The sequence below is a fragment of the Pelophylax lessonae genome, assembly GCF_965119305.1.
Source record: "Pelophylax lessonae genome assembly, chromosome: 3".
In the NCBI taxonomy this organism is placed as follows: domain Eukaryota; kingdom Metazoa; phylum Chordata; class Amphibia; order Anura; family Ranidae; genus Pelophylax; species Pelophylax lessonae.
The window spans coordinates 274,885,615-275,029,793 of record NC_138770.1 but is presented as its reverse complement, the minus strand read 5'-3'; positions in this window follow the sequence as shown (position 1 = coordinate 275,029,793).

Sequence of the window (144,179 nt, the reverse complement as noted above, 5' to 3'; positions counted from 1 at the left end):
TATGGCTGAAGAGCTGGTCGGCTGACCAGTCCTCGTGGAAAACAGTTGCTGATTTTCCCTATGCTGGCTCTCGCCTTTTTGGGGAGGCGTTGGATACCCTGGTAAAAGGCGTCACGGGGGGCTAGAGCACCATGCTGCCCCAGAACCCGAAGAACAAGTCCTTTCGAGGCAAGCGGGGTTCTGCGCCTAGATCCACTCAGGGGTCCTTTCGTGCCTTTCGGAACCAATCCAAGGGCAAGCCCTTCAAGGCCCAGGGCAGTCAGCAGAAGCCCTGGGCAGGTAAGCAGAAGTCCGGCAATGCCGGCTCGGCGGGTCAATCTGCCTCTGCCTGAAGGGGCGCCCTCACCCATTTCAGGGGTGGGGGGCGTTTGCGCGGTTTCCTCCAACCTTGGCTGCTCTGGATATCGGACAGGTGGGTTCTGGAAATCGTTCGATCGGGATACAAGATCTAATTCCTTTCCCGGCCGGCGGACAGATTCTTTCCCTCAAATCTTCAGTTGCCTCCGGGGTGTCTGCAGGACCTGCATCAAGCGGTGCAGGACCTTCTGGCTTAGGGGGTGATTGTCCCGGTGCCTCATCGGGACAGGTTTCGGGGGTTTTATTCAAATCTGTTCACTGTGCCCAGAAAGGAGGGCAAAGTGCGTCCTATTCTGGACCTGAAAGCGCTGAACCGCTTCGTGCGTGTTCAGAAGTTCCGTATGGAGTCTCTCCGTTCGGTGGTGGCCTCCTTGAGTCCAGGAGAATTCCTGGCCTCGATAGATCTGAAAGATGCGTACCTGCACATCCCCATTTTCGATGGTCATCAGCGGTACCTTTGTTTTGCTATCGCAGAGGACCACTACCAGTTTGTGGCGTTACCTTTCGGTCTCACTTCGGCACCAAGGGTTTTTACAAAAGTGTTGGCGCCGGTTCTGGGTCTGCTGATGGCTCAGGGCATTGCGGACTTGGGTTACCTGGACGATCTACTTCTGAGATCGCGTGCCAGCCAGGACCTAGTGCGCGATCTGTCCACCACGGTGCAGACGCTGCAGGAGTTCGGATGGACCATCAACGTTCAGAAATCAACGTTTGCATCGGTTCGTCTTCCCTATCTGGTAATGATTCTGGACTCTGCTCAGGCAAAGGTGTTCTTGCCGGAGGACAAGCTCCGGACTTTAAGGGACGAGATCAGGTCCCTCAGGGACAGCCCGTCCTCGTCATTCAGGGCCTGTATGGGGGCCTGGGGTTGATGGTTTCGGCTTTCGAGGCGATACCCTTTGCTCAGTTTCACACGCGGGCTCTCCAAGCGGAGATCCTGGACAGGTGGGACAGACTGCCCCAGTCCCTGGATCTGTGTGTCTCCTTGAGTTGTCAGACCAGACTGGCTCTTCTGTGGTGGCTCCAGTCCCCGTCGGTGGTGGAAGGCAAGTCCTTCCGTCCGTTGGTGTTGACGGTGATTACCACGGATGCCAGCCTGTCGGGCTGGGGTGGAGTCCTGGGCATCCTGTCTGCCCAGGGTACTTGGTCGGAGGAGGAATCCTCCCTCCCGATAAATGTGCTGGAATTGCGAGCGATAAAACTGTCTCTTCCAGTGGTCGGACCATCTTCGGGGCCGTCCTGTCCGGGTACAGACGGACAATGCTACTGCGGTGGCTTACATCAACCACCAAGGAGGCACCAGGAGTGCTCGGGTGGCCCGGGAGGTGACAGACATTCTGTCTTGGGCCGAGACTCATGTCCCGGCGATTTCAGCAGTTCACATTCCGGCTGTGGAAAATTGGCAGGCCGACTATCTGAGCCGCCAGACCCTGGACCAGGGGGAATGGTCCCTACACCCGGAGGTCTTCCAAATGCTGTGTGCGAGGTGGGGATCCCCGGACGTGGATCTGTTCGCATCACGGCTAAATCGAAAGGTGGAAAAGTTCATGGCAAGAACGTGCGATCCGCTGGCGGACGCCTCGGATGCGTTGGTAGCCCCTTGGCATCAGTATCGTCTGATGTATGCCTTTCCCCCGATTCAGTTGCTATCCAGGTTCCTCCGCAGGTTAGTCTCGGGACCGCACCTGGTGATTCTGGTGGCTCCGGACTGGCCACGCCGGTCCTGGTACGCTGACGTTCATCTGGCAGTGGCGCCTCCATGGCGTCTGCCTCTACGGGAAGATCTCCTGTCTCAGGGTCCGATCTTGCATCCTGCTTTGCAGTCGCTGGCTTTAATGGCCTGGCTGTTGAGACCCAGGTCCTGAAGGACAGGGGTCTCTCCTCTGAGGTCATCCCTACCCTTGTCAAGGCTAGAAAAACCTCCTCTGGTAAAATCTATTACCGTACCTGGAAGGCTTATTTCGCCTGGTGTGAGTCCAGGGGATTCTCCCCTCGCTCGTACTCGGTGCCGAGAGTGTTGGCCTTCCTCCAGTCTGGTGTGGACCAGCGCCTGGCGCTGGCCACGATCAAGGGCCAGGTGTCCGCACTGACTATTCTTTTCCAACGCCCTGTGGCGTCTCAATCCCTGGTTCGCACCTTCATTCACGGTGTGCAACATTTGGCTCCTCCCAGGAAGGAGCCCTTACCTCCATGGGACTTGAACTTGGTTCTGTCCGTGTTACATCGTGCTCCCTTTGAAAACATTCGGGAAATATCGTTGTTTCTGCTGTCTAAGAAGGTTGCCTTTTTGAAGGCGATCACTTCGGCTCACAGGGTGTCAGAACTGGCAGCGTTATCTTGCCGTTCTCCGTACTTGGTGATTCACCGAGATAAGGTGGTTTTGCGTCCGCATCCCTCCTTTCTTCCTAAGGGGGTCTCTGAGTTCCACATTAATGAGGACATTGTCCTACCTTCGCTTTGTACGAAGCCTAAGCATCCTAAAGAGGTTGCTCTGCACTCCTACGTTGTCAGGGTGATCAGGGTTTACCTGTCGTCTACGGAATCTTTTCGGAAGACGGATTCCCTCTTTGTCCTTCCTGAGGGACCTCGGAAGGGCATGGCTGCATCCGCAGCGACTATTGCCAAATGGATCAGACAGACCATTGAACAGGCTTATGCTTTTGAAGGAACGGGTTCCATCCTTCCCTGTTAAGGCACACTCTACCAGATCTGTGAGTGCGTCCTGGGCCTGTTGGCATTGGGCCTCGGTGGCCCAGGCGTGCAAGGCTGCGACTTGGTCGTCGGTGCACACCTTTTCCAAATTCTACAAAGTAGATGTCTGGCATCAGCCGATGCCTCCTTTGGCCGCAAGGTTCTTAGTGCGGCAGTGCCATGAAGGACCCTTGTTTTCTGGGTCCCTGGCTGTTGGTATTTGCTTTCCTGGGCTGTTGCTCCTGTTGAGCATTGTTTTTCTGTTGCCCAGAGGTTCTCTTACTGTGCATGTAAGGTTCCTTTCTCTGATGGTGGGTACTGCGTTGCCTTTTCTACGGTTGCGTCTCCCACCCCTCATGTCTATACTGCTTTGGGACATCCCAACAGTGATGACTTAGAGGTGGCGGCGACTGTCGGAGGACGTAAGAGAACTGAATTTTTGTAAAATCTTACCTGTAAAATTCCTTTCCTCGACAGTCGCCGCCCCGCCCCTCTTTTGGGGTTCTTATTACCTACTGCTATGCTACCAAACTGAGTTGGGAGTGGTCACTGCAGGGGGGTATTGACCAGATGGGACAGCCCCCATGAGTGTGTATATGCAAATGCCTTTGTTCTTTTGACTAAGTATTTATGCCTAGCTACTCCTGCGGAGCGGAAGTCAATACCCAACAGTGATGACTTAGAGGTAGCGGCGACTGTCGGAGGACGTCAGAGAAAGGAATTTTACAGGTAAGATTTTACAAAAATTCCGTTTTTACAGCAATTAGATGTTCCTATTTTTACAATCTATAAAAATAAAACAACTATATGTTGAACTTTATCCCTAAACTGTACATGCCTTGGATCTCAAGGGCTTCTGGGCTTGGATTTAATTTTGAATATATTTTTCCTCCGATTCAGACAGTTGACCAGAACCCTAAGTTCTTATATTGGGCCCGCTAAGTCCTCATACCTTAGAGAAAGGGTTTGTATGTCAATACCTCATTAATGCCCGGTGGTTCCGTAGCATTAAGGAATTCTATCCAATATGTTGCTCTGCGAAGCACTCGTTTATCCCAGTTTCCCCCCCTGGGGTCTGGGGGTATTACTTCCAATACAAAAAAAGCTGACAACCGAATTGTATCTATGGTGTAGTGCTATGTGTCGAGATACTGTTGTTTGTATCTTTCCACCTTCTGAGTAGTATAGGTGATCGCCAATTCTCTGGTTGAATTGGCGTATCGTTTTCCCTACATAAAAGGCATGACAGGTGCATTGCATAAGGTATACAATGCCCTGTGTGTGTGGCAGCTGGCACAGGGCTAATCACTTTGCAGACTGTACCACACAGGGCATTGTATACCTTATGCAATGCACCTGTCATAAAAAGAGAGAGAAAGGAGGCGCAAACACCTAGTGCATTACCCGTGGTACACTGTTAATAATTTTAATAAAAATGCCAAATGCAGAGCTCTGAGGAAGGGGGCTTGACTCCCGAAACGCGTTAGCGGTCCTGACTTCAAGGACATGTTCCTGTATATGCATGGTGGATTCTTGTAACACGCTTTTATTATCTTCATGTTTGTGAGTATGCATTTGGCATTTTTATTAAAATTATTAACAGTGTACCACGGGTAATGCACTAGGTGTTTGCGCCTCCTTTCTCTCTCTTTTTTATGTACCCATGTTGGAGTTCCCTGCCTGAGGAGAGCAGCACGCCAGTCTTCCCCCTTGGAGTGAGCGCTTGGCTGAAATCTTTTATTTTTGAACAATGCACCTGTCATGCCTTTTATGTAGGGAAAACGATACGCCAATTCAACCAGAGAATTGGCGATCACCTATACTACTCAGAAGGTGGAAAGATACAAACAGTATCTCGACACATAGCACTACACCATAGATACAACAATTTGGTTGTCAGCTTTTTTGTATTGGAAGGAATACCCCCAGACCCCAGGGGTGGGAACTGGGATAAACGAGTGCTTCGCAGAGAAACATATTGGATAGAATTCCTTAATGCTACAAAGCCACCGGGCATTAATGAGGTACAAACCCTTTCTCTAAGGTATTAGGACTTAGCAGGCCCAATATAAGAACTTAGGGTTCTTTTCAACTGTCTGAATCGGAGGAAAAATATATTCAAAATTAAATCCAAGCCCAGCAGCCATTGAGATCCAAGGAGTGTACAGTTTAGGGATAAAGTTCAACATATAGTTTCATTTTTATAGATTGTAAAAATAGGAACATCTAATTGCTGTAAAATAAATGTTTATTGCAATTAATTAAATGTAATCATATTGTCTTTTACAGACATCAATAGATGATGTATTCGATATGCAATAAATGTCTGTGTAAATATTCTGTGACAAATAGGTGATCTGTATGTTGGACGGCGCATGCGCACTTGGAGACCGGACCCGGAAATACGTCCTCTCCATCTGAGATGACGCTTCCAAGTTGGGGCTTAAAAGACAGTAGCACGCCGTTTCGGCGCTAGAGGAGTAGGAAGGCGATGGCGGCAAGACGTTAAGGTAATATATTCCAGCTACTACATGGGATCAATCTTGGGAAACAAATGGCTGCATTACTCACAAGGATCACTAATACCCTGTAATTTAATCTTATACTTACAGACCTATGACAATGGTAATGGGATAAACCTACCCTTTTATCAAACAGGGAATAAACCTTGGTATTTCAAACAGCAATCCTTAGAATAAACAGCCATCTTTGGGATACTAACTTTGTATGGAGATCCTTCAGGCTTTGCACAAATATATCCCAAGGTAAGGTAATCCATTTAAATACAATGGTCCCTCCTGGAGTGCAATTTGACATTCCAAGAATAGGAAACATATAAATTGACCAGATATAATTAATAACAAGGATATACAGCTTACCCATGTTTTTTCTTCTGTTTCCTCTGGTATATTCTTTTTAGCATAAGCGCAAGTAGTTCTATCTAACCTTGGTCCGCCTGTCCGCCCCCCCCCCCCCTCTCCTCATTATCGCTATATGTTCATATTGAGTGACAATATAGCTGGTAGGTGATTTATTACAACATATATGGCTATTTGATATCTCTATATATTACCCAGTATACAACTCTATAGGGTGGCGGTAATACCTATTCTTCTTCCCCTTGTACTAACTATATTAAGCACCCCCAAGAATTGTATATATGTATATACTCTGAACCTACTGTTCTGTATTGCCCCCACACTCACCGGGGAGATGAGTTGCATGCCACGCACTTCATATTAACAACTGGTACATGAGGGACACCACATGTGGGGTAGCGCATGGGGCCTGTTTTGTCTGTCTTCCATAGAGAAACATATTGAAAACGGTACTATGTTGAGTAACCTATATATAACAATGTGTATTGATGTTTTATAGACATTTACGGTATCCTTATCAGGTCATACTGCCCTTGAAGAAGCTTTGTGTAGTGAAACATGTCGGGCAAGGACAGAGGTGGTAGCATGAGTAGCACCACTGAAATATGAAAAAGGACCCTATATGCCTCCAAGTTGTATAATTGTCACCAATTATATGTTGGTCTTGTATATTTAAAGCCCCGTACACACACGCAGATCGTCGTCATACAAATGTTCGTCTTTTCTCCCCGGGATGTCGGTGTCTGTTGAAAAGTGCAAGGACAGCACAATAATTTTGTCCGCAGACTTCAGCTGACTGCAGAAGTGATGTCATGTAATGGTTAACTTTCCCTGTGTTTTTTATTTTCTGAGCATGCCCAGTCTTGCAAATCTGCGGTCTGTCGGCTGATTTCTGTACTGACAGGCGAACAATCGTCCGTTCTGGTGTCTGCAGACAAAAATTTTCATGTTTGCAAGAAAGACTCTTGTCCGCGGATTGTGTGCAGACATCTGTCGGAGGCACCATACTAACACGCATACAATCGGCAGATCTTTCGTCCGCCGACGTTTGTATGACGACGATCTGCGTGTGTGTACGGGGCTTAACTTGTTTTGTATGTCGTAATGTTAATGTGGAAACTGAATGTTTTTTAATAACATTATTAAAAATTTATTTTTTATAGAAACCTATGTGTAGTTATATATATATATATATATATATATATATATATATATATATATATATTGGGTATGATACCAGTAAAAGTCCCCTTTAAGCCCACAATCACCAATCAGCTGATTAATACCTTAATAGAGCAACATGATCTCACGATCAAACCATCAGATAAGGGCGGGAACATAGTCATACTCAGTAATTCCCAATATAGAGACATGTGTCTCCAAATCCTCAATAATAGGGAGTGGTATAGGCCTATTTCAAAAGGGGCCATAGACAGATCTAATTTAGAGTTCTACACCATGGTGGATCATGCCTACCTCTACAATATTATAGATAAGCCCACATGGGATTACTTACGAACAAAATTTCCGGTGGTTCCCACCTTTTATAGCCTACCGAAGGTTCATAAACACCCATCCAAACCTCCAGGACGCCCGATAGTGTCAGGATGTGGGAGTATATCGGAGAATTTAAGTAGGTTCATAGACTCAAAACTACGTCCTTTCGTACAGAGCCTACCCTCTTATGTTAGGGACACGATTCACTTACTCCAGATTCTGGATTCGATAGTGATTCCATCGGATGCCCTGTTGGTGGCTATCGATGTAGAAGCACTCTACAGTTCAATACCACACCAACAGGGCATCCAGGTAGTCCAAAAAATACTGTCTCAATTTGATAGACATCAAAGTGGCCTCAATGGGTTCCTCATACAGGGCCTTAGATTTATACTTACCAATAACATTTTCTCCTTTGATGGTTCCCACTACCTCCAGGTGCAGGGGGTTGCGATGGGGACCTCGTGTGCCCCATCGTATGCCAACCTGTACCTGGGGGAGTGGGAACGCCAATTGTTATCTGAAGACTCATCTACAAGCTGGACCAGGAATATCTTAACCTGGCACCGCTACATTGATGATATTCTAGTTATTTGGAGCGGCTCGTCTGAGGAACTCATTGAGGGGGTCACACACATGAATAACAACAACTTCAATTTGAAGTTTACTATGAATTATGACCCATACTCAATTAATTTTCTTGATGTTACCATCAGGAAGGACGGTCTAGGAAACTTACAAACCACTTTATACCGCAAGCCCACATCCGCGAACACCATCTTACATGCGTCAAGTTCACACCCTGCACCACTTGTCAGATCTATACCTTTTAGTCAGTATCTGCGTATTCGCAGAAATTGCTCAAATGACAGACAATTCCAAACTGAGGCCAACAATCTGAGGGCGCGTTTACGCGAAAGAGGTTACTCTAAAACCTGCCTCAAAAAAGCGTTTAACAGAGCAAACTCTTTTACGCGGCAAGAACTGCTGTTTAAAAATAAGAATAAAACCAAATCAGGCACTGTAGATGCGAATCTTCCCCGCATTATAATGCAATATTCAGAACAGCATCAACAAGTACTTAAAGCGATTCAAAAGTATTGGCATATGTTGAGTTGCGACCCTAGTATCAGCCCACATATTACGCAGAGACCGGCCATTACGTACCGTAGAACTAAAGCCTTGAAAGATTACCTCACAAGGAGTGAATTTGTTGGCAAATACCGAAAAGACCCCTGTAAAAGATTCGGAAAATTTACATGTGGAGGGTGCAATTATTGCCAGTACATCAACAGAGACTCTAATATTCGTCTCCCTAATGGTAAGATATTTAAGGCACATCACTTTGTTAATTGTAAAACGGCAGGGGTGGTTTACTTACTCTCTTGTCCATGTGGGTCCTACTATGTAGGGAAAACCCAGCTGCCCTTTCACAAACGTATTTATCGACATGTATTAAGCATGCAAAAACGTGATCCGGATTTGCCATTGGGCAGACACGTACGTGATATGCATACAGGTATGCCCCCGGTCCCAAAGTTTCTCGCTCTGGATAGGGTCCACCCCAGTCCCCGTGGCGGGGACTGGAATAAGACCCTTCTACAGCGGGAAACTCGTTGGATCTTGGACTTAAATGCCACCACAGCCCCGGGCCTAAACGATGTGATCAGTTTTAGGCCATTTTTGGAGGGCTTTTCTTCGGGGGGCTGGGAACAATGATCATGCTTATATTTCCAACTAAGAGTAAGTACACATATAACAAATAAATTCCCTAATAAAATCTTTCCTCTTTCCTTTTTTTCCCCCCTTTATATCCTTTTTAAAATAGACTGTACTGCCCACTAGATTGCCCACGTAGATGCTCTGGGGTTTAGTTTAACATCACTATACAACTCGATGGGGTTATAGGTTGGTTCTATGACACAATATCTATGGTTAGAGCCCCTTTTCAAGATAACCTGACAACATTATTGTGATATTTACATTGTACATCTTATCCTATGTGATGGTGGTTTGTTCAAAATTTCTATCATATACTTTATATGTACTATCATGTAATATATTCATACAATATGCTAGGAGTTCCTGTGCTACAACTGACATGATCTGACCTAATTATATGCAGGATATCATATATTTTATATGTACTGCAATATCATATACTCATACAATATGCTATGTAGTTTCTGTGCAACAACTGACACGGTTTGACTTAATAATATGCAGGGTTTAATACCACCCTATATGATGGTCTTGTGGTCCCTTCTGGCTAATATATGATGTAAAACATGCCTTCGGTTATGTATATAAACTTTGTATGGTTTCTGTATATTGTCTGTAACATGCAATTGAGAGACCAATACTGTGCCACCGCGATGGACAAGTATATTATTTTTCACATTTTTTCGTCTGAGATTTTTTCCTTCCTGCCCATCAATGCCCTGCTCCCTTTATCTGTTCTTTTTCTCCTTCTTTTTTCTCTCCTCCTTCCCCTTTCTTTCTTCTTTCTTCTTTTTTTTTTTTTTTTTTCCCCCTTCCGCTCCATCTCATTTCTCTTCTACCATATTCCTTCTTGTTTATCCCCTTATGTTCACCAGCGTCCTGCTGGCTTTATTCCGGCTGCCTTGTTGACTGCAGGCTCCCCCGGCGCGGGTAGGGGGCGCTAGTCTTTCTGGCTCCCCGCCTATTCCAGCTCTCTTCCTGAGTAGCTGGTTTCCCGCGTCGGTGCCCGTGGAACGCGGACCTGGCCTCTCCTTCCGGGATGGGCGGGGCCCGCGCTCTCCGGGCGGATGACCAGATAGGCTCTCAGAACCGCTCGCACCGACGTCATGCGTCGCCACTGCGCAGGCGCTGGCGTCATGCGAGGATCCTTAAATAGCCTGGGCGTATGACTATCCGCAGAGGATGCCAAGCCCATTTACACCTAAGGACAGTAAGTACGAAAACTCTCTTTTCCATATGTCATCGGCTCACTAATCTGGTTTTTTATTACTTTGATTCTTATTGTACTTTTGCATGCTCCCGACCTGTACCATTGGTCTAATGGTCTGTACTACTATTCAGTATACAATTCCTCACTCACCACACCATCCCCCCTTTCCTCTAGTATTTTCCTCACATTCATTTCTTCTCCAAGATTTAAAACTCATCACCCCCTTTTTCCTTATATCATCACTCTGCTATGGGGCATGTTTTACCGGTTGGTGTGGGGGGCCATGTATGTGTACTGCCTGGGATTTAAACTTATATTGCTCATGTATATTTGACCATATGTTTATGGCATACATCAATGTGGACAGCTTGAGTTAATTTCCTTTTTGACTATTTGAAGTCATGTCAGTGTGAAGATATAGCACACTGTTATGCTGCACATTATGAACGAATTCAGGCACTTGCACGCCCATGCCCTCCACTATGCGCATGTCATATGCACTTTGTATCCTATGCACATTTGTTGGTAATTCTAATTTTTGTTGCACTATTATGTGTTGTGCATGGTTCTCCTGGTCTTTCTACACGGATCTGGGATGTTGATTTCATCACGTCTCCCCCCTTTTCTTTTTATTTTTATTTTTACTTTTTGTAATCCATTGGGGCCCTAATAGCCTCTATACCCCTCCTTTATATTTTTCAGACCACCTTCACAATGTTGACCACGCCAACATAAGATTTATATTATATCTACTTTATTTGACCTTTCGGTCATATTCACCTTATATACTCAAGGTAAATACTTCCATGGTCCCCATCATGGGCCTAAGTCAAACTCATAGGGAATCACTGTTCCTAGTTATCTCCAACCCTTGGTGTTGTACTCTTGTATTCTTTGCATTAGGTATCACAAATGTTTATACTCCTCTACATGTGAGCGGTCCATGTTGAGCCACTGACTGGTCATCGTGGTGCCCTGTCGATTCCTCCAGGCAGCTACTGCTACTATACTCTTCATACTCGTACGGAGCTCCATGCCCTGTCCGGGCTTTGGGAAAATTTGGGCATCCCTCCACACGGTAGCAATACCGTTTTTATCCGACAGATCGATCCAATCCATTGGTCGGACACAAAGGGTAGGTCGATCCTCATAGAGCTGATATTGAAAGACAGATTTTACAACTGTCGACCTGTGTATATATAGTTGTACAAATGTCTGTTTGAAAGTATATCAAAGCAATTTTGTTTTCCTAGATACACTAGGAGATATGCAACTACACAGATACTTGCTTTACAATTTACTAAACTGCTTTATTTTTCTAGATACACTAGGTGCTCTATATGGTAACTCTGGGTGACCCCTGAGGAAGGGCTTTCACGCCCGAAACGCGTAGGGTCGGTTCCGGTTCCACGATTGCCCTATGTACCTAGGTGTCCACATCTTGGTTCGGTATTCGGTCTGTCAAATGCATGCAATTTTAATGCCCTGTATGTGTATTTGTGTTTCTTCCCATATTGTGTTTTCATTATATGTTTTTCTGTACCAATAAAGTATTTTTTTATATAGTATACAGTGTCTAGCGGCATTTATAGTCCCATACCTCAAGGGGAACTCTTTTGTATAATCAGCTGATTAATGTCTTTCTCCCTCTCAAACTTCTGCCAAGACTCCAGCGCAGGATCGAGGCAGAAGGGATACTGGTCATTCTAGTGGCTCCAGACTGGCCTTGCCGTTCTTGGCAAGCCGACTTGGTACAACTGGTCGCCGATGCTCCTTGGAGACTTACTCTCAGGGAAGATCTGCTGTCTCAAGGGCTATTCTTCCATCTTGCCTTACTGTTGCTGGTTTTAATGGCTTGGCTGTTGAAAGCCAGGTGTTAAAAGATAGTGGTTTGTCTGAATCAGTGATTCCTACCCTGTTAAGGGCTAAAAAAAAAATCTACCCCTAGAAAGATTTATGATCATACTTGGAAGACGTACACTGTGTGGTGTGAGTCTATGGGAGTTCATCCTCGTTCCTTTTCAGTGACTCGGATTTTGACCTTCCTCCAAGAGGGGTCGAGCAGTGTCTGGCCTTGGGTACCATCAAGAGCCAATTTTGGTCCTTGGCGGTCTTCTTTCAACGTTCTTTGGCTACGCATTCCTTGGTTCCTTGATTTATTCAAAAGGTTCACCATTTGGCTCCCCCTGTAAGGTCTACGTTGCCTCCATGAGACCTCAATTTGGTGCTGTAGGTTCTCCAGAAACCTCCTTTTGAAAATATTCAGGCGATTCCTCTGTTTACGCTGTCCCAGAAGGTAGCCTTTTTGGTGGCTATTACTTCTGCACGCAGGGGGTTGGAGCTGGCGGCGTTATCCAGTCGTTCACCTTATCTGGTGGTTCATAGAGATAAAGTGGGGCTTCGCCCTTGTCAGTCGTTCCTCCCGAGGGTTTTTCTGATTTCCATATGAATGAAGACCTTATGTTGCTTTCACTTTGTCCTAAGCCTGAACATCCTTAGGAAAAAGCCTTGCATTCCCTAGATATGGTTCGGGCCATTAGAGTGTACCTGGCAGCTACGGAGTCTTTTAAGAAATCAGACTCTTTTTGTTCTTATGGACGGACCTCGAAAAGGGTTGGCTGCGTCTGCTGCAATAAATTCCAGATGGATCAGACAGGTGTTCAGGCCTATTTAGTCAAGGATCAGGTTCCTCCTTTCCCGGTTAAGGCGCATTCAACTCGGGTGCTGTGTTGGCATCTTCGGATGCTTCTTTTGGCCACAAGGTTTTGCAGGCTGCTGTTTAAGAGAACCTGGTTCTCTTGGGAATGTATGTTTTTTGTTTGTTTTTTTTAAGGTGAGCGCCAGTTGTTCCTGGTTGAGCTCCATGTTACCTGGTTGGCTAGGTTTAGCCTTGGGGAATTGGCTTTTCTGCTGTGTTTTTTCTCTTACGTCCTCTGACAGTCGCCGCCCACTCATTCTGTCTTCACCAATGGGTATTGACCTCTTATCCATAGAAGCAAGCTAGGCTAAAAACAAAGTAATTTACATAGACTCACCTATGGGGGCTGTCCTACTGGTCCAATACCCCCCTGCTATCAGCCATCCCAATTCAGTTTGTCTTCTGCCTAGTTAGGAGTGAGATAGGCTTCCCTGTGCTGGGGCTACAGTCTCAGCTTTTTCTTCTGTTTTCATGATTTTATTTTCTCAAGTGTGTTTTCTTTACACTACTAGCTGTTTATTTCTCAGCATTTAGTTAGTCGATTCTTCGGATGACGACGGCGTTGCGGAGCTGGGAGTCGCACTGGTCATCCTGGTGTTCCAGGACAGAGGGCCTTATGGAGTCCCAGCCCGCCATCGAGCGTTAGCAGGCTATGCGTATGCCCTGGCCTCGCAAACTACCTATCCCTGTCCTCGGATGAAAGCCTGCGAGGTGGCCACCTCGCTTGGACGTCTCACCCATGGTTCCGTGCATTGCTAGCGTCCTGCGTTTTTTGGCTGACGGCACCCCCACCACCTGGAGTGGGAGGCTTCCCGTCGATGAGAGGCACCCACGCCATAGGGTACGGTAAGTATATTCTGTGTGGGGCCTCTGTCTGGGGCTGGCAGTCTGATGTGTATGTGGTATCCCCTCATGTCTGTTACTTTTGGGGCTCCCTTAATCCCGGTCCCTGGGTGGGCTCTATCGTAGCTGGAACGCTATGTGGGGTTTTGTGGGGGTCCCTCTCCTGAGTGCCAATATATTGTGTGTTTGGAGGTGCAGACATGTGCGGCGACTGCTGCAGGGTTAAAAACTGCCGGTCCGCCATTTTAGGTGTGGGCAGCTGCTGGCTTCACTGTGGGCGCTTCTGCAGCAATAAATGTAGTGTATTTTGGCGCCTTACATCTCGTGTGTGGCAATGTGTTCTTCTGTGCACATGTCGGCGGCCATATTCCCGGAGCCTCCCATTGCTTTCTATAGGCAACCATTTTCCCTTAGTCTGCTTCCTTGTTCAGCCTCATGCGGTGACATCACTTCCTTTCTCTACAGAGGAGATCGGCAGAAGTGTGGTAACACTTGTGGGGTCTGTCTTTGCTGTTCTTTGTGGGGAATACCTCTGACTGTCAGCCTATTCCTACTTGTGGGGTCTGTTTGCATAGTCCCTCATAGCGGTGTACTGCGGTGGGATCGCTGTGCGCTTAAAGGGCTAGTACCTTAAAAAAAAAAAAACGTTTTTTCTTATGGAGTCCCAGGACAGCAAATTCCCCCCAGCTTTGGTGGATGATTCAGGTTCCTCTGGATCCTCTGCTCTGACTGCTGCACTTGCGGCTTTAGCGTTCCAAAGTGGATCTTTTGATGACTGACCGGGATACTAGAAAGGCCTAGGCTCTCTCTCTCTTCTGATTCCGATTCTGATATGGTTGCCGTAGATAGTGTGCCCCTTGAAGGGTCTCGTTCTTCCCAGCCTGAAGGGGAGGCGGAGGATGAGGAGGGGAATGATTCCCCCCTTTGGACGGCCGAAGAACGCGCAACTATGGCTGCGCTGATTACTGCTATTAAGGATACACTACATTTAGAGGATGAGCCCAATCCTCCAGGCAAGCGGTCCTCTTTTGGTACCCCGCAGATCCTGTAAGGCGGCGCAGGCGTTTCCTTGCCCCGCTGAGTTTCACAAAACTGTAAATGAACAATGGCACAATTTGAAGCGCAATTTTGTGGTGCCTAAACGGTTTCAAGTCCGTTATCCCTTTGCGTCTCCTACGGATTCGCGCTGGTCTGTGGCTCCTAAAGTTTATCACACAGTGTCCAGATTAAACAGGGCCACTCTGGTACCCACGAGGATTCTCCGGTGTTTCGGGACCCTACTGATAGGAGGCTGGAATCCCTTGCCCGCCATTCCTATATGGTGGCGGGTTCCATGCTGAAACCTATTTTCGCTTCTGTCATGGTGGCTCAGGCTGTGGCAGATTGGACCAAGGTGCTCAGACGCACCCTCGTGGCTGATTCTGGCCCCAACTACTACTTTGGAGATGGTGGACCAGATTCATCAAGGGGTTATGTATCTGTGTGATGCGGCCTTGGATGAGGCCCCATTAGCAGCACACCTGTCTGGTGTCACGGTACTTAACCGCCGCTTGATTTGGTTAAAAAGCTGGTCGGCTGACCAGACTTCCAGGAAGACCTCTCTTATCCGGGGTCTCGTCTTTTTGGGGAATCCCTGGATGAATTGGTTAAAGGTATCACTGGGGGCAAGAGCACTCTACTGCCCCAGAATCCTAGGGGTAAGTTCTCCAGCGGTAAGCAGGGCCCTTCCTTTAAACCGAATCAGGGATCTTTTGGTGCCTTCAAGGCGCAGGACAAGGGGAAACCCTTTCAAGGGCCAGGGTGGCCAGAGAAAGCCCTGGGTGGGCAAGCCAAAAGCCGCCCAGGTGCGGAGGCCCAGTCCGCCACTGCCTGAAGGGGCGCCCTCACCTGTTTCAGGGGTGGGGGGATGTCTGCGCGGTTTCCTCCAACCTTGGCTGCTCCGGATCCCGGACAGGTGGGTTCAGGAAATCATTCGATCAGGGTACAAGATCGAATTCCTTTCGCGACCAGCGGACAGATTCTTTCCCTCAAATCTTCATTTGACCCCATATCGGTTGCAAGATCTTCATCGGGCGGTGCAGGACCTCCTCGCCCAGGGGGTAATCGTCCCGGTGCCTCATCGGGACAGATTACGGGGGTTTTACTCAAATCCGTTCACTGTGCCCAGAAAGGAGGGCAAGGTGCGTCCGATTCTAGACTTGAAAGCTCTGAACCGATTCGTGCACGTTCAAAAATTCCGCATGGAATCACTCCGCTCGGTGGTGGCCTCCTTGAGCCCGGGAGATTTCCTGGCTTTGATCGACCTAAAGGATGCGTATTTACACATCCCCATTTTCGAGGGTCATCAGAGGTACCTCCGATTCGCTATCGGGGAGGAACACTATCAGTTTGTGGCGTGAACCTTTTCGGTCTCTCTTCGGCTCCAAGGGTGTTTACCAAAGGTACTGGCTCCTGTTCTGGGCCTGTTACGGGCACAGGGCATTGCGGTCTTGGGATGTCTGGACGATCTCCTGTTAAGGTCGAGTGCCAGTCAGAGCCTGCTGCGCGATCTGTCCACTACAGTTCAGACGCTCCAGGAGTTCGGATGGACCATCAACGTTCAGAAGTCGACTTTGTCCCCTTCGGTTCGTCTCCCATATTTGGGAATGGTCCTGGACTCCGCCCAAGCGAAGGTGCTTCTGCCGGAAGACAAGCTCCGGACTCTGCAGAACGAGGTCAGGTCCTTCAGGGACGAGTCCTCGTCACTCAGGACCTGTATGCGGTCCCTGGGGTTGATGGTGTCAGCCTTCGAGGCGATACCGTTTGCTCAGTTTCACATGCGCTCTCCAGGCGGAGATACTGGCCAGGTGGGACAGGCTCCCTCAGTCGCCAAACCAGAGTGGATCTTCTGTGGTGGCTCCAGTCCCCGGCAGTAGCGGAGGGAAAATCCTTCTGGCCGTTGCTGTGAACGGTGGTTACCACGGATGCCAGCCTGTTGGGCTGGGGTGGCGTTCTGGGCAACCTGTCTGCCCAGGGCACTTGGAGGAATCCTCCCTGCCGATAAACATCTTGGAATTGAGAGCGATCAGGCTGTGCCTGCTCCATTGGTCGGATCGTCTTCAGGGCTGCCCTGTACGGGTGCAGACGGACAATGCCACTGCGGTGGCTTACATCAATCACCAAGGGGGCACCAGGAGTGCCCGGGCGGCCCAGGAAGTGATCGGTATTCTGTCTTGGGCCGAGACTTACGTCCCGGTGATTTCAGCAGGTCACATTCCGGGTGTGGAGAATTGGCAGCCGATTATCTGAGCCGCCAGACCCTGGACCAGGGGGAATGGTCCCTGCACCCGGAGGTGTTTCAATTGCTGTGTGCGAAATGGGAATCCCCGGATATGGATATGTTTGCGTCCCGGCTAAACAACAAGGTAGGAAGGTTCGTGGCAAGAACGCGCGATCCTCTGGCAGATTGCCTTTATTGTGCCTTGGCACCGGTATTGTCTGATATATGCCTTTCCCCCGATCCAGTTGTTGTCCAGGTTCCTTCGCAGGTTGGTCTTGGAACCAAAGTTGGTGATTCTGGTGGCCCCGGACTGGCCGCGCCGGTCTTGGTACGTGGACATCATTCATTCAACTGGCCGTCGAGCCTCCATGGCGGCTACCATTGCGAGATGATCTACTGTCGCAGGGACCGATCTTCCATCCTGCTTTACAGTTGCTGGCTTTAACGGCGTGGCTGTTGAAAGCCAGGTCCTGAGGGGCAGGGGTCTCTCCTCAGAGGTCATTCCTACTCTGCTCAAGGCTAGGAAGGCCTATTACCGTACCTGGAAGGCTTATTTTGTCTGGTGGGAATCCAGGGGCTTCCCTCCTCACTCCTATTCGGGGGCGAGGGTGTTGGCCTTTCTACAAACTGGTGTGGACCAGCGCCTTGCGTTGACCACGATTAAGGGCCAGTTGTCTGCACTGGCCGTCCTTTTTCAGCGCCCCTTGGCGTCTAACTCTTTGATTCGCACCTTTATTCAAGGTGTGCGTCATTTGGCCCCTCCTCGGAGGGCGCCTCTACCTCCTTGGGACTTGAACTTGGTTCTGTCTGTTTTGCAACAGCCTCCCTTTGAGAACATCAGGGAGATTTCTTTGCCTCTGCTGTCCAAAAAGGTTGCTTTTCTAGTGGCGATCACTTCTGCCCGCAGAGTGTCGGAGCTGGCGGCCTTGTCCTGTCGTTCCCCTTACCTAGTGGTTCATAGGGATAAGGTGGTCTTGCGACCTAACCAGTCTTTTCTTCCAAAGGTGGTTTTTGACTTTCAACTCAATGAGGACATTGTTTTGCCTTCGCTTTGTGCGAATCCAAAACATCCTAAGGAGTTTGCCTTACATTCCTTGGATGTTGTCAGGGCGATCAGGTTTTACCTGTCCACTGAATCCTTTCGGAAGTCGGATTCTCTTTTCTTCCTTCCTAAAGGGACCTCGGAAGGGTATGGCTGCGTCTACGGCGACCATTTCAAAATGGATCAGACAGACGATTGTACAGGCCTATTCGATTAAGGAGCGGGTACCGCCCTTCCCTGTCAAGGCGCACTCTACCAGAGCGGTGAGTGTGTCATGGGCCTTCCGGCATCAGGCTTCGGTGGCCCAGGTGTGCAAGGCTTGCGACTTGGTCGTCAGTGCACACCTTTTCAAGATTCTACAAACTTGATGTTCTGGCATCGGCAGATGCCTCCTCTGGCCGCAAAGTTCTGTGTGCGGCAGTACCTTAATGGGACCCTAGTTTTGCGGGTCCCTGACTGTTGGGGTTGTTTTACCCCTTGTTTATTTGCTTTCCTGGTTTATTGCTCCAGTTGAGCTTTTTTTCTGTTGCCCAGAGGATACCTTTCTGTTCACGTAAGGTTCCTTTCTCTGACGTGGGTGCTAAGTTGCATTTATGATGGTTATGTTTCCCACCCCTCATGTCTACACTGCTTTGGGACATCCCATTGGTGAAGACTGAATGAGTGGGCGGTGACTGTCAGAGGACGTAAGACAAAACTGAATTTTTGTAAAATCTTACCGTAAAATTCCTTTCTCTGAGTCCTCTGACAGTCGCCGCACTCGCCCCTTTTTTTGGGGTTCTTTGGACTTTAACTGCTTGCTACCAAACTGAGTTGGGATGGCTGATAGCAGGGGGGTATTGGACCAGTAGGACAGCCCCCATAGGTGTGTCTATGTAAATTACTTTGTTTTTAACAAGTCTTATGCCTAGCTTGCTCCTATGGATAAGAGGTCAACACCCATTGGTGAAGACTGAATAAGTGGGCGGCGACTGTCAGAGGACTCAGAGAAAGGAATTTTACGGTAAGATTTTACAAAAATTCATTTTTTTCCCAACCCCTCATGTTTAACACTGCTTTGGGACGTCCCAATGGTCAAGAAGATATGGAATGTGTCTGTCAATGAACAAAAGAGAAAATTGGATTTTTGTCTTACCGTAAAATACTTTTCTCTGATGTTCATTGACGAACACAGCACCCGCCCCTCTATATGAGTTGGGTTATTTTCCCCTGACACTGCTTGCAACAAAACTGAGTGCCTATAGCAGAGAGTGAGCGCAGAGCAGAGGATACCCCCTGGGACTGCCCCATAGGCGTGGGAATTTTTCTTCCTGCCTAGTGTTCTACTTCTGTAGGGGGCAGCATAACTCAATGGTCAAGAAGATATGGAGCTGTGTCCATCAAGGAACATCAGAGAAAAGGATTTTACAGTAAGACAAAAATCCAATTTCTCTATCGTTCATTGACAGACGCAGCGCCATATTCTTCTTGACGATTGGGTTATGCTGCCCCCTACAGGAGTAGGACACTAGGCAGGAAAAATCTTTACCATGTCAATGGGGCAGTCCCTGCAAGCATACACCCACTCACTCTGCTATAGGATTCAGTTTGTTTCTGCCTAGTTTAGGAGTAGGACCTAGTTCCCCGCTGGGACTTCGGTCTTAGCTTGTCTTTTATTTTAAAGGGAACCTTTGTTGAATTTTTAACTTTTTAGCTAGTTATGTTCTGAGAGAACAATTAACAGCCGGACTGGGTTTCAGACTAGATATCCTAGATCCCTAAGGTCTCCAAGCCCAGCCAGCAAGCGTGAGCAGGTTATAGCCCAGCGCTAGGCCTCACAACGACAGAGCCCCAATGGAAGGTGGCTGGCCCGGGAGTGACACCTCACCGGGGCACACAGGACCTGGTTCAGCCTGAGTCGCAGTGTACCCCTTGGCCCTCAGCACCCCCACCCTGAGTGGGGAGGTAGTCTGTCTGGAGTGGTGCCCACCCGATGTCGTTGGTATGGTGACTAGTGTCCCCCCCATAGACCTGGTGGTCTCGGGACGATTGTTGGCCCCTTCCTGGGAAGGTCAGACCCTCGGCTACCCCTCATTCCCCCTGGCCTCTCGAGATGGATCAGGCCCCCCCATCATAGAGGTCCTTACCTCAGTCAGCGACAGGGGTCCTCGGAGGGTTGACGCGCCAATGCTACTATAGCAAATTCACTGGGGTGGGTTAACCCTGGTGGGGCTCCCTGCCGGGGACTCCCAAATGCCACAAAGCTTTTGGACCTCTTAGGGGGTCCCGGAGACCGCATGGCGCGCCGTGGGGGGCCGCCTTTTTACTGTAGAATCGTTTAGCCTCATTTTGCAGAAGTTTCTATTGAAATGCATGGGCGGCAATGTTTTTGTGGTTTCCCCATTAAAATGCAGTGGGTGGCCATTTTCCCAGAGTCTGAACGCTGGACAGCAGGGAGCAGCTGAGCCTTTACTCTAGTGAATGACCCAGGTACTTCCTCTTCCTGTGAAGATTGTTTTCTCTGCCAGCAGAATGATCCTGTTGTCCTCGATATCAAATAGTGGTATGTCTATTGAGGTCCCTGTAGGTCTCTCTCTTACCCTGCTATCTGCAGGGCTAATGGCTGGGACTTGTAGTACTGCTGGTGCAGTGGTGTGGGTCAGTTTTTTCGCAATCTTCTTAAAATGACACTGTGCTATTCCAGGGTTCATATGGAGTTCCAGGAACAAATTGGACCTACAGATCCCCACCTTGCGGTTAAGGGGACCTTCGGGTCGCAACCCCTATCTGCCTTAACGGCTGTTTTGGAAAATCTGGTGTTAAGTGGATTTGGTTTTAAAAAACACAACTAGTAAAAAGCGCCCTATGCCCTCCCCTGTCTCTCCTGTATCCTCGGTTTCTTAGTTAGATATGGCCGCTGTGGACGCATGTCACCCTGAAGGTTCTACGTCATTGCACTCTGATGGCGAGGGCGACATATCCTCGTCTGCAGCCGTGTGGGAAAGTGCGCTGGTGGAGGCACTTAGTGTCAGTATGGGAAACTCTAAAAATGGAAGAAGATTCTGCAGCGTCAGGGACGCAGGTGTCATTTGGCACTCACAAATCCCAGAAGTCGGGCAAAGTTTTCCCTTTTCCGGAACTTTTTCATAAATTGTCTGACCAAATGGGGGCGCCTCAAACGCATAGCTCTGCTATTTATATGTGATGTGTCACTAGGTGTGGCCCCTCTTGTAACCAGAGTATCCGCGGTAGGGGTAGCTATTAGACGCATGATGTGGCTAAAAAGCTTGTCTGCGGATCAGGCTTCAAAAAAGGCTCTATTAGAGTTCCCCTTTATGGGGGACCGCTTGTTTGGATCCTCATTGGATGAACTGATCAAGGGTCTTACAGGTGGGAAGGGGTACTCTTCTTCCTCAGTCCTACAAGGGCAAGTCACCACGTAATAGACGGGGGCCTTATTTTACAGCCCACAGGTGGCCCTTTTGTGCCTCCGGCATGCAAGAGAAAGGATCTAAGCCATTTAGGTCTTCTGGGGGTTCCAAGAAGATATGGTCGGGTAAGCCTAAATCAGATCTAAAAATAAAATAGGTGGCGCACAGCGGGGAATAAATATCACCAGGGGCTATACCAGTGGTACTAGACACACAAATAACCAGAGTGAATGATAATCAGTAAAAAGGACAAATTAAAAAAATCCATGTATGGCAAAGTCCATGGAAAAGTCCATAAAAGTCCATAAAAAGCTCAAGGTGCACTCCTGAGGCAGCTCTAGTGACAAGTAGAAGATTTGCTTGGGGCCAACTAGAAGAAAACACAGGCGCCACTCTAAGTGCAGTAACTTGAAACGTTTTAATTGTATAAACCGCTAGATAGGGGGGTACTCACAAAAGGGATGAATAAAACAGCTCATAAAACACACTCCGGTAAGGATCAGGATGGCTCGAGCGGTGACAAGTAGACAGGCTGTAGCGGTGACTGCCGCACTTCCTCGTCCCGGGGACACTCAGATGACCGTCCGTCGTCACTTCCGCGAGCGTGATTACGTCATGGCGACGCGTTCTCGGAGCATGCGCTCCTTCCTCAGGCCGATATCGCGCCATTTTGGATGTGGGCTTACGTAGAGAGGGAGCCAGAGTCCGCCCGGTCCTAGTGCCCGCCTTTAATTTAAATGTTGCGGCGGGTTATGCTATTCTGATACATATAACAGCATCTGACTGATATGACTGGAAGATTTTGTATATTAGCAGCAATTCACAAAATGATGATGAAAATTTAAACAGTGGTTAGAGCCAACAAAGCACAATATTACAGCAACTTAAAGGCAAAAAATAAAAATAAAAAATGAAGTTAAATTAAACAAACAATATGCTTATAATGAGCAATATCATTGACTGTAGAAAATTGTTTTGAACAAATGGAAATTATTGGATTCGAAAAATAAAAATGACAATAAATGAAAAATGAAAAATAAAAAATAAAAATAAAAATAGATGAAGAAAATATAAATATAATATAGTAAAATATATAAATAATGAGGAATATATATAAAAAAAAAAAAAAATTATTATGTATATGCACATGATATCAATATGATCTTCATGCACATAAAAGCCGCCATGAATAATAAATAGATAAAAATATATATTATAATTCAATTATATTAAAATGTATAGAACAAGGGAATGTGCTAAAAACAACTACATAAATAAAAATACATATACACTCTCTTGTGGTAGTCCATAAATAGGATGTCAACAAGGAAAATTAAAATAAGGGGGACAAAATTCTGTTCAGGGCGGACTATATGAGCGAATTTGTTTCGATTTCCTCATTTAAGCCACCCGGCACTAACGTATCCAGGGTGTAGATCCAGTACGCCTCCCTTTGACACAACCGCTTAAAACGCTCGGCTGGTGCAAAGGTGGCTGGTATGGACTCTATGATCCATACTCTCAAGCCAAGGGATGATTGATCATGAAACAACAGAAAGTGACGTGGAACACTATGCTTATCCTCCCCTGCTTCTACAAATCTGCGGTGTTCCCCAAATCTCTTCCTCAAGGGACGAATAGTTCTTCCTACATAGAACTGTCCACAAGGACATGTCAAACAATAGATGACATAGTCCGTGGAACAGTTGTAGAATTTGGTGATGGGATATGTTTTGTCCTTAGCCTTAAAACTTTTTTGCCCATGGGTTACATGCTTGCACGTTAGACATAATGCTTTACGGCATTGATACATGCCTATGAGTGGGATAAGGCACAGTCGCGCTTGAGAGGGTGTGGGTGGTTTCCTCAATTTACTAGGAGCAACCATACTCTTAATATTTCTGGCCTTTCGATAAGTGACCCTAGGTTTCAATGGCAAATTATCCTTAAGATGGGGATCCTCCAATAAAATTGGCCAATGTTTCACTAAAACCTGTTCCATCTTTTTAAATTTAGTGTGAAATTGAGTGATAAATCTCGGTATACCAATCTCGGTGTTAAGTGTCTTACTCTCATGTCGTACGTAACCAGTCTTATACGTGTCCTGGGCAAGATTTAACAGGGGTTCTGGGAAGGCCTTATCTGTAAATTTCCTCTTTAGCATAACACTTTGTTCTTCATAGTCTGCATCATTGGTACAATTTCTGCGAAGTCTGCAGAATTGACTCTTTGGAATGTTATTAATCCACCTGGGGTGGTGGCAGCTGTTAAAATGCAAAAAGGAATTGCCTGCTGTAGGTTTAGAATAATTCTTTGCCTCTATTTTGCCCTCATGATGGTAGAGAAGGAGATCCAGAAAGGCCAACTCAACAGGGTGATGGACTGAAGTAAATGATAGACTGTAGTTGTTTGAATTACAGTGACTAACAAATTCTGAGAGCAAAGTGGCCGTGCCATCCCAGATTACAATTATGTCATCTATATACCTCCCATAGAAGACAATATGGGAGGTATAAGGATTGTTATTCCAGACATAATTGTCCTCCCACACGCCCATAGTCAGATTGGCATAGCTGGGGGCAAAATTTGCCCCCATAGCTGTGCCATTGACTTGCAGGTAATAATCATCCTCAAATAGGAAGTAATTGTGGGTGAGGCAAAACCTGGTTGCTTCCACAACAAACTCGGCCTGTGAGGAATTAATGGTGGGATGATTCGTGAGGGCACGAGCCACTGCTTCAAGCCCTATGGAGTGGGGGATGGAAGTATATAAAGATTCTACATCCAAGGAAGCCCACAAGTAAGTGGGTTCCCATTTATATGGTGAAAGTAATTCCAGGAGATGGACTCCATCCCGGATGTAGGACGCTAGATTTTGGGCCAGGGGTTGCAAAAATTGATCCACATATTGAGAAAAGGGGTTTGTAATACTGTCCATGGCCGCAACTATTGGCCTGCCTGGTGGATTCTCCGGATTCTTATGCACTTTTGGAATGTGATAAAAATAAGGCGTGGAAAAGAAATCTCTATTGAAAAAGGAGTGTTCTGATTTGTTAATAATACCCGCTTCCTTGGCTTGTGTTAGGAGCCCTGTTGCCTCACTAATATAACTGGGTTGGGGGTCTGTAGGGAGTTTACGATATGTAGCAGTATCTGCCAAAAGGCGATGGGCTTCCCTAAGGTAGTCCTCTCTATCTTGGATAACTATACCCCCTCCCTTGTCTGCATTTTTAATGATCAAGTCATGATTTTTGGATAACTCGATAAGGGTCTGCCTCTCACCACGATCCAAATTGGAGTTTTTAGGGGAGGATTTATTTTCTGACTTATTCTGACTACACATCTTTTTGATCTCGGAGAACACCACCTGGTAGAAAGTCTGTACATAAGGACCTTTGGAATGTACAGGGTTAAAGGAGGATTTAGACCGAAAGTTGGTGTGTTGTATTGGTGGGGACGTGGAAGGATGCTGAGTAAAAAAGATGAGATCTTCGTCATCATCGCTGACATATAGTTCCTCAAGGAGTTTGAGACCTATCGGATCAAATGAGGGTTCCAATTCCGTCTCTAGAATGGTTGGAGGTGGCTGGATAAGGCTATTTTTGTTGGCTTGAATTTGGAAATGCCGTCTTAAGGTAAGTGAACGGATGAAACTATTGAGATCTTTGAATAACGTGAATGGATTGGGGGTGGCCGATGAACCAAAATTAAGACCTCTATGGAGTAATGAGGTTTCTGATTGGGACAGGATATGTGAGGATAAGTTAAATAATTTTATGGTTTCTGGAACCGTACTCTTTTCTTTGTTGATGTTTCTTCCTCTTCCCCCCGCTTCCCTCTTCGTCGAGTTTTCTCTTTGACTGGGCCGGCGGAGGGGGAAGGCCTAAAAAATCCTGATTGACTGATAAGCCATCCTGATGGGCGGTAATATCAGAACTGGACCTCTGCCTATCCCTAGTGGGTCCTACGGAGGGAGGACAGGGCCCACCGGGGGTAGTAATGGATGACTGCCCAAGGAGGGGACACGGATCTTGTCTTGTGGGCGTCCCTGTTGCCTCTAGATGGCCTCCAGATGTCAAAAGGCTGGGAAGACTCCTTGGGCTCAAGTTGGTCTGTTTGGGGTCATCTTTCACTGTCCTGGGGTTACGTTTGGATTTATGCTGACGCTGCGGTTTGGGTATAGAAATGGAGGAGGTGGGTTTAGGATCTGGCCCCAAAGTCACAACTGTGGCATTGGGAGGAACCACATTACCCCCTGGTTTATTAGTGCTAAGTTCCTTCTGATGGTTTCCCCTCCTGTTGTTGTTCTTGTGAAGACTACGATAGGAATCGGGCTTACGGATATTGCACATCGAATGGCTAGACTCATTTCCATACTGGGAAGTTCTATTGGGGACATGTGTATTACACTCCGGTGGGCCCAGTCCTCCCTCCGTAGGACCCACTAGGGATAGGCAGAGGTCCAGTTCTGATATTACCGCCCCTCAGGATGGCTTATCAGTCAATCAGGATTTTTTAGGCCTTCCCCCTCCGCCGGCCCAGTCAAAGAGAAAACTCGACGAAGAGGGAAGCGGGGGGGAAGAGGAAGAAACATCAACAAAGAAAAGAGTACGGTTCCAGAAACCATAAAAATATTTAACTTATCCTCACATATCCTGTCCCAATCAGAAACCTCATTACTCCATAGAGGTCTTAATTTTGCTCCATCGGCCACCCCCAATCCATTCACGTTATTCAAAGATCTCAATAGTTTCATCCGTTCACTTACCTTAAGACGGCATTTCCAAATTCAAGCCAACAAAAATAGCCTTATCCAGCCACCTCCAACCATTCTAGAGACGGAATTGGAACCCTCATTTGATCCGATAGGTCTCAAACTCCTTGAGGAACTATATGTCAGCGATGATGACGAAGATCTCATCTTTTTTACTCAGCATCCTTCCACGTCCCCACCAATACAACACACCAACTTTCGGTCTAAATCCTCCTTTAACCCTGTACATTCCAAAGGTCCTTATGTACAGACTTTCTACCAGGTGGTGTTCTCCGAGATCAAAAAGATGTGTAGTCAGAATAAGTCAGAAAATAAATCCTCCCCTAAAAACTCCAATTTGGATCGTGGTGAGAGGCAGGCCCTTATCGAGTTATCCAAAAATCATGACTTGATCATTAAAAATGCAGACAAGGGAGGGGGTATAGTTATCCAAGATAGAGAGGACTACCTTAGGGAAGCCCATCGCCTTTTGGCAGATACTGCTACATATCGTAAACTCCCTACAGACCCCCAACCCAGTTATATTATTGAGGCAACAGGGCTCCTAACACAAGCCAAGGAAGCGGGTATTATTAACAAATCAGAACACTCCTTTTTCAATAGAGATTTCTTTTCCACGCCTTATTTTTATCACATTCCAAAAGTGCATAAGAATCCGGAGAATCCACCAGGCAGGCCAATAGTTGCGGCCATGGACAGTATTACAAACCCCTTTTCTCAGTATGTGGATCAATTTTTGCAACCCCTGGCCCAAAATCTAGCGTCCTACATCCGGGATGGAGTCCATCTCCTGGAATTACTTTCACCATATAAATGGGAACCCACTTACTTGTGGGCTTCCTTGGATGTAAAATCTTTATATACTTCCATCCCCCACTCCATAGGGATTGAAGCAGTGGCTCGTGCCCTCACGAATCATCCCACCATTAATTCCTCACAGGCCGAGTTTGTTGTGGAAGCAACCAGGTTTTGCCTCACCCACAATTACTTCCTATTTGAGGATGATTATTACCTGCAAGTCAATGGCGCAGCTATGGGGGCAAATTTTGCCCCCAGCTATGCCAATCTGACTATGGGCATGTGGGAGGACAATTATGTCTGGAATAACAATCCTTATACCTCCCATATTGTCTTCTATGGGAGGTATATAGATGACATAATTGTAATCTGGGATGGCACGGCCACTTTGCTCTCAGAATTTGTTAGTCACTGTAATTCAAACAACTACTGTCTATCATTTACTTCAGTCCATCACCCTGTTGAGTTGGCCTTTCTGGATCTCCTTCTCTACCATCATGAGGGCAAAATAGAGGCAAAGAATTATTCTAAACCTACAGCAGGCAATTCCTTTTTGCATTTTAACAGCTGCCACCACCCCAGGTGGATTAATAACATTCCAAAGAGTCAATTCTGCAGACTTCGCAGAAATTGTACCAATGATGCAGACTATGAAGAACAAAGTGTTATGCTAAAGAGGAAATTTACAGATAAGGCCTTCCCAGAACCCCTGTTAAATCTTGCCCAGGACACGTATAAGACTGGTTACGTACGACATGAGAGTAAGACACTTAACACCGAGATTGGTATACCGAGATTTATCACTCAATTTCACACTAAATTTAAAAAGATGGAACAGGTTTTAGTGAAACATTGGCCAATTTTATTGGAGGATCCCCATCTTAAGGATAATTTGCCATCGAAACCTAGGGTCACTTATCGAAAGGCCAGAAATATTAAGAGTATGGTTGCTCCTAGTAAATTGAGGAAACCACCCACACCCTCTCAAGCGCGACTGTGCCTTATCCCACTCATAGGCATGTATCAATGCCGTAAAGCATTATGTCTAACGTGCAAGCATGTAACCCATGGGCAAAAAAGTTTTAAGGCTAAGGACAAAACATATCCCATCACCAAATTCTACAACTGTTCCACGGACTATGTCATCTATTGTTTGACATGTCCTTGTGGACAGTTCTATGTAGGAAGAACTATTCGTCCCTTGAGGAAGAGATTTGGGGAACACCGCAGATTTGTAGAAGCAGGGGAGGATAAGCATAGTGTTCCACGTCACTTTCTGTTGTTTCATGATCAATCATCCCTTGTCTTGAGAGTATGGATCATAGAGTCCATACCAGCCACCTTTGCACCAGCCGAGCGTTTTAAGCGGTTGTGTCAAAGGGAGGCGTACTGGATCTACACCCTGGATACGTTAGTGCCGGGTGGCTTAAATGAGGAAATCGAAACAAATTCGCTCATATAGTCCGCCCTGAACAGAATTTTGTCCCCCTTATTTTAATTTTCCTTGTTGACATCCTATTTATGGACTACCACAAGAGAGTGTATATGTATTTTTATTTATGTAGTTGTTTTTAGCACATTCCCTTGTTCTATACATTTTAATATAATTGAATTATAATATATATTTTTATCTATTTATTATTCATGGCGGCTTTTATGTGCATGAAGATCATATTGATATCATGTGCATACACATAATAATTTTTTTTTTTTTTATATATATTCCTCATTATTTATATATTTTACTATATTATATTTATATTTTCTTCATCTATTTTTATTTTTATTTTTTATTTTTCATTTTTCATTTATTGTCATTTTTATTTTTCAAATCCAATAATTTCCATTTGTTCAAAACAATTTTCTACAGTCAATGATATTGCTCATTATAAGCATATTGTTTGTTTAATTTAACTTCATTTTTTATTTTGATTTTTTGCCTTTAAGTTGCTGTAATATTGTGCTTTGTTGGCTCTAACCACTGTTTAAATTTTCATCATCATTTTGTGAATTGCTGCTAATATACAAAATCTTCCAGTCATATCAGTCAGATGCTGCTATATGTATCAGAATAGCATAACCCGCCGCAACATTTAAATTAAAGGCGGGCACTAGGACCGGGCGGACTCTGGCTCCCTCTCTACGTAAGCCCACATCCAAAATGGCGCGATATCGGCCTGAGGAAGGAGCGCATGCTCCGAGAACGCGTCGCCGGCGCCATGACGTAATCACGCTCGCGGAAGTGACGACGGACGGTCATCTGAGTGTCCCCGGGACGAGGAAGTGCGGCAGTCACCGCTACAGCCTGTCTACTTGTCACCGCTCGAGCCATCCTGATCCTTACCGGAGTGTGTTTTATGAGCTGTTTTATTCATCCCTTTTGTGAGTACCCCCCTATCTAGCGGTTTATACAATTAAAAAGTTTCAAGTTACTGCACTTAGAGTGGCGCCTGTGTTTTCTTCTACTAAAGCAGATCTGCAGACAAATCCCTGTCTGCATGAAGGGAACGCCCTCACCTGTAACTGGGGTGGGGGACGTCTTTGCTTTTTTCCGGAACCATGGACCTCCTTGATTCAGGACAAATGGGTCCACGTACGGATTCGATCGGGTTACAAGATCAAATTCAGGTCTCATCCGTCGGACAGATTCTTCCCTTCCAGCCTACGCCTATCTCCAGATTAATTGAGGGATCTGCGAAAGGCAGTACAAGATCTGCTGTCGCAAGGGGTGATTGTGCCGGTTCCCTCTCGAACGCTTTCAGGGGTTCTATTCAAGCCTGTTCACTGTTCCTAGGAAAGAAGGCAAAGTGCGTCCAACCATGGACCAAAAGGCTCTGAACCGTTTTGTGCGGGCACAGAAGTTTCCAATGGAGTCCATGGTAGTGGTGTCCCTACACCAAGGAGACTTCTTGGCCTCCATCGATATCAAGGACGCATATCTACACATCCCTATTTACGCTGTAGGAGAGGAGCGCGTTCTCAATTTGTGGCGTTACCCTTTGGTCTCGCCTCCGCTCCCAGGGTCTTCACCAAAGTGTTGGCTCTGGTATTGCCATTACTGCGACAACAGGGGATTGCGGTACTTGGGTACCTGGACGACCTCTTAAGAGCAGACTCGCATTCAGTCCTGTTGGGTGGCTTAGCGATCACTGTACGGACTCTGCAAGAGTTTGGTTGGAACATCAATTTCAAAAAATCTGCTCTGGTACCATCTTCAGAACTGGATTATCTGGGCCTGACTCTGGACTCTGCTTCAGCGAGGGTGTTTCTTCCCCTGGAAAAGCTGCAAAATTTGCAGAGAGCGATTTAGTTTGCTGTTATCTAGCAACCTATCCTCTCTGTGGACTTGCATGCAAGCTTTAGGTCTGATGGTGTTGACCTTCGAGGCGGTTCCGTTTGATCAGTTCCACATGAGACCCTTATCAAGGGAAATTCTTGTTGTGGAACAAAGATCCAAAATCTTTGGACACTATGATTCGGTTGAGTTCTGTGGTGGCTTCACTCGTTGGCTCTATGCCAGGGCAAGTCCTTCCTCTCATTGTATTGGGCCGTGGTAACCACGGATGCAAGCCTGTCTGGCTGGGGAGGAGTGTTTGGGAAGCTGTGTCCAGGGGTCCTGGACCGTGGAGGAGTCCAGACTACCGATCAATATTCTGGAAGAGCGATAAAGCTTTGCCTGAGTCACTGGGCAAATCGTTTGCAGGGTTATCCAGTTTGGATTCAATCGGACAATGCCAGGGCCGTGGCTTACGTCAATCATCAAGGGGCACCAAGAGTGTCTAGGCAGCCTGGGAGTTGGCGTAGATCCTGAAATGGGCAGAAAATTTTGTTCCAGCCCTTTCCGCTGTGCATATCCCAGGAGTTGAGAACTGGCAGGCGAATTAACTGAGTCGTCAGGTGTTGGATCAGGGGGAATGGTCCCTGCACCCGGAGGTGTTTCACCCGCTGTGTTTCCGGTGGTGGACACCCGACGTCAACCTTTTAGCCTCTCGACTCAACAAGAAAGGTACAGAGGTTTGTAGCCAGGTCTCTGGGATCCTCTGGCCGACGCCACAGACTCACTGGTGGCTCCTTGGGGTCAGTATCAGCTGATCTATGCGATCCCTCCGCTGAAACTCCTGCCAAGGCTTCTGCGCAGGATAGAAGTGGAAGGGATTGCGGTCATTCTGGTGGCCCCAGACTGGCCTCGCTGGTCTTGGTACGCAGATCTGGTAAGGTTGGTCGCCGATTTTTCTTGGAGACTTCCTCTCAGGGAAGATGTGCTGTCTCAAGAGCCGATCTTCCATCCTGCTTTACAGTCGCTGCCTTTAACGGCGTGGCTGTTGAAACCTAGCTATTGAAGGGCAGGGGTCTTTCTGACTCAGAGATTCCTACACTGTTGAAGGCTAGAAAATCTACCTCCAGTAAGATCTATCATTGTACGTGGAAATCGTACATCTCGCATGAATCGTTGAGAGTGAATCCACGCCTTTTTTCAGTGGCTGTGATTTTGACCTTTCTCCAAAGAGGGGTTGAACAGCGGCTTTGGCTGTTTTTTCAACGCCCTTTAGCTATGCATGCCTTGATTCCCATTCTCATTCACAATCATATGGCTTCTCCCATAGGATCCCCATTACCTCAGTGGGATCTTAACTTGGTACTGTCTGTTTTTCAAAAACCTCCTTTTGAGAACATTAGGGAGATTCCTCTTCTTACACTGTCACATAAGGTAGCCTTTTTGGTGGCTATTACCGCTGCTCGCAGAGTGTCTGAATTGGCGGCGCTATCCTGCCATTCACCTTATCTGGTGGTCCACAGAGATAAAGTAGTTCTTCGACCTAATAAGCCGTTTCTTCCTAAGGTGGTTTCTGATTTCCATTTGAATGAAGACAGTGTGCTGCCTTCACTCTGTCCTAAGCCCAAGCATCCCAAGGAAATTGCCTTGCATTCTTTGTATGTGGTTCGGGCAGTTGGGGTTTACCTGGCGACTACTGAATCTTTCAGGAAATTAGACTTTGTCCTCACGGAAGAACCTTGCAAGGGATTGGCTGTGTCTGCTGTGATCATATCCAGATGGGTTAAGCAGAAGGTGGTACAGGCCTATTCACTGAAGGGTCAGGTTCTACCTTTCCCTGTGATGGCAAATTCTACTAGGTTGCTGAGTGCTTCTTGGGCTTTTCACCATCAGGCGTCAGTAATGCAAGTTTGCAAGGGGGCAAATTGGTCGCCTGTGCACGCGTTCACAAAATTCTGTAGATGTGTTTGCATCTTCGGATGCTTATTTTGGCTGCAAGTTTTTCAGGCTGCTGTTTAGAAGAAAAATGTTTTGCTTTAAGAGTGTATTGTTTTAGGTGAGCTCCAGTTGTTCCTGGTTGGGCTCCATGTTCACTGGTTGGCTAAGTTTAGCCTTTGGGGAATTACTTTATTTCCTGCTTTGTCTTCCCACCCCTCATGCAAATACTGCTTTGGGATGTCCCAATGATCAAGAAGAATATGGAGCTGTGTCTGTCGGGGAACGATAGAGAAAACTGGATGTTTGACTTCTCGTAAAAACCTTTTCTCTGAAGTTCATTGACAGATGCAGTACCTGCCCCTCTATTTCTGAGTGGGATGGGGTCTTTCTTCTAAACACTGCTTGCAACAAAACTGAATCCTATAGCAGAGTGAGTGGGTGTATGCCTGCAAGGACTGCCCCATAGGCGTGCTAAAGATTTTTCCTGCCTAGTGTCCTACTCCTGTAGGGGGCAGCATAACCCAATGGTCAAGAAGACTATGGAGCCGCGTCTGTCAATGAACTTCAGAGAAAAGGATTTTACGGTAAATCAAAAATCCAGTTTTTTTTTTTTTTTTACACACACTTATTTTATTTAGCAAAGACCCTGGGGAATAAAATGTCTGTCATTGAAATTTGTTTTACGGTATTTTGCACAAACATTTTTCAAATTTTTTTTTTTTTTTGGGAAAAAAAAACACGGATTAAAAAAAAAAACACTATTTACCCCAATTTTTTATATAATGTCAAAGATTATGTTACACCGAGTAAATAGTGTATGAGTGAAAGTGGTGATAAACTGTCATATAATCATAAAAAACCAGGTGCACTCCATTTAAAAGTATTAAAATAATAAAACTCCTCTAGAGTCCACTAGCGGCGCTAGAAGTATATGTTAGCCATATACTGATAATGTATGTGAGTCAATAAGATAGTGAGTCCAACACCAGAATTGAAAAAGGTAATCCAGATGGTAACAGTCCAACCGAAAGCCAGTAGCAGTGTAACTCAAGCTCCTGAGGGTAATAGGATGAAGACCTCCACCTCACCACGGTGCACCCCCTAAAGGAAATGCACTTACCAGAAGTGACTCAAAAGAAAGCCCGTAGTAACAATCACTGCCAGGTCCTCCTCAACCAGAGTTCTCTCGGACTGACACGAAGGCTGTTAGACCACTCGCAAGGCGTACATGCAAAAATAAATGTCATAGGCACATAGCGTAACCCCGTTTTCCATTTATTCCCAAAATATAAGCATCACACCAAGCTCTTAAGAATTGCACTCACATGTTAAAAAACAATAACAGACGTTGTAATCATGTGTATATAGCTGTTACCGTGCAGTCGCTCGTCCAGCACCGATCATTGAAAGCCGCCGGGTACCAAGGCGGAGGACTTCCGGGTGCGGCGTCTGCCGTATGCAGGTAACCTAGGAAACCGCGTGCTCACGCCCTAACGCGTTTCATCATCACGGACTTCAACTGAGGACGAGTTTAGAGTTACCAGAGGACTTGTGCTAGAATTATTGCTCTAATGTTCGGCGATACCTCACATGTAGTTCAAACGCGGTTTACATTAGTGGGTGTGACCTACCTATGCGTTCGCTTCTGCGTGTGAGCACAAGTGGATGGGGCACTTTAAATTTTTATTTTTACGCTTTCCCTTTGATCTTTTATTTTTTGATAACTTTTTTCCCCTTTTACAAGGAATGAAAAAAATCCATTGTAATAGGAATAGGGTATAGCAGGTCCTCTTTTTAAAGAGAGATCTGTGGTCTACAAGTCCCCTTATCTCTCCTTTGCGCTGGCAGTGTTTAAATCTGCCAGAGCCAGGCAGTGATGTAATGCCTTTCAGCCTCCGAGAGTGATACAGTCAGCTCTATGGTAAACTGCCAGCGGCTGATTTTTTTTTAGGCTCCCTGATTGCATTGGAGAGCTTGAAGAGGGTGGGGTGTGGGGGTAACATCCCCTCCCGCAGCCAGCCTGTAAAAGCAATCGAGCGGCTCAACAGCTCTTATGATGGATTTTACATGTGAGTAATCGCTGGTTGAAAAAAAAAAATCTGGATGATGCCTGTAGCTGCAGGCGTTATTCAGATATCTCCACTCAAAGTCCAGAACGTCATATAAAAGCCTACGGGGCGTCCAAATGGTAAACCAACAGAACTGCTCAGGATGGTCATATTTGCAGACAGCCCTGAACCATCTCGTCCCAGTGGTTTTTCTAGTACCTTTTGGGAGACCGGTCTGAAGGATTCTAGACCACCCTTTTACAGTACCAAAGTTCAGCTCCATTTCCACTGTGTGAGAGCTGATTAGAGGAAAGGGACACCCCTCCCCCTTCCACATAGGCAGAGGAACAAGGGAACAGGCGGAGCTGTATTTTGAATAGACAAGGTCAGTGCTTATCTTCCTCTAAGCACCCTCCCTGACACAAATTTTTAGCTTATGTTCTCGTGTTGGTGAACTTGTTAGAAGGGACTCGTGCTCATAAGAGGAACAAAGCACCAGAGAGAAAGGACATTTAGAGCTTTGGAGAGAGATAAGTAAACACTGCAGATATGTGCTTAGTTAAAATCTCATGAATGGGGTTTACAACTACTTCAATAATCTTCATAACTCTCCCCTTGCTTTCACAATGGGGTAGAATACAGGCAGGGAATTCTTTATCCTTAATCCACTCCCCTTTGTCCTAACAAAAGAGTTTTTCTGTCAAAGCGTATCTATATGCTTTGTCCACAATCGTGGATTTGTAATTTTTTCTCCAGAAACTTTTTTTCTCTTTCGTTTATTGACGGACACAGCTTCTTCATTATTTAGAACCATAGGGTTATATTGCCCCCTACAGGAGTAGGACACTAGGCAGAAAAAAGACTTGGCTACGCCTATGGTCAGTCCCAGGTGGTATACTCTCCCTCTCTGCTATAGGTCTTCAGTTTTTTTTCTGCCTAGTCACGAGTAAAGACTTCATACCCTGCTGGGATCTCTGATCCTGGCAACTTTTTTTTTCCTGCGAGATCTACATTTAACTACTGGATTCGGCGACGGGCTGGATAATCTAAATCCAGTGGTCCCCCCCAGTCTGGCCAGCGTGCACAGCCAGAGTTCCCGCGCTGGACCGGCCCCCTCCTGGACCGGGACGACCAGCGAGTTAAATGCCTCACGGGAACGCATATGACCTCTGTCTTGGGAGCGTTACCTGCATGCACGCTTGAGCGGTAAGTAGATGGCCCCTTTCCTCCTTTCTGGATGGTAAGTGGGGTGCGGGTACTCCCTAGGGTGGTTGGTTCCTCCTGAGTTCACCTCCCCCCCCCGTGGGGTCTTGGACTGGCACTCTACATGCCCTGTGTCCCCCTGGCTTGGGTATCTAGTGGCTGCACAGTCCCCCTCTACCCTCGGGGTGGTTTGTACTAGGGGGTCTCCCTTGGGTCACCTATGCTGATTGTTAGGCCTGGGGAGCAGGTGATCGGACTTCCGCCTGTCCGCCCTCCATGCGGTCGGACCCACAAGTAATTTAGGTCTCGGCTTTGCGGCCTACTGGCCACTCTAGTGAGGGTGTCTGACTGGCCTACAGCTCCAGTGAGGGTGTCTGAAGCTGCAGCTCTCCGTTCAGGCATTTGCCCTCCCCTCTGCTGCCTTGGTTGCCTTATGATCTGCACACTCGCAGCCAGACAGCTGAACATTTAGGCCGCTGCTTGCAGCCCACTAGGCCATGCAGCTGAACTTGATGCCTCCTTCTGGAGGGATGGGGGTGGTCTGGGTCGCAGCGCCTGTAGCTGCCATCATGCTGTAGGGCGCCCTTCCCAGCAGTTTTGTGGGGCCCCAGGGGGATTCTGACTGTGGGACTCCCCGCATCAGAGAGGCGATGACAGCGGGGCACCTCTCCTTTAAGGGGGCTTTTTTTTTTGCAGCCTCTGCATGCCCTTGGAAGGGCGTCAGTGGTCGGTGCCCCCTGTGCGGTACCCTAGTCAGTGTTTTCTGTGCAGGGCCTCATTTAGTGGCCCCCTTTGAGGGGCCCTCAGTCTTCGGCCCCCTCTGGGTTTTTTTTAACCTGTAGCGCCCTCCTTCCTTATCTGTTACCAGATCTTGAATCTGGCTCTGTCCCCGGGGCGTGCCCATCCTGCGGGAATAGTAGCCATGTTCCCTGACCTGTCAGATAGTGAAGTTTCCTCCACAGCTGTAGCTGCACTCCAGAGGCCCTGGTTGACGCTCTGATCCCATCTGTGTGGGAGACTTTGCAGATAGAGGGTGCACCTGAGCTGGCTGCGTAGGTAGCTGTTCCCTCTTTTTTTTTTTTTCGGCATTCCCTAGCTGTCTTGCAAAAGTGTGTCCTTATCCCTCCTATTTTGACAAATTTTGTCTATATTGAATGGGAACATCAAACGCCGCCTTGTGGTTCCTAAATGGTTTGCTGTGAGGTACCCCTTTGCGGAGTCACTACTCTAGAAGTGGACATTTCCACTAGTGGTGGACCTTCGTTTTCAGGTTGGAGAAGGCAACCATGAATCTGGTAGAGGAATCTGTGACCTTTAAGGATCAGGCTGACAAGAAGGCGGATGCTGTGGCTGGCAATATGTTCTCTATTGCTGGCTCGGCGCTTAGGCCAGTCCTAGCCAGTGCCCTGGTGTCACAAACACTGAGTGGGCTAAGCTTTTGTGCCGTGACCTAGAGGGTGTACTAATTGGTCCAGGGGCTGCATTTTATCTGCGATGTTTCTTTGGCTGCGGCTCCCTGACTTCTAAGCTGTCTGTTTCGGCAGTGGGCTTAGGCGTGTATTGGTCTTCAGACCAGACTTCTAAAGAATCTCTGACTGCCTTACCCCTTCAATGTGATCGCCTGTTTGGGACTACCCTGGATGACATGTCGCAAGGGTGAAGGGTACCTTTCTTCCACAGGAAAGGAAAAAGAACCCTGTCGCAGACTTGGCCCGGCTTTCCCGGCTCGGGAGGTTCCAAGTGGCCCTGGTCTGGCAAGCCGGGATTTTTTCTAAATCCATGAACAAGGCTCCTTCAACTTGAAATTGTGCCCTGGGTGGGGGGACGTTTTCGCTGGTTTTCTGGGCCCCTGGATCTCCTTGGTAAGCAACCAAGGGGTCCACGAATTGATATTCTCCGGTTACAAGTCGAAGTTTCGTTCTTGCCCTTCTGAAAGGTTATTGCCTTCCAGCGTGTGTCCCTGGTTGATTGCAGGCTCTCTGTGGGGCAGTGCATGACTTGGTGCTTCAGGTATTAGAATAGTTTCAAGGCTTTTATTTAAGTCTGTTCATGGTTCCAAAGAAGGAGGGCTAGCTTCGTCCAATTCTGGACCTTAGGGCCCTGAATGGCTTTGTGCGGGTACAGAAGTTCAGAATGGAGTCCATTTGCATGGTGGTGGAATCCCTTCCACAGGGGGTGCTTTCTAGCTTCTATTGGCATCGAGGATGCGTCCCTGCACATTTCAACCTTTTCCCTGACTCTAGCCCTTCCTTCATTTTACTGCGGGAGAGGAGTATTACCAGTTGTGGTGTTACACTTGGGCCTCACCTCAGGTCTTTACAAAATGTTGGCCCTGGTTCTGGCGTTGCCACATCAGTGGGGGATTGTGGTACTGGGCTCCCTGGACAACTTCCTCTTGCAAGGGGAGTCTTCTGCTGCCCTTATGGATGATGTAGGGATCACTATACAGTGATGAATTATCTGGGTCTGACTCTGGATTCAGCTCTAGCCTGTGTTCCTTTCTCTGGGCAAACTCCAGAAGTTGCATGCTGTGATTCTTCTGCTGTCCAGCAGGTGCTGGGCCTGATGGTATCTACCTTCAGGGCAGTTCCATTTGCACGGTTCCATACAAGGTTCTTTCCAAAGGAGAGCCTGGTGAAATGGGATGAGTGTCCAAGGTCCCCAGACAATCTGCTTTGGCTGAGCCAGGAAGCGAACCCTTGTTGGTGGATCGTTTCCAGGCTCTTGAGCAGCGCATATCCTTTTTCCCCTTGTATTGGACAGTGGTCACCACGGATGCCAATCTGTCTGGGTGGGGAGGTGTTCTGGGACTGAGCTCTGCTCTGGGTTGTTGGATACTGGAAGAGTCCAGATTACCGATCAATGCCTTGAAACTTCAGGTGATCAGTCTGTGCCTGGATGACTGGGCAGATCGTCTCTGGGGGCTATTGGTATGGATCCTGTCAGACAATGCCGTGGTGGTGGCCTATATCAATCACCAGGATGGAACAAAGAGTGGTGTGGGCAGCCTTGAAGCAGCTGGCATCCTCTGGTGGGCAGAATGCTTCGTTCTGGCCCTATCTGCCATACATATTCCAATAGTGGGAAACTGGCAGGAGGATTATCTCAGTCGGCAGCTGTGGACTAATGGGAGTACTCCCTTCACCCTGAAGTGTTTCATCAGCTATGTCTTCAGTGGGCCTCTCCCAAAGTGGATCTGTTTGGACTCCGGCTCAACATAAAGGTACCCAAGTCTGTGGCAAGGTCGTAGTATCCTCTAGCGGATGCCACAGACGCTCTGGTGGCCTTGTGGTGCCAGTATCATCTGATTTACATTTTCAAGCTTCTGCTACGGCAGGATCGAGGCCGAAGGGATTCCGGTCATTGTAGGAGCCCCAGACTGGCCTCACTGGTCTTGTTTCGTTGACCTCATATGTTTGGTGGATGAATGCCCACATAGTGTAGTGCTTCCCTCACAGGAATTGTAGATATATTTCACAAGGACACTGTGATGTGTGTGTGTGTATGTATGTATGTATGTATGTATGTATGTATGTATGTATGTATATATATTTCTCTATCGCTCATTGACAGACGTAGTCTTCTTGATTCTCAAGAGCTGGGTTATGTTGTCTCCGCAGGAGTAGGACTAGGCAGAAAGACAAAACGTTCTGGCTCCACCTTAGGGGCAGTCCCTGAGGGTATATCCTCCCTCTCTCTGCTACAGGGAATCAGTTTTTTTCTGTCTAGTCAGGAGTAAGGACCTACGTTCCTTGCTGGGATCTTTTTGGTCCTGGCAAGATTTTTTCTTTAGAAGAAATATTTTTTAGGTAGTTTTTTCTCCAGTGTTTTTCCTGTGAGATCTTCAAGCAAAAACGCCGGACTGGGCGACACTAGTGGTCACCCCAGCCGGCCTACGAGCGCGCGCAGACCATTGCATTGCGCTTGGTCGGCCGCGACACATTCAAGTAAGTATGCGGGGCCGGGCGACGGGCTGGATGTTGAGATCCAGTGGTCACCCCGGTTTCTGCCTACGAGCGCGTACAGACCAGAGCTCCGCGCTGGGTCGGCCGCGACGGAGTCCCAGTGGAGGAACTGACCTTGCGAGTTAAAAGTCTCGCTTGGACGCCAGGAACCAGAGAGTCGAGGCGTCCGGAGTGGTCCACAAACCCCCACCCCGGTGGAGAGGGTATTGTGAAGAGAGGGTGCCTGTCGGTTCGGTATGGTGAGTAAACGTTCCCTTTTTTCTTTCCTCGTTATGAGGCAGTATGAATTATGGGCCCCTCCATACATGGTCAGTATATATCTGACACTAAAAGTCCCCCTTGTAAATACAGTATGTGTTTGTGGGAAGTGGACTTGGTTTGAGAGCTAACACTCTACCCAGCAGACTGTAGCATTACAGCAGACATAGGAGGTATAATCCTACCTTATTTGTAGTGTATCTCCTGTAGATCAATCAATCGCCACTCAGCAGAGATGCAGGTGGATGTGCTGGGAAAAACGATTTCGGCGGTCCGCCGCCATTTTGCCGTAGACCAGGGGCATGCATGTCCTCAGGTCACGCCGGCCGCCATGTTTTTGGAGTCTAATGTCTCCTGTATGGGGGCGGCCATGTTTCATGAGCCCAGCTACCTCGTGGAGAGCTGGGAACGCCGGAAGGCGTACACAGGGGGCGGAGCCACGTCCTTCTACCCGGGAAAAAGCAACAGCTCCTTCCAGTCTGTAAAAGACAGACGCTGACTGCAGTTGGTTGGAAACTTCACTGCATCGGTTGGTGAGCCTTGGGGGTCCCTCTCTCTCTCTCTGTGGGATCGAGAAGCAGGTACTCTGAGGAGCGCTATTGCGCTAGGGGGAGACACATAAAAAAAAAAAAAAAAAAAAAGTTTTTTTTGTGTTTTCTGGCAAAGGTGTCCTGAATTAACATGGACCCTGCCACTCATGTATCTCCTCCGGATCCCCTCGAGGGGTCTGCGGGATCCTCCAGCACCCCACTGACGATTGAATCATTGTCCGCTATTATGGAAACTTTTGTGTCCCGGGTGGAAGTGGCTTGTCAGGGACAGGGCGCAAGTAAGCGACCCCCGCCTAACCCCTTATTATCTGAAACCTCGGATTCAGACTCTGAGCCTATTTCTGCAGTTGCAGGTACTTCATCTGGTATTGGTGTCTCGTGTACTGTCTTTTCAGACAGTGAGGAGGATGTTTCGGCATCAGCCATAGCCAGAGAGGAAGCGTTGGTAAACGCACTCATTGTATCTGTTCAAGAAACCTTAAGATTACAGGGTATTCCGTCAGAAATAGCTGAAACTGAAATCCCTTTTGGGACTAAAAAACGCATCAAAGTGGCGAAGGTTTTTCCATTGCCCAAATGTTTTGGCAATCCAATCAAAGAAGAATGGAGTCTGCCAAAACGCATTTCTACCATTTCTAAACGCATTAACAGGCGTTATCCGTTGAGGAAACCCTCATTAAGAAATGGACAGAACCACCTGTGGTGGATTCACCAATTGCTAGATTGAATAAAGCCACGGTTATTCCTCTAGAAGACGCTCCGTCTTTTAATGATCCAGTGGATCACAAGATAGAAGCTATGTCTCGCACCATGTTTACCTTGATTGGATCAGCTTTCAGACCAATAATTGCTATTGGTCTGGTTTCGCAGGCTGTAACTGTATGGACCAAGTGGTTACGCCGGGACCTAGAAGAGGTCCCTCAGGCGGTATCAGATTCGTTGGAACATATGATACAGGGGTTACAGTTTGTGTGTGATGCGGCGTTAGACGCCACTTCATTATTGGCGCGAGCATCTGTCTCAGCGGTGGTTCTCAGGCGTACACTGTGGCTAAAAGGTTGGTTAGCCGACCAAGGTTCCAAAAAAGCATTGGCTAATATCCCCTTTTTAGGAGAGCGTCTATTTGGAGCCAACTTAGTTGAGATCATTAAGGATCTCACGGGTGGAAAGAGCACCTTTTTACCGCAAAATTTTAAAGGTAAAGGAACTCGTCAAAGACGAGGGCCTTCTTTTTCTGCTCACAAGAGGTTTTTTCGTCCCGCGGGTGAAAAAATTAAGTCCTCCAAAGCTCCTGCAGGAGGCGTCAGGGGTCGTTGGTCGGGCAAGCAAAAGCCCGCCCCCTCTAGACCTGAAGATAAACCGTCCAAAGCCTGAAGGTGCGCCCCCACCCATAACTGGGGTGGGGGGACGTCTTCGCCGGTTCCCGGATCCATGGCTTTCCAGAATCCCGGACAGATGGGTTTGCGAAGTCATAAGGTCAGGGTACAAGATCGAGTTTCGATCTCTCCCACCGGCGCGATTCTTCCCTTCCAATAGCCGACTATCCCTGGATCGTTTAGACGATCTGCGGAGAGCAGTCACAGATTTACTACAACAAGGAGTGGTAGTCCACGTTCCTTGGACAGAACGGTTTCAAGGGTTTTTTTCAAACCTATTTACAATACCCAGGAAAGAGGGCAAAGTGCGTCCAATTCTGGACTTAAGGGCACTCAATTCTTTTGTCAACATAAGAAGATTCAGAATGGAGTCCATTCGCACAGTAGCAGCCTTTCTGCATCCAGGGGATGTCCTAGCGTCCATAGACATCAAGGACGCATATCTTCACATTCCCATTTTCGCAGGACATCAGCGGTTTCTACGCTTTTCCGTAGAAGAGAACCACTATCAGTTTGTGGCGTTACCTTTCGGTCTCGCCACGGCTCCGCGGGTCTTCACGAAGGTGTTGGCCCCAATGTTGGCACTTCTGCGCCAAAGAGGCATATCGATTCTAGGTTACCTAGACGATCTTCTGCTTCATGCAGAGTCTCCTCAGACCTTGCTACAAAACATAGAAATTACTATGATTTCTTTACAGGAATTCGGGTGGCTGGTGAACCAGCAAAAGTCATTTCTGGTTCCTACCCAGAGGCTCGAATATCTGGGTCTAATTCTAGACACAGTCAGGACAAGAGTTTTTTCTTCCGGTAGGGAAACTCCGAAAGATTCAATCAGCAGTCCAGTTGTTACTATCCAACAGCTGGTCTTCCCTTCGGACTTGCATGAGGGTTCTGGGGTTGATGGTGGCTTCCTTCGAAGCAGTCCCATTTGCCCAGTCCCATACCCGAATTCTTCAGCAAGAGATTCTTCTCAGATGGAATCGGAATCCGGAATCCCTGGACAATCAGATCCGATTGAGCAAACAGACCAGAGAGTCTCTGGTCTGGTGGCTTCGGTCTCCGATGCTCAGCCAGGGAAAGTCATTTCTGCCAATATATTGGACGACAGTGACCACGGATGCCAGTCTATCCGGATGGGGAGGAATTCTCGGTCAGTTATCTGTCCAGGGACTTTGGTCCCCGGAAGAATCCAGGTACCGATAAATGTATTGGAACTGAGAGCGATCAGACTTTGTCTGATTCACTGGACCGAGCAGCTCCAGGGCAGCCCGGTTCGGATCCAGTCGGACAACGCCACGGCCGTGGCTTATGTCAATCACCAGGGGGGCACCAAGAGTGTCCGAGCGGCCAAAGAAGTGGCTTGCATTCTTCGCTGGGCGGAACGATTTGTTCCAGCAATCTCTGCGGTGTTCATTCCGGGGGTGGAGAATTGGCAGGCAGATTATCTCAGCCGTCAGACTCTGGATCAGGGGGAATGGTCCCTCCATCCAGACGTTTTCCACCAGTTGTGCCTATGATGGGGCACCCCGGATATGGATCTGTTGGCATCTCGATTCAACAGGAAAGTTCAGAGATTCGTGGCTCGCTCCCGCGATCCTCTAGCAGAAACCGCAGACGCACTGATCGCCCCGTGGGGGCAATACCAGCTAATGTATGCCTTCCCTCCTCTTGGGTTACTGCCAAGACTTCTTCGCAGGATAGAGGAGGAAGGAATTCCAGTAATCCTGGCAGCTCCGGACTGGCCTCGTCGAGCTTGTTACGCCGACTTGGTCAGACTGATGGCGGACGTCCCGTGGAGACTTCCTCTCAGGGAGGATCTACTGTCTCAGGGACCGATCTTCCATCCTGCTTTACGATCGCTGGTTTTAAACGGCCTGGTTATTGAGACCCAGGTGCTGAAGGACAAGGGATTGTCAGCTTCAGTTATTCCTACTCTAGTTAAAACAAGGAAAGCGACTTCCAGAAAGATTATCATCGTACATGGAAGTCTTATATTGTGTGGTGTGAATCCCTTGGGTTCCATCTACATCTTTATTCGGTAGTCCGAATATTGGCTTTCTGCAACAGGGAGTTGAGCAGAAGCTGGCCTTGAGTGTTATCAAGGGTCTGGTTTCAGCATTTGCTATCTTCTTTCAGAAGCTTTTGTCTACTCATTCCTTGGTGCGGGATTTCATCCAGGGGGTGCGACACCTGGCTCTGCCAGTGCACGCGCCGTTACCATCCTGGGATCTTAATTTGGTGCTGTCGGTTCTTCAGACACCTCCCTTTGAAAATATCAGGGAGATTCCCTTGCTTACTTTATCCCAGAAGGTGGTCTTCTTGGTGGCTATCACTTCTGCACGCAGGGTGTCAGAACTGGCTGCATTATCCTGTTGTTCCCCAGATCTGGTGGTTCATAGGGATAAGGTTGTTCTTCATCCGAATCCATCCTTCCTTCTAAGGTGGTTTCAAAGTTTCATTGAATAAGGACAGTGTATTGTCCTTCCTATGTCCTTAGCCCAATCATCCTCGAGAATTTGCATGGCATTCCTTGGATATAGTTCGGGCGATCAGGATATACTTGAATACTACGGATTCAATTTGTAAGACGGATTCACTGTTTGTGATCACGGATGGCCCTAAGAAGGGGTTGCCTGTTCTGCTGCGACCTGTTCTGCTGCCTATCGGTGGTATAGGCTTATTTTATCTAAGGGTCGGGATCCCCCATTCCCTGTTAAGGCGCATTCTACTCGGGCGCTTAGAGTTTCCTGGACCTTCCGCCATCAGGCGTCAGTGGTTCAGGTTTTCAAGGCGACTGTTTAGTAGTCGGTTCATACCTTTACAATATTGTATAAGGTTTATGTGATGGCATCGTCAGATGCCTCTTCTGGCCGCAAGGTTCCTGCAGGCCACTGTTTGAGGAGACTGTTGGTCTACCTCGAGGATTTGTGGGGTAGGTCTCATCTGTTTACTCGATGAGTCCTTTGATACTTCTGGTTGGCTCCGGTTGGGCCTTCTAGATTGGATTTTGATTCTGTCAATCCCACCCCTCATTTTGTGGCACTGCTTCTGGATGTCCCAGCTCTTGAGAATCAAGAAGACTACGTCTGTCAATGAGCGATAGAGAAAAATGGATTTTTGTAAGATCTTACCGTAAAATCCTTTTCTCTTAAGCTCATTGACAGACGTAGTACCCGCCCCTCTATCATTGAGTTGGGTTGGGTTAAATTCTCTGTTACTGCTTTAGAACAGAACTGATTCCCTGTAGCAGAGAGAGGGAGGATATACCCTCAGGGACTGCCCCTAAGGTGGAGCCAGAACGTTTTGTCTTTCTGCCTAGTCCTACTCCTGCGGAGACAACACAACCCAGCTCTTGAGAATCAAGAAGACTACGTCTGTCAATGAGCTTAAGAGAAAAGGATTTTACGGTAAGATCTTACAAAAATCCATTTATTCACATTATCAAACCTTTTAGGAGTATAAATAAAAACGCATTGGCGTATACTCTGGTTATGTATGTCCTTATACACAGATGCAGTGAATAAGTCCAAGTCCCATATCACAGAATTGTTTGAGTTGGATACAGAGCCAAATTTCATACATCAATGCAGGTTGTTGGTGAATATTCCCCAAGCATATGGGTACTCATACAGGTAAATAGCATGTGTAACACTTTGGTACTTATCAGAGTATGCGTCCTCAATTGTCCTCGTATCAATCACCATTTCTGGGAGTCTCTACCATTCACAAGCTTCTGGAAATCAGAGTTACCATTTGGAGCTGGAGGATGGACTCAGGAATCCAGCCTAACTGGTTTTGCTGGGTGTCCCAGCTACTTCAGAAGCAGCCTCTGAAGTTTTTAGTGATACAAAGAGTGAATACTGAACTGGAGGGGAGGAGATTTGATCACTGCTCTAGATAAAAGGTGAGTGGATATACTGCCTCAACACTCTAGCCTCAAGAGGTTTGAATGTAGATTTTGATTAAAACTTTTTTTTTTTTAATTCTCATTTACAAATAGGAGTGGGGTTTTTGGTGGCAGTGTGTGCAAAGAGAAATATCCACATTTAGTTTATGTCTTTAGGTGCCGAAAGTGAGGAGAGAGGGGAACTCACTACTACTATCCATTGACAGCAAGCCTGGGAGAGAGTTTGTTACAGATTGCAGAGTCTGTGGGAGTCCAGCATAGGCTATTACCGTCTGCCTGATTTGGTGTGTAATCTTTATCAGCCTAAAGATCCCTGGAGTACTGTCAAACAGGTAGCTGTTTTAATAGCGAATACAGCTAACTAGCTGTGCTGTTGAACTGCAGCACAATGACTGTTTAGTAGAGTTTTGATTCCGCTTAGCAGAGAGAGTGATGGAGGAGTTCATTCCCTTGAAAGGAATGTGTAGCTTAGAAAATGCATATTATAAAATGTCTACCTGAGTGTGATCTCATTAACCTTTAAGGAAAGACTGCTAATACAAGCATTATCTACATTGTCCACATTCCCTTTTTCATATGTTTATATATGATTATTTAACTGCTTCTGAAGGTTTTACCCCCCTTCATGACCAGGCCATTTTTTGCTATTCAGTACTGCTCTACTTTAACTGGTAATTGTGGTTATATAAAATATTTACCCCCCCCCCCCCTTAAAATAATCACATTTTGTTGCTTTGCAGCCTGAAATGAAGAAACACCATTTTTGTTTTATCCAGCTGTATTTGCAACTTATAATATCAACATGTCCGAAAAAAATAAAAAACAGAATCACGAAGTTTGAAAAAGCATCACCCCTCTTAAAAAATGACTTGAAAACTCAATCAGGGGTAGCTAATCACCTTCTCAATGGTACACAAAGTCAATTGACTTTCAACTGTGGTCATTTTAATTAGCTCAGCATGAAAAGATCTTTCCTGGAATATTTCAGGCCCTGGTAGTGCAGCTATCCAAACAATCAGCTATAGGTGGCAAGGCACTGTCAAAAGATCTATGGGATAGTGTTGTGGACAGGCACAAGTCAGTAGATGGATGCAAAAAAAAAAATCAAAAGCTTTATCTATGCCTGGAACCACAGTGAAGTATATTATTAAGATGTAGAAGGTATTTGGTATACAGAGCCGGTACAAGAGGGGGGGGGAGGGTGGATGCCCTGGGTGGTAAAATTTATTGGAGAGAGGGGGGCGCACTGAAATCATGTACTTTTCTAAAGTGGCTGGACAACTTTCACACACTGTGTGTGTAATTGATCCGGCCGCTAATAGCTCTGTGCCTGCCTGCCTGCTGCAACGATGTGCCGAGTGCGCTCCTGCACCCGGCACAAGCCTAGCCTAGCTTTTCCCTTCTGTTAGCCGAGAATACTCCCCCTGACAGGCGCTCTGTAGTCCTGTACTCGGGCAGACGTCACTCGCTGAGAGGCCAGCCGGATGGGAGGAGCATAGAGTGCTGCTTCAGCTGCAACCTCAAGGAGTCGGGGAGAGGGGATCAAGAAGCACAGGTACTGTCTGCGGCAGCCTGTAGTAACTAACTAGTAAGCCGGTAATAATTGTAATTGTTAAATCAACTATTAGATTAGGGGGGAGGGGTGTGGCTGAGAGGAAGAGGTCAGCTATTTAGATTGGGGGGAGGCCTGGCTGAAAGGAGGAGGTCAACTATTTAGATTGGGGGGGGGGGGGGGGTCAACCAATTGTATTTAATTTCTGAAATATGCAGCATGGGTCCTTGTGTTTATCACTGCCACTGGTGTTAATTTATTAATTTGTTAATGCAGCATGAGGGGGTTAATGTATTGCCGCTGGTCACTGATTCATCAGTGACCTTTTTGCTGCATTAGTGGCACCAGTGTTAGTATTAACCACTTGCCGACCGCCCACCGCAGTTTTACTGGTTCGGCTGCGCAAATCGACATAGGGGTACAACGGTTCGAGAGAGTGGTGCTGGGAGGCAAGTGTGCTCCCGTCCCCACTAGGCAGCGGGGATTCTGATCCACGGGACCGGCAGCCGCGATTGCCGCCAGGCACCCTTGATCGCTCCCTGCTGAGAGAGAAGGACGGTCTGCTGTTGTAAACAGCTGCCCGTTGTTCTTGCTGGAATGAACACAGAGAGCCTGTGATCCTCCTATATAGGAACATTATACATTTTTTTTAGCAGAGACCCTAGAGAATAAAATGCCTGTTGTTGTAATTTTTTATATCACACGGTATTTGCGCAGTAGCTTTTTTTAACCACTTCCATACCGGCGTATAGGTAAATGACCCCAACAGGAAGTCTTTATCTATCTGGGCGGCCGTCATATGACGTCTGCCCGTTCTAGCTGCTACTGCGCGCCCCCGGGGGCGCGCAGTGCTGCGATCAGGGACGAGGCTCGTCCCTCGGACATAGCCCATCCCTGATCAAGGTAAACAGCCAATAGAAATTGTGTCAATCACAGCCGATCACAAGAGCGGCTCCAGCGCGATCCGCTTGTTCCCTCTGCAATGCGTGCCCCCGGGGGCGCGCAGAGCAGCGATCGGGTACGAGACTCAACCCTCGGACAGAGCCAATCCCTGATCTTGGTAAAGAGCCAATGAAATTGGCTTTTTACCATGTGACCGGCTGTGTCCAATCACCGCCGGTCACTAATGTCAAAGCAGTGGTAACTGTTACCAGGCTCTTCTCACACACCGATCCAGTGTGAGGAGGAGATCCGCAAACAGTGAGTTACCACAGAGTATTGTGAAATTACTGTGCACTGATTGCCCACACCAAATAAAGAGGACCTGTCACCGGAGTACTGTCACCTGCCCATCTGAGTACCTGTCACCTGCCCATCAGCATACCCGAGTACCTGTTCCCTGCCCATCAGAGTAACCAAGTACCTGTCACCTACCCATCAGAGTACCCGAGTACCTGTCACCTACCCATCGGAGTACCTGTCACCTACCCATCAGAGTACCCGATTACCTTCCACCTGCTCATCAGAGTACCTGACGCCTGAAGTACCCAAGTACTTGCCGCCTGCTCATCAGTACCCATCACTACTCATCAGTACCTATCAGTATCAGTACTGATCATCAGTACCCATCAGTACAGTATCAGTATCACCTATCAGTACCTATCACCTGCCTGTCACCTGCCCATCAGAGTACCCGAGTACCTGTCACCTGCCTATCGGAGTACCCGAGTACCTGCCACCTGCTCATCAGTACCAGAGTACCTGTCACCTGCCCAGCAAAGTACCCGAGTACCTGTCACCCTTCATACAGCCACCATGTCCAAGTCCAAAAAGGTTTTCACTGCCAAAGAGGCCTGTCAATTATTAACCCTGACGGATGAGAGCAGCGGGGAGCTCTCACTTTCCGATGCCGAAACCATTTCTGAATCTGGTTCAGAATTTGAGCTCTTTGAAGGCTTTACAACCGGAACTGAATTGGAGGAGATAGAAGTTCGGCCTAAAAGACGCCGCACTGAAAACCAGGCAGACACCAGCAGCGCCAATCGGCAAACGCCGACGGCGCTGAACCCCAGGAGGAAATGCCCAGTAGAAGCACTGGAATTTCACACCAGCCCCAAAGAAGCAGAGCCCAAATGCAGCTTCCGGATGCCTTGGCAAACCCAATGTGGCTGCCTTCTAGCTCTGGGCCAGCTACAACCCCCCCCCTCTCCCCCCCCCCCTTCACAGCACAGCCAGGTTTGCAGGTCAACACCCAAAATTTTGTTCTGATTAACTTTTTTAATTTATTTTTCCCTATAGAGTTCCTTCAAAGCATCATGGACCAAACAAATATTTTTGCCCAACAGTTCATAGAGAACAACCCCACCTCATATCATGCCCGTCCTTTTGAATGGAGACCCCTAACAGTAGAAGAGTTCAAAGTGTTTTTGGGCCTTACCATCAATATGGGGGTTACAAAAAAAAAAGCGAGGGGCCTTACCATCAATATGGGGGTTACAAAAAAAAAAAGCAAGCTGCATTCTTATTGGTCCACCAAACCCATCCACCATATGCCACTTTATTCATCACTCATGTCCAGGTCCCGCTATGATATTATAATGCGCTTCCTGCATTTTAATGATAATTCGCAGTGCCCTCCCCAAGATGATCCCAATTTTGATAAACTCTATGAAAATCACCCCCTAATTGATTTCTTTTCTAGACGGTTCCCCGAAGTTTATGTCCCTGACCAAAAGATCGCTGTGGACAAATCACTGGTCCATTTCACAGGCTGGCTAGGATTTAAGCAGTACATTCCCAGCAAGAGGGCTAGGTACGGCTTAAAACTCAACAAGCTCTGCAAAAGCAAAACTGGATATGTGTACGCCTTTCGCATGTACGAAGGCAGAGACTCCGAGCTCCAGCCCACTGAGTGCCCAACGTACATGGGAATAAGTGGGAAGATTGTCTGGGACCTAGCCTTCCCACTGTTGCAAAAGGGGTACCACATTTATATGGACAACTACTACACCAGTTTGCCCCTTTTCCGCCACCTGTACCTGAAAAAAACCTTGGCCTGCGGTACAGTAAGAAAAAACTGGAAGGCCTTCCCACAGAGTCACCACTCCATTACAAAACGGGGAATCCGCAAGCCTAAGGAACGAAGAAGTAATGGCTTTGAAGTGGAGGGATAGTAAGGACTTTTACATCATGTCCACCATCCACGATGACACCTCAGTGGAAATTCGAAGACGACGCGGTCCCGTTCGAAAGCCTGCTTGTATCCCCGAGTACAATAAGTACATGGGGGGTGGATTTAAATGATCAAATGCTGCAGCCCTATCTCCCGACACGAAAGACCCTCTTTTGGTACAAAAAAGTTGCAGTGTACTTTTTCCATTTGGCCATGTACAAGTACAACGCATATGTCACCTATAAAAAGTCCACAAAAACACCAATCCCCTTCCTCCAGTTTATTGAAGATATTGCCACTGCCCTGATTTACCAGCAAGGATCCCCCCCAGAAATCATTTGTTCTGATTATGTCAGCAGACTTTATGAGCGCCATTTCCCTTTCCATACCCCACCATCAGAAACCGAAAGAAGGCGCCAAAAAAAGTGTCGGTGTGTAGCAAAAAAGGAATTAGGAAAGACACCAGTTTTCATTCTACCTATTGTCCCTCCCAACCTGGCCTATGCATTGGAGAATGCTTCAAAATCTATCACACTGCCCTAAACTTTTAGCCCATATTTCAATCAGACTGCCATTTTCCCTTTTTCAATTTTTGTGCTGAATATTTTCCTGCTGCCTCTACCAACCATATCACTGCCTTCCTTGTGAACCGACCCTGGCCCGAATATTGACTATGCCTCTGCCTGCTGTCTACATTGTTTATCCGCCATTTTTCTGCCTTTCACGTGAACTGACCCTGGACTGGTTATCGATTATGCCTTAGCCTACCGTTTATTTCTGCCTTTTACCTGCACTGACCTCGGCCTGTTACGACCATGTTTTTTGCCTGCCACTGACTGATCTTTCGCCCTGCTACTGTAGTAGTGGGATTCAAAATGACACAGGGGTCTCACTTTTGTGAGGGGCTTCAGAATATAGTGTTCGGATATGAGAAAACCAGTTTTTGGTTTTCTCTGGGTTTGTAATCTCGGAACAGGGTCTGGAGTCCAGAGGCTTCAAAGCGATTTGGGTGGGAGAAGCCTCTACCCCTGTCCCCATTCTTTCCCGACCGAGGCCCTAAGTTTTATGGTCCTGCCTGCTGCCTGGACCAATACTTTGGCTGTGCTGATCATATCCCTGCCTGCACTGACCCAGGACTTTTTATGGAGCATGTGCCTTTTGCCTGGACCAATACTTGGGCTGTACTGACCATATCTCTGCCTGTACTAATTATGGACAGTATTCCTGCCTGCTGCATGGACAATCCTTTTTCTGCTGCTGACCATATCCCTGCCTACTACCTGGACCAATGCTTTGGCTGTGCTGACAATATCTCTGCCTGTACTTACTATGGACAGTATTCCTGCCTGCTGCCTGGACAATCCTTTCACTGTCGCTGTCTACGTTCCTGCCTGCTGCCTGGACCACTGCACTGCTAAAACCACAGGTAATTTTTTGTTTATCCTTTGCTCAGCAGAATGTATTTTGGTATGTATTATGCTATGTTAGGGGCCTTCAACAATGTGATAGGTTGTCAGGAATTTATGTGTGTGATTTATGTCCCTAGCCACTTGCAAACCGGCCAATGTATATATATGTCCTCCGTTTTAACCTAAATACCGGTGTTATGGCAGCAGATAGGTGCCATAACCCTGGTATTTTTTTAAACGGTGAACGGTTGGCTTTCCAATAAGGGTGGTCCCAGCTGCGGATTCACAGCGGGATCACCCTTCCGGGATGGCGGAAGAGGTGCCCCCCTCTCGCAGCGTCCCGGTCCTTTTCCCCGCTTACCGGACCCGCTGGCAGTGGGGAAAACGATCCGGTCCCAGATCCTCACAGACAGGATGTCGAGTAAGGGCAAGCAGGGCCGGCATTAAGGGGGGGGCAAACTGGGCAACTGCCCAGGGCCCCAAATGTCCAGGGGCCCCGTGTCACTGTCAGTCAGGGCCGGACCGGGCAGTGTCCCAGTGGGCCGCAGCGCTCAGAGTCATCAGATACAGACACTAGAAGACGTTCCCTCACTGCGGGCGGCCGCCGGCCGGTGTGCTTGCCAGCTACACTGGCTCCACGGCCAATCAGCCTTCTGCTCAGGGGGGGGGGTGTGAGTCACACCGTGACCCCCCTGAGCAGAAGGCTGATTGGCCGCGGAGCCGGTCCGGAAGTCAAGTAGTCAATGTGTGTGTGTTCCTTCCCGCGGCCGCCGATGATCACTGAAGCCGCTGCAGATGGGAGCTCCTTCAGCCCGACTCCGGGCTGCTCGCGGGGGCAGCCTGCGCATCCCCGGCCGTGTGTGCTGAATAGGAGGGGGTGGGGCGGCTCGGCTGCATATAGAGGATTTGATGTTTCCTTATGCCGCTGGATGGATGGATGGATTCTTCTCCCTTCTGCAGGCATTCTGAGGCTGCAGGAGAAATATGGAAATATCAATTTCTCTATATGTAGCTGAGCTGTCCCATCCCCCTCCTATTCAACTTCTTTTACTGCCCCCTAGTGATCTTAGCCCCCCCCAGTGATCTTAGCCCCCCCCCCCAAGTGATCTTAGCCCCCCTCCCCCAGTGCTCTTAAACCCCCTGTATTTTTTAGCCCCCCGCCCTGTGCTCCTTAGCCCCCCCCCGTGCTCTCCAAGTCCCCACAGTGCTTTTCATCTCCCCCTATGCTCTCTGGCTCCCCCCAGTGCTCTCCACCCCCCTGTGCTCCCTGGCTCCCCCCTAAGTGCTCTCCAGTTCCCCCCAGTGCTCTCCAGTCCCCCCCATGCTCTCCATCCCCCTGGTTTTCCCTGCCCGCCACCCCCCCAGTGCTATCCACACCCTGTGCCTTCCAACCCCCCTGCAATGCTTTCCAAACCCCCCCCCCTTAATTCTCTCCAGTTCCCCCCCCCCTTGCCTTTCAGCTCCTCCAGTGCTATCTGCTTTCCCTGTGCTCTCCGGCCCCCCTAGTGTCCTATCTTCTATCACATCCGCAGTCTCTGACCTTCTCTTGTATCACATCCGCAGTCTCTGGACCATCTCCTGTACTATGTCTGCAGTCTCTGACCATCTCTTGTATCATGTCTGCAGTCTCTGACCATCTCTTGTATCACGTCTGCAGTCTCTGACCAGCTCTTGTATCACGTCTGCAGTCTCTGACCAGCTCTTGTATCACGTCTGCAGTCTCTGACCATCTCTTGTATCACGTCTGCAGTCTCTGACCATCTCCTGTATCATGTCTGCAGTCTCTGACCAGCTCTTGTATCACGTCTGCAGTCTCTGACCATCTCTTGTATCGTCTCTGACCATCTCTTGTATCACGTCTGCACTCTCTGACCATCTACTGTATCACGTCTGCAGTCTCTGACCATCTCTTGTATCGTCTCTGACCATCTTTTGTATCAAGTCTGCACTCTCTGACCATCTACTGTATCGTGTCTGTAGTCTCTGACCATCTCTTGTATCATGTCCTCAGTCTCTGACCATCTCCTGTATCATGTCCTCAGTCTCTGACCATCTCCTGTATCATGTCCTCAGTCTCCGACCATCTCCTGTATCATGTCCTCAGTCTCTGACCATCTCCTGTATCATGTCCTCAGTCTCTGACCATCTCCTGTATCATGTCCTCAGTCTCTGACCATCTCCTGTATCATGTCCTCAGTCTCTGACCATCTCCTGTATCATGTCCTCAGTCTCTGACCATCTCCTGTATCATGTCTTCAGTCTCTGACCATCTTCCTTATCATGTCCGTGGTCTCTGACCATCTCTTGTATCGTGTTTGCAGTCTCTGACCATTTCCTGTACTATGTCCAGCGGGAACACTCTGCAGCCACACCGCACAGCACACCCAAGGTAAGTGGAGGACTGGAGAGAGGAGTGACTTCTACTTAGGGATTTATTTTGCAGATAGGCTGGGCTGGCACTGGCAGCAACAATTTTATTCAAATAAATCAGGATTTCTTCTGCAAATATACTGGCACTGGCAGCAACAATTTAATTCAAATCAGGATTTCTTATGCAAATAGGCTGGCCTGGCACTGGCAGACAGGCATAATACTAGTCTAGTACAATGCCTGCCAGTGCCTTGTCTGATCTGATGATGTCACTGCCAGGCTATTTGCAGAATAAATCCTTATTTTTCCTCATTTTTGATCATGTGTCATGATGACATTGGTTTTGGTAATTGTCTGACTCTGATGCCAGCCTATTTGCAGAAGAAATCCTGATTTGAATAAAATATTTGCTGTCAGTGCCAGCCTGCCAGGCTATTTGCAGAAGAAATCCTGATTTGAATAAAATTGTTGCTGCCAGTGCCAGCCTACGAGGGGCTGATCTGAGGTGTGAAGGTGCAGGAATTGGGGTGGTCTGAGGTGTGAAGGTGCAGGAATTGGGGTGGTCTGAGGTGTGAAGGTGCAGAAATTGGGGTGGCCTGAGGTGTGAAGGTGCAGGAATTGGGGTGGTCTGAGGTGTGAAGGTGCAGAAATTGGGGTGGTCTGAGGTGTGAAGGTGCAGGAATTGGGGCTGATCTGATGTGTGAAGGTGCAGGAATTGGGGTGATCTGATGTGTGAAGGTGCAGGAATTGGGGTGATCTGATGTGTGAAGGTGAAGGAATTGGGGTGATCTGATTTGTGAAGGTGCAAAGCTCACTTGATTTCTTATTTATTCTATTTAATGTTATTTAATTAAAGCATATTTTCATGTAGTTGTATGTTTTATTTGGCTAAATTGATTAAATGCGCCTATATTTTTGGTAGAATATAAAAAAATTTGGGGCCCCACTTTTAGGTTTGCCCAGGGCCACACTTTGTCTAATGTTATGCCGAGTAAAAAGATACCCAACATGTCATGCTTCAAAATTGCACACGCTCATGGAATGGCGACAAACTTTGGTACTTAAAAATCCCCATAGGGGACACTTTAAAAATGTCTACAGGTTGCCATCTTCGAGTTACAGAGGTTTTTTTTAAAAAAAATTAAAAAAATGAGATCTGAGGACTTTTTGACCCCAGATCTCACAAAAAAGAGGTCCCGTCGTGCCTATTTGTATTACAAGGAATGTTTACTTTCCTTGTAAAAGAAATAAAAATTATCAATTTTTTTTTAAAAACGGTGTAAAAAATACAAAAAACAATAAATAAAATAAATAGTAAAAAAAAAAGTTAAAGCGCCCTGTCCCCGTTAGCTCGTGCGCAGAAGCGAACGCATACGGAAACCCCGCCCACATATGTAAACGGTGTTCAAACCACACATGTGAGGTATCGCCGCGATCGTTGGAGCAAGAGCAATAATTTGAGCCCTAGACCTCCTCTGTAACTCGAAGATGGCAACCTGTAGACATTTTTAAATTGTCCCCTATGGGGATTTTTAAGTACCAAAGTTTGTCGCCATTCCATGAGCGTGTGCAATTTTGAAGCATGATATGTTGTGTATCTTTTTACTCGGCATAACATTATCTTTCACATTATGGAAAAAAATTGGGCTAACTTTACTGGTTTCTTATTTTTTAATTAAAAAAAAGTGAATTTTTTCCAAAAAAATTGCGTTTGGAAGACCGCTGCGCAAATATGGTGTGATAAAAAATATTGCAATAATCTCCATTTTATTCTCTAGGGTCTCTGCTAAAAAAATATATATAATGATTTTAGCTTGTAAACACCAAATGTCAAAAATAGGCCTAGTAGGCAAGTGGCTAGGATGCATGATGGTGCTCCTTGGATGCTGGGCCCCTCTATATGGCTAGGCTGTGAAAAAGTCTCACACATGTGGTATTGCCATACTCACGAGGAGTGGCAGAATGTATTTTGGGGTGTCATTTTCGCTGTGTACATGCTATGTGTTAGGAATATCCTATAAATTGACAACTTTGTGTAAAAAAAAAAAAAGGTTTTAATTTTTTTCCCACATTTTCCAAAAACTTGTGAAAAAAAATGACACGTTCAAAAGACCCATAATGCCTCATAGAATATATGTTGGAGTGTCTGCTTTCCAAAATGGGGTCATTTTTTGGGCGTTTCCATTGTCTTGGTGCTCTAGGGCCTTCAGAAGTGTGATAGGTAGTCCGAAAATGATGTGTGTAATTTATGCTCCTAGAACGCCTGAAGGTGCTACTTGGATGTGGAGTCTCTTTATGTGGCCAGGCTGTGTAAAAGTCTCACACATGTGGTATCGCCATACTAAGGAGGAGTAGCAGAATGTATTTTGGGGTGTCATTTTTGCTATTTACATAATATGTGTTAGAAATATCCTATAAATTAACAACTTTGTTTAAAAAAAAAAGGTTTTCATTTTTTTCCCACATTTTCCAAAAACGTGCGGAAAAAACGACATGTTCAAACGACCCATAATGCCTCATAGAATATACGTTGGAGTGTTTGCTTTCCAAAATGGGGTCATTTTGTGGACTTTTCCAATGTATTGGTGCTCTAGGGCCTTCAAAAGTGTGACAGGTAGTAAGAAAGTTTTAAAACTTGTAAAAGTCTCACACGTGTGGTATCCCCATACTCAGAAGGAGTAGCAAAATGTATTTTGGGGTGTCATTTTTGCTAGGTACATGCTATGTGCTAGAAATAGCTTATAAATTGACAACTTTGTGGAAAAAAAAAATGTTTTTCTTCATTTTCCCAAGAATTGTGGGAAAAAATTATAACTTCAAAAAACTCCCCATGCCTCTTACTAAATACCTTGGACTGTCTACTTTACAAAAAGGGGTCATTTGGGGGGTATTTGTACTGTCCTGACATTTCAGGACCTCAAGAAAGGAGATAGGCCGTCAGTACATCTGGTGTGATCAGTTTTCGGTAAGTGGTACCATAGCTTCTAGACTCAATAACTTTCACACAGACTAAATAATATACACTCATTTGGGTTCATTTTACCAGAGATATTTAGCAGTATAAATTTTGGCCCAAATGTATGAAGAAAAATAAAAGTTTTGCAAAATTTTATAATAGAAACTAAAAAAAAGTGTTTTTTTTTTTCAAAATTTTTGCTCTTTTTTTGCCTAATATCACGGAAAAAAAAACCCAGTTGTGATCAAATACCACCAAAAGAAAGCTCTATTTGTGTGAAAAAAATGATAAAAATTTTTTTTGGTTACAGTGTAGCATAACTGAGCAATTGTCATTCAAAATGTGAGAGTGCTGAAAGCTGAAAATTGGTCTGGGCAGGAAGGGGGTCTAACTGCTCTGTATGGAAGTGGTTAACACATTTGTTGGGTGAAAAATACACTTTTTCTAAAATTTTAGTGCAAATAATTAGAAATAGATACCAAACTTGCTCACGCAGCAGTGACAGACAACGTACATTTTAAAAGCCTTTACAGGTTACCACTTTTATATCTACAGAGGAGGTCTAGAATTACTGCCCATGGTCTGACATTTGCGGAGATACTGCACATGTGTGGAACGATCACCGTTTGCGTGCATGCGGGACCAACACAAGCATTCACCTTTGCACAGGGGGACAGGAACACTTTCATTTTTTTTTTCTTTTACACTTTTGCAATAACATTTTTTTTTTAATCACTTTTATTTCTGTCACAAGGAATGTAAACATCCTTGTGACATCAATAGGGACATGACAGGTCGGTGTTTTTGAATATTTTTAAAAAATGCCGCTGATGACCGCTCGATAAACCGGAAGTGATAATTCAGTTTAATTCATTTTTTATTTCCATTTTCGTTTGTCCGCTTCTGTACATTGTTTTTGTGCATTTACTCATGGTTTTAGAACCCCATGGTTTGCAATTCACTTAGTGTGTATATTATCCTAATTTTAGAATTTTTTTTACTAGGTTTTTTTCTTTTATCATGTTATTTTTCCAGTTTTACAGTCACTGTCAGTTTTGACACTTATTTTGTGTCCCCCTTGCATTTGTCACTATGCTAGCTGAGCCTTGTAGTCCCATGCTGCATAGTCCACAGAGTGTTATTGCATCCAATTCCTTGCTTAATTTAGAGTCGTGTGCATCGAAAAATGTATGCGACGCATTTCCGAGCTTGCTGGCTGCGATGAGAAAATGCAGCGGCGCTCCTTTTTTTTTTATAGCAGAGGACTAGTATGACGATATGGGGCTCATACTTACTAGTATGCTGCCTCAAAGGGTGGAGCATTGAATAAGCATGAGTTTTGTGTGTGCAACAAAGTGAGTACACCCCTAAGTGAAAATGGGCCCCAAGTGTCAATATTTTTTGTGGCCACCATTATTTTCCAGCACTGCCCTAACCCTCATGGGCATGGAATTCACCAGAGCTTCACAGATTGCCACTGGAGTCCTCTTTCATGGCTCCATGACGACATCACGGACATGGTGGATGTTAGAGACCTTGAGCTCCTTCACCTTCCGTTTGAGGATGCCCCACAGATGCTCAATAGGGTTTAGGTCTGGAGACATGCTTGGTCAGTCCATCACCTTTACCCACAGCTTCTTTAGCAAGGCAGTGGTCCTCTTGGAGGTTTGTTTGGGGTTGTTATCATGTTGGAATACTGCCCTGCAGCCCAGTCTCCGAAGGGAGGGTGGATCCTGCTCTGCTTTACTATGCTGCAGTACATGTTGGCGTTTAAAGTTCCCTCAATGAACTGTAGCTTTCCAATGCCGGCAGAACTCATGCAGCCCCAGATCTTGACACTCCCACCATCATGCTTGACTGTAGGCAAGACACACTTGTCTTTGTACTCCTCACCTGGTTGCCGCCACACACGCTTGACACCATCTGAATCAAATAAGTTTATCTTGGTCTCATCAGACCACAAGACATGGTTCCAGTAATCCATGTCCTTAGTCTGCTTTTCTTCAGCAAACTGTTTGCTGGCTTTCTTGTGCATCATCTTTAGAAGAGGCTTCCTTCTGGGATGACAGCCATGCAGATCAATTTGATGCAGTGTGCAGTGTATGGTCTGAGCACTGACAGGCTGACTCCCCCACCATATCAACCTCTGCAGCAATGCTGGCAGCACTCATACGTCTATCTGACAAAGACAACCTCTGCATATGACGCTGAGCATGTGCACTTAACCTTTTTGGTCGACCATGGCAAGGCCTGTTTTGAGTGGAACTTGTCCTGTTAAACCGCTGTATGGTCTTGGCCACCGTGCTGCATCTTTCAGGGTCTTGGTAATCTTCTTATAGCCTAGGCCATCTTTATGTAGAGCAACAATTATTTTTTTCAGATCCTCTGAGTTCTTTGCCATGAGGTGTCATGTTGAACTTCCAGTGACCAGTATGAGAGAGTGAGAGTGATAACACCAGCTTTAACACACCTGGTCCCTATTCACACCTGAGACCTTGTAACACTAACCAGTTACATGACACTGGGGAGGGAAAATGGCTAATTGGGCACAATTTGGACATTGTCACTTAGGAATGTACTCACTTTTGTTGCCAGCGGTTTAAACATTAATGGCTCTGTGTTGAGTTATTTTGAAGGGACAGCAAATTTACACTGTTATACAAGCTGTGCACTTATTACTTTACTTTGTAGCAAAGTGCCATTTCTTCATTGTTATCACATGAAAAGATATAATAAAATATTTACAAAAATGCGAGGGGTGTACTCACTTTTGTGAGATACTGTGTGTGTGTGTGTGTATATATATATATATATATATATATATATATATATAATGCCCCAGAAAAATCAAATAAACATAAACATAAATCAAATAAAATAAAGACCACTAAAAGAAAAAAATAACCCCAAAAACATCTACCCCCCCCCCTTTTTTTTTCTTTGGCTTATGGAAAAAAAACTAAGCTACCTACTGTTAGAAAAAACCTAAGAAGCCCCAAAATAAACAAATTAAAATGTGGAAACAGCAACTACCCAAAAACAGAACTTGCAGCTGATAAAAAAAGTCCTAAAAAGTTTGAATTGCAGTGAATGCAGGTGGGTTTCTACCAGGCACCTGCGGGGGAGTGGGGGGGGGGGTTTCAGAGCACCTGCCTCTTTACCCCTTGAAGCCTAATGTGCCCTTTTGTCAAGGCAGACATCCCAAATCTCCTACGAGGTGCGGGAGTCTCCAGTATTTGAGCTGCAAATGCCGCACGAAGTCTCGGCTGTCAGTGTACCTCCAAGTCAGAATGGAGCCAATGCTTCCTGTATAGTTCCGGCTCGATCCTGTCACAGGCGGAGTGATATCAATTACAATCCGCCTGTGAGAAGAGAGATACAGGAAGCATCAGCTCTGCATGCTTCCTCCAGCACCACTCCTCTTACTCCGGCGTTGATGTGTCTCAGAAGAGCCAGCAGTACCAGCCAGCAGTACTAGCCTGCAGGTAAACCGTAGTCTATCCGTGTAAAAGCAGCCTTAGGCCCCTTTCACACAATCGGTCTGTTCATTAGCGTGTGTAAATTGTCGCAGTATGTTTTTTAATACCAAGTTGTGTTCTGTCATAATAAAATGTCATGTCCTTGTTCATACATGTATGAACAAGGACATTACATTTTCTGGGTGCCTAAGTCACATGTGCTAGGGGAGCAACCAGCCCCCAGCACATAATTGTAAATACCCCAGCATGTGCAGTGTTTCTGACTAAATTTTTCTGCCCTATTAATACAGAATCATCCGTATTGTTACGTGTATCAGGAAGGGAATGCGTCATGTTACATTGCTGTATTGATATTTCGAGCACATCCCTATTTAAAGCCCTGTTCCATGTGCTCCTTTTATACTTTGAGCACCTGCCCCTCCAAAGGTCTCTGCACAGGCCTGCTTTGTACTTCATTCTTTCTAGCTATACAAACTGCAATTCACTTCAAAGGATTAATGGCAAATATACAGCAGTACTATATATACATATATATATATATATATATATATAAATGTGTAGCACAATACTAAAAGTGCACTACACTGACTGGTCTTTCCCTTAAGTCAACATCAGCTGTCCCTCACTTGCACATAATCGACCATTACACTTGAAAAAGGCTGCTGGTAAAGCAGCTTTTATATGGTGTGGGCTGCAACTTTTCTGTGAACCAAAATTGGTTGAAATGGTATTAACTGTAAACTGACCTTGGCCAGTTATGGTTTACGCAATACATTGTAGGACCTACTTTCAGAATCAGTGTTTGATTAATCCCTGATCAGTAGTAAATATCAAGAGATTGATTCAAAAAAATCAGTGATGGTTCAGAACTATTCCGTCCTCGCTAAACTTTTCTTTTCTATAATAGAGCAACAAATCCTGACGATGTATTGCACATAACAGAACATTATTGCATATCTTTTGGAACAGTCCATGGTTGCTCCCATTCTGGCAGCACGTTCCAAAAACAATCAACCATCTCACAGGCATTTTCTTAACTGCTAATCCTGCCACAATCCTTCTGAACTTGATACTTTGCCCAGAAAAAGGTACAAAAAAAATCACTGCTGCAATTCACTTTTATGAGCTTGCAAAAGTAAATGGATGATCATACATTCACATCTGCCTACATCTGTGTCCATTCAGCTCAGTTTTTTTTTTTTTCCAAAACGGAATAAGGCTGTGTCCTTTTCTGCTTGGATGGATCCAAACAGATGCTGTCCATTACATTTGTTCAGTTTGTATCTGTTTTTACAATTTGGAAAAAGAGATGGACTTTATAGGCACCAAGAGACAACAGTTTCTTAAAAAAAAAAAAATGTTATTACAAATAATTCTAAAACATACACAGATATAAAAAAAAAAAAAATCTCCGTGAACCTGCTAATCAAAATGCAGTAATGTCATCAAGTACAATACCAAGAGGCCCTAGCCAATTCCAAGACAATAATCAAATTGAAAACACACACAACTTAGGTGGTTGCTCTGGGAGGACGCTGGGAAATGTAGATTTGTTTGATGTTGATCACTGTATGTCTATCTAAGTAGTGAGTTGAATTATTCTCTGCGCAATCCTGATTAGCATATAGTGAAAATTACCTCCAATCAATTGTTGTTGCGCACACTTTTATTTGCATATGTCTATGTAAGTGTTTTTTAACCGACCTAATAAACTTTTTATTGTGGGTATCACACTATTGGAGCCTGGTGCTTTTTCCTATGCGAGTTGGCTAAAGGAGAGTTGGAATCTTAATATCAAAGCTACTATGACCAATACTATTTCAATCAAGCCAGCTGCAAGCACTGATCACCATTTCATACTGAAGTGTATAGTGCCATAATAAAACAAACCTTGGTGCTGTGCTAAATAATATCATATAAAACAATCAAAAACTAATGAATAATAACAACTGCTAAAACCTCAGTTGTGACAAGTGTGTGCTATACTATAGATAACGTGAATTTTTAATACGTGTGATATAATCAGATGCTTCTTTAAAAACATAAAGTCCACAATTATGCAAATTTTATGTAAGTTCATTGTGATGATCCTGCCATCGTGTTGTATAGGGTGCTCACTCTTCCTTCTTTCGTGCAGTGAAATGAACACATCCATGTGCCACCATGAGTGCTCTCCCTCTTATAGTTGGGTTCTCACCTCAAACTATGTGACCTTGCACCTAAGGTTGGGCTAATAACCCCTTTTTGCCTCTCCGGCCTGGGGATGAGTATAGATCTTCCTTAGAAGAGTATAATATACTTTTCGAAGGAAGATACCAGTTTGGTGAGGCACGTGACCAATTTATTAACGTGGTCACCGGAGGAAAAGTTTCACTTCCAGAAAGGAATTTTTTAAAAACTTCTTCCACTGGAACCCTATCTCTTTAAAATGCAGATGGCCTGCCTGTTCCATCCAAGCTTCAACTCCAAAGCCTAAGTTCAGCCCTTCCTTTCAGCACAGGGCTTGGCTCCCAAACGTCACAAAACCTTTCCTAAAGCCCTCTTCATAATAAAAGCACATTCCCAATCCTAAGAGTGGGGAGAGTATATTATAGTTTGCCTCTATGGGTCACCGGCGTCCCAGACTGGTGGGTTTAATCAGTGGTTTTAACAGGGTACAAAATAGAGTTCAAAGGTCTGCCCTCTCCCCACTTTCTTCTTTCAAGTCAACCAAAGACTGCCCAAAGACAGTTAGATTTGTCATTCTGCCAGTACTTCCACAAGACAAGTTCAAAGGTTTCTACTAAAACCTGTCCATGCTACCCATAACCGAATGTCATAGTCGCTTAATTTTTTGTCTTAAATCCCAGTACAGATTTCCTTCAAACTCTAAATTTCCATATGGAATTTACAAGGTCAGTAATTACCTCTCTGAAACAAGGGGAATACTTGGCATCAGTTGATGCACAAAATACCTACTGCATCTGTATGATCCCTTTTACCCACCTCATCAGTGTCTTCTGCACTTCTCAGGGGGAAAAAATAGCTTCTAGTTTGTTGCACTGCCCTTAGGCCTGTCCTCTGCTCTAAGAGTGTTCACAAAGGTTTTGGCACTTCTGCTGACCCTGCATTTAAGTCACAGGTTATCTAGATAACCTTCTCCTTAAGGACTCATCATCTGGTCTATTGCCAGAAAACGTCCACAGGACAATTCAACTGCTCCAGGATTTCGGCTGGGTGATCAAAAAAAAAAAAAAAAAAAAAAAATCTGCTCCCTAACCTTTTCTTTCTCCTGGAAAACTTGGGTCTGGTCATGGACACATCCCAAGCGAAAGTCTTTCTTCCAGGAAATATTTCTTTCTTGAAAAGCTCATGTTCAAAAAGTGAGATCCAAGAGAAATCCCACACTGAAATTCTCTGAGCATTCTAGGCTTAATGGTTGCCTCATTCAAGGCAGTGCATTTAGGCCAATTCCATTTAAATATTTTGTTGGCATGAAAAAAACAAGCTCTATCCTTCGACTTAACCATGCTCCTATCCAGCCAAGCAAGAACTTCCTTATCTTGGTGGATCACCAAACAATCCTTAACAGTGGGGAAGTCCTTCCTCCCCTACCACCAGAAAGCCCTTCCAATCCTTGATAAGGAATATGGTCAAGAGAGGAAACCAAGCTCCCCATCAACATCCTGGAGCTCATAGCAGTCAGAATATCGCTTCAGTACTGGTCCTCCTTCTGAAGGGACACCCAATCTGACAGTGACATCACAGTGACATATTGTATTTCAATCATAGGAGCGCACAAAGAGCCTGGCTGCCTTGAAGAAAGCAAACCAGATTCTCTCATGGACAGAACCTTACTATCCAGTGATTTCTGCAATCCCCATCTCAGGAGTGGACAATTGGCATGCTGCTTATTTTAGCCACCACCAATTGGATTAAGGGGAATGGTCTCTTCATCCACATTTGTTCAATCTGATATGCCAAAGTTGAAGGATTCCAGATAGACATTGAAGCCTACAGACTTAGCAACAAGCTACCTTTGTTGCCAGATCCTCTAGCCCTGACCTCAGATAACCTAATAATTCCCTGGTCTAAATTCAGACTAGTTTATGCCTTCCCTCCAGTGTGAATTTTGCCTTGCCTGCTTATGCAAGTATCAGCCTTATCCACTCTCTGTCAGAGGCCTCTGGCTTCGCACTTCCTTGTAAAAAAATAAACTTTATCTAAGGTGTTTCCCATGTTCACCCACTGCACCCTGTGCTTCTCTGAGACCTAATTTAGTCCTTGAAAGCATCAGGGATATTCCCTTGGAAGTTCTTGTCAGCAAAGTAGCCTTTTTGGTAGCTATCAAACTCAAAGGGTGGTTTCAGTGTGTTCCACCTCATTGTGGTCATTATACTGCCATCCTTGTTTTCCGCTCTTATACATCTGAAGGAATTATCTCTACATTGCCTGGAAGTAGTCAGAGCCATTACACTATATCTCAAAACTAATGCTTCCATCAGAAAAACATATTCCTTTTTGTTCTCTCCTCTGAACCTTGCAAGAGGCACTCTGCTTTCAAAATCCACAATTGGATGGTGAATAAGGAAATTGATTGCAAGAGCTTATGTTCTTAAGCAAAATACCCATCCTGCACTGCTACATGCCCATTCCACCAGAGAGGGCATTTCCTGGACATTTCAGCCTCTATAGGCCGAATGTGTAAGGCCGCCACCAAGTCTTCTGTTCATACCTTTTCAAAGGACACCCATTCCTCTGCAGATTCAGCTTTTGACCTCAAGATTCTCACAGTAGCACTTGGGCCTATTGACCCCTGTTGTTTTTTGGGGCAGTTGGCACAGTTCTGTTTGTTTACTTGTTGCCCGCTTCTCATATTCATGGCTTGGAGACATTTCATTGGGTTGAATTTGCTGCCTGTGTCCTGTACTGTATAATTAAAGAGAAGTATGGGTTTCTGGGTTTTTGTTGATTTATACTTACGTAGGTGGATGTAGCATCGGTCCCCCGGTGCCTCTACACTGAGAACCGAGCGTTTGACCACCACTGATCGCTCGAATTTCATAGCTCCATAAGCAGAGAGCTGCTTGCTGTCAGTAATCAGCTCTCTGCTCTACGCCCTCCTCGCTCACTGAAGTGGTGGGCTGTGGAGGGGGTGGAATGGACGGCTCAGGCTCTTAGCGGCCCACTAAGGCTGAGCTGGGTGTCGGTCAAGGGATATGGTGGATCCCGAATCCGTGGTCGTGATGACGTGGAGCCTGGACTGACTTCTGTAACGTCAGCAGAGAGCAGACTTCAGCCTGTTCTCTGCCGAAAATGGATCACAGGAGTGCAGAACAAACTGCACTCTTGTGATTCATAGGAGATATGCACCAAAACGAGCTTTGGCTGTACATCTCCTTTAAGATAATAGGCGTTTCGACTTACCTGTAACTTTCATATCTTCGAGTACAGTACTGTAAACAGGCCACCCTCTCTTTCCTTGATTAACTCTGCATTGCTTGCTTCAAAACTGGGAATTTATCCAGTGGGGTAGGATTATAGGGGAGGTGCCCCAGGGTTACATGTCCTCAAAAGCTTGCCAGTGTCCAATCACCTGAAGGTATGCACCTATAACCCATGATGTTTAAATATGTTACCTGTGTCCTGTTCTGTACTTCAAGGTATGAAATTTACAGCCAAGTCAGAATTCCTTTATTTCTTTCTCTCTCCCCCTACACTTCACCCCTTACAGTTGCCCCCACTCTTATTTGAAAATTAAAAAATTGTTTCCACTCTATTCTCTATATCTCAATGACATTTGAACTCATGGTCAATCTATAACTACAAAATAAAAAGAATGCAAACATGTGGCCTCCTATTGGGCACAACAAAATGCACCATGCTGCAGGTTGCAATGTATGTAGATGTATTTTTGGCACTGTTGAAAATACTGACATTCTGTAAGTTTGTTGCTGTGATCTCTCAATTTCTATTGCATCTGTACTAGTGGAACCGTTAAATATAGAAGTGAATACAATAGAAAATGAACAGAAAGTGAAATATTAATATGCTATGATTCACATCAGGTGCTCCGGTCCCAGCTGAAGCCTGATAAGGAGAAACTCATCGGGGGGAGCAGCCACGCCACACCATGTGTTCCGCACTGCAGGTAGTCACGTTCAGTACACTTGGAACCATTGTTTATGCTCCGTTCCTTTCACTTGCCATGTAAGTGTGTTTTTTTTAAAAGGATAATGCACTATTGGCACATTATATATTTTGTTATGGGGGAGCTACATTGGAGTACAGTATCGCCAGCCACATCGGTGAGTTGGATATGGTGGAGTGGAGAAATATTCAGCCCACACATTGAAGCCGCCATTTGATACCTATATCGGGTGCATCGGCATAAACAACAGTGGTTCATGCCTACCCTCTACATAGTTCTAGTAAGAAGTTTGCACTACCACCGAGGTGTCACTTCACTTGATTTTATTTGTTCACTTGTGGAAAGTGGCTATTTACCAATAAGGCTCACTTTTATCTGGTGAATCGTGTTATCTGGTAAGAGGCTATTTCTTCTATTTCACCCTCACATATCGGTCTAAGATTAGCAAGATTAAAGATCCACTATTGATGGAAGCTTAAGCCCCGTACACACGTACCGATTGTCGGCCGAACGATCGGCCGTCTTTTGTCCAGGGCTGTCGTGTCTGTTGAGAACTGCAAAAGACTGCACACAAATTTTGTCGGCCAACAACAGCCGACTGCAGAAGTGATGTCATGTGATGGTTAACTTTCCTTGTCTTTTTTCTTTTCTGAGCATGCCCAGTCTTGCAAATCTGCTGTCTGTCGGCCGAAATCTGTACTGACTGGCGAACAATCGGCCGTTCTGGTGTTGGCCAACAAAAAATTTTAATGCTTGCACGACAGATTCTGTTCGGCCGAAAATGCGCTGTCGGCTGTCGGAAGCATCATACTAACAAGCCTACAATCGACCGATCGGTCGTCGGCCGAATATTTACGGCCGACAATCGTTACGTGTGTACGGGGCATTAGTCTTTGGCTGTTTGAGATTATCTGGATCTATTGGAGGACTTTATATTCTTTCACAACTGTTAAAGATTATATGTTTTGTTTTTTGTTTTCATTAAAGATTACTGTATAATGTGTTCTTTGTTAAACTTTTAAAAATTCTGATATAAATAAGTGTATGCTATGTACCATTTAACTCATTTTTTATAGTTTTCATAGAACATATAATTTTTTTTAGTGTTCCATCTATACATACAAACAAATGTAGTCTATTGATATAAAAAGAATTTGACATATGGCATCTGGAAAGTCTCATAATTATACAGTCTTTAAATTAATTACCAAGCCAAAGGCAAGCAAACATTAACAGCCATAAAGAGCTTTTCTGCATTAGCCACTAATGAGTTCATTTAAAGCTATCAAGCAACTCCTTTTAGAAGCATGGTCTGCATTTATTCTTATCCAGTCAGATTTAATCATCACATCCTGAACTTGAGTCATTGTTAAGCATGAAATTACCATAAAATTTCATTTGTTAAACATAGGCATTTTTACCCAGGTGAACTTCTAGGTTTTTAAAAGAAAACAAAACCATCAAGTGCAGTTGTTGTGCTTTAGGAAGTGGGTTTTTTGGACATAAAATGATTTCCCATCTGCTTTTATACAAAACTGTCATGATTTTGCACTGTTAACATGGCTAAATGGACATTGTTTACTACAGCTTCAACATATTTTTCAGTAGGAATTTTGCTTCTTTAGATTCTGATATCCTGTAAATAAAATGTTCAGTAGTTTCTCCTGCAACAATTATTTTTGATGGGTGTAATTATAGTATTCTGTTAGTTATTGGGAAATATTTTTGAACAAGAGTACTGGGAGCTGTCATATTTTTTAAAATGCCATTATTCTGAAGAAAATCCATATTTTGAAAATTATGCAAAATGTTTTGCACAAATTACCTTCTTGTACATAAACATCCAATGATTATTTTACCACATATTTGGGGGGCTAGTATTTTAGCCCTTTCTTTTGAGACGCGTCTTGTTCTACTGTCTCTTTTTCCGGAGCAGAATGCTCCAACTTTGTTGGGGCATTATTAATCAAAAAGACAGCTAGTATAGTATTAGGAAAGCCACGTAAACCTGCTCCTTGTAAAGAAAAATCTGCCTCTCTATACCCATGACTTAGATCTTCACTTTCTTGAAGAGCTAGGTCAGCCTAAGAATTTTAGGTATCCAACACTTCTGGGTTGGTCAGAGGCATTGTCTGCTGCTGTGTGATGTGGTTCTACCTGCTGTCTTTTGCATCACTACAGAGCACAACAGTGATGTAAGGCCAGCAGATGGAACTAGAGTGTGCAATTAGGGAATGAACATTCGACACACGAAAGATTCTTTAAGAAGAAGCAAATATGTAGTTGAGTAGGTCATGACTTGAAGCTTACACAAGAAGGCTCGAGCTAGATCAGCAAGAGGGTTGGATACTTTATAAAACCAAGTAGCACTTTGCAGGAGTTCCACCAAGGCAACTAGCAGTCTTTTATTCTGACTGAACATACACTTATTCTAGCGTTGTGCCCATGAGTATTACAACAGGCAAGATGACTGATGTCTCACATCTCAGATTTATTTGGCTCCAGTGGCGGCTGGTGAAGTTTTAAGATGGGGGGGGGGGGCGCAAGACCCTGCCCTTCTATTTTGGCCCCTTCCATTTCTCAGAAGCCACACCCCTTATAGACCCCACCCATTTTGTCCCCTGTATTTTGCTTGCGTGAACCAATTCTCCCAATATATCACATATTAAGGGCTCCATCAGTACTAGTATATCCCATAAAAGGGAGCAGGGGCCCTATTATGGGATATACTGTGAGAGACACCCTATTATGGGATACACTGACTGAGAGTGGCACAAACCCCACAGTACAGGCCCCTTGTACAAACCCCACAGTACAGACCCCCTAGCACTAATCCAACAGTGCAGGCCCCCTAGCACAAACCCCACAGTACAGGCCCCCTAGCACAAACCCCACAGTACAGACCCCCTAGCACAAACCCCACAGTACAGACCCCCTAGCACAAACCCCACAGTACAGACCCCCTAGCACAGACCACACAGTACATGCCCCCTTTCAATGTAGTTACCAGCGTACATGCCCCCTTTCAATGTAGTGACCAGCGTACATGCCCCCTTTCAATGTAGTGACCAGTATACAGGCCCCCTTTCAATGTAGTGACCAGCGTGCATGCCCCCTTTCAATGTAGTGACCAGCGTACATGCCCCCTTTCAATGTAGTGACCAGCGTACATGCCCCCTTTCAATGTAGTGACCAGTATACAGGCTCCCTTTCAATGTAGTGACCAGTATACAGGCCCCCTTTAAATGTAGTGACCAGCGTCAGAGAGGGATGGCAGTGGGAGGGATGGTCATGGGATGAGGCAGAGCAGAGGGGGATGGCGGTGGAAAGGCTGGATGGATGGATGATCATGGGATGAGGCAGAGCAGAGGGGGGTGGCGGTGGAAAGGCTGGATGGATGGTCATGGGATGAGGCAGAGCAGAGGGGGATGGCGGTGGAAAGGCTGGATGGATGGATGGTCATGGGATGAGGCAGAGCAGAGGGGGGTGGCGGTGGAAAGGCTGGATGGATGGATGGATGGTCATGGGATGAGGCAGAGCAGAGGGGGATGGCGGTGGAAAGGCTGGATGGATGGTCATGGGATGAGGCAGAGCAGAGGGGGATGGCGGTGGAAAGGCTGGATGGATGGTCATGGGATGAGGCAGAGCAGAGGGGGATGGCGGTGGAAAGGCTGGATGGATGGTCATGGGATGAGGCAGAGCAGAGGGGGGTGGCGGAGGAAAGGCTGGATGGATGGATGGATGGTCATGGGATGAGGCAGAGCAGAGGGGGATGGTGGTGGAAAGGCTGGATGGATGGATGGTCATGGGATGAGGCAGAGCAGAGGGGGGTGGCGGTGGAAAGGCTGGATGGATGGATGGATGGTCATGGGATGAGGCAGAGCAGAGGGGGATGGCGGTGGAAAGGCTGGATGGATGGATGGTCATGGGATGAGGCAGAGCAGAGGGGGATGGCGGTGGAAAGGCTGGATGGATGGATGGATGGTCATGGGATGAGGCAGAGCAGAGGGGGATGGCGCGGTGGAAAGGCTCGATGGATGGATGGATGGATGGTCATGGGATGAGGCAGAGCAGAGGGGGATGGCGGTGGAAAGGCTTGATGGATGGATGGTCATGGGATGAGGCAGAGCAGAGGGGGATGGCGGTGGAAAGGCTGGATGGATGGATGGTCATGGGATGAGGCAGAGCAGAGGGGGGTGGCGGTGGAAAGGCTGGATGGTCATGGGATGAGGCAGAGCAGAGGGGGATGGCGGTGGAAAGGCTGGATGGATGGATGGTCATGGAGGACTGACAGGACAGGAGGACCACGAGGACTCACTTACCGGTGGTGATGTCTTCTCTTCTTCCAGCAGATGACCTCCGCTCCTCGAGCTGCGGCCTGGTGAGGTGACCAGTCCGGTCGTCTGGATCAGATGCTGGTGGTCTGGTCTCCTCTCCGGTGCCGCCGTCACTCCCGTCCGGTGTCCACCCGACTCCATTGTCCGTCCGGGTCCGGTCCACTGCTGCGAGTGACGTCAGCGGGGTCAGCGTCGGATGTCCTGGATGCTGTGATTGGTCCAGGCTGGAGGCTGGACCAATCACAGCCAGGAATCCACGAAGTGGGGGTTTCCAAGCAATCTGCCTTGCGCCCAGGTTACGCCCCCACGCCCTCCAGAAGGCAGCCAATCGGCGCCTCTTCTGGGTGGTAACCCCACCCCCCCCACCCCCTCCACATCGTCCGGCGGCGGCGAACGCAATTTTTTTTTCAAACTTTATTGCTCGTTTTGTAATCTTTTTTTTTTTTTTCTTTTTTTAGGGGGGGCGGCGCCCTGGCAGCCCCTATGCACCGGCTGCCACTGTTTGGCTCTATAGAGACCTGTGTGTATACAATTCTGTAGGTATACAATTAACTAACACCACAATCGTAATTACCTTCTGTGTTTTCTATATGCAGGCCCGGGGAAATAATGGGAGGAAACCAATTGTAAGCTCCTAGTTACTCTAAATTGAGTCTACACAGAGCTGTGGATGCTCCTCTTGGCAAAATTGTAAAAGCACTGGGCCAAGCACCAGCACTGTCAGATGAGCGGAATGACACATGCTCCCATAACCATAACTGGAGGTATCTGTTATTTTCTTCACTCCCATCGGCTGACTGAAGTGGTTAGGGAGCAAGGGAAAGGTGACTATGTAAAGCTAAAGTAGGGATGGATCTGCTGCCTTATACTGTTCGCTGCTAATAGCACAGTGTGTGTATGTATAATAATGCATTTGGAAAAGGCTGCTCCCAGTTGCCTGAATACCACACACCACTCGTGATTTCTGGACTGTTTACCTACTGCACTAATGGACCTACCGCTACTACCATCCATTACATACATACCTTACTTAATTCCTGAGTGAGTTACCATTTGCTTTTGTGCTAACCTGTATCACTATATTGGTGGTGTCTCCTCAGCTTTTTCAGATTTTGAACAACTGCCCCTTTTGTGTACCTGCCTAAGCTCCATCCTGATACAGCCCCTTGCTGAGTGCCCTAGCTAAGGTAGGGTCTTATGATAGGCACATTTTAACTGTCTCTCTTTGAGTTGCCACTTGTCTCTTTGTTTACAATACATTTACTATACCTATTAAACTTAAATAGCACATTCTGCCTTGTTTTATTTATAATTATGTATTAGCACTTCCTGTCTGTAGGAGCCTGGCTTAAAAATTTTAGGAGGAGGAAGTGAAGTAAGAGAGAAAGTCTCAGGCACATGTCCTGTAGAGACTATTATGCAAGTATCCCTACGCTACAATCATTTAACTGCAGATGACCAGCTTCTTGAGTATGTTTCTGAATCCTTCTGACAAACAGAGTATTTCTGTACTCTTGTTAATTTCTCACATGCACAGTGTCAGTTAGCTAGGTCTGTGCTACTTTATAAATGTAGTGGTCACCTTCCAGTATATTAGTAGGTAAATAAACAGAATTTATATACAGCTCATATTATTTTAGTTAACCTTTTCTCTTTTGGTCTGGAATTTTATAGCTCAATAACCAGCATAGGCTAGAGACAGGTTAACTATCTCTGGTAGTTAGAGGTCCGGTTGAATGTCAGATTAGAACTTCTAGGAAGGGGCTTATGAGCAGAGTAGATAGACTGATGCTAGGGTTCCAGTACCCCAATTTCTGCGTGTGGTAAGCTGTGTTCCAAGCTGGCTGAGCAACAGTTAGAGGATCTCCACATGACCGCTGATCTTGTCTTCAGGTGTCTGACACAAAGACGGACACCACATCCTGATCATCATCAAGGCCCCTCAACTGGACTTTTCTGCAACATTTATCTGGAGGTATCTCTATTAATAACTATATATACCTGGGTATATGTACACAATGTTATATGCATCTAGTTACTTTGATTGGAATACTGATTCATTTCCCAGTAAGGTAATCCCATCCGTTCGCAGAGGCCTTGTCCTGGGTGGAGGCACTGCCAACTTTAATATTAAACCCACTCTTCAGCTTTTCCTATTTACCTACAGGTTTAACACACTATCCCGTTTGGGGAGGGTCATTTTTCATACCCCCCCCCCCCCCCAGAAGAGGGCTACACTGGGAAACTGGGAAAGAGGTCTTCAAAGTGCACCTGTTTATTTCTCTTACAACTTCTTCTTTTGCTGGTAGTAGATCGACAATGGACTTCAACTGAATGGGTTAACACTCCCTCATCTCCATCCACCAGGGGGAGGTGACAAGTTGAAGGAGCTCATGTGACTTGATGGTTGGTAGCATTAAATCATGGGAGATGATCCTAAAGAGAAATGGCAACTGTTCCTGCTGGAAAAACATAGAGAGACCATATTGGCTGCTTTGCATGATGATTATGGTCATTTAGGACCTGAAAGAGTTTTAAAACTGATTAGAGACTGCTTCTGTTGGCTCTACATGTGGACTAAAGTTGAAGGCTATTGCTCCTGCATACAATGTATACAGAGAAAGATGTTACCCACCAGAGCAGCCCCAGTGGGCCATCTCCAAAGCCAAGGACCAATGGAGTAGGTGTGTGTTGACCTGAATCGAGTAGTTATGCAAAGGTCCTGCTGGTGACCGACCTCTTCACCCGGTATGCCCAGGCTTTCAAACGAAAGACTAGCAAGAATATACAGTGGCCAAAGTTCTGGTATAAAAGTTCTTCATTCATTCATTGAGAGTAAACTTATTAAGATTAGAGTTGAGCGGACACCTGGATGTCCGTGTTCGGCGGGTTCGGCCGAACTTGAAAAAAAAGTCCGGGTCCGTGTCCCGGACTTTTTCCGAACTTTACCCGGACACCGAACCCCATTGAAGTCAACGGGGACCCGAACTTTCAGGCACTAAAATGGCTCTAAAACACCAATGGAAAGGGCTAGAGTGCTGCAAATGGCAGCAAAACGTAGTTAAGAGCATGGCGAGTGCTCTGCAAACAAATGTGGATAGGGAAATAACTTAAAACAACAAAAAACCCCCCCCAGAAAAATAAAACAATGTTCATCATCTGTGAAGGACGAGGCCCATATGGAGTAGGAGGGAGGTTGAGGTGGTGGTGGATGTGGCGGTGTCATAGACGTGCGCACAGGGTGTGCCTGGGCACACCTTAATCACCTAGGGCACATTAGCATTAACGCTCTGTTTGCCGGTGAGGAGATGGGAAAGATCTCCCTTGGACCTGCTCTGCCATAAGAGAAGTGCCACACACTTCTATTTCACTTTGCCAGCAGGGAGAGTAATGTACCAGGGCCATATACATGTAGGCAAACACATGCATGTGTATTTAAACTTTGGGGTGCACACCCTAATGCAATAGGCTGCGCACACCTATGGGCGGTGTAGGTGGAAGCGGCGGTGGAGGAGGACGAGGTAGCCAGCACTGCTTTTTTTCAGTCATTTTAAATGAGGGTACACCCCAAAAGAGTGAGAGAAAAAATAGAACAATGGCTGGGTAAGGTCGGTATCCATCTCTATTCTGCACAAGGTACGGAAAAGTCCTGTGGGATCCATGCCTGGTTCATTTTAATGAACATGAGCTTGTCCACATTGTCTCTGGACAGGCGGCTACGCTTGTCTGTGAAAACGCCCCCAGCCGTGCTAAATACACGTTCAGATAATACACTGGCTGCAGGGCACGCCAGCACCTCCAAGGCGTAAAGGGCAAGCTCAGGCCATGTGCCCAATTTTGAGACCCAGAAGTTGAAGGGGGCAGACCCATCATTCACTACATGTAGGCATGTGCACACATACTGCTCCACCATGTTGGTGAAATGCTGCCTCATGCTAAGACGTTCCATATGAGCTGCTGGTGCTGCTGTTTGTTGTGGCGTGCTGACAAAGCTTTTCCACATTTCGGCCATGCTAACCCTGCCTTCTGAGGTGCTGGCGGTGCCCTGGTTGCGTTGGCGACCTCTTCCTCCTCCTCCTCCTCCTCCTCTGCCTTGGCCTTGTGCTTCCACTGTGGCCCCGCTGTCAGGTGGGAATGCCAGCAGCATCGCTTCTACCAGCGTGCGCTTGTACTCACGCATCTTGCGATCGCGCTCCAGTGAGTGATTTAAGGATGGTACGTTGTCCTTGTAACGGAGATCCAGCAGCGTGGCCACCCAGTAATCATCACAAGTTAGAATGTGGGCAACTCGGCGGTCGTTGTGGAGACACTGCAGCATGTAATCGCTCATGTGTGCCAGGCTGCCCAGATGCAACGAAAGGCTGTCCTCTGTGGGAGGTGTATCGTCTGTGTCCTCTGTATCCCCCCAGCCACGCACCAGTGATGGCCATGAGCTGGCCTGGGTGCCACCCTGCTGTGAACATGGTTCCATCTCCTCCTCCATCTCCTCATCCTCATCCTCCTCATCCTCCAGAACTGTGCCCCTGCTGGACAATTGTGTCCCTGGCGTTTGTGTGAGCAGGAACCCACCCTCGGAGCCCCTTGCGAATGACTGCCCTGAAAGCCTTGGAAATGTTACCTCTTCATCCTCCTCCTCCTCCTCCTCATCCTGTGCCACATCCTCTTCCATCATCGCCCAAATCGTTTTTTGAAGGAGGCATAGAAGTGGGATAGTTAAGCTGACAACGGCGTCATCGGCACTGGCCATGTTGGTGGAGTACTAAAAACAGCGCAACAAGGCACACAGGTCTCGCATAGAGGCCCAGTTATTGGTGGTGAAGTGGTGCTGTTGCTCAGAGCGACTCAAGCGTGCGTGCTGCAGCTGAAACTCCACTATGGCCTGCTGCTGCTGCTCGCACAGTCTTTCCAGCATGTGCAAGGTGGAGTTCCACCTTGTGGGCACGTCACATATGAGGCGGTGAGCGGGAAGGCCGAAGTTACGCTGCAGCGCTGACAGGCGAGCAGCAGCAGGGTGAGAACGCCGAAAGTGCGCACATACGGTCCGCACTTTCTGCAGCAGCTCTAACATATCGGGGTAATTTTTAAGGAACCTCTGCACCACCAAATTCAGCACATGCGCCAGGCAAGGGATGTGCGTCAAACCGGCTAGGCCCAGAGCTGCTATGAGATTTCGCCCTTTATCGCACACCACCAGGCCGGGCTTGAGGCTCGCTGGCAGCAACCACTCATTTGTCTGCTGTTCCATGCTCCTCCACAACTACTGCGCGGTGTGTGGTTTTTTCCCCCAAACAGGCAAGTTTTAAAACTGCCTGCTGTCGTTTACCCCTGGCTGTGCTGAAGTTGGTGGTGAAGGTGTTACGCTGACCGGATGAGGAAGCGGTAGAGGATGAGGAAGCGGAGTAGGAGGAGTTAGGAACAGGAGGCAAACTGAAGCGCCCTGCAATCCTCGGTGGTGGAAGGACGTGCGCCAAATTGCTATCCGCCTCAGGCCCATCTGCCACTGAATTTACCCAGTGTGCCATTAGGGAGATATAACGCCCCTGACCGTGCTTACTGGTCCACGTATCGGTAGTTAGGTGGACCTTGGCACAGATGGCGTTGCGCAGTGCACACCTGATTTTTTCCCCCACTTGGTTGTGCAGGGAAGGGATGGCTTGCATGGAAAAGTAGTGGTGGCTGGGCACGACGTACTGTGGGACAGCCACCGACATAAGGCTTTTAAAACTGTGCGTCTCCACCAGACGGAATGACAGCATTTCAAAGGCCAAGAATTTTGAAATGCTGGCATTCAGGGCCAGGGATCGCGGGTGGGTAGGGGGGTACTTCCTCTTCCTCTGAAGTGTTTGGGAGATGGAAAGCTGAACGCTTCCACGGGACATTGTGGAGATGGTTGGTGACCCAGGTGGTGGTGTTGCTGACAGATCTTCTGTTTGCAGGGTGGCAGGTGCCGGTATCACTACAGATGTGGATGGAGAGGCCGAGACTGCAGCAGAAGAGGAAGTAGTAGGAGCCAGAGACCTTTCTTGGTTTTGAAGGTGTCTACTCCACTGCAGCTCGTGCTTTGCACTTAGATGCCTGATCATGCAGGTTGTGCTCAGGTTGAGAAGGTTTATGCCTCGCTTCAGGCTCTGATTGCACAGGGTGCAAACCACTCGTGTCCTGTCATCAGCACATTTTCTGAAGAACTTCCACGCTAGAGAACTCCTTTGAGCTTGCTTTGGTGCGCTCGTTCCCTTGCTGCATTGGGCAGTAGCAGGCGTAGTGTCTAGGGCATGGCCGCTCCACTTCTGCACCCTGCTCCCTCTTCTGCTGTGCTGGTGGCTCTGTGCGACCACCGCCTCTTCCTCCAAACTACTCAGGTCACCTGCATGACCTTCATTCCATGTGGGGTCGAGGACCTCATCGTCCTCCACATCATCTTCCACCCAGTCTTCACCCCTGCCCTCCTTGTCGGTCTCCACAATTCTGAATGCCGCAGCAGTTGGCACCTGCGTTTCGTCATCATCGGAGACGTGCTGCGATGGTCCTTCCATGTACTCATCTTGAGAAATAAGTGGTTGGGCATCGCTGCACTCAATCTCTTCCACTTCTGGGGCAGGGCTAGGTGGATGGCCCTGGGAAACCCTGCTGACAGAGTCATCAAAAAGAAGAGACTGCTGTATGGCTTGGGGCTCAGACTGCTTGCCTGATTTGCAAGGGGGTGAGGTGAAAGACGGTTGGACATTGGCTGCAGGTGCCAACTCTGATCTTTCTGCAGTAGACTGGGTGGGAGACAATGTGAAGGAACTGGAGGCACTGTCAGCAACCTAATCTACTATCGCCTCTACTTCTTCTGGCCTCATCACTTCTAGAGGCGCATGATGCCCTACCAAATACTGCTGCAGGTCGCCTACTCACACTTGAGGAAGGTGTTTCACTTGTGCGTGTAGCTGGCACAGATCGACCACGTCCTCTCCTTGCAACAGGAGCTCTACCAGCAGCACCACGACCCAGGCCACGGCCCCTATTTGACGGTCTCCTCATATTTCTGTAATTTATGATCTTGCCCTAGAAAGGTGTTTATTGAATAGTGGAACAAAACAACAACAGTATCGCACGGGTGTATCTCACAGTCAAATATGCAAACTATGCCACAATTTAATTTTTTTTACCCCAAAAGGGTGTATATTGAATAGCGGAATAGAAAAAAGGATGAAAAACGGTGTATCTCACACGTACAAACACAGACTATGCCCCGATTACAATTTTTTGTACCCTAAAGGCAGGATGAGGAAGAGGAGTTCGGAACAGGAGGCAAACTGAAGCGCTCTGCAATCCTCGGCGGTGGAAGGAGATGCACCAAACAAATTTAAAAAGGTGTATCTCACATGTACCGATACAGACTATGCCGTAATTTAATTTTTTACACTCAAACAGGGTGTATATTGAATAGGAAAAATTTTACAAAACGGTGTATCTCACACGTACAAACACAGACTAGGCCCCGATTACAATTTTTTTTACCCTAAAGGCAGGATGAGGAGTAGGAGGAGGTCCAAACAGGAGGCAAAATTAAGCACCCTGCAATCCTCGGCATTATGAGATGCGCCCCAAAAATTGGAAAGGTGTATCTCACACGTACAGACCCAGACTAGGCCCGATTACTATTTTTTGTACCCCCAAAGGCAGGATGAGGAGTAGGAGGAGTTTGGAACAGGCAGGAGGCACACTGAAGCACCCTGCAATCCTCGGCATTATGAGATGTGCCCCAAAAATTGGAAAGGTGTATCTCACACGTACCGATACAGACTATCCCACAATTTAATTGTTTTTACCCCAAAGGTGTAGATTGAATAGCGGAATAGAAAATATGATATCAAAAGGTGTATGTATCTCACACGTACAGACCCAGACTAGGCCAAAATTACTATTTTTTGTACCCCCAAAGGCAGGATGAGGAGTAGGAGGAGTTCGGAACAGGCAGGAGGCACACTGAAGCACCCTGCAATCCTCGGCAGTATGAGATGCGCCCCAAAAATTGGAAAGGTGTATCTCACACGTACCGATACAGACTATCCCGCAATTTAATTGTTTTTACCCCAAGGGTGTAGATTGAATAGCGGAATAGAAAATATGATATAAAATTGGTGATTTTTCAATAGCACATGTGAACAGCAGTGTCTTATATCAGTCAGCTCTGCTGCAGGCTATGGAGGGAAAAAAAAAAGAAAATTCCCCTTTTAAGTTTGTAATTTTTAAATAGATTAGTACAGACTATGCCAGAATTTAATTGTTTTAACCCAAAAGGGTGTATATTGAATAGTGGAATAGAAAAAAGTGTATACATTTTGAAATCACTCAATAATAGCAAATGTGAACACAGCAGTGTTTTATCGCAGTCAGCAGCACTGAAGGAAAAACGCTGCACACAACTGACTGATAAAAAAGATTTTTTTCTCCCTCCTCCTCAGCAGGCAAAAAGATTGTGTTCTCACCACCCCACACACAGCACAATCAATGTGGACCACTGACCCTGCCTATCTCCAGCCTCTCCCTAAAATGATCGATAAGATCGGTCACTGCCGGCACTGCAAACCCCCCACACAGCAAAATCGATTGTAGAACACTGACCCTGCCTATCTCCAGCCTGGCCCTAAAATGCCCTAACAACTCGCCCTGCCGGCAGCACTCCGACCTGTCCCTGATTCTGAATTCTTTTCGGACACAATATAATTTATGACTGTCTGTCCCTAATCAGCAGCCAGCGCGTATGATGTGTGCTCTGTCCCTGTACTACAGCAAAATGACGCAGCGGCGCTCGGTCTCGAACTTATAAAGACTTGGTCACATGCTTCAGATGGCCAATCACAGCTACTAATACATTTGTAGGGATGGCTTAAGGCACACCAGTTAAACTTGTTGATTGGCTGTTGAAAGCCCGCCATTAAAAGCGCGCCAATACATACAAACACGGAAATAAAATGACCGAACACGGATTTTAAACCCAAACATACAGTAAAGTTTTCGGGTCCGTGTTCGGGTAACAAAAATCCAATTATTCGGTACGAACACGAATAATACAGTCCGTGTTCGCTCAACACTAATTAAGATAAGTATAAGTCCAAAACAACCCCTTATCACCTGCAAGGAGATCCACAACCAGAATGATTTTTTTTTTTAATTCAACCATTTTATTGTTTTCCAATACATTACATATTATACATATATACATTTAATATACATCATATACAACCACAACACAACCACCCCCCCCCCCCAACACTAAATTATAAGCCGCAGAGAAGAAAAGAAAAAAAAAAAACACCTCAGTGCTTACTGCAATTTAGACAACCACACTCATGTGAACCCTCAATATTCCCCTGCTTATTGCCTTCGTGATACGATAAAACATACAAATCCCCCATAGACCCATAAGTGAATAATTATATTCCATAGTGTACTCTGACCTTCGGCCCGTTGGGACAGAAGGACACGTGTGTAGGGAAAGAAAAAAAAAGAATATATGTACCAGGGTTCCTCAGTCTTCTCCGCACCTCCAGCATTTATCCTTGTGTTTTTGATCCATTTTATGGAGGATCCTTGGCACCCTATACCATCTGGTTAAGACTTTATAATTAATCTCTTGGTACCTACTGGCTAGTGAAGCCTTATGTGTGAGTTTTAGAATTTTATTTACTTGCTGTTGATTAAAGGAGACCGCTAGGTCCTTCTCCCATTTTTGCTCAAAACCTGCATTCCCCCTAACATCGAATACATATACGAAAGTACATGTGAGATTCGCTCCTCACCCCTGCATAAGGCCTCAAATGGTGATAATGGGCGCAGAGTGTATCCCAGATTTTGTAACTGCTTACAGTAATGTCTGAGTTGAAACGCACTAAAGCTGTCTAGCTTTCCTTCGGGCCATGATAACATCTCTTCAACAGTGGGAGGATCTTTTTGAGTCCACACGTCACACAGTCGTGCTCTACCCGCTTTAGCCAAATCTATGATTTTCGCATTGGTATTCCCAGGGGTAAAAAGTGAATTTCCTACCAATGGCGTCAGCGGAGAAATCGACTGAGCTACTGCTTTATGATTTTGTGTCTTTGTTACCACATGTAACGTTGCCCCAATTGTCGGGTGAAAGTGGATTATATCTGATTTCAGAATGGGGGTCCAGGGGGCCAATGGTAGAGGGGTATTCATAATTTCCCTTTCCATCTGCACCCACTGTTTGTGAGAGTAATTGCAGTGCCAATCATACACCCGCATGAGATGAGCTGCCCTATAATATCGAAGCAAATCAGGCAAGCCCATCCCTCCTTTTGCCTTCGGGAAGGTTAAGGTCTGAATCCCTAGGCGAGGGGATTTTTTTGCCCAGATGAAGGATCGGAACAGTACCTTTACCTGTTCAAAAATTGCTATTGGCACCGCTTGCAGAACATACAATAATCGGGGCAACACATTCATTTTCAAAGCGATGCAACGGCCGAACCATGACAGCGCCAGTGTCTGCCATTTTCGTACATCGCCCCTAAGTGTCCTCAAAAGTGGGGAAACATTTTCCTCATACAGATTCACAGGATTTGAGGTGATATGTATCCCTAAATATACTATTGATTGATTATTCCACTGAAAGGGGAAAAGATACCGCAGTTTTTTGCATTTTCCTACGGGTATGGACACATTTAATGCTGACGATTTTGAGATATTTATTTTAAAAAATGAAACCTCCCCGTATTCTCTGATAGCATCCAAAATTTGTGAGAGCGATTTTTCAGGCTCTGTCACAAAAAATATCAGATCGTCTGCATAAGCTGCCACTTTATGTTGTCCTTTCGCCAGTTTAGATCCCACTATTTCCGGATTTTGGCGGATCTTACACAACAAGGGCTCCAGAGCAAGGATAAAAATCAATGGCGAAAGTGGGCATCCCTGGCGAGTACCGTTTTTTATCTGAAAAAATTCAGAATTCCACCCATTGACCCTTACTGCCGCTGTGGGACTAGAATATAATGACATGATATATGTCAGCATTCTTCCTCCTAAGCCTATATGTGTCAGGGTGGCCCTGATAAAATTCCAGGCCACCCTGTCAAAAGCCTTCTCGGCATCAATGGACAGCAGCATCATCTGCACTTTTTGTCGTCGCATATTATAAATTAAGTCAACTGCTCGAGTAGTGTTGTCCCTCGCCTCTCTTGTGGGGACGAATCCTACCTGGTCGAAATGAATTAGATTTGGTATATATGGGAGAAGCCTATTCGCAATCACCCTTGCAAATAGCTTGGTATCCAAGTTTAGCAAGGAGGTTGGACGGTTGCTTCCACATAGCGTTGGGTCCTTCCCTTCTTTATGGATCAGGGTGATGTATGCCAGCAAAGAGTCTACCGGCATATTTCCCCCGTCTCCAATATAGTTTAGATGCGCTAACAGAGGCGTTTTTAGATTCTTAAAAAACTGTTGATAGTATAACAATGAAAAGCCGTCCGGGCCTGGGGCTTTGTGGGGTTTTGTTTGAGCTAATGCTAGTTTTAACTCTTCCTCTGAAATCCTCTCCTCCATTACTTTCGCCTGTTCTGCGTCTAGAGAGGGCATGTCTGATTTTTTAATATATTTGATCGCCTCATCGAAGCCAGCGCCCGCCCCTTTAGCTGGCTCAGAGGAGGCGATGTCATATAAGCCTTGGTAGTAACTATTAAATTCCTCTGCTATTTCTGCCGTTCCATGTTTCTTTTGTCCGCCTTTTGCTTGTATCTGTGTGATTACCGTACGTTTCTGTGGACCCCTTAAGGCTCGAGCTAGCATCGCACCTGGCTTGTCTGAGTATTCATAAAAATGTCTCTTTTGTGACACTAAGGATCTCATAACTTTCTCATATAGCAATCCATTTAGTTTTTCCCTTGCCTTAATGAGAGGCAACAAATGTATTTTCGCCACTGATTTTTTGTGTACTGAACTCAGAGTCTCTATCTGAGACGTCAACTCTGAGATCTCTTTCTTTTTCGCGTTTACGTTTGGAGCCCAACCTAATCAGTACCCCTCTAATGACGCACTTATGGGCCTCCCATATATTCGATGGCGATATTTGTGCACTCGTGTTTTCCTGAAAATATCTTACTAATTCTGTCTCTATCTCCATCTTTGTGTCTGTTGCTTGCACTAGGAGTTCGTTCAATCTCCATGTCGGTGGTCTCATTAGACCCGCATCAAAATTTATTGTAACATGTATAGGAGAGTGATCCGACATGGAAAAGGAACCAATCTGAGAAGACATCACTCTGGAGAGATCCGCCTGCGAAATCATAATCCGGTCTATCCTAGAGTACCTATTGTGTATTGCAGAATAGTATGTAAAATCTTTCTCCTCTGGGTTCATGATTCTCCAGGGATCGATTAAATTAAGGAGAGAGGTTCCCGGCTTAGTTTTTTCAATCGAGCATATGGTAGATGTGAGGTACCCATTGAAGTGTCCAACAGAGGCTCGGGGGCATAATTATAGTCTCCTCCCATAATTAACGAGCCCTCTTGAAACTCCAGTATTATTGGTGACAACATCATTAAGAACGCCACTTGGTTAATATTAGGGAAATATATGTTTACCAACGTTACCATCTTATTCCCTATCTTGCCCTTTAGCATTAGGTATCTTCCCTGTGGATCTACTCGTGAGTCTACATAAGTCCAGGCTACCTCTTTTGCTATAATAGTGCTGACTCCTTTAGACTTCGCTACCGGAGAGGGGGAATGATATGCCCAAGGAAAGTCCCTGTTATGTAACCTCGGGATTTTTTCACATTTAAAATAAGTTTCTTGAAAAAAGGCGATCTGCGTTCGACTACGACGCATATCAAACAGCACCCGCGATCTTTTTTCAGGGGTAGACAACCCCCTGACGTTTAGTGACGTAATCTTAGTTCCTTGCATTCTCCTCCCCGCTAGTTTGGCCCTTGGATATATTATATTATCTTCGCTCATGAAGGAGGAGGAGGATCCAGGACCGCCCCAGAGAGAATGACCGGAGAGAGAGAGAGACAAACAAAACTGAGTCCAGTATCAAGCCCCAGGGTGTTTATACGCTACTAGGGTACCTAGCCAGTCTGGAACCTCAATTGGCTGTATTTTTAAGAAGGAAAAGAGACCTTGCAACTGGTCAGGCCAACGTAAAATAAAAATAGAGTCTCCCTTCTTTATCTTTATGTGGAATGGGTGTCCCCAGTGGTAAGTTGCTCCAGCCTTCTGGATTTCTTCGAGTAATGGCTTAACCACAGCACGCATTCTTAATGTGTTCGTGGATAGGTCTGGCAGGATCCTGATCTTTGATCCGTCATATTCGAAGGGGCCCCTCTCCCATGCTTTCCGCATGATTTGTTCCCTCTGGGCATAAAAATGAATCCTGGCTAAAACGTCCCGTGGGGAGTCCGCACCCATGCTGCGAGGAGCCCTAACTCTATGGGCTCTATCTATTTCAATGTTCTCTGTATGGGGTCGTTCCAGTAGGTCGTTGAATATTTCAGTTATCTTGCCCCTTAACTCTGGCCCTAATATAGCTTCACAGAGACCCCTGAGGCGTATATTATTACGTTGTTGTCTGTTTTCACCGTCATCCTGCTGCAGTTGAAGTATAATTAACTGCTTAGCCAGTGATTTATGGGAATCCTCCATGTACTCCACTCTCTCCTCCAACTGGCTTTGTCCGCTCTCCACCACCTCAATTCTACTATCCAAATGGTTAATCTGCCCCTTCAATGAGTTTATCTCAATAGTTAAAGAACTTACTATGTTTGCTGCAATATCAGTCAAGTCCTGCTTAGTGGGCATCATGGATAGGAGCTCCTTCCATCCCTCTGGCTGTGTATGCAGAGTTTGAGGTGGGGAGGGATGTACCGCCTGGTGTAGATTTCTCCTCCAGCGAGCTTGCCATAAGTTGCTCTTGAGCTTCCCTGCTGTTGCTGGTACTTTTGGCGTCTTTTTTGGCCATCGCTGCGGCGTTTGCTCCCGATCTCATCGGCGCCATTCTGGAGTATTCTTCCACTCCTTCCCTCCGCTGCCCTCGGAGAAAATAGGTGGATATGTCCGCCCTACGGCCCAACAGTCCTTGACTCTTCCGGCCGGACAAATCGCCTGCTTGCATGGGCCGTATGCGGTTACTGCTCCCTCCTCTGCCAACGCAGATACTGGCGGCAGTACGTCACAACCGGACGCTGCTGTGGCCTCGTAGTGTGAGTGTGAGAGTGCGCCGAGGCGTACTGCTACTCTCGCTGGGTTTCCGGGTAGGGGGATGCCGATCACTCGCTGCTACAGGCGGATGCTGTCACAGGGAACACGGAACTCCACAGCTAGCCTCCTCACGGCATCATCTTCCTGCCACACCCCCCAACCTTAGATATGCTTGGAAAGCTTCCTGATGAGAAAAAAACAACACTGCAGCAGACATATCTCAACAGTTGTATATCCCTTCAAATCAATAAACATACAAAATGTGCAGCGCTGTGATATGTGCAAATATCAAAAATAAATGTGTAGTACAAAAAGGTTCTTCAGTATTATTCAGAAAAAATACACAATGCATCCAGTGATCCAACTTAGTAGGTGTAAGAATGTTCAGCCAATAAAAGGATTGAAGGCTTACCGGAACTATTTGCTGCACAATCAAGTGCGCAAACACGCATGGATTATGCAATTATGCCCGGGTCGGAGATGGGGGTAAGCCATGAGGTGTTGAGCTGTCTGAGGTAACAGGTGAGTGTGGGAATGTGGCGCCTGTTATCTTCACTGTACAAAACTAACCGGATCATGTTACTCCTTCTGGGTTTAACTTATGGTAATTTTAATAGTCCTTTGTTCTATACCATATAAAAAGGCAACCCCAGATGTGAGACAGGACACATGACATTACATAATATACATCACACATACAACATACACTCTACTACAGCTATGCATAGACTCATCTACACAGACTCCATTTTGCTCCATCATGTATCTGAAACTTTGAGGGACACCAAACGAAACTCCTCCCTACCTGGCCACCATTTTGGAAATGCTGCCATCTTAAGGACTCTGGTAACGACCATTCTAAGCTAGCAGCCATTTTAAATTTGGTAAAAATTCCTTGCTGTTTATTTGATTATAATATTGTTTATGTACTTCCTTAAATGTTTTACATTTCATGCTAAAGGGTAACGAGAGTACAATCCCAGCCGTATAAACCATATGTATATTTTTCTCTAAAAAGCTGATTTTTGTTTTTAAAACATTTTTAGCGCATATTGGCGTATTAGTCTCACGTTTTGCATAGCCTATTCTCGCTTCATCTGCAGTGGAGTGACTATCAAGTTGTGCATTGCGCAGACAATTGTGGTCTGATTATATAGAACATTAATTTATGGTTTATACTATACCTGGAGAAAACGTAATCTTGCTTTATTTTTACTTTCATTATTGAGCTACACATCACATTGCATTTATTGTTTGAAGTTCATATTTTATGTAAAGTTCTCTTTTTGTGTCATCTCAAGTTTGATCATTTATCGTGATTACATGTCTCGTGAATAAATATTTTATATATTCCATACTGTAGACTGTTTTCACTAAGATTGGTATATGCTTTTAAAAAGAAATTAATCAATAAAAAGAATTCGCTACATATTGATTTGTGGAAATAAGTTGAGATTCTCCTTTTGCACAGATCTTTGGAGGCGGCCCAGCAAGATATTATTATCTTGCTGGGCCCTGCTGAGATATTATTAATTTCTTACATATGCCAATCATAATTATGATCATGATGACATAATTCATAACTTCAAAAAAAAAAAAACTTTTTACATTTTTTTTTTTTATTGATTGTGATGTTGATAGAAATGCCCTAAAAATGTCTACATAAAGTAAAGTTCACGCTGCCAACTCTGGCAAAGGTGTCAGTCCCTAGTGGTAATCCCACAGCCCCAGTAGATTCGGCACAGATCTAGAATATGTAGAGACACCTCTCTGAGTCTGAATGGTGGAATATGTAAAGGCTGGTTGGAGTCATACCAAAATCCTCAGAAGAAGTCGGGCCAAATATGGGCACCTGACTTGGGTAGAGGAAAACCCGCTGTATGAACTCACTAAAAGCTTCTCTAACACCAAAGACGTCAGGAAGCGTGATCACATACTTTTAGAATCATGGCCAATCTTACTGTATCTCTGTGAGGAACTGCACTAGAAGGCTCAGCAAAAAGGAATTTAGTAAAGTTCTAATCTCCACTCCAAATAATAGGAAGAGTGAGATAAGGAACCTCCTTGAGCAGGTGAAAGTAACCTCTATTGGGACACATCAGTTAAGAGAATGTAGCGTGAAACTGCAAAATTAAGTAGAACTGTGGCAGAAGTTTTATCAAGAAAGCTGTAATGAAAGTAAACATTTGTAAGAGAAATGCAAATTATTAATGCAATAATTAGAAAGTTTTGAGCAAGGAAAAATGTTTTCTAGCAAAAGTTGCCGAGTAACCAGCAGTGGAAAATTTAGTTGCCGAGTAACCAGCAGTGGAAAGTTAAAAAAAAATAAAGTGAAACAGTTCAAATAAGGACAGGAACTCATCAGTAAATAAATAGGAGAGTTCCATAAGGTTATGGTGTCCATGCAAAAGGGTAATGCTTATTAGTCCTGCATTAAATATGATGTAATTATTCATAGACCCAGATATGACTCCCAGTCTGATGGTTATGACCCAGACAAAGGGGGGGGGGGGGAGTCAGGCAGAGAGTCCACATCCTACCCCAGCCATATTCCTAATATAGGAGGGCAGAAATTGGGCAGCCATGCATAAAAAGGTATGAGTCATATCAAGGTCACTGCAAAAAGACTAGCACCCCTAAAAAGATACCATACACCTCCAGAAATTATAAGTTTTAAAAAGAGTACTGTCCCGAAGTTTGTTTAAAAAAAAAAAAGGTCCTTAGACATTACTGATCATCCTGAGGCCTATGAAAACACCTTTTCCGTGTTCGGCCTGTAGGATGTAATTTAAAAGTCGGCCCACACATAAAAAAAACCTTACCGCTGCTAGAGCTGCTATCTATAATTTAAAATGTACACAGCACCAAAGCCCCACTGAATTATTGGCTGTACTCAAAAGTGCCTAACACCCTTCAATGAAGGAGCCTGAGTACAACCACTCGGAATTTAAATCCCTGTGCTTTGAGGCATTGCCCATGTACATAAAAATAAGTTTGGCAAGGGACTACAAGTTGGGGTGTTCACTGGAATGGTTGGTAAAAGAGAGTGACAATTTGTACTCCATCCAACAGACCGGTGAATACAAAGGAAGGCGCGAGCCTGTCACCAAAATTGTGGCAGAAACGCATCTTTCTGTAACGCTCCTGCGTTTTTGTTATAGGCTGGATTTACAGCTGCAAAATCTCCACTCAGTAGTCATGTAGAGATGTGTTGAATACCAGATCCAACTCTCCAGGACTCATCACCGTGGGCCTGTCAGCTTCAACATACAGATATATACACACTCAATGAGATGTTCCTGGAGTGATAGGATGTATATGATAGTATGAAGGTGATGTGCTGAAAGGACAGGTGTGAACAGTGACAAGGATGGTAAGCACTTGATAGGTTTGTACAGGAGAGTTCAAGATGGTATTTAGGAATGCAGATAGGTTAGTATCGAGTATGCTAACAGGTGGTGAGGACAGCAGATGACAAATACAGGATAGACTAACCCAGTGCAAGGATAGATAGTAGTAGACAGGAGAGCTAGCAATCTATGTAGCAGTGCAGATGATAGATGGTAGTAGACAGGAGAGCTAGCAATCTATGCAGCAGTGCAGATGATAGATGGTAGTAGTCTCAAGAGCTAGCAATCTATGTAACAGTGCAGATGATATGATAGGATAGTATGGATAGGTAGTAACAGTCCTTAATGCAATAGTAGTAGTGTAAGTTATGGAGGTTTCCCCTGCGGGGTACTTATCACTATAGTATAGTAGTAGAAGGGTCCGGTGATGAGGAAGTGATCCAGTAGCGAGATACAGGGATCAGTAGCGAGGTTCGGGTCTGAGGAAGTGATCCTGGTAGCGAGATACAGGGATCTGTAGCGAGGTTCCACAGCGAGACACGCTTGTAAGCATAGATGCAAGGCAGGATGAACGAACATGTGAGTGAGAACGCCGGCGGTTGAAATAGCCGCTCTGCGGCGCTCAGTGATGACAGCATCGGTCTTAAAGGTGTATGCGCACCTACCAGAAGAGAATGGTGGGACGCATACATGGAATGGAAAGTGGAATAAGGGTACCAGAGGTACCAGAACATTACACTTTCTTCTCAACCCTCACACTGAAAAAAAATAAATAAATAAAAAAGGAGCAAGATTTTATACCGGATACCTCAAGGAGGACACCGGACACCCCACCAATTAGGAGGGGGGAACAGAGGCCACTTCAGGATTTCCTTCCAAGGGAACAGGGCCCAAGGTTTAAAAGAATCTCTAGGGAGTATCCCCAAAGAGCCAAATTTACCCTTGAGGATGGGAAACCTCGCTATGCCCAGTATCCTAAACAAGGGGGGGGACACCCACAAATAAATAGGGATTTGCCCCTTCTTAGGGCTCCCCAAAATCCTCGGGAAGATCAAGAGACATTAAGGCCCAGATCTCACGCCAGAACTGAATAAGCGGTCCTGATGGGGATCTGTCCAATCTGTCTGTACCCGAGAGACATAGGCACCGCAGGAGGCGGAGCCAACAATACAATTCTGAAGAGGTTTTCAGCAGAGTAGATGCCAAGTTGGATCAGATGATCACTTGGTTCACTCAGGGCACTGCAGCCCAGAATTAAAATAATTCCTCTTTAGGAACAAATCCTGTGGCCAGCCAAAGGCCACAAAATCCTTAAATGCCCAAGTGGTCAGGAATCAGAGGGATACACTGAATGGATGCATAGGAGACAGGTTCTAACACCATTTTATCCCCAGGTCACAGTATTGAGGATCCTGAAATCCCTGCCAGGGGATCTTGGTTGTTAGATACTAACTACCCTTCTATTTTTCAGTGGTCACTTCATCCCTCTGACTCAAACAGGTTGCTCAAAGCGGGCATATAGAAAAATCGCCAATGACGGTGATACCATGGAGGATCAAACCCTAATGACGTAATGAAGTCAAGAGGTTAAAGGTTGTATACAGTAACCAAGAAGGAATCCTCAATGTCAGGTAGTTTTGTTGCATACAATGAATTGCATTGATGCCCCAAAGGGGGAGATATATATTGTTTTCTCTGTCGCTCATTGACAGACGTAGTCCTCGTTGATACTAACAACTCGGGTTATGCTGCCCTCTACAGGAGTAGGACTAGACAGGAAAGAAAACATTCTGGCCACACCTTAGGGGCAGTCTCAGAGGGTATATCCTCTCTCTCTCTGCTACAGCAAATCAGTTTTTTTCTGTCTAGTTAGGAGTAAGGACCTAGATGCCTTGCTAGGATCTTCGGTCCTGGCAGGATTTTTTTTCTTAGAAAGATTTTTTAGACAGCTTTTTTCTCCAGTGTTCCTGTGAGATCTTCAAGCAAGAAAGCTGGAACTGGGCGACGGGCTGGATGTTGAGATCCAGTGGTCACCCCAGTTCAGCCTACGAGCGCGTGCAGGCCATAGCTCCGCGCTGGGTCGGCCGCGACATAGTCCCGCTGGACAGGGACTGACCCTGCGAGTTAAACGTCTCGCTTAAACGCCAATGACCATGAGTCACGGCGTCCGAATTGGTCGACAGCCCTCCCACCCCGGTGGAGAGGGGTACTGTCAGGAGTTGGCGCCCGCCTGGTTCCGGTATGGTGAGTAGTATGTTCCCCCTTTTCCCTCTGACGGGTTTGTGGTGAACGCGGGCCCCTCTCTGAAATGGTAAGGATGGGTCTCCCCTCTATCCTATAACATGTCACAGATCCCCCTATTTGAGTGTGATTTTTGTGAACAAGAAACCAGGAGGCTTGGTTTGGGAGCTGACAATCTAATGTCATTTCAAAACTGTAAAGATGACTGAAGTCAGTGGCAGTACTAGAATTATTCGGTGACCCGAATATTGGCTTTTCTGCAAAAGGGGGTTGAGCAGAAACTATCCTTGAGCACCATCAAGGGTCAGGTTTCAGCATTAGCAATCTTCTTTCAGAAGCCCTTGGCTACTCATTCCTTGGTGCGGAATTCCATTCAGGGGGTGCGGCACCTGGCTCCACCAGTCCGCGCGCCCTTACCGCCCTGGGATCTTAATTTGGTTTTGTCGGTTCTGCAGAAACGTCCCTTTGAAAACATCAGGGAGATTCACTTGCTTACTTTATCCCAGAAGGTGGCCTTCTTGGTGGCTATCACTTCTGCACGCAGGGTGTCAGAACTGGCTGCATTATCATGCCAGTCCCCATATTTAGTGGTTCATAGGGATAAGGTAGTTCTTCATCCGAAGCCATCCTTTCTTCCAAAGGTGGTTTCAGACTTTCATCTGAATGAAGATATTGTGCTACCTTCCTTGTGTCCTCAGCCCAATCATCATCGGGAACATGCGTTGCATTCCTTGGATGTGGTTCGGGCAATCAGGGTATACCTGAAGGCTACGGAATCGTTCCGTAAAACGGATTCACTTTTTGTGATCACGGATGGCCCCAGAAAGGGGTTGCCTGCATCTGCCGCGACTATCTCCAAATGGATTAGACAGACGGTGGTACAGGCTTATTCTATTAGGGGTCGGAATCCTCCGTTCCCTGTTAAGGCGCACTCCACTCGAGCGCTCAGTACTTCCTGGGCCTTCCGCCATCAGGCGTCAGTGGTCCAGGTATGTAAGGCGACCACCTGGTCGTCGGTACATACCTTTACAAAATTTTATAAAATTGATGTGATGGCATCGGCGGATGCCTCATTTGGCCGCAAGGTTTTGCAAGCCGCAATTTGAGGAGACCGGTGGTCTACCTCGAGGGTTTTTTTCTGTTGGAATTTCTGTTGAGTCTCATCTTTGATTGATGAGCCTTGAGAACTTCTAGTTGGCACCGGTTGGGCCTTCTAGATTGGATTTTTGATTTCCATTTTCCCACCCCTCATTTGTGGTACTGCTTTGGGACGTCCCGAGTTGTTAGTATCAACGAGGACTACGTCTGTCAATGAGCGACAGAGAAAAATGGATTTTTGTAAAATCTTACCGTAAAATCCTTTTCTCTTAAGCTCATTGACAGACGTAGTACCCACCCCTCTGTTTTGAGTTGGGTTGGGTTAAATTCTCTAAACACTGCTTTGTGACATAACTGATTTGCTGTAGCAGAGAGAGAGAGGATATACCCTCTGGGACTGCCCCTAAGGTGTGGCCAGAATGTTTTCTTTCCTGTCTAGTCCTACTCCTGTAGAGGGCAGCATAACCCGAGTTGTTAGTATCAACGAGGACTACGTCTGTCAATGAGCTTAAGAGAAAAGGATTTTACGGTAAGATTTTACAAAAATCCATTTTTTCTTCCCAAGTAGAAGGTAAATTCTAAACAAAATATTGTATCATTGTACAATTGTTCAATGTGTGGTATCCATGGCGATGAATACATCCCCATGTTAATGAGCCCCAGAAGTCAGTCGCCCTAGGAAAGGTCGCATACATAGTCTCACCTTCCATGGTGGTCAGATAAAAGACTGATCCCACAATGGAATAAAGGAGAACTCTGAGAAAGCTTAGATTACCAACCTCACATTGAAATGTCAATTGATGAGAATATATATTCATACTGTATATTTCATCCAATAGAGGGAGATTAACCTTCCATGCCAGGTCGTTGATTGGTACAGACGATGATGTTTACCATAAACGCGGCGATCCTTGGAGCCCAGCTCAGGACGGAACCCCTCATTGAATCAAGTACCTCTTCAGGAATCATGCTGTGAGACGCCCAAGATTCTTGTTGACGGAGAGGAAGATTTGTTTTAAAAGATCTTTGTGCATTTGATCCGAGGATATCCATTGAGAGGAATCACACTACCTCCTGTTTTCAATTGAAGGAGATGTGAGAATGGTGCATTGCACATGTGAGCAAAACTCAGTCTCGGTGTATGACACTCTAGACCAGTGTTTCTCAACACCAGTCCTCAGGGCACACTAACAGGCCAGGTTTGCAAGAAAACTGATATACATCACAGGTGATATAATTTGCTGCTCAGTGATTGCAGTATTCTAGTCTGCATCTCCCCAAGGTAAACTTAAAATCTGGCCTGTTAGTGTGCCCTGAGGACTGGAGTTGAGAAACACTGCTCTAGACCATGCTGAGACCATTCATTGTTCAATCCACGTTCAAAGAGATTTCTCGGATTCCTGTTTGCCAACATGTTTTACTGCATTTTGAATGGTAGTTACCAAAACCTGGCCACCATCTTGGAAAGGCGGCCATCTTAAGGACTCTGGTAACGACCATTCTAAGCTAGCAGCCATTTTAAATATGGTAAATATTCCTTGCTGTTTATTTGATTATAATTCAATATTGTTTATGTACTTCCTTAAATGTTTTACATTTCATGCTAAAGGGTAACGGGAGTACAATCCCAGCCCTATAAACCATGTGTATATTTTTCTCTAAAAAGCTGATTTTTGTTTTTATAACATTTTTATTAATATCAGATTTAGTGCATATAGGCGTATTAGTCTCACGTTTTGCATAGCCTATTTTCGCTTCATCTGCAGTGGAGTGACTATCAGGTTGTGCATTGCGCAGACAATTGTGGTCTGATTATATAGAACATTCATTGTCAGATTTAGTGCATATTGGCGTATTAGTCTCACGTTTTGCATAGCCTATTCTCGCTTCATCTGCAGTGGAGTGACTATCAGATTGTGCATTGCGCAGACAATTGTGGTCTGATTATATAGAACATTAATTTATGGTTTATACTATACCTGGAGAAAACGTAATCTTGCTTTATTTTTACTTTCATTATTGAGCTACACATCACATTGCATTTATTGTTTGAAGTTCATATTTTATGTAAAGTTCTCTTTTTGTGTCATCTCAAGTTTGATCATTTATCGTGATTACATGTCTCGTGAATAAATATTTTATATATTCCATACTGTAGACTGTTTTCACTAAGATTGGTATATGCTTTTAAAAAGAAATTAATCAATAAAAAGAATTCGCTACATATTGATTTGTGGAAATAAGTTGAGATTCTCCTTTTGCACAGATCTTTGCTTATTGACATAAATAGACACTGTTATATTCAGAGCAGTATAAACATTCTGACATAATGGAGGCTGAACATTCTCACACCTACTAAGTTGGATTACTGGATGATTTGTGTATTTTTTCAGAATAATACAGAAAGGCTTTTTTTGGACAACACATTCATTTTAGATATTTGCACATATCACAGCGCTGCACATTTTGTATGTGTTTTGATTTGAAGGACTTGGTATATTGCCTTTTGCTAGCAGCTGAACAGTTTTGATTTAGTGCTCACTTTACACTTTTTTTAAGTTGTACATGTGTGCAACAGCACAGAGAACGATGCACCTTGGTAATCCCCTATATGCTCAGAGTCCCAGCTAACCTGTTAACCTTGCATCCGGCATGCCCCTAGACCAGATGCCTGTGACGTCCCACAGGGCATATATGTAGATTGTATGTAGAGGAATTTGAAGATGACGTATGAGCAAGCTCAGGCAACTTCAGACATCTGAGGTCTGGGAAACAAAAGAAACCTAAACATGAGATTAAAGATACGGTACCTGAAACCAAGTGACCAAGTGTTGCTGAGCAATCAGGAAGCATAGGCCAGCTGATTGGTAGAAATCCTAGCCCTATATTGTCTGTAAGCAGTTGTGTGGATTGCCAGCACACCAGATCCACACAGGAGGAAGAACCAGCCAGACCTGGTACAGGCCTGGTATCGTAACCACCTCTTACCAGTCATGGAGGCAGGTTGTGTGCCTCAGCAACTAGATTCACAACCCACTCATATTTCAGTTTCTTAAAGGCTATGACCAGTGACTTTATCTTTACCACCAGACACAGATGAAGGGGAGAACAGTAAATATGCAGATGTCTGCATTGGAATGGTTGTGGCCACCAAACCCTCAGAAGGCGTCACACCCCTTTTCCTGAGGAAACCAATACAGTACCTCCCATGCCTGAGGCTCCAGAAATCATACCCCAAGATCACTCACTAGAAAAGTCCAGAAGACCCTCCAACCTCCCTGACTGCAGAGGACACAGAGACTTCACAGCCATCCATACAACCAGAGGGAGGGCCAGTTAGATAAAGGCCCTCAGAGCCAAAAGAGAAAAGAGCAAAACAAACTACATATTCGGTTTTCCAAAAAAACGGACTTATGATGCCTTAGGCAAAAGTACTGAAGAAACCATATTTACCACTCAAAGGACTCACGAATATCCAACCCTTCCTACTGCAGATTTAGTGGAAGAGGACTCAAACTCACTCCCTGACACATCAAGGTGTGCCATACCAACATCTGTAGCTTATGGACAAGGCAACCTTGCTCCTTCTACCAAATGGTGGGAGGTTCCCTTGTCAAATTAGTATGTCAATGAGAATTATCTAGGTTTGTGTAAGTGTTGACTTAAGTTTGCTTTTAGTTGTTTAGTCCAGGTTAATCTAAGTTATGGACATTATATGTCGTCAGACTCTGCCCCTTTTTGGGGACCAAATATTTCTAGTGGGGGAGTGTGTAGCTAGGTGTTGGAGAGAGAGAGAGAGAGTAATTTAGGACACTACTTCCGTGCTCTGTGTGCTTCCAATGGACTTCAGCTGACAAGCAGGAGTTCAAGAGGCTTGATGGTGGCAGCTTTAAGTAATGGGAGATGATGTTCAGTAACAAAACTTTACCGTGGCAGTTAATATATTAATACTCCAATTCCAAGTAGCACACTGTGTAGACTCAGTGTGCCTATGCTCCATAGTCTGTTCAGCCTGAGGCAAGAAAGGGCTGTGAATGAGTGGGGGCATGTGCAAGAGACAGGCTGTGATTGGAAGGGTGTAAGTGCGTGGCAAGCTGTGATTGGTCGGGGGCATGGTGGCCAAACAGACTAATAAATACAGGCATGCTATGTGTCTGTACAACGTTCTTTGCCTCTGAATGGCCAGCCAAAGGATGAAAATTGACCATGCAAGCACAGATCAGCTTTTGTGCTTTGTGTAGTCAGTTTAGAACAAGGAAGAACTGGCATGGACTGGCATGATCATAAAGGTACTTCAGATGGAAAAAGTTAGAGACTATAATTTATAAAATACACATACAGTATGTGAACACACACATAGCATACACTTTAAGTGAAGCAGTTTGAGCAGGTCAGCAAGTAACATCTAAGATTTTACAATATTCTATTATCCACTCTTAGGTGTTAATCAGCCTTTCACCAGACTCCATGGAAAATAGTGTGTTCTATCAAAAATATGTGCTCTGTCCTTTCCCTACCCCCAAACTGCCAATCAAATCAACAGAATACTCCCTGTTTATCCAGTGCTACGGTATGCCACATAGCCTTGGGACAGTTGTTTGTTTTGATCCTTATCATCCAGCCTACCTAGGAGGTCCTAGAGTCTACAAGTGGCAGCTCTTCACATAGGCCCCGGGGCTAATGGTACATCTAGCAATTGTCCCTATGTGTACTGTAGCACTGGTTTTCATAAAGGGGAGACGGTCCCTTATGTTCTACACAGCAAGTAATTGTACAGTTGCTGGTAGTATGCATAATTACTTCAGTCCGGACGTATGTATCAGTGTCATATTTTAAATGGGTGGGAACGGCTATTGATGCACAGGGTGGCAATAATTTAAGATTTATCTTTGTACCACTATTTATTATAAATACATGTTTTACCTTACCATTAAGTCTAAGTGTCTGCCTAAATAACCACTTGGTTACTCCATGGGGAGCTTTACCCCTATTGGAGTTGTGACGGTATGCGAGGTGAGGTAGTAGATAATCACTATATTTCACCTCGCATACATTCTGTAGTTAGAGACTGAACCGGAATCTGGCCCGGGTTTTTCCAGCCTCTGTGACAGGCTAGGTTCCGGTTCCGATTGTGGGTCACCTGAATCCGTGCTCAGGTGGACTTTAAAGGAACAGGAAGAGAGCACAGAAATGTTCTGGCCTGAGACTCAGAAGGGGATCTAAGAGTGGAGCTCCTTTTGGACTTTGAAAGAAAAGGTTTGCTTTACCATATGTTTTGTGGGTGATGGGGACCAGCCCCACACTGTGTGGGAAAATTCCTGTATAGTTTAGCGCCGGACGGCAAGGATTTATTTTACTGTTTTGTTGTTTTTTTTCATATGGGCAAACCTCTGCTGAGTAAAGCTGGCAACCCACCAGACTTTTAAGAAATTACCTGCATGCTGGCCTTATTTTCCTGGAAAAGGTGATCCCTGTGAGCTAATCTCCCACACGTGGTGGAGGATGCAGGCATATTCTAAAGATGGAGGAAATGTTAAAGGCCCTGCTACAGGCCAATGCAGCTCAGCTTGAAATTAACCGCCAAATCGCAGAGGGCGCTACAGCACAACAGGAGGCTGCTGCAGCACAACAGGCAGCCCAGCAGGAGGCTGCTGCAGCACAACAGGCAGCCCAGCAGGAGATGAACCGGCAGTTTGCAGAGGCTCTGCTGGAGTTGAAAAAAGCATTTGCATCTCCTGTGCCAGCTGAACCAAAATTGGCACGTGCCTCGTACCACCTGCAGAAGATGACACCGGCCGATGATGTTGAAGCATACCCTGCGACTTTTGAGAGGGTCACTGTTCGTGAAGGTTGGCCAAATGAACAGTGGGCGGGTCTGTTGGCCCCATTTCTGACTGGAGAACCGCGAAAAGCATATTTTGACCTGGACCCGGATAAGGCCCATGACTATGAGACTCGAAGATGGAGATACTCGCATGCTTGGGGGTCACCATGGCAGTCCAGGCCCAGCGCGTGCGTCAGTGGACCTACTCCAGCAGCAAGCCACCCTGTTCTCAAATGTTTGATCTGGTCCACCTCACCAAAAAGTGGTTGCAACCAGAGACCTTGACGGGCCCCCAGATCGGGGATCATGTGGTAATGGACCAATACCTGCGTGCGCTCCCTGCTGCTCTGAGGAAGTGGGTCGGACAGGGGACCCCAAAACTGCATCCCAATTGGTGGACCTAGTGGAGAGGTACGGTGCTACTGAGGACTTGGTGAACCCGTCTATGCCCCACTTCAGTGTGTATAGGGGTGCAAGATCGCCCAGCGGTTCTGGTAAGACTGTTCCAGGGTTCAAGTGCATGGGGAAACTAGATAACTGTTGTTACAGCTAATGAGACTGTGGGTCCTAGGCCTGGAGACTGGCCAAAGAAGCCAGGAAGGTCTTTGGGACTGCTAAGAGGACTGGGGGTAGAGCACATAGTTTTTCCGCTGCCATGCATTTGGGCATATTGCTGCAAACTGTCCTATATAGGATAAACCTATGCATTGTGATTTTGCTTATAGGAAAAGACGCATATCTCTGTTTGCACAGGAGGAGCTCTTTTTGGACTTTGAAAGAAAAGGTTTGCTTTACCATATGTTTTGTGGGTGATGGGGACCAGCCCCACACTGTATAGTGAGGAAAATTCCTGTATAGTTTAGCGCCGGATGGCAAGGATTTATTTTACTGTTTTGTTGTTTTTTTTCATATGTGCAAACCTCTGCTGAATAAAGCTGGCAACCCACCAGACTTTTAAGAAATTACCTGCATGCTGGCCTTATTTTCCTGGAAAAGGTGATCCCTGTGAGCTAATCTCCCACAGAGTTTTATCTTTTTTTAGGTATGCCGCATAGACCAAACTTGTATAAACACAAGTATATTTGTTAACTAAGAATGCAATTAAAAACGCAATACAAAAAACATAGATTTACCTTCTGTTTTCACTCCATAGAAGTACATCAAGCAGTCATAACTTTGACCACCCACCTAATATTGAGTAGGCCCCCCATTTGCCACCAAAGCAGCTCATTTTGTAGCCTAAACAGCCTTAAACTGTCTATTATGGACTGCACTAGACCTCTTAAGGTAGGTTGTGGTACCTGGAACCAGATCATTTAAGTCCTGTAAATTGCAAGGTGAGGCCTCCATGGATTGGGCTTGTTTTTTTTGTTTTTTTTAGCACATCCCAGAGATACTCAATTGGCTTAAGATCTGGACAATTCTAATGCAACACCTTGAACCTATTGTTTTGTTCCTCAAACCCTTCTTGAAACATTTTTGCAGTTTGTCAGGGCACATTATCCTGCATAAAGAGGCCATTGTGATCATAATATACCGTTTACATGAAGGGGTGTATTTGGTTAGCAACAATGTTTAGATGGGTGGTACATGTAAAAGAAACATCTACATAAATAGTATGATCCAAAATTTTGCAACAGAACATTGCCCAAAGCATCCCACTGCCTCTGCCAGCTTGCCTTCTCCCCATACTGCATCCTGGTGCCATCTCTTCCCCAGGTAAGTGAAGCACATACACACGGCCATCCACATGATGTGAAAGAAAATGTATTTAATCAGACCAAGCAACTTTCTTTCACTGCTCCGAGGTCTAGTTCTGGAGCTTAAGTGCCCATTGGAGGCACTTTTGGCTGTGGACACTGACAGTCTGCAGCCCCATACACAAGAAAATGTGCTGCCCATTTCTTCTGCTTTCAACACATCAATTTCAGGGACAACATGTTTATTTGCTGCCTAATATATCCCACTGACTTTCAGATGCCATTGTAACAAGATAATAATTTTTCACTGTACCTGTCAGTGGCCATAATGGTATGGCTGATCAGTGTATACAGTATGTAAATATTTTTGTTAAAAAATGATTTTTTCTGCTCTCAGGAAAATGCTTTTCTTGGAGTCAGTTGAGGGACAAAATATACTGCCACCTACAGGAGCACTGGAAAATGGTAAACCGAATAACTCCTATTACCAGCATGTCTCTGTTTAGTAGCAAACAGTTCTGAGAGCATGATCATTAACACAGAGGAACAGTGAACCTAACAACTTTTCTGACAGTGAGTACAAAAATCTATTTGCTTTCTAACTCACTGAGGGACACAGGAGATCTTTATCCTTTTAGACACCCCGAAGTAGTCCGTCGAGGGGTGGGCAACACAGCAAATAATAACTAACAGACCAAAAGAAAAAGGTGACCAGATTTTTTACCACTTAAGCCCCAGAAGATTTTACCCCCTTCCTGACCAGGGCCTATTTTGCGATTCGGCACTGCGTGACTTTAACGGACAATTTCGCGGTCGTGCGATGCTGTACCTAAACAAATTTAACATCCTTTTTTTCCCACAAACAGAGCTTTCTTTTGGTGGTATTTGATCACCTCTGCGATTTTTTTGATCATGCGCTATAAACAAAAAAAGAGCGACAATTTTGCAAAAATAAAAATATTTTTCACATTTGTTTATATGAAATCCCCCCCCCCCCCAAAAAAAAATGTAAAAATCAAAATTTTTTAACATTTTTGGCCAATTTGTTTTCTGCTACATATGCTTGGTAAAAAAAATCACAATAAGCATATTTTGAGTGGTTTGCGCAAAAGTTATTGCGTTTACTAACTAAGGGAAAGATTTTTGTCATTTTTGTTGTTTTTTTTTAACGAGTAATGGCGGCGATCTTTGATTTTTTTTGCTGGACTGCGACATTGCGGCGGACCGATCGGACCCTTGACTGACATTTTTGACACTTTTGGGGGTACCAGTGACATTACTACAGTAATCAGTGCTATACATATGCACTGTTACTGTAAAAATGACACTGGCAGAGAAGGGGTTAACTTTATTGGGGAAGAAGGGGTTAAGTGTGTCCCTAGGGGCGTGTTTCTAACTGTGCAGGGATGTGGCTTTACATGTAACAGCAGAGATCTACGGTCCTACATAGCATAGATCTCTGCTGTTACACAGGGAAGAATGACAGGGGGCTTTGTTTACATTAGCCGCCTGCCTTTCTCCTTTCACAGCGGACGATCGCGAGTGACCGGCGGGCATCGGGTCCGCCGGTCACATGCGCTATTGGCTCACAGGCTAGTGACGTACCGATAAGTCACTTTGCCTGGTCGGGGCTGACCTCCGCAGTATATGTACTTGCAGCGGTTGGCAAGCGGTTAAAATGAAATCTAGGGACATATTTTTATTTTATTGGCAAAAGGCTCAGGACTACATAATACACAGAGTGCCGGGTACAGGACTACATAATACACAGCTGGGCACAGGACTGCATAATACACAGAGCGCTGGGCACAGGACTGCATAATACGCAGAGTGCTGGGCACAGGGCTGCATAATACACAGAGCGCTGGGCACAGGGCTGCATAGTACACAGAGCTCAGGGCACAGGACTGTATAATACACAGAGCACTTGGCTCAGGACTGTATACTACACAGAGTGCCTGGTAAGTGGGCTGCATAATACACAGAGCGCTGGGCACAGGACTGCATAATACACAGAGCTACAGTGCATTGCGGAAGTATTGGGCCCCCTTGAACTTTTCGACCTTTTGCCACATTTCAGGCTTCAAACAGAAAGATATAAAACTGTAATTTTTTGTGAAGAATCAACAACATGTGGAACACAATCATGAAGTGGAACTAAATTTATTGGATATTTCAAACTTTTTTAACAAATAAAAAACTGAAAAATTGGGCGTGCAAAATTATTCAGCCCCCTTAAATTAATACTTTGTAGCGCCACCTTTTGCTGTGGTTACAGCTGTAAGTCGCTTGGGGTATGTCTCTATCAATTTCGCACATCGAGAGACTGAAAATTTTGCCCATTCCTCCTTGCAAAACAGCTCGAGCTCAGATTCTCGATTGGATTCAGGTCTGGACTTTGACTTGGCCATTCTAACACCTGGATATGTTTATTTGTGAACCATTCCATTGTAGATTTTGCTTTATGTTTTGTATCATTGTCTTGTTGGAAGACAAATCTCCATTCCAGTCTCAGGTCTTTTGCAGACTCCATCAGGTTTTCTTCCACAATGGTCCTGTATTTGGCTCCATCCATCTTCCCATGAATTTTAACCATCTTCCCTGTCCCTGCTGAAGAAAAGCAGGCCCAAACCATGATGCTGCCACCACCATGTTTGACAGTGGGGATGGTGTGTTCAGGGTGATGAGCTGTGTTGCTTTTACGCCACACATAACGTTTTGCATTGTTGCCAAAAAGTTCGATTTTGGTTTCATCTGACCAGAGCACCTTCTTCCACATGTTTGGTGTGTCTCCGTGGTGGCTTGTGGCAAACTTTAAACAACACTTTTTATGGATATCTTTAAGAAATGGCTTTCTTCTTGCCACTCTTCCATAAAGGCCAGATTTGTGCAGTATACGACTATGATTGTTGTCCTATGGACAGAGTCTCCCACCTCAGCTGTAGATCTCTGCAGTTCATCCAGAGTGATCATGGGCCTCTTGGCTGCATCTCTGATCAGTCTTCTCCTTGTATGAGCTGAAAGTTTAGAGGGACGGCCAGGTCTTCGTAGATTTGCAGTGACTGATACTCCTTCCATTTCAATATTATCGCTTGCACAGTTCTCCTTGGGATGTTTAAAGCTTGGGAAATCTTTTTGTATCCAAATCCGGCATTAAACTTCTCCACAACAGTATCTCGGACCTGCCTGGTGTGTTCCTTGTTCTTCATGATGCTCTCTGCGCTTTAAACGGACCTCTGAGACTATCACAGTGCAGGTGCATTTATACGGAGACTTGATTACACACAGGTGGATTCTATTTATCATCATTAGTCATTTAGGTCAACATTGAATCATTCAGAGATCCTCACTGAACTTCCGGAGAGAGTTTGCTGCACTGAAATTAAAGGGGCTGAATAATTTTGCACGCCCAATTTTTCAGTTTTTTATTTGTTAACAAAGTTTGAAATATCCAATAAATTCCATTCCACTTCATGATTGTGTCCCACTTGTTGTTGATTCTCCACAAAAAATTACAGTTTTATATCTTTCTGTTTGAAGCCTGAAATGTGGCAAAAGGTCGCAAAGTTCAAGGGGGCCGAATACTTTCACAAGGCACTGTACATAATATACAGAGTGCTGGGCACAGGACTACATAATACACAGAGTGTTGAGCACAGGTCTCATAATACATAGAGCGCTAGGCACAGGACTGCATAATACACAGAGCATTGGGTACAGAACAACATAATACACAGAGTGCTGGGCACAGGACTGCATAATACACAGAGCACTGGGCACAGGACTACATAATACACAGAACGCTTTAAAATGAAATATGGGGAAATATTTTTCTTTTATTGGCAAATGGCTCAGGACTACATAATACACAGAGCGCTGGGCACAGGACTACATAATACACCGAGAGCTGGGCACAGGACTGCATAATACACAGAACACTGGGTACAGAGCTACATAATACACAGGACTGCATAATACACAGAGCCCTGGGCACAGGACTGCATAATACACAGAGCTCTGAGCACAGGACTGTATAATACACAGAGAGCTGGGCATAGGACTATGTAATACACCGATCGCTGGGTACAGGACTGCATAATACACAGATAGCTGGGCACAGGACTGCGTAATACACAGATCGCTGGGCACACGACTGTATAATACACAGAGCACTTGGCACAGGACTGCATAATACACAGCACTGGGCACAGGACTGCATAATACACAGAGTGCTGGGCACAGGACTGCATAATACACAGAGCGCTGAGCACAGGACTACATAATACACAGAGCACTTGGCTCAGGACTGCATAATACACAGAGTGCCTGGTACAGGGCTTCATAATACACAGAGCGCTGGGCACAGAACTGCATAATACATAGAGCACTGGGTACAGAGCTACATAATATACAGGGTGCTGGGCACAAGACTACCTAATACATAAAGCACTAGGCACAGGACTACCTAATACATAGAGCGCTAGGCACAGGACTGTATAATACACAGAGCACTGGGTACAAAACTACATAATACATGGAGCACTGGGCACAGGACTGCATAATACACAGAGCGCTGGGCACAGGACTACATAATACACAGAGCATTTGGCTCAGAAATGCATAATACACAGAGCGCTAGGCTCAGGACTGCATAATACACAGAACACTGGGTACAGAGCTACATAAATCACATGACTGCATAATACACAGAGCGCTGGGCACAGGGCTGCATAATACACAGAGCGCTAGGCACAGGACTGCATAATACACAGAGCACTGGGTACAGAACTACATAATACACAGAGTGCTAGGCACAGGACTACATAATACACAGAGCACTGGGCACAGGGCTGCATAATACACAGAGCACTGGGCACAGCACTGCATAATACACAGAGCGCTGGGCTCAGGACTGCATAATATACAGAGCGCTGGGCACAGGACTACATAATACATAGGAGGGTGTTAGGCATAGAATGCAGGGTTCAGAGGACACATCCATAGCTCACCTCTGCACCCTTCTCTTACAGATTATCTCTGCAGCCACCTTTTAGTCTTTCCCTCACAACAGCTAAACTCTCCATCTCTCCATGAAGCTGCATCAGCTCTTACCCCTGCTCCCCCACTCTCCTCACCTGTGTACAAACAGACCCCCCCTCATCTGCTGACCTCTAAATCTCAGCTCTCCACACAGTCAATTTGTGGCTCTGTCTCTCCTCCACTGAACAGCAGCAGGAGCAGCAGTGAGATTTTTCCCTCCCTGCCTATCTGTTCCAATGCCTGTGTGTGAGAGCAATCTCCTACTAGCCCCTCCCCTCCTACTGCTGTTCCCTGTCACTTGAAATACCTTTTAAAAGTAACTTGCATCCTTTGATTTATCAAGATCTCACAAGGGTCACGTGACATTCCTCTTCTGGCTGGCTGATATCAGAGGGTTATCTTAGCCCCTCCCTCTGCATGGTACCACACGCAGCATTCATACCCAAACAACCTCCAAACATGCTTAATAAATAACACTACCACTTCTTATTGGCAAAACTTATGACCGCGGCCTTTATTAATTGTTTTTTTAAATATCATTTTCAAACAACAACTTTATCTTCATCACAAAACCACTTTTAACTTTACTTCCATACCATTTCCAACTCAGCTATTACAGCTCGAGTCGAATAACCACATTATAATAATAAATAAACTGTCCCCCTTTTCACACGAAAAGGTGACCCACCACATTAACAAGGCCGCGACAAGGGAGGGAGGGTTGGGTGAGCTCCGCAGCTTGAGTCTTCCCGTGCGGACTGGCACAAATTCCAGTCAGGACCCCCTATTTATCACTATCCCCTCAAGTTCTAGCAGTTTCTAGCACTTTCTACCTACCTACACCTATCAGGTGTCAAGCCCCGCGAGAGACCACGCCCTCACCTGCAGGGGAACTTGAAACCTCCTACTAGCTGCAGTGGTACCATGAAGAAAAGGGGGGCCTTGAAACTGTTATCCCCCTTTTCCTCACATGGTACCACACGCAGCATTCATACCCAAACAACCTCCAAACATGCTTAATAAATAACACTACCACTTCTTATTGGCAAAACTTATGGCCGCGGCCTTTATCAATTGGTTTTTTAAATATCATTTTCAAACAACAACTTTATCTTCATCACAAAACCACTTTTAACTTTACTTCCATACCATTTCCAACTCCGCTATTACAGCTCCAGTCGAATAACCACATTTCAATATTAAATAAACTGTCCCCCAAACAGACAGGGGGTGTGCCCCTAGCACCACCCCTGTCTACCCCCACACCGCGGCCTTCTCAATGCATGTCTGAAGGTTGTTATTGAATATGTCTAACCCGATATCGGATAGATGCACACCATCACTCCTATTAATACCCTCCACATTACCTTCTAATTCCAGATGCCGAAAGGAAAAGCCGAAACCTGAACTAAAAATGTTTCCATCACTCTATTGATCCTTTTCCTGATTTTTGCCCTGAATGCTGCTGGCCCTGCCCATTTCAACCTGGATACGATTTCAGAGAAAACCAATACAGAGTTGGGATATAAAGCTTTAATCGTTCTAATGTAACTTTTAAATTGAAACATTAGGTCTAACGTTTTTTGTTTCCCAATGTCATTCCCTCTTGCGTGTAAAATAATTACGTCAGGTTGGGGGTAAGCCGATGCCATAATGCCCAACTCCGCTAGCAAATCTCCTAAAACCATGCCCCTCTTACCATGCCAGCAAATTGTAAAAAGATTAATGTTCAAACCAAGGGTTACCATATAACTTCTGACTTTTGCTCTTCTTTATCCCCTCTAGAGGAGGGGATATCTAGCACAATCTCGGTATTTGCAGATGATACTAAATTAGGCATGCCAATATCTTCTATGCAGGATGTGGAAATCTTGCAAGCAGACCTGAACAAAATAACGGGGTGGGCAACTACATGGCAGATGAGATTTAATGTAGAAAAATGTAAAGTAATGCACTTGGGGGCCAGAAACCAGAAAGCAAGCTACTCACTAGGGGGGGAACCTCTGGGTGAGTCTAGGATGGAAAGGGACCTGGGGGTACTGGTAGACAACAGGCTTGGCAGTGGCATGCAATGCCAAGCCGCCGCAAGCAAAGCCAACAGAATACTGGGTTGTATAAAAAAGGGGATTCACTCCAGAAATAAAGAGATTATTCTTCCACTCTACAAGACTCTGGTCCGGCCACATCTGGAGTATGCTGTCCAGTTCTGGGCACCGGTCCTCAGGAAGGATGTGCTGGAACTGGAGAAAGTCCAGAGAAGGGCAACAAAAATAATTAGGGGAGTGGAGGACATCAGCTATGAGGAAAGACTACAAGCACTGAACCTATTCTCTCTGGAGAAGAGACGATTGAGGGGGGATATGATATCAATGTACAAATACTGTACTGGCGACCCTAGCATAAGGAACAAACTATTCAGAGAAAGGAGATACAATAAGACACGTGGCCACTCACTAAAACTTGAGGAAAGGCGGTTTAACCTTAAAGTGCGTAAGGGGTTCTTCACTGTAAGAGCGGTAAGGATGTGGAATTCTCTTCCACAAGCAGTCGTATCAGCGGGGAGCATTGATAGTTTCAAAAAACTATTGGATGGACACCTTAAAGACCACAACATACAGGGGTATACAATGTACGGTTAAAAGCAAACACACACACACATCATAGGTTGAACTGGATGAACTTATGTCTTTTTTCAACCTCACTAACTATGTAACTATGTAACTATGTAATATATAGGAATGGCCGATAATCCATACTATCCGATGTATACCTAAATGGGTTAGAAGACATAGTTAGGTCTCACATAAATCTTGAAAGCATCCGATCTACATCTACCTATTTGCTTTATCTTGTTTCCAGGGAGCCCTAATCTAGCAGCTTCTGTAACTGCTCCTATCCTAAAAGAGTGGGATGATATACCAACACCCATTAAATTATTAATTTCTCTAGCGCTCATTGACAGACGTAGTCCTCGGTGATACAGCACCTTCGGGTTATGTTGCCTCCACAGGAGCAGGACTAGACAGGAAATTAAAAAGCTCTGGCCACACCCTAGGGGCAGTCCCAGAGGGTATATCCTCTCTCTCTCTGCCTCAGCAAATCAGTTATTTTCTGTCTAGTTAGGAGTAAGCATCAGGCGTCAGTGGAAGCGACCCCCGCCTACCCCTATACTATCTGACACCTCTGACTCAGATTCAGAGATGGTCACTGCAGTTGCAGGTTCCTCTGCAAGGGCTGTTGTCTCAGGTAAAGCCCCCTCAGACAGTGAGGAGGACGTTTCTTCTCCCGCTATAATTCAGGAAGAAGCATTGGTGGACGCACTAGTTGTGGCAGTGCAGGAAACCTTAAAACTTGAGGCTTTACCGGCAGAGGCAACTGAAACAGAGATTCCTTTTGGTACTAATAAGCCCATCAAAACGGTGAAGGTTTTTCCTGTACCCAAGTGTTTCGGTAATCAGATTAAAGGAGAATGGGAGCATTCTAAACGTACCTTTACTATTTCCAAGCGTATTGCTAGACGCTATCCGTTTGAGGAATCCATCATTAAGAAATGGACGGTACCACCAGTGGTGGATCCACCTATTTCCAGGCTGAATAAGGCCACGGTTATCCCAGTAGAGGACACTTCGTCCTTTAAGGATCCGGTGGATCGAAAGATGGAAGCAGAGTCCCGCACCATCTTCTCTCTGATAGGGTCAGCATTTAGACCAGTAATTGTTATTGGTCTAGTTTCCCAGACACTTACGGAATGGGCGAGAATGGTACGCCAAGACCTTAGGGGAAAAGATATTCCCCAGGAGACATCTGATTTGATGGAACAGATTATACAAGGGCTACAGTTTATCTGTGACGCAGCCTTGGACACTACTCCCTTATTAGGGCATGCATCTTTGTCATCGGTCATCCTCATACGTGTGCTGTGGTTAAAATGCTGGTCAGCTGACCTAGGTTCCAAAAAGACCTTGACAAATCTCCCTTTTCAGGGGAATCGTCTATTTGGGGCCAACCTAGATGAAATCATTAAGGATGCCACTGGGGGCAAGAGCACTTTTTTGCCACAGGCTGCTAAAGCTAAGGGACCTCGCAACAAGCGAGGACCTTTCTTTACCGCCCATAAAGGGCGCCCGGCTGGTACAAGCGGGAAAGGCAAGACTCCTCCAGGAGGGTTCAAGAAGGGCTGGTCGGACAAGTAGAGGACCAACCCAGCCAAACCCGAAGCAAAGGAGTACACAGCCTGAAGGTGCGCCCCCACCCGGTTTCAGGGTGGGGGGACGTTTTCACCGGTATTCAGGACATTAGATCGAGCATCAACCACTACTACCGGTGCGATTCTTCCCTTCCAACATTTAAGTACTACAGGAAGCGGTAGTTACCGTTCCCTGAATAGATCTTTTCCTTTACCTTTTCCTAAGATTAGTCCCTATACCTCACAGGAATCGGATCTGGTTGACCAGATAGGCCAAGTAGCCTCTAGTCGGGTGACTTCGGTCCCTGAGGTTCAACCAGAAAAGATCACCCTTCCTGATAACAATCAGGTATCTGATAAATGTGTGGGAACAGAAAATGACCAGACTTTCTCGGATGGTCGGGGCCAGATACCTCTAGGGACGCCTGGTTCAGATTCTATCAGCGCCAGTGGTCCTAGAAATTCTAGGCTGGCCTCCTCAAGCCGGCCTGGCCGACTTGGACATGCTAGTCGCAGACGTTCCGTGGGAACTTCGTCTCAGGGAGTGTCTGTGGTCTCAAGGACCAATTTACCATCATGTTTTACAGTCGCTGGTTTTAATGGCCTGGCCATTGAGACCCAAGTACTGAAGGACAGAGGTTTGTCAGCTTCAGTCATTCCTACCCTTATTAAAGCAAGGAAAGCGACTTCCAGCAAGGTCTATTATCACACATGGAAGACTTATATTGCCTGGTGCGAATCTTTAGGATTTCCTCCACGTACCTATTCGGTGACTCGAATATTGGCCTTTTTGCAACAAGGGGTTGAGCAGAAGCTAGCCTTGAGCACCATCAAGGGTCAAGTTTCAGCATTAGCAATCTTCTTTCAGAAGCCTTTAGCTACCAAGTCCTTGGTGCGGAATTTCATCCAGGGGGTGCGGCACCTGGCTCCACCAGTCCGCGCGCCCTTACCGCCCTGGGATCTTAATTTGGTTTTGTCGGTTCTACAGAAACCTCCCTTTGAAAACATCAGGGAGATTCCCTTGCTTACTTTATCCCAGAAGGTGGCCTTCTTGGTGGCTATTACTTCTGCTCGCAGGGTGTCAGAACTGGCTGCATTATCATGCCAGTCCCCATACCTAGTGATTCATAGGGATAAGGTAGTACTTCATCCTAAGCCATCTTTTCTTCCTAAGGTGGTTTCAGATTTTCATCTGAATGAAGATATTGTACTACCTTCCTTGTGTCCTCAGCCCAAGCATCATCGGGAACATGCGTTGCATTCCTTAGATGTGGTTCGGGCAATCAGGGTATACCTGAAAGCTACGGAATCATTCCGTAAGACGGATTCACTTTTTGTGATCACGGATGGCCCCAGAAAGGGTTTGCCTGCATCTGCCGCGACCATTGCTAAATGGATTAGACAAACGGTGGTACAGGCTTATTCTATTAAGGGTCAGAGTCCTCCGTTCCCTGTTAGGGCGCACTCCACTCGAGCGCTCAGTACTTCCTGGGCCTTTCGCCATCAGGCGTAAGTGGTCCAGGTATGTAAGGCGGCCACCTGGTCGTCGGTACATACCTTTACAAAGTTCTATAAAATTGATGTGACGGCATCGGCGGATGCCTCATTTGGCCGCAAGGTTTTGCAGGCCGCAATTTGAGGAGACCGGTGGTCTACCTCGAGGGTTTTTTCTGTTTGAGAAAAAAAAATAAAATTTTTTCTCTTTTTTGTTGAGTCTCATCATTAAGGATGAGCATTGTAAACTTCTAGTTGGCACCGGTTGGGCCTTCTAGATTGGGATTTGATTTTCATTTTCCCACCCCTCATTTGTGATACTGCTCTGGGACGTCCCGAAGGTGCTGTATCACCGAGGACTACGTCTGTCAATGAGCGCTAGAGAAAAATGGATTTTTGTAAGATCTTACCGTAAAATCCTTTTCTCTTAGCTCATTGACAGACGTAGTCCCCGCCCCTCTGTTTTTTTAGTTGGGTTGGGTTAAAATCTCTAAAGACTGCTTTTTCACATAACTGATTTGCTGAGGCAGAGAGAGAGAGGATATACCCTCTGGGACTGCCCCTAGGGTGTGGCCAGAGCTTTTTAATTTCCTGTCTAGTCCTGCTCCTGTGGAGGCAACATAACCCGAAGGTGCTGTATCACCGAGGACTACGTCTGTCAATGAGCTAAGAGAAAAGGATTTTACGGTAAGATCTTACAAAAATCAATTTTTTAACCACTTTCTTCAACACTGCCTGGAATTGGAAAACTGTCATAGGTACCCCACCTTTGTGAACAAAAAGAAAATTCCCTTTTTGTGGCCTGTGAATCAGATAGGCATTTAATAATTTCACAGGGCATACTAATTTATTGGGGCAAGCCGCCAGCGTGATCCAGGAGCCTTTTCTTAATCGTTCCTTTTTCGACTGCCTTAACAAGATCCTCAAGCGTTTTTCGGAAGCCTGGACATCACTAAACATTAAACCTAATTTACTATCAACCATTTTTGGGGCTAACTCGGATACTCTTAACGCAGGGAAAAAACAAATAGAAAAGGCTGCTTTAAACAATAATATTTCATAACCTGAATAACAGACCCTTTGCAGACTATTACATAGCTCACCCAACATTTGTACAGAGATAGGACATAGAAACATAGAATGTGTCGGCAGATAAGAACCATTTGGCCCATCTAGTCTGCCCAGTATATCTGAATCCTATGAATAGTCCCTGGCCCTATCTTATATGAAGGATAGCTTTATGCCTATCCCATGCATGCTTAAACTCCTTCACTGTATTTGCAGCTACCACTTCTGCAGGAAGGTTATTCCATGCATCCACTACTCTCTCAGTAAAGTAATACTTCCTCATATTACTTTTAAACCTTTGCCCCTCTAATTTAAAACAGTGTCCTCTTGTGGTAGTTTTTCTTCTTTTAAATATGCTCTCCTCCTTTACCGAGTTGATTCCCTTTATGTATTTAAAAGTTTCTATCATATCCCCTCTGTCTCTTCTTTCTTCCAAGCTATACATGTTAAGGTCCTTTAACCTTTCCTGGTAAGTTTTTTCCTGCAATCCATGTACTAGTTTAGTAGCTCTTCTCTGAACTCTCTCTAGAGTATCTATATCCTTCTGGAGATATGGCCTCCAGTACTGCGCACAATTCTCCAAGTGAGGTCTCACCAGTGTTCTGTACAGCGGCATAAGCACTTCTCTCTTTCTACTGCTTATACCTCTCCCTATACATCCAAGCATTCTGCTGGCATTTCGTGCTGCTCTATTACATTGTCTTCCCACCTTTAAGTCTTCTGAAATAATTACTCCTAAATCCCTTTCCTCAGATACTGAGGTCAGGACTGTGTCAAATATTCTATATTCTGCCCTTGGGTTTTTACGTCCCAGGTGCATTATCTTGCACTTATCCACATTAAATTTCAGTTGCCAGTTCTGACCATTCTTCTAGTTTTCCTAAATCCTTTTCCATTTGGCGTTTCCCTCCAGGAACATCAACCCTGTTACATATCTTTGTGTCATCAGCAAAAAGACAAACCTTACCATCAAGGCCTTTTGCAATATCACTTATGAAGATATTAAACAAAATTGGTCCCAGTACAGATCCCTGAGGTACCCCACTGGTAACATGACCTTGTTCTGAATGTTCTCCATTGACTACAACCCTCTGTTGTCTGTCACTCAGCCACTGCCTAATCCACTCAACAATATGGGAGTCAATGACTGCAGTTTATTGATAAGTCTTCTATGTGGGACAGTGTCAAAAGCCTTACTAAAATCTAGATATGCAATGTCTACTGCACCTCCACCGTCTATTATTTTAGTCACCCAGTCAAAAAAATCTATAAGATTTGTTTGACATGATCTCCCTGAAGTAAACCCATGTTGTTTTTCATCTTGCAATCCATGGGATTTAAGATGTTCCACAATCCTATCCTTTAATAGGGTTTCCATTAATTTGCCTACTATTGATGTCAGACTCACTGGTCTATAGTTGCTCGATTCCTCCCTACTACCTTTCTTGTGAATGGGCACGACATTTGCCAATTTCCAATCTTCCGGGACGACTCCTGTTACTAATGATTGGTTAAATAAATCTGTTAATGGTTTTGCCAGCTCACCACTAAGCTCTTTTAATAATTTTGGGTGTATCTCATCAGGACCCTGTGACTTATTTGTCTTCACTTTAGACAGCAATCTTAGAACGTCTTCCTCTGTAAAGACACATGCATCAAACGATTCATTAGTCATCCTTTCAAGTGGAGGTCCTTCTCCTTTTTCTTCTGTAAAAACTGAACAGAAGTATTCATTAAGGCAGTCGGCTAGCCCTTTATTCTCTTCTACATACCTTCCGTCCTTTGTTTTTAATTTAGTTATTCCTTGTTTTAATTTCCTTTTTTCATTTATATATCTGAAGAATGTCTTATCCCCCTTTTTCATAGACTGAGCTAGTTTTTCTTCTGCCTGCGCTTTAGAAGTTCTTATAACTTGCTTGGCCTCTTTCTGCCTAATCTTGTAGATTTCCTTATCTTCATTGCTCTGGGTTTTTTTATAATTACAAAATGCTAGCTTTTTATTTTTAATGATTTGGGCCACTTCTGCTGAGTACCACAGTGGTCTCTTCCTTTTTTTGCTTTTACTGACAAGTCTAATGCAATTTTCTGTTGCCTTCAATAATGCACCTTTTAAGTAGTCCCATTTCTCCTGGACTCCATGTAATCCGTACCAGTCTGATAAGGACTCATTTATGACTAATTTCATTTTTGAAAAGTCTGTTTTTCTAAAATCTAAAACTTTTGTTTTTGTGTGGTGTGACTCTTTCACAGTTCTTATATTAAACCACACTGACTGGTAATCACTGGATCCCAAGGTTTCGTCTACAGTGACATCATATACCGAATCCCCATTTGTGAATACCAGATCGAAAATGGCCTCCCTCCGGGTTGGCTCCTCAACCACTTGTTGCAGAGACAACCCCAGTAGGGAATTTAGAATATCTGTACTCCTGGTAGAACTTGCTATTTTGGTTTTCCAGTTTATATCTGGAAGATTGAAATCTCCCATAATGATAACTTCTCCTTTCATTGTCATTTTAGCTATTTCTTCAACTAGTAGATCATCTAGTTCTTTGACTTGACCAGGTGGTCTATATATCACACCTACACGAGTTACTGCATGATTAGCAAACTGCAACGTAACCCAAACTGACTCTATGTTGGCTTCACCAACTTGTATTAGGTTAGATTTAATGCTATCTTTCACATACAGGGCCACTCCTCCTCCTTTCTTGCCTTCTCTGTCTCTTATGGTTTTCTTTCATTAAACCATGTCTCCGTAACAGCCACTAAATCTACATTCTCAGATGCCATAATTGACCCAAGTTCATTGATTTTTTTTACCTAAACTGCGAGCATTTGTAGACAGGACTCTGAGCTTATCATTTCTTAACCTCTGTGCTTCTGACCTGTTCTGGTATTGTTTCGGGGGGCAATTGGACTCTTGTAATTCCACTCTTTTGCCCCCTTTTCCTAGTTTAAATACTCTTTCGCAAATTCTTGGAGTTGTTCACTAAGTACATTTGTTCCTTTGAGAGAAAGATGCAAACCATCTTTTTTGTACAGTTCCTTTTATCCGGAGCAAAGTTAGCCCTTTTATACCCTTTCAGTGCCTGTTTAATAGAGAAAAAACTCACTAAGGGTGGAAAAGGGTGTAATTTTAAGAAAAAAGGAAACCCCAGATAAAACCTTATTGATGTGTGACCAGGAGTAACCCTTTTCCATTAAGGAGTTCAAAAATAGTAACCCCAGATTCTCTGAAAATTCAAAAATACCAGAATTGTGCATGTTCAAAAAGGTCAACCATAATAACTATGCTGCCCTGTAACCTGACCATGTTGCTAGTGCCAACGATTTTATAATATAATCCGTGATCATACTATTTCGTATAAATGCTGGGGGCACGTAGATCCTCTCACGTCCGCTTCCGGATGCAGCTGGAAAAAATGATCCATTTTAAATCTGGATAAGGAATCCGCTAATATATTATTCTTACCTTTTATATACTCAGCCTTAATCCATAAATTTAGGCACAAACACTTATATACCAGATATCTAATTAGACGTATTACTGGCCCAGATTTAGATGACAGGCAGTTCACTGCGTATAAAACAGCTTTGTTGTCAGTTGAACATAAAATTCTTTTAGTTCTGAATTGTGATTCCCCATAATTCAATGGCCACCACAATTGGAAACAATTCTAATAACACTATATTTTTTTATTAGACCTTTAACTTTCCAACTACTTGGCCATTTTCCTGCACACCAATGTGACCTCCATATTACTCCGAAATCAAGAGAGCCCGCCGCATCCGAATATAATTTAAAATCATCATCAACAACAAATTCCTCCTGCCACGCCGATCTGCCATTAAATTCCACCAGGAATTTATACCATACCAATAGGTCTTCTTTTATGTCCTGAGTCACTCTGATGTGTGCATAAGGGTTCTTATAACCAGCAATAGCTAAATACATCCTTCGTGAGAAAATTCTGCCCATAGGGAGAACCCCAGTGGCAAACGCCAAGGATCCTAACAACTGCTGCATCAACTTAATGTACACTTTCTTAAGTCGTGTCACCTTCAAAATAATACAGCAGATATTCTCAATCTTCTCACGCGGAAGCCTAAACTCCATTGCCATTGAATCTATCTCTATTCCTAGAAATTCAATGCAATTTGATGGGAAAACAGTTTTATCTGCTGCCAGTGGGATGCCAAATCTTCCACAAACTTCAAAAAATTTTAGGAGCAAATTCTCACACTCCTTAAAACCTGCCTTACCTAAAAACAGGAAATCAACCAGGTATTGCAAGAGATTATCTGATTTTGCTTCTCTTGCAACTACCCATTCCAAAAATGATGCAAAGCTCTCAAAATAGAAGCAGGAGACAGAGCATCCCATGGGGAGACATTTATCGAAAAGTATTTTCCATCAAATTGAAAACCAAGCGAGTTAAAACTCGCCAGGTTGATAGGAAGCAGCCTAAAGGCTGATTTTATATCCGCACTTAGCTAATAGCGCTAATCTCCCTATTTTTTGTAACTTAACAATTGCTTCCTCAGAAGATGAATATGATACCGAACACAATTCCTCACTGCATTGATCATTCAATGAGCTCTTATGCGGGTAGGATATGTGATGAATAAGATGGAATCTCCCCTGCTCTTTTTTAGGAATAGTCCCCAATCGAGTTAAACGAAAATTTGGAAATGGGGGGAATCAAAAGGACCTTCAATCCTAGCTTCCTGCCATTCTTTAACCACTTGCCGCCCGCCCGCCGTCATATTACGGCGGAGCAGTGCGACCATTGTTCTGGGCCACCGTCACATGACGGCGGCCCATTCAGGCAGGGCAGGCGTGCGAGTGTGCGCGCCGCCCTGCACTGACGGAGTCGGCATGTCCCCGGGACACAGCCCGTCACCGGCAGGGGGGAAACAGCCAATGGGCATGGCTGTTTCCCACGTGATCGGCTGTGTTCCATTGACACAGCCGATCACAATAGAGGAGTGCAGTAGAAGACCGCGCATGCGCGATCGGGAGCGCGCAACACGGTCATGTCGGTGGCTCTGTGTTCCTTGGGAACACAGCTAGTCACCGGCAGTAGTAAACAGTCACTGACAGTGACTGTTTACTATGTGATCGGCTGTGAATCCGTTCACAGCCGATCACAAAATGTAAACACAGAGCAGTAACTCGCTGTTACTAGCTCTTCTCCCTTCACACAGTTTCCAGTGTGAGGAGAGCAGAGCCAGAAACAGTGAGTTACTGCTCTGTGTACCTGTGAAAGTAATAAAGGTCCCCCCACAGTCCTCAGCCCCCCCCCCCCCCAATTGCACCTGTCACCCAACAGTCACCTCATCAGTGCCCAGAAATTGACACCCATAACGTTCACATGTGAGCGTAGCGATCGCGGGCAGAGTCACAGTGATTCTGCCCGCGATCCGGAAATTATTGCAAATCGCGGTGCGCCTGTGCGTTGCCCGTGATTTGCAATAGCACCCCAAAAGCTGTGCGATGTTGCCGCCATTTCCGCCTGCCGAAACGCCCAAAAAAGGTACAAGAGCTTCTTTGGGGCATCATGCGTTGTTTGCGCGATGATACCGCGATTCGGCAGGCAGAAATCGCGGCAACATCGCACAGCGTTTGGGATGCTATTGCAAATCACGGGCAACTGACAGGCGTCCGGCCATTTGCAATGATTTCCGGATCGCGGGCAGAATCGCTGTGATTCTGCCCGCGATCCCTACGCTCACATGTGAACATAGCCTAAAGTTCACCGGTCACCAGAGACTGCCATCAGTACCGCCGTGCACCATCGCCCGTCACCTGTCACCCATCAGTGACCATCGCCCGTCACCTGTCACCCCATCAATCAACGTCACCTGTCACCCCATCAATCAACGTCACCTGTCACCCCATCAGTCATCGTCACCTGTCAACCCATCAATCATCGTCACTTGTCACCCCATCAGTGATTGTCATCTGTCACCCCATCAGTGGCCGTCATCTGTCACCCCATCAATCATCGTCCTCTGTCACCCCATCAGTCATCGTCCTCTGTCACCCCATCAGTCATCGTCCTCTGTCACCCCATCAGTCATCGTCCTCTGTCACCCCATCAGTCATCGTCACCTGTCACCCCATCAGTCCTCGTCACCTGTCACCCCATCAGTTATTGTCACCTGTCAACCCACCAGTCATCGTCATCTGTCACCCCATCAGTGATCGTCACCTGTCACCCCATCAGTCATTGTCATCTGTCACCCCATCAGAGATCGTCATCTGTCATCACATCAGTGACCGTCACCTGTCACCCCATCAGTCATCGTCACCTGTCACCCCATCAGTGACCGTCACCTGCCACCTATCAGTCACCTGCCACCCATCAGTGATCATCCGCAGTCAACCGTCACCCGTCGCACAGCCCATCACAGCCAGCATGTCAAAAAGGATGTACAGCAGCAAGGAGGCCCTTCAGGTCCTCTCCATGACAGTTGAGAGCACCAGGGAGCTCTCATCAGTATCCGAATCCAATTCCGAATCCGATTCGGAATTTGAAATCGCTAATAGTAGCGGATCGGAGATGGACTCGGACTATTCCTGTACACTTTGCTTTATACAATGCATTTTGGGGTGCAATTTTTGCTATATACAGTACATGCAACCACTTACCGACCGCCTAACGACTATATACGTCGGCCATTTAAAGCTAAATACTGGGGTTATGGCAGCAGATAGCCCCCATAACCCTGGTATTTTTTTAAACGGCGGGCAGTCGGCTTTCAGATAAGGGTGGTCCCAGTGGCGGATTCACCGCGAAATTACCCTTACGGTGCAGGGGAAGAGGTGCCCCCCCTCCCGCCGCGTCCCAGGCGTTTTCCCAGCTTACCGGACCCGCCGGCAGCGGGGAAAACTATCTGGTCCCGGATCCTCAGAGACAGGAAGTCGAGCGAGGGCAAGATGGCCCTCACTCGACTCTATGGTCTTGGAGGACCGGAGCTACGTCAAAAGTCGTTGCCAAGCAACCGGTTTAAAGGGCCGCTTTTTTTTTTTCTTTTTCAACAATTTTTTTTTCTTTTTTAGTGTAGTTGTGAGATCTTTTTAGTTCAATCTTATTTTATTGAAAGAGAAGGGTTTTACAGAGTTAGGGGAGAAGTATGGGGCATGAAACGTACAGTAAAATAAGTTGTTCAGGAATGACATAAAGTAAACCGTGAATAAATGCATACAACAATCAACATCAATAAGTGCCAATATGGAACCTAAATCGCCAGGTCCATTAGAACCTGGCAGCAGCACAAGGACAAGACAACAGCAACTTGGGGTGTCAGGTGTTAACATAAATAAGAGAAAAATCAAAGAAAGGCCAACACCGGTATAAACACTTTCATGGCTGGCGTCACATGGGAAGAATGTGGAAAGTGTGGTAGGCGTTGTTAAATATCTCGGTTTTCCAGTAAGAAACGCCTAAAAACAACAAATAAGCAAAGAGGATTGCCTTATGGTGTCAATGGTATAGCCAGAGAGGGGAATAGAGCTTAGATGGGATAAAGCAGGAGAATGTAAAGAGATATGCCAAGGGGGGCAAAGAAGGTGGAGGAAATCAGGAGGGGTCGCCCATGTCCCACTACTGCCCCCCAGCACCGGGTAGCACAGACGTCCCGAGCCAGGACTGAAAGGCATCCGAACACCGAAACATGTCCCAGGACCTCCAAGCGGCAGAGAATCGGTCCTCCCTGCCCCCCTCCCGCGCCAACAGGTTTTCCATGTTTGTGAGGTCTTTTTGACCCCAGATCTCACAATAAAGAGGACCTGTCATGCCTATTTCTATTACAAGGGATGTTTACATTCCTTGTAATAGGAATAAAAATGATCAAAACATTTTTTTAAAAAAACTGTGTAAAAATGAAAAATTAATAAATAAAATAAATAGGAAAAAAAAAAATGAAAGCGCCCTGTCCCCGTTAGCTCGCGCGCAGAAGCGAACGCATACGCAAGTCCCGCCCACATATGTAAACGGTGTTCAAACCACACATGTGAGGTATCGCCGCAATCGTTAGAGCGAGAGCAATAATTTGAGTGCTAGACCTCCTCTGTAACTCTAAGCTGGTAACCTGTAGAAATTTTTAAAATGTTGCCTATGGGGATTTTTAAGTACCAATGTTTGGCGCCATTCCGTGAGCGTGCACAATTTTGAAGCATGACATGTTGGGTATCTAATTACTCAGCGTAACATTATCTTCCACATTATGGAAAAAAATTGGGCTAAATTTACTGTTTTCTTATTTTTTAATTAAAAAAAGGGAATTTCTTTCAAACAAATTGCGTTTGGAAGACTGCTGCGCAAATATGGTGTGATAAAAAATATTGCAACAATCTTCTCTATCATTTCTTACACTTCTCCTTTCAGGCTCTTCTTCTCTTTGTCCTCTGCTGCTGCTGTGGCCTGGTATTAAACCCACGGCCTCCTGATGGATAGGGGGAATTCCCATTGCCCCTCCCTCCTGGCGGGACCTGCTATCTTCTCTCTCCGCCCCTGGCTTGCTGCTTTTTCTTCTGCCCCTGCTCGCTGCCGCCGCTGCAGTACCTCTTTCCACCGGTCTACTAGATGGGGCTGGTGGGCTATACGGCTTCCTCGGCATACTCCTCCTCCTTCCTGGCCTGATAGCCTCCGCGGCTCTACCAGACGCTATCTTCCTGCGCTGCCCCGGCACTGCGGTCCGCTCTTCTTCCAGTACCAACTCTGACCCACTGCTCGGGCTGCCTCCAGCTTCTTCCAATAAGCGAGGCTCCCTGTCCGGTTCTTCACTGCCTCCGGCCCCGTCGTCTTGACTCGTCGGTAAGTCTAGACACTTCCTCAGCCAGGTCGATCCACCTTTAGCTTCAGCTCTCTCTATCAGCTGCCGTAGTAAAGTCTTCATTATTACTTCTTGGCGCTCTGCTTAGCTGACAAGCTATTTGGTGAGCTCCGCTGCTTGAGTCTTCCCGCGCGGACTGGTACAAATTCCAGTCAGGACCCCCTATTTATCACTATGCCCTCAAGTTCTAGCAGTTTCTAGCACTTTCTACCTATCTACACCTATCAGGTGTCAAGCCCCCCGAGAGACCACGCCCTCACCTGCAGTGGAACTTGAAACCTCCTACTAGCTGCGGTGGTACCATGAAAAAAAGGGGGGCCTTGAAACTGCTATCCCTCTTTTCCTCACATTCCTTACATCGAGAAAGCTAGCCGAGGAATGTCACGTGACCCCAAATCAGTTCTGTGAGAAAAGGTATTTACGATTAGAATTTAAAAAAATGAACACATAGTACTTTAGATCTTGATATAACCGAGAGGATGGTAGCGTTTTATCATCCTGACTTCACAACCACTTTAAGTACTCACAAAACATGGACAGCTGATAGCAAGTGAGGGTCAATGACTGGATAGTCGGCTAGCGGGAGGTGACCAAAATCATTGTAGGCAGTCAGCAGCAACATACTATATTTCTATATATTTATTTGCAACAAGAGCAGCAGCGGGCAGATGCTTACTTGACTCTATATGGTGGGAAAGAGAGGGTGCATGACACTCCACCCAACTCACTTCCACAGTGTTAACCCCTTCAATGGCAGAGCTGGTAGGAAGCAGGGAATAATTATTCCCAGAGACCAGAAAAATTGAGAGAGCTCCTGGTGAAAGTCGTTGGAGACAGGGAAAACACAGGAGCAATGCCCCTGGCTCTGTACCTGGAAAATGCTCCGTAGCTGACTTTTGCCAGAATAGAGTTTGAAAAGTGCTCCATGTTAAACGCCTAAAGATCACTTCCAGGCTAGCCCTGCAATGTCCAATCCAGCGGAGTCCAAATGACGTCCAGTCCAAAAGCTACTGAGCTGGATAGCTGCTAATAGAAAGAGAACTTTCCAGCAGAGATGTAGAAAAGATTCTTGACAGAATAAAAAAAATGAAGGGAAAATAATTGTTAGAAAAAAGAAACAGGTTAGTCTTTAGTAGGGCATCCATCCTTCTAGAACCCTAGCTAAATACTGTGGCATGCTTATTATAGAGGATGGTTATCCTGGGTTGGCCTACAGTTTTTATGTTTGCCAGTGTTCTGTACTATTGTATGGCAGAATAATCTGAAGTCTAAAGACTTCACTGTACCTTAATGGACGAGAAAAAAGACAATTTTGTGCTTGTGCTATAAAACTCAAGTTTTAACTGTTAGGGATAATGCACACGGTAGGGAAAAACAATGACTGCTGACAATATTACAGGTCTATCGTTGATTAGTATGCAAGGTGCTACCTCTGTGCTCCTGCCACTATTATATACATTACATTCTACAGAGAGATTGTACAGGCAAAAAAAAAAACACTCTTTTATCCTACTTGAAAGGATAGAGATGAGTGTAGTTTTTCATGTCTCCAGGCAGCTGACCCTAAGAAATAATACTGCTAAACATTTCAAACATAATAGGAGAGAGGGCGGACTGGAAAGTTTAAAAAAAGATTCAGTCGGATAGCTATCTATACTGGATGTGTTCCCTGCAGGTACGCACTTAATGGTACTTTCAATAGGAAACATTTATCTCCTCCAAATGCACCTAAGAAATACATTTAAACTGCGGTTTCTAATTTTCAACAGGTATTTGGGTTAGTCAGCAGTAGGAATCTTTTAGTGTAAGAACACAATTCTGTATATCTTGCACTTCACGTTTATACCTTTTCTGGTCTAGAAACAGTGTATTTTTTAGTTTTAACATTACTGCAAAATTGAGTCAATTGCAGAGGAAATGGATCCTTAAAATAAAAGTAACTGTAGTAAAACCTGTAGAAATCCACTTAAAGAAGAATCTGAACTAATCAAATGGCATACAAAATTATAATAATGATAGTAATAATAAAATATAATGGATATAAAAAAGCTCCACATCCATAACCAAGAGCAAGCATTTGCTTCATGTGTTAGGTTGATGCAATGGTGGGAGCACATTGAGTGGAGAATTGCTCATTGGTAGGGATGAGCTTCGAGTTTGACTCGAACATTGACTGTTCGCTCATTCGTTGAATGACGAACAAATGTGCTTCTTCGTGGAAAATTTGAGCGCCCGCATCCATGATGCGTGGCGCATGCAGTGCGTTGTGTGATTGACCAAAGCATGCACCCTGAGCTCCATGCTTTGGCCAATCAAATCATCTCTGCCATTATTGGACAAAGGCAGGCTAACTTTAGCCAATCATGGCTCAGGGGCTAAGTACACGCCCCACACTATATAAAGGCTGCTCACATAGCCGCAGCGTGTAGTGTGACTGTACGGGTGTCGAGATAGCAAGGGAGGAGGAATGTGATTAAAGGCAGGGAGAGCACAGTCATTTGCAGTTTTGTCAGACAGTGCAGTGTAGTCTAAAGACATTGCTAGCAGTGAGTTAGGCAGGGAGAGTATCGTTTTTGAGGCAGGGAGAGGAAAGGGATTTGCAGTTTATCAGACAGTGCAGTGTAGTCTAATTAGAGACATTGCTAGCAGTGAGTTAGGCAGGGAGAGAGATTTGTGTTTTTTTACAGGTTAAGAGATCAGATATTGAAGTATATTCAGTAGTGCAGTATATACCATAGATCATATAGCATACATTGATCTCTATCTATATAAAGGGCAATTGATTAGATATCAGGCCATTGAGTATCTATCGGTCAGTTCTGTATACCCTATAGTGAGCTCTATCTATATATGGGGCGATTGATTAGATATCAGGCCATTGAGTATCTATCGGTCAGTTTAGTATACCCTATATTGATCTCTATCTATATATAAGGCAAATGATTAGATATCTGATATCAGGCCATTGAGTATCTATCGGTCAGTTCCGTATAACCTATATTGAACTCTATATATAGGGCAATTGATTAGATATCAGGCCATTGAGTATCTATCGGTCAGTTCCATATACCCTGTATTGATCTCTATCTATATATAGGGCAATTGATTAGATATGAGGCCATTGAGTATCTATCGGTCAGTTCAGTATACCCTATATTGATCTCTCTCTATATATAGGGCAATTGATTATATATCAGGCCATTGAGTATCTATCCATTAGTTCTGTATACCCTATACTGATCTCTCTCTATATATAGGGCAATTGATTAGATATCAGGCCATTGAGTATCTATCCATTAGTTCTGTATACCCTATATTGATCTCTATCTATATATAGGGCAATTGATTAGATATCAGGACATTGAGTATCTATCGGTCAGTTCCGTATACCCTATAGTGAGCTCTATCTATATATATAGGGCAATTGATTAGATATCAGGCCATTGAGTATCTATCAGTCAGTTCAGTATACCCTAAATTGATCTCTATCTATATATAGGGCAATTGATTAGATATCAGGCCATTGAGTATCTATCGGTCAGTTAAGTACATATCAGCAGTGCATTATATATATATATATATATATATATATAATATATTGATCAACCAGTAAACCCCCCCCCCCCCAAAAAAAATCCACATCATGTCCGAAAGGCCAACAAGGAGAGTCAGACGCTCATAGGCCACGAAAAGACGGCAAGCAGCCTCTGTGTTCAAAGTGAAAAGTGGTGGTCACAGTCGACATGGTGCATCCTCTGCAGGCGGGGCACGCCCTTCCTTTATTTCCGGTGCTGCCCATGTTATTCAGCAACAACATGTAGAAGAGTTGGTGGAGTGGATAAATACGGAGTCCTCATCCTCCTCGTCCTCTGACACCCACGCTCACAGTAGTTTGCCTTCCACCGCAGCTGCCAAAGCGGCCCATTCCACAGGCTCCTTCTCCACAGCTACTCTTGTCGCCCCACCATCATGCACCGAGGAGTCACCTGAACTATTAAATTATAGTGTAAGTGACATGCTGCCGGAGGATGCGCAGCAATTTGAAAGCTGTGATGTTGGTTCACAGGTTGATGCAGGGAATAATGTGAGCCTAGAGAGAGGGAGTGACAATGATGGACAGGAACTAGCATTCATGTTCCCACAGCTGCAGCATACTGCCAAGTTTGCTCCAGGGACGAGGAGGGAAAGGATGATGAGGTTACTGACTGTACTTGGGTGCCTGACAAGATAGAGGAAGAAACTCAGGGGGAGGAGGCACAATTCCAGGGAGGCAGGATGTGCTCTAGGGGCTGCCATAGGAGTAGCCAACCTATTGCATCACAGCACAGAGCTCCACAGGTGCAGGGTGCTGCAAACTCCCCGCGGACTCCAAAAAGTTCATTAGTGTGGACTTTTTTCAGTACATGTGCAGTAGACTGCAGCGTTGCTGTTTGCAACATCTGTCTGAAGCAGATCAAGCATGGCCAGAACACCAGCCACTTGGGCACCACATGCTAGACAAGGCATATGATGACCTGCCATGCAGTCCGTTGGCAACCGCACCTGAAAGTGCCACAAGATGAAAACAAGCATACTTCACCTTGCTCCTTGTAATGGATCAACCGGCACCCCGACTGGGTACCTCCATTGACGAATGCTCCTAGTGCTTCCCAAGGGCTCCAAGCACTCCACCAGACACCATAACCACATCAAACCCCACAAACCGCCACACCTACCCACCCTTGACCTACGACAAGGCTCCAGGTTCCAGTGGGTGAACCTCTCTTTCCCCAGAGAGTGCAGCAGGAACAGGAACAAGCTCTTACAAGAGCTTAGCGATTATTCAAGGGAGTATGAAGAGCATAGCAATCCCTTGTAACAGATTCCCCCAATGAGAGACAGGACTCTAAATTGAGGGTGAAGAAGAACTCCAACTTTAATGGTACAGATACTCTTTTATGCAGTTTTCCCCCACAAGGTTACCGCCCAGGTTGACCTTGTTGGTGAACAGGCCCTGAAATTCACAATCCAATGAAAACAGAGTTTTACACTCCCATACAGTGTACACAATCCCTCCCCTCTGCCTGATTACAGTATCATATGCAGATGAAAGTGTATATAGGAACAGAATTAACCTAAACTAATTATCTAGCCATCTGGACAGAACAATGTGAGGTAATTAACATTTATTATTGGTACAGGCACATTCCACATTCCATCTCAATACACAAACAATAGGACAAGGCTGCCAATGACAGTCTGCGTGTCTCTCTCACATTGAAGAAGGGAATACACATTATCTCAATACACAAACAATAGGGAAAACCTGTCTGACATTGAGGGACATGTAATACACACATTATTTAGGAGCAACAGACTTTATGGCAATGGTCTACAACAGTCTAAGTCTCCCAGTGTAAAGTGGGAATAAATCTTCATATTTCTTTATGAAGATATTGCTGACAAATATTATTGTCCCATCTGAAGCAATTCAAACCATCTGTCTTTCACTCCCAGTGATGTTGAACACCGTCACTCCTCATCTGGGATCTCTAACCCTACTATACCTCATGTATTCTCAAATAACTGCATTGAGAGGGATGATGGTATATCAATGAGTTCCACAGAGACTTGCACCCAATCTGCTAGCAGTAAGCCACCGCTTGATTTGAGCAGCAGGCAAATTTCACTACCCCAGTTGGTGAACCGTAGAAAGAAATACTGTCCCAGCCATCCACATGCTCAGCGCCTTAATGATAGCTTGGCCAAACTGCTAGCATTAAAATTGCTGCCTTATCATCTGGTAGACCCTGTTCCCTTTTGAAAATTTGTGGAATGTGCTGTACCACAGTTACATAGTTACATAGTTAGTGAGGTTGAAAAAAGACATCAGTCCATCCAGTTCAACCTATGATGTGTGTGTGTGTTTGCTGTTAACCGTACATTATATACCCCTGTATGTTGTGGTCTTTAAGGTGCCCATCTAATAGTTTTTTGAAACTATCGATGCTCCCTGCTGATATGATGGTTTGCGGAAGAGAATTCCACATCCTTACTGCTCTTACAGTGAAGAACCCCCTGCGTATTTTAAGGTTAAACCGCCTTTCCTCTAGTTTTAGTGAGTGGCCATGTGTCTTATTGTATTCCCTTTCTCTGAATAGGTTTTTCCATATGCTAGGGTTGCCAGTACAGTATTTGTACATTGATATCATATCCCCCCTCAATCGTCTCTTCTCCAGAGAGAATAGGTTCAGTGCTTGTAGTCTTTCCTCATAGCTGATGTCCTCCATTCCCCTAATTATTTTTGTTGCCCTTCTCTGGACTTTCTCCAGTTCCAGCACATCCTTCCTGAGGACCGGTGCCCAGAACTGGACAGCATACTCCAGATGTGGCAGGACCAGAGTCTTGTAGAGTGGGAGAATAATCTCTTTATTTCTGGAGTGAATCCCCTTTTTAATACATCCCAGTATTCTGTTGTATTCTGTTGGCTTTGCTTGCAGCGGCTTGGCATTGCATGCCACTGCCAAGCCTGTTGTCTACCAGTACCCCCAGGTCCTTTTCCATCCTAGACTCACCCAGAGGTTCCCCCCCCCCCTAGTGAGTACCTTGCTTTCTGGTTTCTGGCACCCAAGTGCATTACTTTACATTTTTCAACATTAAACCTCATCTGCCATGTAGTTGCCCACCCCATAATTTTGTTCAGGTCCGCTTGTAAGGTTTCCACATCCTGGCCAGAAGATACTGGCATGCTTAGTTTAGTATCATCCACAAAAACTGAGATTTTACTCGACATCCCCTCCTCTAGATCATTTATGAATAAATTAAACAGGATTGGCCCCAGAACCCTGGGGAACCTCACCTTATGGTCCATACCTACCTTCCTTAGTTTGAACAGTAAGCGTTTGTGGGGAACGGTGTCAAAGGCCTTTGCAAAGTCCAGGTACACCACAACCACAGGCTTACCTTTATCTAGGTGGCAGCTCACTTCATCGCAGTAGGTTAATAGATTGGTTTGGCAAGAACGATTTTTCATGAATCCATGCAGATTACTACTAATAATATAATTTTCATGACTAAAGTCTTGTATGTGGTCCCTTAACATCCCCTCCAAAATCTTGCAGACTACTGATGTTAGACTGACCGGCCTATAGTTACCCTGGATATATCTCTGCCCCTTTTTAAATATTGGTACCACGTTGGCTTTTTTCCAATCAGCTGGCACCATACCCGTCTGTAAGCTATCCTTAAAGATCAAGAATAATGGTCTGGCAATCACCTGGCTGAGCTCTTTAAGAACCCTCGGGTGCAAGCCATCCAGTCCCGGTGATTTATTTATGTTAAGTTTCTCTAGTTTAGTTCTAAGTCTATCTTCTGTTAGCCATTGCGGTACTTGCTGAGGTGTGTTATTTAGCTTGGCCTTACAAGCTGGGTTAGTGTAGCCCCCCAATTCTTTTGTGAAGACTGAAGAGAAGAAATTATTTAACACTACCGCCTTTTCCCTGTCCTCTGTGGCCAAAACTCCCTTATCGTCTTTTATGGGGCCAATATGTTCTGGCCTCGCTTTCTTACTGTTTATGTACTTAAAGAATTTCTTGGGGTTCTTTTTACTCTCTTCCACTATATGTCTCTCATGTTTTATTTTAGCCGCCCTGATTTCGTTTTTACATTTCTTATTACACTCTTTGTATTGCTTGAATGCTGCCAATGACCCCTCAGTCTTGTATTTTTTGAAGGCCTTTCCTTTAGCATTAATAAGCATTTTTATGTTGGAGTTTAGCCACCCAGGGTTTAGTTTTGCTCTTTTAAATTTATTTCCCTTTGGAATGCACTGGTCAATCCCTTTGTTAAGTATGCTTTTGAAGCACTCCCATTTCTCCTCCGTGCTCTTTGTTCCCAGGGTTCTATCCCATTTGATATTTTGTAGCAGAGAGCGCAGTTTTGGGAAATTGGTTCTTTTGAAATTCAGTGTCCTTATATTGCAATGTTTCCTATTACTATAATTAATACTGAGACTAATTGACCTATGGTCACTGTTTCCTAATGGCGCTTTTCCACTGCATGGAACCGAACGGTTCGGCTCGCTTTTGTGCTTTTCCACTGCTGATACCGCATGGTATGGTGCAGGAACGGTTCGGTACGGTACGGTACGGCGTCACTTTTCCACTGCATGGAACCGAACGGTACGGCTCTCAAAAACAGTACCACCTCGATTGTAGTTCCAAGAGGTACCATACCCGGTACCATATCCCACAATCCTTTGCATGCAGTCACTACTAGCCACTGATTGGTCAGAGAATCCCACCCACCCTGTTGTTATCCCACCCACTTAACTTTAGTACTACTTTAGTGGAAAAGCCAACCATACCGTACCGTACGAACCGTTTCAACACCGTACCATGCGGTACCAGCAGTGGAAAAGCAAACCGGGCCAAGCAGGGCCGAGTAGAGCCCAGCCGGTACTTGCAGTGGAAAAGTGCCATAAGTTGCCCCGTATTTCTATATCCGTGAGCAGGTCTGTATTGTTGGTAATCAGTAGGTCAAGTACCGCATTGTTTCTTGTTGGTGCATTCAACATCTGACCCATGAAATTGTCCTGCAAAACATTTAGGAACTGCTGAGCCTTGGCTGAATACGCGGTTCCTTCTGCCCAGTCTATATCTGGATAATTAAAGTCCCCCATTATAATGACATTTCCCATCCTTGCTGCCAATCCTATCTGTAAAAGGAGGTCTGCCTCCCCCTCCTCCCTCTGGTTGGGGGGCCTATAGCATACGCCCAATATTACCTTCCCCACAGTGCCTTCCCTTTGAAGTTCTACCCATAGGGATTCTGCCTCGTCCATAGCTCCATTATTAATATCATCCCTCATATTTACCTGTACACTGTTCTTAATATACAGACATACCCCTCCCCCTTTTTTACCTTCTCTATCTCTGCGATAAAGGGAATACCCCTGAATGGTGGCCAGTGGCAGGTACCAAAAAGGCATTTCTTTTTGCGTAGGGCCATTCCGGCTCTCTACCGTCATGTGAAAGGTAGTGTTTTGGCCTCGTTGGACAGAGCAGTCAGCAGGAAGGTGCACATTACTGCTGACTGGTCCAGCAGGCATGGACAGGGACGTTACATTTCCTTCACGGCGCACTGGGTAACTCTTCTGGCAGCTGGGAAGGATGCAGGACAGGGTTCAGTGTTGCAGATTGTTTTGCCAAAGCGCCTCCAAAAATCTGGTGCTGGTTCTGCCACACCTGGCTACTCCACCACCTCCTACTCTTCTTCTTCCTCCATGTCCTCTTCTGTTCAATTGTCCTCTGCAGCAGTGCTCCCTAAGCATTCAAGGGGCTATGCAAGCAGTCAAGCTAAAAGATGCCATGCCATGCCATGCTGCAGTTGGTCTGTCTAGGGGATAGGAGTCACACTGGTGCAGGGATTCTGTCAGCTCTGGAGGGGCAGACTCAGAGATAGTTGAAGCCATGACCGCTTGAGCCTGGAATGGTTATATGTGAAAATGGCACCAACCTTCTCTCCGCTGTCCATTAGGGACACTTGACACACGTTCCATGCTTGGCACATGTCCTGAATCTGGTGGTGCAGCATTTATTGACTAGATACCCAGGCTCCCAAGATCTCCTGAGGCGGACCAGAAAAGTCTGTGGCCATTTCCGCCGTTCGTACAATGCCAGTGTTCGCTTATCTGACATTCAATGGGAATTCAACCTGCCCACCAACCGCCTAATTTGTGACATGCCCACCAGGTGGAACTCAACATTGGCAATGTTGCAGCGGCTGCACACACAGCAGAGGGCCATCAATGAGTACCTGTGTGAGTATGGCACAAGGAGAGGGTCAGGGGAGCTTGGCTTTTTTTCGCTGTGCTAGTGGCTTTTGATAAAGGTTGGTGAGCTGGGACGATGCATGCATCAGTGACACTATTCCTCTAGTCTACCTGCTATAGCACACGCTTCGTGGAATCATGGACAGGGCACTTGAGGCAGAACAGCGGGAGGAAGAGGAGGACTTCTTTTCCTCACAAGGCCCCCTTTATGCAGATATCATTCCTGCAGGGCCACAAAACACACAGGAGGAAGACGAAGAGGAGGAGGAGGATTGTGGCAGCATGGATGTAGAGGAAAGCATACAGCAGTCTTCAATGGATGGTTTTGATTCCCCAGAAATCCTTTGAGTTGTACGTGGTTGGGGAGAGGTTGCTCCTGACGAAGTCATCCTTAGTGACCCAGAGGACTCAGAAGCTCATGCCTCCTCCAACTTATTTTGCATGGGCTTCCTGATTCTGCAAAGCCCGCAAAAGGACCTGAGGATTCGTGCTATCAAGGAGAGGGATAATTACTGGTTGGCAACCCTTCTTAATCCAGGTTACAAGGGTAAAGTTGCAGAGTTCATCCTGCCTTCACAGAGGGAGCAGAGGATGAAACCTCTTGAGGAGGCCTTGAAAAAAAATTTGTGTACCACCTTTCCAGACACTTAAAAACAGGTTAACATTCTCTGGACATGTTTCTGAGGCATCGTTCAGCCAAAGGAGGAGCGGTGGAGAAGGCAGCCGGCTGACCGATGCTTTAAACAGTTCTTTAGTCCTCAGCAGCACCCAGGGCTGTTAGGTTAATGCAACCATCGGCAGAGTCTCCATCATATGGGGCATGATTATCTAGGCACAAGAGCAGACTTGGAGACGTTTCCAGCTGAGCATCTACTGGGTTACTGGGTCTTGAGGATGGACCACTGGCCAGAACTTGCTCAATATGAAATGGAGCTACTGGCATGGCCTGCTTCCAGTGTGCTTTCCAAACGGACGTTCAGTGCTGCTGGAGGTTTTGTGACGGACAAAAGAGTGCGTCTGTCCATAGACTCTGTTGACCAGCTGACTTTTATCAAAATTAATCATTCCTGGATCAACAACAGCTATCAAGCACCTGATGCTGATGTAACTGATTAAATTTACTAGGGGTATGCTATCCCTTGAAGACTATGTATGCTGCCTATCCTATTCCTCAACCTTGATTCTGCTAGCTTCCAACAATATTTTTGGTTTAGGTCACCACCAACCCCCAAGGCCTAATATTTCTGCACTTGTATGACAGGTGCATACAATTTAAATGTCCTATTTAATTTTTAACAGCAGGTCCTGTTCCTGTGCCCTGCACCCAGCAAGAGTAACTGTGAGGGGTTACGGTGTTCAGGCACCACCAACACCAAAGGCCCAATTTTTTGCACCTGTATGACAAGTACATGGGATTTCAAATTTGTATGGAATTCTTACCAGCAGGTCCCGTTCCTGCGCCCAGCAAGAGTAACTGTGAGGGGTTATGGTATTTAGGCACCACCAACACCAAAGGCCCAATTTTTTGCACCTGTACGACAAGTACATGCGATTTCAAATTTGTATGGAATTCTTACCAGCTGGTCCCGTTCCTGTGCCCAGCAAGAGTAACTGTGAGGGCTTACGGTGTTCAGGCACCACCAACACCAAAGGCCCAATTTTTGGCACCTTTATGACAAGTACATGAGATTTCAAATTTGTATTGAATTCTTACCAGCAGGTCCCGTTCCTGCGCTCAGCAAGAGTAATTGTGAGGGGTTGGTTACGGTGTTCAGACACCATCTTTAGATAAGGTCCAATTTTTGGCACCTGTATGAAAAGTACATGCGATTTCCAATTTGTATGGAATTCTTACCAGCAGGTACCTTTTCTGCGCCCAGCAAGAGTAACTGTAAGGGGTTACGGTGTTCAGGCACCACCAACACCAAAGGCCCAATTTCAGTTTCAGTTCCTGCCGATACTAACCTTCTAGATCCCCATCACTCCAGCAGGTTTGCATAGCCAGCACCCAACCTTGGCCAGGTCAGATGACAGCACAGAACCCCCACTAGATCACTGATAAGAACACATACAACACTTGATCTTTGCCAATTTCAAATTGGTATGGAATGTTTACCAGCAGGGCCTGTTCCTGTGTCCAGCAAGAGTAACTGCGAGGGGTTGCGGTCTTTAGCCACCACCAACAACTAAGGCCCAATTTTTCTGCACCTGTATGACAAGTACATGCGATTTCAAAATTTGTATGGAATTTTTAGCAGCAGGGCCTGTCTCTATGCCCAGCAAGAGTAACTGTGAGAGGTTGCAGTGTTCAGGCACCACCAACAACCAAGGCCCAATTTTTCTGCACCTGTATGACAAGTACATTCGATTTCAAATTGGTATTGGATTTTTACCAGCAGGGCCCGTTCTTGCGTCCAACAAAAGTAACTGCGAGGGGTTGCGGTGTTCAGGCACCACCAACAACCAAGGCCCAATTTTTGACACCTGTGTGACAAGTAAAAGCGATTTCAAATTTGTATGGAATTCTTACCAGCAGGTACCATTCCTGCGTCCAGCAAGAGTAACTGCGAGGGATTGCGGTGTTCAGCCACCACCAACAACCAAGGCCCAATTTTTATGCACCTGTATGACAAGTACATGCGATTTTAAAATTTGTATGGAATTTTTAGCAGCAGGGCCTGACCCTGTGCCCAGCAAGAGCAACTGTGAGGGGTTGCGGTGTTCAGGCACTGTGACGAACGCTCATTTGCTGGGACATTCGTCACAGGTTACTGGAGGAGTGTGGAGGCCAGCCTCCTGCCCACGGACTACGGTCCTGGCTTGTAGGGGAGCGTGGCTCTGGTTGGGGGTGTATGCTGGGGGACCCTTGAAGTACTGTTACTTTGAATTCAAGTCCCTGTCACCCCCAGGCACGATATTTAAAGGAATTTCTCATTTTTATAGTTTCACTTTAACCACTTGCCGACTGCCGCATGACTGTTTACGTCGGCAGTCAGCCCCTCACAGGCAAAGTGATGTAGATCTACGTCGCTAGCCTGTGCGTGTCTAGGGAGCGAGCGCACGCCCCCGAAGGTGCGCTCCCGCTCCTGCGTGGTCATGGACCCCCCCCCCCGCGCGTGTGACCGGCGGACCCGATGTCCGCCGGTCACTCGGCGATCGTCGCTGCAGAGGGAGAAAGTCAGGCGGCTGATGTAAACAAGCCGCCTGTCATTCTCCCCTGTGTAGAAACAGTGATCATACGGTTCTACTATGTAGGACCGTTGATCACTGTTCCTACAGCTCAAGCCACAGCCAATCACAGTTAGAATCACGCCCCTAGGGACACACACAGCCCCTCCCTCTCAAAAAAAGTTAACCCCTTCACTGCCAGTGTAGTTTTACAGTAACAGTGCATATGTATAGCACTGATTACTGTAGAAATGTCACTGGTAACCCCAAAAGTGTCAAAAATGTCAGTCAAGGGTCCGATCTGTCCGCCGCAATTTCACAGTACCGCAAAAAAAATCGCAGATCGCCGCCATTACGCGTTAAAAAAAAAAACCAACAAAAATGACAAAAATCTTTCCCTTTGTTAGTAAACGCGATAACTTTTGCGCAAACCAATAAAAATACGCTTTTTGCTATTTTTTTTTACCAAACATATGTAGCATAAAACAAATTGTCCGAAAATGTTAAAAAATTTTGATTTTTACATTTTTTTTGGGAATTTCATATAAAAAAATGTGACAAATACTGCTATTTTTGCAAAATTGACGCTCTTTTTTTGTTTATAGCGCATGATCAAAAAATCGCACAGGTGATCAAATACCACCAAAAGAAAGCGCTGTTTGTGGGAAAAAAAGGACGTCAAATTCGTTTAGGTACAGTGTCGCACGACCGCGCAATTGTCCGTTAAAGTCACGCAGTGCCGAATCGCAAAATAGGCCCTGGTCAGGAAGGGGGTAAAATCTTCCGGGGCTTAAGTGGTTAAGCCTCATTAAAATCAGTAAATCACTGCTCCTTTAACCACTTAAGCCACAGTCCTATTTCGGACACTTTTTGTTTACAAGTTTAACCAGTATTTTTTCCTAGAAAACTACTTAGAACCCCCAAACATTATATATATTTTTTTAGCAAAGACTCTGGAGAATAAAATGTCGGTCATTGCAATATTTTTTGTCACGCAGTATTTGCGCAGCGGTCTTTAAAACGCCATTTTTTTGAAAAAATTTTGAAAAATCACATTTCACTGCATTTAAAAAATACTAAACAGTAAAGTTAGCCCATTTTTTTTGTATATTGTGAAAGATGTCACTCCGAGTAAATAGATACCCAACATGTTACGGTTTAAAATTGCGCCCCCCCCTGTGGGATGGTGACAAACTACGGTCAATAGAGATCTCAATAGGCGATGTTTTAAATTTATTTAACGATTACCAGTTTAGAATTAGAGTGTAGCTCTTTTTTTTAATTATTGCCCACGCTCTGGCGATCGCGGCGATACCTCACATGTGTGGTTTGAACAGCGATTTCATTCGCGGCTCGACTTCCGTATAGGTTTTTTTTTTTGCGCGAGCTAACGGTGACGGTGGCGGCTAAAATTTTTTTTTCTTTTTTCCTATTTATTTTCTTTTTTTTAACTTTATTACAGGTTTTAAAAAAAAAATCTGATCACTTTTATTGATGTCACAAGCAATGTAAACATCCCTTGTGACACCAATATGTAGTGACAGGTACTCTTTATGGAGGGATCGAGGGTCTAAAAGACCCTAGACCCCTCCACTACACTTCCATGTATGCAAAACGCTGAAAACTGCGTTTTTGCATACAGCCGTTTTTTAAATTTGCCGCCTTTTGCAGCACAGTAACCCGGAAGTGACGTCATGAACACCGCCTCCGTGTTACGTCATCGGAGACACGATTGAAGCCATCTCCGGCTTTGATCAGGACTCCATCCAGCCGGCGGACGTGCCGGCTGGGTGTTCGGGGCTCCGGGTGGGACGGCAGCCCTGAGCAAAGTCACGGAAGGCGGCGGGAGGGGGGGGACGTCCCCTCCCGCTCACCCGGGTAACGATCGGGCGGCTCCCGAACCACATCGGTTGTTACCGATGGAAAGCCGACCGTCGGCTGTAAACCACGGTACCGGGATGGTGCCTCTAGCTAGAGGCATCATCCCAGTATACTACCGCAAATTTTACCGACGTATATATACGTTAGTATGCAGTAAGTGGTTAAAAAGGATCATTTTTTTTAAAAAAAGTTTTTTGCATTGCTACATGTTTCCCAGGTCAGTACCCGGATCCCCATACACTTTTTTGGGCAATAACTTGCATTCAAGCCTTCAAAATGAGGCCGTTTGAATTTTGACACTCGAGTCCCATAGAGTTCAATGGAGTTTGTCTGTTGGAACAAACTTTTCCTCTGTTCGCAGTGTTCTGGTGCGAACCAAACCAGGGGGTGTTCGGCTCATCACTACTCATTGGTCACAGCCTATAGAGTAGGATGATATCAACAAAGTCATGTGATCACTAAAAAAAACTAAATATTACAGCGCTTGCTCAAACACCATCAAGTTTTAAGGATGATATAAATAATCATAATATAAAGACTTTCAAAAATAGCTTAAAAGGTCTCACGTGCTCCAAACTCCAAACGAACAAGGTGCTGAAGTTCTCCATGTAAACATGCCCTGAGGTGTAGCATACTCCCCTCTTGTATCCCCACTCACCAGAAAAAATGGACCCACAGCTTTTCAGTCTGGAAATCAAAACAATCTTATGTCTGGTGACATGGAATCCAGATCACTTTAACAATTGAACCCAGTCCCAACAGCTGTTAATCTTGGGGTAACTTTACCCTTTCTTGATGTCATTAACATGCTCCCTTAGCCTTACTTCTAATTTTCTTGTGGTACGTCCCACATACTGAAGCCCACAAGGGCAGGCGGGAAGGAAGGTAACGCGTGCCACACGTGATACATTTCTCGATTTGGTATGACTCACCTTGAGACTGAGATGAAAACTCTGTCGTTTTTCTTTTCCTATATTTTGAAATCCTACAAATTACACATTTACCAAAACTAAAAAAGCCTACCTGGTCTAAAAATGTGCTCGTTTTAGGAGGATTAATCACAATATGAGCCAATCTAGTCCGTAATGTTGGAGGCTTGGTGTATATAAACTGTGACTTATTTGGCAGGATTCTTTTTAACTCTTCATCTTTTAACAGGAGGGGCCAGTGCTATAATCTTTTCAAATTGTTTATTATGATCAAGTGAAGCCTATCATAAAAGCCACCCATAATCATTTTTGATGTTATCCTTCTTTTGAAACAAACTATCTCTATTATATATGAAAACTATTCATATTCATATGTGATCACTATGACAACACTAAAATGGTGACCATGTAATTTTTTGTTTAAAGGTAAGTGGTTAGAATTATCATTAGCATTAGAGTAACATTATACTATGTTGCTCGCTCAGAAAACTCTAGCGGGCGAGCGTGCGCCGCCGGCGGCACTCTCCCGACCCTGCTCGTTAGCTGGGGAGCCAGTGCGTGTGACCGGCGGCTCCGATGGCCGCCGGCCACTCGCAATATCCCGCAGCTAAACACAGCCATCTGTCATTCTCCTTGAAGTGATCACAGAGGCTATGTGATCCTGTGATCTGTGATGACTTCACAAGCCACGCCCCCTGACAGTTAGAATCACGCCCCTAGGGACACATTTAACCCCATGATAACCCATACTGTTAACCCCTTCCCTGCCAGTGTCATTTTTACAGTAACAGTGCATATTTTTAGCACTGATTACTGTAGTAATGTCACTGGTACCCCCAAAAGTATCAAAAATATCAGTTAGGGGTCCGATATGTCTGCTGCAATGTCGCAGTCCCGCAAAAAAAATGCAGATCGCCGTCATTACTTGTAAAAAAAATAAAACAATAAAGTTTATTGTTTAGTAAGTATATAATTAGTAAACGCAATAACTTTTGCGCAAACCAATCAAAATACACTTATTGTGATTTTTTTTAACCAAAAATATGTAGCAGAAAACAAATTGGCCTAAAATGTTAAAAAAGTTTGATTTTTACATTTTTTTTTTTTGAGAATTTCATATAAAAGAATGTGAAAAATATTGTAATTTTTTCAAAATTGTCGCTGTTTTGTTTTTTTTTAATAGCGCAAAAAAATAAAAATCGCACAGGTGATTAAATACCACCAAAAGAAAGCTCTATTTGTGGGGAAAAAAGGATATCAATTTCATTTGGGTACAGCATCCCACGTCCGTGCAACTGTCCGTTAAAGTAACGCAGTGCCGAATCGCAAAATAGGACCTGGTCATTGAGCAGCCAAATCCTCCGGGGCTAAAGTGGTTAATGCCTTTTTTGCCTTTAGAACCATTTTATTTTGCATTGTGGCTGATAATATATTCAAATAAGTTCATTAGCGCAGGCATAGGGTTCCGCTACTTTCACACCTATATGTGTGTATGTGTATATATACATATATATGTGTGTGTGTGTATATATACCCCTACACAGAAGTTTAGATGTCATGCCTGCCTCCAAAGACGTCCACAAAAAAGCCCAATAAATGCCTGCAACAAAAAAGGCCAGGTGTGAAAGGAGCGGAGCCATATGCCTGCTCTACTGCAATTCTAAGACAAACTACTATCTTTTTTCTATGGGGGTCACCCAGACATGGAAGAGTTTGGTCACCCTGCCATAGCAGTCAGAGTCAGTTCACCCTACACTACACTACGGTCACCCTGACACTTAACACTTTCCCTACAGAAACTAGATTATTGAATCTAACTATAGTGGAAAAGAGTACCCTAACTACACTAGATATCCCTTTCCTCACACTAATAATTGCTAAATGACACTTTTGAAGCAGGAGTAACAGAACTGCTTCCACTCTCTTCCACAGCCCCTGTATTACAGTGCTAGAGATTTGGCGGGGCTATGTTATATACTGGGGGGCGTATTCACTACTGATTGGCCTCTGGACCCCCTAGTCACTCCAATCACATTGCTAGAATCCTCCTGCCCCCTCAATTGGCTTTTACTGATGATTCTGGTCCAATCACGGGCTTTTAAAGCCCAGTTCCTGCCATTGCATTTTGGTCGGTTCTGGTTGCCGAATTCCGAACTTTTTCCGCAAAAAGTTCAGAATTCGGACGAATTTCGAACAGTCAATGTTTGGGTCGAACTGATGGTCGACCCGAACCATTCGATCATCCCTAGTGCTGTGCCCTCCTCAGCACCTGCTGCCATGTAGCCTGTGGAAGGCCATGTGGGAGGCCTGAAAGCTAAAATGCTGACCAGAGTGTTCTGAAGAGCTGACTGAGGGGGAGCCGTCCCTGGAGATCTGTCTGGGATCACTGGAAGGTGCTGCTGGAAGATTGGCAGGAGGCTACAATTCCGTCAAAAGGCCTGGTGAGTAAAGATTGTAAGGATCTTGGGGCCTAGTTCTCTGGCTACCCTCCTTTGTGCTAGTAAAGTCAGCTATTGGGTCAGCAGAAAGGGGACACTGGTTAGTGTCCTGAAGAGCAACTGTCCATTACTACTACAAAGGACTTACTCAAGAGTGTACAGAGTATCATGCAGTAATTCCACAGATCAGTTAAAGAAGCTGTCCTCCTTGTAATTAGTTGAATTCGGAGTATCCCACTACATTCCCTTCCCTATCCAAGTTCAAAAAAACACAAAAAGCAACCAAAACCCCTAAAATGATTATTGAAGAAACCAGCAGAAGTAGGAGTGCACTTGGCTGTTGAAGAAAATACTGTGTGCCTGGCTTGCAAGAGTGGAATTAGGAAAATAATTGGCAACTATATCTAGCACCTCCTACAGGGGTAGCGCTACACTTAAGTTCAAGATCAGTATGCATGTAAACCAGCTCACAGTATATCATTCACATTCATGGCACCACACCATCCCCATAGTAAAAATAAGTTCTACATGAATTGGTTATATTGAATACTTGTGGTTAAAATTGTCCTTCAACTTTTGTATTGTTCTTCAGCTTTTGTACTGCACTGCAGCAGTATGTAAACCCAGCTAAGTGTAAAAGGAAAAAAAAATCAATTCCACAGCCAAATAGGATTGCACTGTCATTGAGGCTATTCATTGCTTCCCCCAAGTTACTATTTCAAAGGATTTTTGTTTTTTTGTATCTTCCTCAAAGCTGCATGAAAAGAACCCTCTCTCTGCTGTATGGTATTTATTTTTTTGGCATCATGGCAGTGCCCAGCTTCCTACACCTTTTTCAGAGAAAAGCTTGCCTATCAGCCAAAAAATGTCCAATATTTACTAAAATGATTAACCTCCTATAAATTCAAAAGAATTAGCCACTTGTGATGGAAGTCACTTTGGTTGGGGGGCCCGTGGAACCCAGCTTACCTTAGAGAGGTTGAGAAATCCCGCTCTCAACTCTCTAGACCCCTCTTATGTGTAAGTCACACTGTGTCTATTAGGGGCACAGGGTGACCAAGGAAATGATGGACAGCTACTTAATGGACACTGAGAATATGGCATGGATTACTTCAAATGGGACAGTAATATTTGTCAACCATATATCTCAAGAAATATATGGAAACTATTCCTGGCCTGTTTGATTCTGAACATGTTCATTGAAAGAGCTGGTCACATTGGCCTCTGTTCCATGTTCTTCAATGTAAGAGACGGGCAGTCTGTTACTGGTGGTCTCCTGCTATTGTCTGTATAATAAAGTGTTTTGTGTTTATACTCAGGATAATGTGTAATGTATTTTGTTTTAGCCTTGTTGCAGTGCTGAGCTATTAACATGTTAAGCATAACACTGTCTAGATGTGGATTCCCATTCACCTATTGTTTCTGTCCAAATGGCTAGGTAATTAATTCAGTTTAATTATATTTCTGTACACAATTTTATCTGCAAAGGATAATGTAATCAGGTGCTTGACCTGGTGGGGTAATCTGATCAGGAGGGGGATGTCCTCCTGTGTGGTATATATTGTGGGTGAGTCTGTTCAATAAAGCTTTCAGACCTATACAAGCTATTCTCGGCTAGTTTTGTATGGGGGCGGTTAGAACATCTGATATCTATGTTCAGACTGAAGGAAGCTGTATGCTGAAGGAAGCCCACAAGCACAGACTGGGTCGTGGTTCCGTTACATTGGTGGCAAGCTGTGCAATGCTTCCTGAAGTCTGGGACATCCAAACCTCCACCGGAATCCAAGGTCCGGATAGCAGAAGAGGAGAGGTAGAAAATGCCAGCTGCCATGGAAGAGGAATTCGGAAGAAGGTTGCGATAGATGCGCATACAGCACAGGGGACCAGTGTCAGAACAGGTCCTGCTAGGATGGTATGATTCAATCCGCTTGGAACTCTGCAAGGAAACGCTAGCCCATGAGCAGCAACACCAGGGAAAAATCCTCCCCTCCATTCAGGAAAGGTACTGGTCAAAGAGCTAAATTTTGGTCTCATCTGACCACAGAACTTCCTCCCAATCCTTCTCTGAATCATTTAGATGTTCATTGGCATGACTGTACATGTGCTTTCTTAAGGAGGGGGACTCTCCGTGTTTTGGGGGAAGACAATTGCTAACTATGACCCTAAGAACACTTTGAGTTGCCAAGCGACAGCCAAGATTTAAAGAAGATCTGTAAAAAAGAGTGGACCAAAATCCCTGCTGAGATGTGTACAACCTGGTCACGGACTACAAGAAACATCTTACCTCTGTGCTTGCCAACAAGGGTTTCTCCACGAACTACTAAGTCATGTTTTCCTTGGGGATCAAATTCCTTATTTTACTCACTGAACTGCAACTCAATTTATAGCATTTATTTTATGTGTTTTTTCTTGATTTTTGGTTATACATCTATGATAAAAATGATAGACCCTTAATTTGTTTTAAGTGGGCAAACCTACAAAATCTACAAACCTACAGGGGATCAAAAAATTATTTTCCTCACTATATCTGCAAATGAACAGAACGCTATCTGACCCTGCAGAAACCAGACTGATATTTAAACAGACATCACAACGTAAAAGAGTAAATGGCATAAAAACAAAATAAAGACATTTAGTAGGGCACCTGCCAACACCGTGGTCAGATGGTTGCTGATCCTTCCCACCCTTCCTGGTGTACAGGCCCTAATAAAGGGAAGTCAGGGTTGGGCAAGAAGGGGCTAAGCACAGTTGCAGTATTTACCTAAAAGAAAAAAATAACTCCGTAAATACTTTTTCTTGTTTCCTGAAATTGATTATTGGACATAATTCTCTCTTGGAATTATGAAAACCTCATATAAATTCTATGAATTTTGTTAACACTTGTATCATACCACAGCCAAAGGAATGGTTCCATGTTTTTTTTTAGGGACTGTCATCTTTTTGAAACTAACCAGTACCCTATTCTTTTTGAAAGGCAAAATTAAATCTTATTTATCACATTCTGAAACTACACATAACTATTTACGCTTGGTTTTCCAAATGTTTAATTAGTTGGTGATTCCCAATCTGAAAATAACTTGATCACTTATATTTTACCTACTGCTAAATGGAGACTTCCCTTGTGTAGGTGTTCATTAAATATACTAATTTTCAATGCTTCAATGAAAAATAAAGATATTAGATGTAATAGCCAACTAATTCCACCAGCCTATGGAAAGTTGTCTTTTTTTAAAGAGACGAGTCCCTGGTCTTTCAATAGATCTTCCTCCTTCCCTAATTTAACTGGGTCATCAAGGTCTATTTCACCATCTATCTCACTGCAATATCAATCAAACAAGCATTGGAGGACAGGAACACCTCTTCCTTAGTATTATCTATCGCTCAAACTTCCATCTTTCATGCATTTACCTGCAAACTGGGCTCTTGTACATACTGAATATTTACCTGTAAGCAATTGTGTAATTAGTCCTTTTATGCCCCTGTGGCCACATTTTCTAAAATTATTTGATTGCATTACTAAAGCATTTTTAACTTTTTGGAATGCAGATTTCTGATGCTATAACTTTATCTAGATTAAAATGACAAGAACAAATAATAAAATAAAAATTCAATGTAAGTTTAAAAGATATCTAAACCCAAGAACAAAATGTGATATGTTAAAGCGGAGTTCCACCCTCTTTTTCTTCTTTCCAGATTCCTGTGGGCAAAAGCAGGTTAAAATAGAATTGGACATTTTTTTTGGGGGGTCACTTACATTATTTTAGGGGCATCTCTGTCCAACTTCCTCCTTCTGCGGCCATGGCCCCAGATGTCACTTCTGGTTTCGCATTGCATCCTGGGAGAAGTAATACATCAATCCCAGGATGCAATGGGAATGGCTTGCCGATCGCAATCTACAGCGCATGTGCGAGATTGCGGTCGGCATTCTGCCAGCCAGAAACCAGGAAGAAGGTCACAGCGGGGGAAACAGCAGCTTCAGGCGCCCACACTTTAGATGGCCGCGCTCTGCAATCAATTTTAAAGGTAAGATTTTATCTTAATTCAATTACTGTCCTGTACTGTAATGTGGGGTTAGTGTTAGTGTAATTGGTGTTAGTTTAGGATTAGGGGGGTATTTTTATCTCAAAAATGTGTATGTGGCCGGAACTCCGCTTTAAAGCTTACCAGTCCTTAGATATGGTGACTGCGGTATTTTTCATTTCCATTTACAGAATACACCCATTGATCCTGCTAGAAATGCAGTGTATGTCACTTCCTGTGAGCTGGACTAAAAAAATTAGTTAGGAAGATATGTTTGACGTCAGTCTGGAAGAAAACCTTTATAGATACAGTGGAGTGAGTGACATAACCAAGTGACATACCCAACCTAGGACAAAAAGTGTGTTATTTACAGTATTGCAGGTGAAATATAAAAAACATGAATTAAACAAAATAATTCTACCACCACATCTAAGGACTAGGGTTGAGCGGACACCTAGATGTCCGTGTTCGACGGGTTCGGCCGAACTTTAAAAAAAAGTCCGGGTCCGTGTCCCGGACTTTTACCGAACTTTTCCCGGACACCGAACCCCATTGAAGTCAATGGGGACCCGAACTTTAAGGCACTAAAATGGCTCTAAAACACCAAAGGAAAGGGCTAGAGTGCTGCAAATGGCAGCAAAACGTAATTAAGAGCATGGCAAGTGCTCTGCAAACAAATGTGGATAGGGAAATAACTTAAAACAACAAAAAAAAACAGAAAAATAAAACAATGTTCTTCTTCATCTCTGAAGGACGAGGCCCATATGGAGTAGGAGGGAGGTTGAGGTGGTGGTGGATGTGGCGGTGACATAGGCGTGCGCACAGGGTGTGCTGGGTGTGCCTGGGCACACCCTAATCACCTAGGGCACATAGCATTGCCAGTGAGGAGATGGGAAAGATCTCCCTGGGACCTGCTCTGCTCTATTTCTCCTTGCCTACAGGTACATGGCCCCGATACATTACTCTCCCTGCTGGCAAACACATGCATGTGTATTTCAACTTTGGGGTGCACACCTTAATGCAATAGGCTGCGCACACCTATGGGCGGTGTAGGTGGAAGCGGCGGTGGAGGAGGACCAGGGCCGGATTAACAGCATCATGGGCTTGGTGCTGAGGATTTTGAAGGGCCTTAGGGCCGTGCCTTGCCATGCACCCAGAGGAGGAAGGGTGCAGCCATGCATGCCTAATTCAACATGGGATGCTGTCTCTGAAGCCCATAAACACATCCATGCATCGCCAACTGTCCCTCCTTGTCCGGCCTTCACGCTGTGTGGGGAGGTTCTGAGGGTGCTGCCTGGGGAAGCGAGCATAGAAGCCAGACTTCTGTGTTTACAAGTGACAGAAGAGCGGTAACAGTGAATATGGCCAACCCGGGGCCTATATAAAAGGTAGGGGCCTGGAGCTGCAGCTCCAATAGACCCTACATTAATCTGGCCCTGAGGAGGAGGACGAGGTAGCCAACACTGCTTCTTTTCACAAATTTTAAATGAGGGTACACCCCAAAAGAGTGAGAAAGAGCAAAAATGGAACAATGGGTGGGTAAGGTCGGTATCCATTGCTATTCTGCATAAGGTACGGAAAAGTCCCGTGGGATCCATGCCTGGTTCATTTTAATGAACGTGAGCTTGTCCACATTGTCTCTGGACAGGCGGCTGCGCTTGTCTGTTATAACGCCCCCAGCCGTGCTAAATACCCGTTCAGATAATACACTGGCTGCAGGGCACGCCAGCACCTCCAAGGCGTAAAGGGCAAGCTCAGGCCATGTGCCCAATTTGGAGACCCAGAAGTTGAAGGGGGCAGACCTGTCATTCACTACATGTAGGCGTGTGCACACATACTG